Source organism: Haliotis rufescens, unplaced genomic scaffold (assembly GCF_023055435.1).
Source record: "Haliotis rufescens isolate VD_foot unplaced genomic scaffold, xgHalRufe1.0.p SCAF_4, whole genome shotgun sequence".
Taxonomy (NCBI): Eukaryota; Metazoa; Mollusca; class Gastropoda; order Lepetellida; family Haliotidae; genus Haliotis; species Haliotis rufescens.
In genome coordinates, this window is record NW_025964112.1 from 17,530,268 (window position 1) to 17,655,571 (window position 125,304).

The following is a 125,304-nucleotide window of genomic DNA, read 5'->3' on the forward strand; positions in this document are numbered from 1 at the left end:
GTGTGTGTGTTTGAGTGTGAGTGTGTGTCTGTGTGTGAGTGTGAGTGTGAGTGTTTTTTTTGTGTGTGTGTGTTTGTGTGTGAGTGAATGTGTGAGTCTGTGTGTGAGTCTGTGTGTGAGTGTGAGTGTTTGTGTGAGCGTGAGTTTGTGTGTGAGTGTGAGTCTGTGTGTGAGTGAGTGAGTGTGTGTGAGTGTTTTTGTGTGTGTGTGTTTGTGTGTGTGTTTTTTTGTGTGAGTGTGAGTGTGTGTGTGTTTGAGTGTGAGTGTGAGTGTGTGTGAGTGTTTTTTGTGTGTGTGTGTGTGTGTGAGTGTGAGTGAATGTGTGAGTCTGTGTGTGAGTGTGTGTGTGAGTCTGTGTGTGAGTGTGAGTGTTTGTGTGTGAGTGTGAGTGTGAGTGTGAGAATGTCGTTTTACACCAACATAACCCAGCACTGTCTTGGCGATCGGTACAGAATCGAACCTGGGACAGGCAAACCAGTGTCTAATAGCATAAGCAATAACCAACGCCGTCCTTGACATACAACCTGCCAGGTTGTAGAATACGGGTCCGGGTTGTCCACGTGCTGCAATTGTATGGCAACGGTAACCACATTTCCTGTGCGTGATGTTGGAATGAAATTTTATCTCCCGAGAGCATGGTTATATTGTGAAGTACATATTTATGTATGATTGGTGTGCCAACGAATAGCTTCGTGCACAGTGACCATTAATTAACTCAGTTGTAATTGTGCGCGCGGAATAACAGTGTACTTACATCTGATACAAGATTGGCCTTTTCACACACTTCACAAAAGTGGTGTTGTGGGGATTGAGGTCCAAAATAAAAGAGACATGTTCAGTTCTGTCGATGTGAATTGGCGATTTACTGATATACACCAACTAGCAGTCTCGTAAACAGTGAAACTTTATCAACTCGGGAGTCCTGGTCCCAAAATATAGATTTGTCCGTAGTTCGTGACAAACATAGCGTCGATACTAGATAACATTATGGACAAAGGTGCTGTCGATACAATATCGTTACATATGTACATCGAGTTAAGGGAGATTTGGCTTTAGGAGGTTTCACTGTATACGATGTTTATGATGAACACTGTCACGGTGATTGAATAACGATTGCGCCGTCTAGGCAAGTTGCCATGGTAATCGGCTCAAACCAGAGGTGACGCAACCAGCTTTCGTATGCACATCTGAACAGCGACTTTGAACTTACGAACCTTACAAATTTCAGAATTTCCTCGACCGCCTCCGTGGTCTAGTGGTAGAGCGTCTGCCCGGAGAGCGGAAGGTCCGGGGTTCGATCCCCGACCGCGTCATACCAAAAGTTACCCTGTCTGGCGCTCGGCATTAAGGGGCTAAAACAAGGACTGGTCGGCTCGGAGTCAGTATACTGTGTCTGAGTGGGATATTCATGTTAAACTGCGGCATGGTATCTCAGTGTGTTAGCACTATAAATCGGCATCAGTCCGGACTAGTACAAGCAGCCACACAAACACACACACGTACATGCACGTCGCTATATAAGTGCAATAATCTTGGACGCGACGATAAACCCCATTTCACCTCACCTCACCTTAGAATTTCCTCCCCGAGTATGTTGTCGTTGCTTTAAGTGATTAAGAGGTCGCCTCTGCTTTACCAATTAAGTAATTTCGGCTGAACTGCCCCTCTTTGGGACTCATGTGTGTGAGTAGGTAATACACATCCATTGGGAGTTTTAGTAAGGATATGATTTCTGTTTTGTACTGATAAGATTTGTATTTTCGCATTAATATGATTTGATTGTTTTATTTTTAGTTTCTTTGGCTGTTCTGTATAAATACTTTCGAGTAGCTGACCATCTTTCAGAAATAACGTTAGTTTGGCCTTCGTTGTTGCATGTCTAGGCTTTAGGAGATCTACAACAGGAGATCTAACTACAATTCTTGCTTTCATTGAGTCCGGCTAGGACATGCTCTTGACATTCCAATAAGAAGTGAGCAATGGATTCAGGCTGATTTGTAAGATGGGCATACCTTGTCATAGCGCTTTTGTGAGGCGTGATAACGTTCCTTTGATTTGAGTATGAGTATGAGTATGGCTATTCTGGACTTGGGGTTGAATTTAGAGGAAATATAGCATTAAGCTTAAATGAGATGTATAGTATAAATATGGGATTAAATCATTTATGAAAACAAGTATCTTCAAGAAAAAATCTATAGTCATTATTACTAGCCAAAAGACGTCATAAACCTACCCGTATCCCGGAAACTACCGGGAGTTAACGAGCAGAGATGCCATCACGTGACCTGATGACGGTGGCGAGTTGACTTGCAGACGATCACTTTTTGTGTATAGTTTTTGGTAAATTACTAACGTTCGCCACGGTATCACCAGACAATGATACCGATGAAAACGTTGAATTTTCGCTCAAAGACCTTACATATATTCGTCCGTTCAGTATGAGCCCGTGGTTAGTCAAAACTTGAGGAAATCTTGAGGAAAGTGGGTAGATCTATCGAGTGAAGACAACATCAGGTTTTCACAAAGTCTCAAAAATTCTTCTTAACTAAAACTTTTAGTCCATGAAAAATTAAATGACATTAACCTACATTGTTGGACATGTGCAAGAGATAAGTCTTCAAAAGGCACAATGTATAGTATCATAAAAAATGATTGCCTAAATTTTGAATACAGCAGGAAAACGTTTGGCGAGTCTTACTCGTGTTTAGAACTTGTAACCATAATCTACCTTTTGAAACTGGGAATGAAGAAATATTTGCCAACCAATTATCACAGGATGTGTGTGTGTGTGTGTGGGTATGTTATATGTACTTCACTGATGTTAGTTGCAGGCATTTAGCTTACTACATACACTCTACTATTCTTGTCCAAAAACATCCATCATTATAACATGGACGACCATATATTAGAGAGAGAGACAAACGAAGAATGAAATAAACACTGACAATTTATTAAACAACAAATAAACGAAAATAAAACTGACAATATTACTTTTAAAAAATACATGTCACATTATGATTTCTCCAAAAATACACACCACATTCACATTTGTCTAACCTCAAATATCCTTTTGCCATACAATAACTAATCCTAGATTTAGACACAGAATATGACCGAAATATTCATCGGTGGTGGATCTATAGGATGGATTCTTCTGAAATCCACAACCAGGGTAAAAACAGTTTCTTTGAAAAAAACTGGATCCGCCTTTAATTAATTATAACTGATATTAAACATACATGTATATCCAATATAACTGACTCACAAACACTTTTTCACATTGACATTTTTCGGTAGATAATTCCCATACAAATACATGAACATGACACTTTTGTATTCTTTAAATAATGATTAACACATCTCCATTTATACCAGTGATCTTGTTTTTATATAACAAACGATGTATATACTGTACGTGGTGGTGAGTATTAACATGATGAACCTGTTTTTTATTAATTTTAAAATGAGAACTCAGTTAATTTCAGAGCTTACAGATATTGTGCATACAGAAGATTCTCAACAAGTCTAGTTCACCAAAGATGTCCTAAAAAGGTTGAAAAGTTTACCCTGCACGTTTTGTTAATAAAAAAATAAGAGAAGACTTTCCTGCAGAATCAAACACACACAAGGTCTCATAGAGAGATCCCTAAAATGCAAGGAACACAAACCGGTTTCGGTTTCCATCTGTTTCGTCAACGCTGACATCAATGTATCCAAAGTTTCCTCATTTCAAAATACTATTGTTTGATGAACTAGTACACCCCTACGCAAAACAATACCCCATTCCATATCTCCTATACGCCGAGAATCAATTCATTGTCACGTATTTAAATGCAAAGAAAGGGAAATGACGTGAACATAATCACCCTCTTTATTGTTTCTCCTATAAGTCGAACATTTCCCCTTCTTCACTGTTCCTCCGAACGAAATCTCCTATTGCGTGGATCGATGCTCATGATGGCAATCACGGGATTGTCTGGTCCAGACTCGATTGTTTACAGACCGCCGTCATATAGCTGGACTATTGCTAAGTGTGGTGTTAAACAACAAGCAAGCAAACAAACAAACAAACAAACATAATCTCCTTCTTCCCTGTTATTGTCTTTACGTCGAACTCTCTCCCCTCAAAGACAACGCATGGGAATCAAAGAAGTGAAGTAATTTCCTGTTAGTTACATGTAGACGTTCATAATAGTACCTGTCCGGATTGACCAATGTTCGGGTTAGGGAATCAAGGATACGTAGTAATGTCCTATTTGTTACATGTAGACGTTCATAACAGTATCTGTCCGGATTGACCAATGTCCGGTTAAAGGAATCATGGGGATGAAAAATGTCCTATCAGTTGTATGTAGACGTCCGTAATAATATCTGTCCGGATTGACCAATGTCCGGATTAGGGAATCAAGGATGCGTAGTAATGTCCTATTTGTTACATGTAGACGTTCATAACAGTATTTGTCCGGATTGACCAATATCCAGATTAAGGAATCATGGGTATGAATAATGTCCTTTCAGTTGTATGGAGACGTCCATAATATATGTTCGGAATAACCAATGTCCGGATTAAGGAATCGCGAGGATGAATAATGTCCTATCAGTTGTATGTAGACGTCCATAATAGTATCTGTCCTTATTGACCAATGTCCGGATTAAGGAATCATGGGTATGAATAATGTCCTTTCAGTTGTATGTAGACGTCCATAATAGTATCCGTCCGGACAGCGAGATTTCGGGACTGATGGGGTATTACTGTATTACATATTCAGCGTACCTATCACACTCTGTGGCGCGTGTCAATAAGGTTCTTGCTTTTTCTGCAAATAAGTATCTGCACACATACAACACACATTAATTGCTTATCTATTCTTACTGGCACTGAATATTAATTGATGAATATCAGCCAAATCCTTTTTTTTCAGAGTCTTGTTGTCGTAAATCTTAAAGCAAAGCTCATGGTCCCTGATATCTGCCCACCCCCCGTATGGAACATCGTGCGTCGGTCGCCTGGGGAAATTTCCAACAATTTGAACTTTTGGCGGGAACAAATATCGCGAATTCGTTCTAAGAATATAGTCAGCTTCCTGTTTCACGCTCTCTGTGGTGCAAGACAGATTTCTATGGAAACCCTTGCATTGACCGAGATGAAAAAGCCGACTGGCTGATGGTTTCAATATTTTAAGCCCCCCGGGGATGCACGTGGCGGTCACGTGCTGTAGTGCCCAATCCCAGTTACAGTCGTCAAAAAGACAAAACGCTTTTTGACAATCTTTTAATAATTTCCAGAAATCTTTGGTGAACGCTTGACCCCTCCCAACGCCGGCGTACCAGAAGGCTCTGACAACGTCGCCTGATTGAGCAGGGTATGGTAGAGATGACGTTTTGCCCATTTCCCCCATGATAAACATCTTGCAGTCTTTGCATTCAGCATCCCTGGCAATGTTCATCTTCTTGATGAAGTATATGGTGTCCTCGGCAAGGTAGTAGTCGTCGTCAAGACGTAAGATCGTCACGCCGGGAACGTCCTTGAAAAAGGACCGTTCAAACACAAATTGAAGTTTCCACAACCAGTGATGTTTGAGTTGTGTGTGTTTGGCTTCCCTGTAATGCTGGTATCGGTCTGGGTAATCCGCATTGTTGCACTTCCGCTTCCGGGCCTCAGTTCGAGGCAGATCACGCGGACAATCGTTCAGGTCGTCACCGGGGAAGATATTATTGTAAGCTTGAATTGCATATGGGTAGAAGATTTGTAGAACGGGACAAAAATCAATTGAATCAATAATTTCAAACACAGCTTTTGAATAATAGTCGTGACTTATGACAAGAAGCGTTTCGTTTATGTACCTGTTTCTTCGGAAGGAATCAAGCTGCATCTTCAACACGTCAAGGCGGTCGTGCACCTGGACCAATATCACAACTGAATCCGGTTTGATTTTTAAGTCAAACTTTTGTCCATTCTTGATGTGCTGTTTTGCATTGATTTGTTCCACGTCCAGAGGAAACTGATTTATGTCCATCCAGTTCGGAATGCTCGGTACGTGTGGCGCTCTTGTTGATTGAAGCTGCCTCATTACATGTTTCCTGAAACTGTTTGCAGTTTCATTCAAGTATCTTTCCGCCCGACGTGACATTTTGAAATGAGAATAAATTCCAAACTTGCTGGTTATTAAATATGCAATATAGAAACACATATACCCCAAAAGAATCAAAGCGAAGAACTTCATACCCTTCTGTCGAATGAATAACCTCATTTTCTATACCGGCTACGTCGAACTCCAAATGGCGATTCTCTTCCCGTACTCTCACATGCCCCATCGTATGGAGACGTCCATCAACACAGTATCACAAGTATCACAACACACCAGTCGGGGAATGTACTATTTTTCTTTGCACCACCATACAAACTCTGAAGTGAAGTACTTCCGTACTTCCGTTCAGCGAAAGTTTCTCGACAAGTGTATCTCAAAATGAGACTCGAGTGGACAAACGCCCTCGTTTACTGTAAGGCTGAACAGTGCGATAAGAGATAACACTGTGGCCATGACACGGAGGTATGGCCCATATGATGAATCAGAATCGTTTTATCAGTTATTGTAGGTGATTAACAGACTGGGTGTATAATAATACCATTTAAAGCGCTCATAACAAGATTTTCAGCATATCTCTTGGTATTGTGAGAGAAAAACACCGAATAAGTACGTTCATCGACACATTTGGATGTGGCTCTTGTTGGATTAGCTTCGGTGTGGGTTTTAAGCCATTTTTATGAGCTAAACCTGCTCCCTCGCTGACAACACCACGCGGTTAACAGGAAGAATGCCCTGTGCGTGTTTAAAGTGGGTTGTGCATCAGGGTTTTGTTTGCCACAGAACAACACGAATGGTGATTTTGAGCATCTCCCAGGCTGTCCTGTCCTGATAATGTGTTCTGGCATATGTCATCTGGCTTCGTCAGTCTTTTGACGAGTCTCACCTGCTTAATAGAAAATATGCATTGCAGGTATTGCGTGTCATCCATGCAATCGAATATAAAAAAAATATTTTACATGATAGAGTTTTGAACGAATGTAATTTTTTTAACGTAGTCAACAAGTCCAGCTACAGTGTATATCAGGTCGGCCAGTAAATAATTTAATTGAATCTGGGCCAGGTAAACAAGTGGTTGATAGCATGAACAACGACATCTGGCAGGTTGTAGGATGTAAAAAGAATACAATTTTAGATTAAATAAATACAAAAATATCAAATAAATAAATAAATAAATAAATAAATACATGCAATAGAACAAGTTACGTAAAAACTTTCAAGATACTGTAGCTCACTGGTACATACATAACTTTAGCAATACAGAATGGAAAATGTGCTGTTTTAGAATACATGGTATTATCGATTATTGTAAAATAATATATTGACCACTATGTACCGTAAGTTATATTATGATTACTCTATGCAAAGTGTTGAAATTTTAAACTCCACATTAATTTGATAACAGTATGAAATAACAAAACAAAGAGTAAAAAGAAAACCTATGAATCAATATAAGACAACTATAAAACGCCAGAAAGGGCAACAAATGGTACTTTTAGTCACTGGATAATATTAATTAATTAGTCAAAATTGTCGTGGGTTCCAATCCCATATTCGCCCTGATTATGATCATTTGTGTGACACAATCGCCCGTAAGCATCAGAGGACCATTTCTCTTCGGGCGACGAATACTTTTATTGTTACAGATTTACAAGGTTGGTTGGTTGGTTTGTTGCTTAACGCCGCACTCAGCAATATTCCAGCAATATGACGGCGGTCTGTAAATAATCGAGTCTGAACCAGACAATCCAGTGATTGATATCATGAGCATCGATCCACACATTTAGGATCGATGATATGCATCAACCAAGTCAGCGAGCCAGACCACCCGATCCCTATAGTCACTTTTTACGGCAAGCATGGGTTGCTGAAGATCTATTCTACTCCGGAATCTTCACGGGTCAGATTTACAAGGAAATAACACGATAAGTCCAAATGCTAGTATAGGAGGCAGCGGTTCGGGCAACCATTCTGAGGCGAGAGAATAAGCCAACTTCTCCTCATACCTCTGTCGGTATTTACCCTAGGCTTGAACCGCTGTAGAGGGTCGTGCGGCGTCAGTTACACGCTGACTAACCAATGTTATGTGTCCGACCCTCACAGAGAAAACACTATACTCTTTCTTAGCAGAGTTAAGTGTTGAAATATTTCAAGTGGTGTATAAACTACTTGACCATGGTCAATAGGCTGTGAGGTTATATTTTACCGAGCAAACATGGTCCTTATACAACTAGTAGTCAGTGTAGAAACTACTACGTTAAACAGGTTACTTTAAAATATATATAGTTCTTACGCCATCTTTCAACTCTTTTAGTGACACTTGCATTTGTCAAAATCTCTATTGATAGTTTTGCACTGCATATTAATTATAGAAGCCAAAACACTGATCTTGAAATAATGATGTCACAATATCTTCAGGATATTTCTTTGTTATGTTCATGACTACTTGTATCAGCCTACTGGGTCTCATTGTGGGTTTCGGTAGGGGCGCGTTGGGACGAATGCAGTATCTGAGAATTCAAGAAAGGTTTGTTAGGTTTTGAAACGATAGAGTGTATTCAAGTGTGAGTTGATGGGTTGTCAGGAACAAAAATGACAAATGATACTTGTATTTACCCACTGAGATCTATATAAATAAAACATCAACGTAACACAGGCATGAGGCTTGATAAGGTTCGTGCAGACAGGTAATCTTGCCAAGTTGAATAACAATGTCAGTCGTGTTTGTTACACAATCAACAACAAGGACTTTCTCACGCATACGTTTATCTGTCACACTCAAATTAAATAGAAACGACAAACTATGAAAACATATACTTTCTATTCACTGTAAATGAACTCGTGACTCGTTCAAATGCATATCAAAGAGAATGTTAAGAAGAAACCTAAAACAATAATTCCATCTTATGTCCAGTTTCCACCCTTGCCGAACTTGGCCGGAATTTCTGGGTTAGATCGTAGCGCCAGTGGCTATTACGAGTTATGTCTCTTCTATATCCCTCCTATTGACCAATCAGATTCCACCTCTGATAGCACATGCATTTGCTTCAAACAAAATGGCGGCGCCTGGTGAAGACGATCCAAACGAGTGAGTGAGTATGGTTTTACGCCGCTTTTAGCAATATTCCAGCAACATCACGGCGGGGGACACCAGAAATGAGCTTCACACATTGTACCCATGTCGGGAATCGAACCCGGATCTTCAGCGTGACGAGCGAACGCTTTAACCACTAGGCTACCCGACCGCTCCGATCTAAACGATAATCAAGATCTATATTGTAATAAAATGGGACTTACCCTGCGAAGTGCATCGAATCACGTGAGCATCTTGATTAAAAACATGAAAAGCTTTCTAAAATATCTGTTGACGCTAAGTTGGCGGTACTTATGCTTTACAAATCCGGCAGTCGATCGAAATTTGCACTGCAGATTACGATCCGAACCATATCGTCGAATTCGAGACAAACTTACCTAAGTTGTACAGTAACACCTCATTAACTAGACTTACAATCACGTCGTAAAGTTAACCAAGCAGATACTTACTTTGTCGGAATAATTGTTGTGTGGCAGGAGAGATCGTTGTGAGTTTATTTGAAGTGATTGCCAGTGGCATCAATGATTGAAGCGCTGTAAAATGTCGAGCGTTAACGGCGGCAGCGAATGAGTGGAATTTAGTGTAAGTCCCCTTGGTTGTTGACAAACATGTTTGTTTGTTTGTTTTTTGTTTAACGCCGCTCAGCAATATTCCAGGTATATGACGGCGGTCTGTAAATAATCGAGTCTGGACCAGACAATCCAGTGATTGACATCATGAACATCGATCTTGGCAATGGGGATACAATGACATTAATCAACCAATTCAGCGAGCCCGACCACCCAAGCCCATTAGTCGCCTCTTACGGCAAGCATGGGTTGCTGAAGACCAGGGAGCCGCTGTACAAAGCGGTCTTAGCGCTAAGGTGATCGTAACACCCATACATAAACATAGACCAACGGCAGTCGTAACGCTAAGGTTGTTTTGTATAAAGGCACCGTGATCTCTACCCTGATCTCCACGGGTCGACAAACATCATGAGGGCAGGCGGCTTCTAGACATTCGAGGTATTTACGACCTGACTGGGATTTTATCGAAAAATTAAATTGACCCCGAGTATTCTTGAAAAAAATGATTATACTTCAAACTGTTAAAAAAAATTAATTTGCTTGCCACAAACTTACATTGTTGCAACGTTTTTTTCTTAAAACAAATTCAGGCTCATGGTTTTAATTAAAGACATATCTGGTTTTGTAGCTGAAGCTGAAGAAATCTATATTCTCTACACCAAATCCAATGTCAACACAAGGAACCATGCCACTTTTGGATATACGTATCTTTTAAGGCCTGTACAAGTCGACTTAAAAATGTTGTGGCATGTCTACATGTTGCTGTTTAAAACCAAATATAACCATATCCACATTCGTATAACATATTTTTAACTTTGATGCCCAGTGTATTATAGCCGGGGTAAGTAGTTATACCAAACCGTCCGTACTTTTTGTGTGACATATAACTTGAAAACTACTTCATAGATTCTTTTCAAACTTGGTTAACACTTCCTATACCTATATGAGGGGTGCAGTGAGAATATGAAATATAATAAAAAGGAGCCCAGAAACTCTTCATTTTCAGACAATGCAGTAACCTAGCCGAAGATGCATGGACTTGCATGGGCTGTATTGGATATATTTGTTTCAGGGTCTGTTTGACAGATTAACCATTCATATATGTTGTTGAGTTTACAGTTCAAACATTTAACACACTTTAACCATGCTTAGAAAAATGAATATGGATTTTGATAGGGAACTGAACAACTTCATCAGAAAAGAGAACAATATCATTGGCGAGATACAGGGAAGTCAATGTTAACGTTACTCGGCTAAACGTGTTCATACTCATTTGCGGTAATCGCAACAAGACTGTTTATGCGGCGACAAGCAGTCATTAACCACTTAATCCTAAAAAATAACCCAGTGGGGATTCTAGGAGAGAAAGTCGGATCGATTTTTCAATAATATTGTAATTAAAGCGAATAGCTTCAAAATTGCTGCTAAGGCTTGACGTATAAACTCTCAGCTCAGCAACATTAAGGTAGTATTGTTGATATTCCTGTAAGTGTGAGTGAGTGAGTGGATTATTGCAGGCGGCTCCATCTGAACACTCAAAACAGCCCAAACGGAAATACTGTCAGAATGGAATTGGCTCAAAACCACTCAAATTTAATATACTACAGGTGAGGTGAAATGGGATTAAACGTCGCGTACAATAATGCACTTATATTTCCACGTGCATGCGCGTGCGTGCGTGCGTGCGTGCGTGTGGCTGTTTGCATTAGTCCGGACTAATGCCGATTTTACAGTGCTAGCTCAGTTTAACATGAATACCCAACTCAGAGTATACTGACTCCGAGCCGACCAATCCTTTGTTTTAGCCCTTATAGCCGAGCGCCAGGCAGGGTAACAACAAATACCAACTTTTAACGTCTTTTGGTATGACGTGGCCGGGGATCGAACCCCGGACCTTCCGCTCGCCGGTCGTTGCTCTACAACTAGACCACGGAGGCGGTATAATATACTTCAGACTCGACACAAACTTCATCAAACTAGAAGTTAGTAATCTAGAATATTGTCTGTCTCTTCGGATATAGTGGCGTTGTGCTAACATGATTAGAAGTGAGGTCGTGATCGTCTGATGAAGAGGTATAGAACACACACTTGAAGAAAACTATTGAGGTTCAATTGATACAGTAAAATATGGTGATAACAAACACGACCATAGTGTACGGTTGTAAAGAACTCGTTTAAGCGTCCTGATTGCTTAACTTGTATTCTTGTATCCAGTAATACTCAGCAGAATCAGCAGTGGTGATTCAATAAGAGAACTGAGATTCGAACTCATGATCAGCGGATCTTGGCACGATTAAGGCACGCAACTCTGCAAAGAGATTATCGGCGTCTCAGCCGATTGGGTCACCCGTTTCCCTTTCGAGTCTTTGAATAACATTTCACATAATTAGAAAACAACAACGGTAAAACAGCTAGCAGTTCATGTACTTATATAGGCCAAGCACTGGTTTAACGGTGTTTGGGATAAGTGTTAAAATGACACCTGACAACTCGTGGACCTCTTTAAATGAAGAAACATTAGGTTGGGACGTCAGGCGAATCAATGAACGGGTTTTCTACATAGCAAGTGTATCGTTCTGAGCACATCTGAATTCAAGCACATCGGACAATTCTCTAAAATCAATGTTGGTTTTATTGAAATGTCGCTGTCGTATATTTGTTCACAGCCAGCTGCGTGTTGTTAAATATTGGATAAAATTATTAAAAATGGAAATACACAGGTACCTATTTCAATGTTAGAAAATGCTATAGCAAATAGATAATGATGGGAAAAACGAACACGGTGTCTGGTAAAAGAAGTATATCATTTAATGCTGGATTTTCCTATAAGTTTGTATGGATCTCCCAAGTCACCGGCAATGAAAAGTATTCTTAAATACATATAAACAAAGATTATTAGATATATTTCAGCAAAACTGGCACGAAGAAATTGCCTCTTCACATTTTCTCAAGCATTATGCTGGTACCAAATCATTGTTACAACCAGAAAAATATTTAAATGTTTTACGAGATTTCTATTGAGAGAACTTTGCAAATTTAGAATATCTCTCAATAACTTCCATGTCAATAAATGTCAAAGAACCAAGGATACTGATTCTGTTAATTGTATATGTGCTAACTGTACCAACCAGGAAATTGAAGACGAGAATCATGTTCTTTTTATGTGAAAAATATAAAAATTTGGAGATAAAAGTTTCTAATTTAGATATTACACACATTGATAATCAATTAATGATCAATTTGTTGAATTCCAACAATGAAGATGTTATCAAATCTTCATCTATGTATTTATAACATGTTTAAGACAAAGTTGAATATATATAATGCAATGTTCAAGAACACAATGATTTCCATATACTAGTACTTGTTAAAACTGAACTGTACTATGGGCCATATGACCTTACATACTGAATAAACTGTCTGTCTGTCTGTCTGTCTGTCCGGTACCCGTAGGCGTCAGTTACGGATAACTATGCAAATAAAACAGGTAAGGTAGGTACTTCTTTCAGTGTTTACCTATACTGTCATAAAGTTCACGTGTAACTCAGAAGACAAAACAAATTGTAATTTGCATGTGTTACCTTGAGAATATGGAATGCGAATATGAAACATTTCAGTTTAAATATTTATGTAATTATAAAGTAGAAAACAAACATATAAAGAAAACAAAACTAGTGAATTATTTTTTTACAACAATGACTTTCTGATACAGTTTGTTATTGTTTTCAAGGAACATGGGGTATTAAGTTGATACAATCATGTGCTGTACATGGTAAGGTTGACATTGATATATCTACAGTGGTAAAGTTATTAATATCTTTCATAATTAATCCTTTCAAACTAATGGCTACATTGTTGTAATATTATTTTATAATGAAGTAGATCTGATGAGAAATGCAGATATAGTTAAACTTGAAACCCACAACCTTGTCAGTGCGTTTGTTATTTTCAACCATGAACAATACTTCTCTATTAAAGTTACCTCCCTAATGGTAATATGTTCATTTCTGTAGCCTGACACGTCAGTTACTCACACTGTCCAAAAGTTCTCACATCTCACAACACGGAAACTGGGTTAGCGTTTCCTGCATTGACACACGCTATCGACCTGTCCCCCGCCCTCTCGACAGCCAGGACTCACTACACGAAATGGGTCAGCGTGTCCCGCATATCAATATGCTGTATGGGGAAATACCTCGGATAGATCTCGACTGGCTTATATCCCCAGCCATCGTATATGAAGGAACGGAGTCTGTCTGTTCGTCCTTCCGCCCGTCCGCTTCTCAATGGGGACAAATTTTCTCAAAAACAACAACAGCGTTAAGAACCAACTTCTAATGTACATGTACCGCCATGGGGAGGATAGTGACAACGTTGTTTGCTTGTGGATATTGTTTGATATTGCAGAAACAGACTCCTCTATATGAGAAAAAGTCCGCCTGTTCTTGAATTTGAAATTTGTATACACAGGATTTAATGCTGCAAAATCAGAAGATTTTTACGGGATGTTCTGGTCCATCACTTGATTGTCTGTTTTGTTTACAGGCCGCCGTCCCATGGCAGGAGTACTGCTGTGCGGGGTCACGCAACATACCTTACCTTTTTCATACAAATTGTATGAGTCACGGGTGCTATCGGTAGTGCAGGACATGCTTACCCTTTTCACGAAAACCTGGTGTCGTCACTGATTTTCACTGATCCATTCATATTATTTTCACTGCTATTTTTCCTTTTCCGCCCAATGGAATCTGTTTCGGCGGATAATCGGGACTGGTTACTCCCTGGCCTTGATGATAAGTAACATTCTCAGATAAACATCAGTTTCCCTAAATGTCCCACAATATTTCACATTTCAGAAATCACCAACAGTTTTACATTGCTATACGAACAGCATTTAATCCAAATTGTTCAAGTTGTTGCAGACCGTGGCCTTCGCAGCTCCACCTGTGCTTGCCAAGACTCATCATACTAAAACCCACCTGATGGCGATATAATCAGGGGTCTTCTCTATTGTTGGTGTAGCGGTCAGAAAAATTCCGAGTCCCATAAATGGATTCAAACTAATGATCTGATACGAGGACAGACATCTTGCTTACATTGCCAACGACGTCCACCCTGTCAGCACACTGACAAGGTAAGGACATCATCTGTAGGATGCCTCCACAACATGCAACATTGACAAAAACAACCTTATTCGGAGTCAAATATGGACCAAAATACCACGCGCAGTCTCCTACCAATTGGGATTACAACTTTAAAATCAGAATGGCGAGTCAGCGAGCCTGACCACCCGATCCCGTTAGTCGCCTCTTACGACAAGCACAGTCGCCTTTTAGGCAAGCATGGGTGGCTGAATACCTATTCTACCCCGGATCTTCACGGGTCTGTATCTGTATCTTTATGTATATGAATCGGAATTTCTGCTGGAACTGGCACAGTTAAACGAGAAACCTTTTGATGATGTGCATCAACACGGTGGCAAATGTTTTTCAGATTTGATTTACAATAAAATAATTTCCCACAAAGATTTAACCGTGAACTACCGCTGTGCTCGTCGAAAGGCTGAGAATGGCTGAATGAGATAACATTGCGGATTTCTCCTGTTATGAATTAGGAATGAAAATGGCAAAAGACCATGATATCTCAAGGAAAATTATATTGTTAATTCAAACTTAAAATAAAACAAATTACAATGAAAAAAAATTGTTTCACTAGTTCCACTTTTATTTGGTTCAGTATTGTTTTTACGACCCGTGAAGATCCGGGGTAGAATAGGTCTTCAGCAACCCATACATGCCGTAAAAGGTGACTATGCTTGTCGAAAGAGGCGACCAACGGGATCGGGTGGTATCGATGCACGTGATGTCAATCACTGGATTGTCTGGTCCAGACTCGATTATTTACAGACCGCCGTCATATAGCTGGAATATTGCTGAGTGCGGCATTACAAACCAACCAAAAGAATTACACATGGGATATTGACAAGGTCCCAGGTTGCAAGTATGAAATCTAAGAGTTTACGGTATCGGCATAACTTTGTATATTGATCGGAAGCAAAAACATGTTTGTGTGTCTGTTTGTTCATTCTTTCTACCGTACGAGTATCGGTTGAACCACACCCGGTGTCAGGTTATGTGATTTAATCAATATGGTATTCAGTACAAATTATCTTATCTTACTTACCTGAACAGACAACTGAATACCTATATCTCCCTTTAATGTATCACGTATTTAAGTTCGCGAACACCTGGTGACATCACAAGACTTTTTGCGTGTCTTGAAGCAGGGGTGGTCATGCACGCTATTAATGTGACGTGTCATTGAACTTGAGAGATTTTAGATGTGTGTGCCTTTGTCCATTAAGTTTAAAAGCTTGTTTTCGCTACCCCATCTCAATTCGGGCAACTGTCATGCAAGTATTGGATGCTTTATGACGTTGTAATTCGTTGATATTTAATCTTTTCAATTCATTTTACTTCACGCATCTCTTTTTTGGTGATTTTATAAACTACAGCGATTTAGATATGTAGTTAAATTTAATTTGGCCGTCAGTTTGGTATCGGTGTGGACATCGCTGAGGAGAGCTTGTTGAGCTTACCATCAACATTGCGAAGTTTAACGCAATTGACGCGACAAAAGGGAATGAACAATCTTCAAATGGTGACTGTAACAGGAATGAATTGAAAATTAAATGTGATCCAATGGATGTTATTAAAAATTAAATAGTAAACAAAAGGGAGATCCGTGCCCAGGGTAAGCGTGAACCTCCATTACCAAATTACTCTATACAAATAACAATGGTCTTGTGAATATTTATGAACAATAAAAAAAGACATACACATCGCATCCATACATCATTCACAGGAACATGTATACAAGCGTGTATCAGGCCATGTACATGGGAATGACACCATTAGTTCTTCAAAAGACAATGATACTGCATCCATTCTGAATAAAACTTGCTCTGAGTACTAAATTAAAATGAATACATTTTTCAATGTTTTAATGAGTGTGTAATTCTCGTTTGAAATTGTTTAGAAACATCCTTCACCTTGCATTTATTAATGAAATATTTGGCAAATAATATAATGCCGCCAAGGACATTGCCAGTGTAAACAGTATTTTTACAACCATATATTCTAAACTCTGGGTCATGTATACTAAGCTCATATACATGAGAACATTTATCTTTCAACCAATCCATAAGGGATTTCGAATTTTTTAAACCTTTTCACATTCACAGAACAAATGTACAATACATTCAGTTTCTAACATGCAAAACGTACATAGATTACTTGATTGTATTTGAACTTTAATAATAAATGAGTGGGTTGTAAGGATTCGTTTTAAAAATTCTGTATTGAAACCATCTCATCCTCGTATCTGTAGTTGTTGTAAAAGGCTTCAAATATATCTGGTCCCAGTCTAGAGTTTATTTCATTTGTAATATTACAGTTGACAGAAATCTTTCTTTTATTCCCACTAGTTTGACAAAGGTATCAATCAAATCAAGGAGAAAATCTCACCTAAGCTAATTTTAAAGAAAGGTTTGGAATTGAGACTTCCTTTTTACAGTACTATTGAGTTATACAAGCTATCAACCAAAAAATCTCTATCTATTTCAAAAGTTGAAAACATTTTAAACTTAGTTGATAATAGTTAAGTGTTGAAAATGGTTCCCAAGTTTATTATAATATATTGATGTCCAATCGACTCTGTTTTATGCTGAGATTTCTATTGGATATATGGAAAGGGCTTTATCGCTTTAATTAAAATTACTTAACAAGTCAATATGTGCGCTACCTTGTAAAATCAGCGTGACTTTGACCATGCCCGACGAAGCTTGACCAGTGACGTGACTCTTCAAATTTGTGTGTAAACACGGAAATAGAGAATCTCACCGGAGTGTCTTTTGATATCAAATATATCAACACGAGTTGATAAAAGTTGAAAAATTCCGAGGCTTGCCGAGGATTTTTGCCACTTTTATCAACGAGTGTTGATATATTTGATATCAAAAGACACAAGGGTGAGATGTTTTTTTATCATCCAACATCATTCTTCCAACTTTTTCAATTTGTAGACAGTAATTAGCAGTGTCTTCAGTGTAAAAAAGTACTGCTAACAGCTTCAGTAGCAGAGTCATCAGTGATGTCATTTGATTGTGACGTCATGGTAACCAGTGATGTCACAATGGTCTGCAAAGCATTGTGATGTAATTTCATTGCAGCGATATCTACAGTGTAGATATCGCTTGATCTTATCCAAGCGATATCTCCTGTGGGAGCCAGTTTTGGATGATAAAACGTATGTCCATACAGCATACATTCCACATTAGAATTAAATCAGTCATTCGTACTATTTGTGCGTTTGTTTTAAAAGGTGCTAGTTGTAACATCAAGGTTAAATCTATATACAACTCAATAGCTAAGGGTAACCATTTTAAAAGATAATAAGTCAAATTGTGTGCATATATCTGTTGAAATCGCCAAAGACAATATTACGTAAAAACATGCATAATGAGCATACGTCCATTGTCATGTGCCACACAAAGCCAACAAACAACATGGGACCAATAAGCAATAAGATCACCCGTCAAAATGAGAGTATCTGACCAAAACTGAAGCGTAAAAAAATCACGAAAACATATTAATTGTCAAAAAAACACCTCTCGGTAGCGCGTATGTGATCCACTTAATGCGATCACAGCCTGGCACCGTCGGCTCCTGCTCCCAATAAGTGTCTGGACGGTTGCCAATGGAAGATTGTTCCACTCTTCAGTAAGAGCATTGCCGATGTCCTTTAGAATTGCCGGGGGACAGGGCGTCGTAAGGGGGCGATCTGCAGCTCGTTCCACATGCGTTCGATAGGTTGAGGTCTGTTGACCGGGCTTGGCAACTCCATGCGGACAATGGTCTCCTGCCCTATGTAGGCATCATCGAGTCTGGCACGAGGTCGTGCAATCGTCCATGAGGATGAATCCGGTCCGAGGCACCAGCATACGCTCTCGCGTACACATCCAGAATGCCACCCATATAGTGCACACTTGTCATCACTGTCGGTTCTTCCAGCGCTACTGATCCCACCCCAAATCATGATTGAGCCTCCCCCATAGCGATCATGTTCGGCTGAAATCTTTCCCCTTGCCTATGCCACCGTGACTCGGGGGCGACGATCGTAAGTCTGACATTATCTTGCTTCTTCAGTACTTCAATAGTACTGGAGCCCAGTCCTAGTCTGTCCAATTGACGTGATCTTCAGCCCAATCCAAACGTGGCTACTGTCGGAGTTGAAGCGGTAACGCCACTTGCGTGCCGCATGTCATTTCTGAGTGTGGTGGCAGTCAAGAAGTGATGATGTCTTGCAGCAATCAGAAGGAACCTGCCTTCCCGCTGTGTGGTGGAATGCTGTCTACCACCCGTATGTCGCTAGAAAGCTGATAAAAACGTCTCATATCTATTACATGCCCTGCTGATCACACTCTGACACCAAAGACGTTTGCAACGTGACGTTGTGTTGACCCTGTTTCAAGCATGCCTATATACCCGACTAATTCTTCGGTCGGCAAACGGCGTCTTTCATGCTGAGGGGCCTTAAGTGCATTCAGGTCTTGCAAACCTTGGTAGCAGATGTTGTGCTCTCTGATGTGTTGATGTGCAACGATTCTGTCACAATACATCAAAATACAGGTTGTAAAGCTCCTCGTGCACATAACTGTATGCCTCTGTCAGTTCATCATGAAACTGAAGTCCTATATGGGGTTACCCAGTCATTGCGTACCGAGATATTTCAGCCTTTTTTTGTTGAATGGTGTTTGTATATCATCAAAACTTGATCTCTAGCGAACTTTGAGTAGAATATTTAAAAAACCATTAACACGTCCCATATTAATTCTGGAAACCCAAAAGTCCAGAAACTCTATGGTCTTTGCCCAGTATCGGTCAAAGTTATTTACAAAATTAAACATGCTGTTTTCATGGGAACATACCAAGGAAGAAAAAATGAAAAAAAAATGTTTAAAAACTTAATATTTACACTATGTCGCCCGTGGGCCTGCCCATGGGCGAAGACTGGCACATGGGTAGGCCCATGGGCAGGCCCATGGGGGGGAATATGTTCCTTTACTCAAAACTCATGTTTTTGTTTCGCAAATACATTAAATGTATTCATTCAAGTATCATGACACAAAATATAACTCATTTTAACTTAATTCAACTATTTTAGAGCGATATTGAAATATTTCGCCCATGGGCGAGAAAAAGGTTTGGCCCATGGGCGAGAATATGTTCCTTTACTCAAAACTCATGTTTTTGTTTCGCAAATTATACATTAAATGTATTTATTCAAGTATCATGACACAAAATGTAACAAAATTAAACTCATTTTAACTTAATTCAACGATTTTGTAGCGATATTGAAATATTTCGCCCATGGGCGAGAAAAAGGTTTGGCCCATGGGCGAGAATATTTTCCTTTACTCAAAACTTATGTTTTTGTTTCGCAAATACATGCGGGTGTTCTTACCATTTTCATGGCACATAATGTAACTCAATTTTACTTAATTCAACTATTTTATAGCGTTATTGAAATATTTAGCCCATTGGCGAGAAAAGGTTTGGCCCATGGGCGAGAATATTTCCCTTTGCTCAAAACTCATGTTTTAGTGTCGCATATACATAAAGGTGTTCTTAGAAGTTTCATGTCACATAATTTAACAAATTTTAACTTAATTCAACTATTTTACGGCGTTATTGAAATATTTCGCTCTGGACGAGAAAGATTGGCCCATGGGCGAGAATATTTACCTTTGCTCAACAGTTTTAGTTTCGCAAATACATAAAGGTGTGTCTACAAGCATGACACATGATTCAACTATTTTACGGCGTTATTAAAATATTTCGCCCATGTTTTCGTCAGTCCCTTTAAAGCATTAACTAACCGTGTGCAAAGTATATTGTATCGTGTTAAATATACTTTATATTATATCATTACATTACTATTTAAAAACGGCATTTGATTGGATGTTTCCTTTATAGAAGTTCTACAAATTTCACCTGTTTTACATTTTGTAGCGATCTTTAATGAACCCGGCCTTACCTCTCAAAACGTTTTGACAGTTTATCATACGAATCCATGTGCGTGTACTCCAATTCATTGGAGTTATTTTCCACAACATTAAAGTTTAGTTAGTTTCTATTTCATTTATCATTTTATGCACCGTTGATACATCACACTGGGCAATTACGTGACACTAGGTATGCAATATACAGGTACGCGTGCGCGTATTTTAATGAAAAAAACTATTCGTCTTTTATTGAATAACGTTTGGCTGAATATCTTACATTCTAACGAAATCTCGAAATAATTATTTAATTACATGCGGTGTCGAACTGACCAGTGGAGAATTATGTTTCAATGCGATTGAGGAAAACGTGAGTGAATATTGTGACACTAAAGCACCTTTTAACTGCATTGCCACTTGGGGTATGAAAATGGTAACAGTTCAGAAAAATACCCAGCCTTCTTATGATAATTCTCATATTCTCATTAGGACGTTGTATCTAATTATAGTGTCGGCGTTATTTACAAGTGATTCTACAATACCTGCTGTCGGTCAATTACGATCTACCACACAACGCGTGAATAAACAGTTATGCAGGTGTTGATGTGGGCAAACACCTAGCCTGAAAATGTTTTTTTTGTTGTGGATACATGTTTTACAAATGTTCGTTGATATGTGGATATATTAAGCACAAAGACAAACAAATGTTTATGAAAGATGAATGAGTGCCTTGATATATTCATCAAGATGTGTATCATCGTTTAATGGGGTCATTCAATAAACGTATGTTTGGAGGAGATATCAAAGGAGCCACCCCACCCTGTCCATATGAGTTATGTAATCGGTACACAAATATATTTGATGCGATGTCAGTGTGGAAGGAGTTTGAATTACGTCCGCCACTGGCCACAGAAATCCTCAAAGTATAGTAACAATCAACAAGGTCAATGCCATACTAATTACCTAGTGACGCACGTAACAACGACTGCCAATAGGGACAATGGTGAAAACAAATTGAAATAGATTTTAATAAAACATTATTGTACTAAATAACTTGCAAAAGCGGTGCCCAAAATTGTTTGACCGTGTTATGTGTGTTGTAGACTGACGAATAGCATGTAATTGTCATGCTGTACGCATTGTTCCATATACAAATTCAGATATACAACCGGTATGAAACTGAGAACTGAGATGCCAAGTACAACCTGCATTCACACATGGAAGCAATATACTTGTTTGTATGCCCTCTCCTCTGAAAAATGTATCACTAAAGTATTTGCATTGTAATAAATATAGTAATGATAAAACTTGATAATTTGGTAGGTCTCCGACAGATATGATTTTCAGTTTTTTTACATCTTTGATTGATACGGATTACGTACCTGTAGTCTAGTCACTGTCTCTAATGTATCTGCTTGTTAAAAATGTCAAATGTCCTGTTATAGCACTGTTCCTAAAATAAGGCAGTTTCTTTTATCGGGTATAAATAGTTGATTCGTCTTGTCACGCAGTCATTTTAACTTGATCGAATGATTTCCACAAAAAATTCCGGCAGAGAGTTTTGAATTTTATTATATACATGTATTGTATGCTTACATCACTGTATCTCAGAACGCAAATCGGATAACATTCAAACATGTAATTAGTACACAGTTAATTTTTACATATAATTTCCTGCATATTCCTTTTTGAACAAAAAGCCTACATGTATACTGAAATCGGTGTCCACTGTTAAAAGGGTATTAGTGCAGTCGGTCATGGTAAATGGAGAGACAATAATAAGGTGATTAATTATAGTCTGTTGCAGAATATGCGGTATAAGTGTAGTCATTTATACATATACACATTACACATATACAGATGAAATACACGATATGATACAGTGCAAGAACAAATTAAGATACGGTTTCTATTAAAAATAATTTTTAGATTATGGATTTTATTAGCATGTTTAAATTTTCAGGCCAACACGGTTGAGATACAGCATCGGCATGCTCAACTGGAGTTGTTTTCTGCCGGTCGTAAGTTCTTTGTTTGACTGAGCACACTTGTGTCGGTGTTGCGATGTTTTCTTCTCTTTGTTGGGAGCCTGCCACCGGCCTGAATTTTGAGAAAGGTCTCAGCATGGGACTGTTAATTTCTCCTTAATGATGTCTACAAGCTTACAAACTTGTAGATGTTGGGGCGGTTAGGACCAAAAAAAATTCAGCTCAGAGTGTTGGTGGTCCTGGAACCCACAGTGTCAAACAGGTTCTGCACAATACGTCCATCAGATTCTACCGTTCAGCAACATTGTCACTGAATTTCAGAACTCTGGCATGATATAATAATCAAGCATTTCGAAGGTGAACGAGGGGAAAGGCAGACGCACGTGGATTTCCTCTCAGGTTATTATTGTCTGGAGTTCACATTTTGGGGCATTTCATATACTAATTGAACAGAGTTCACCTGCACATGTCCACTTTAGTGATACAGACTGTAACCAAAAAATGCAATGAGCCGTAGCTCTTAATCCCTTATAACAACGGTAACAACAACCAGGGTGAGGACACAGTAAGGTTAAACCGTGTCCAAAAGACAATCACAGGTGGCTAACGCCATATCTCCTATCAAGTCAGCTCTGTTTTTAAGCGCATAATTATGTTTTTACATACTGAAATAAAAAAAATCATATTTAACACATTACCAAATACAAAACTTTATATCCCTTTCTAGACTTCGTTCCAATTAACCTGGATCATTCAACTCGCTCGCGAAGGTCGTATACGACTTTAAAGTGAATACGTCTACAGTGTACAAGTAACTTTTAACTGTATCATATATACTCATGATAAGCAATTATTTTCATTCCTACTTCGAATGAGCACATTCTGGGGCTAAATCTGCAAAAGGACAGACAAAATATTTCTTTGTACAATGCAAACGATACAAACGTAGCGGCTGATAATAGAGACAATGATTTAATAATCTGCAATATATCATTTGTTCTCGTTCAATCTATTGTACATATTGAAGTGATTGTAAAGTTTTAAGGAGAACTAAAATGTTGTGGTATTATGAATGTATTTAGAATATGAATAGCGAAAAACAGTCACCATTTCGGATGTACATGTATAACTTGTCTTCCAACACCACGCTTATGCCGAGGCCCATGGTCATAAAACTAATCGGTCCCATAAAAGGAGCAAATAGTTTCGCAGATACTACTTGCTATGGTTCACTCCCAATTGACACACGACCTAATCATCAGTCAGACCAGTCAAGTGTGACCAGTGTACCTGCTTGGTTTTACCTCCTAATTACCGAGCTGCCCAATACTGTCATACTGTCGGCAGAGTAAGCGGCTCCAACTCGTTGAGTGATACAGATTAACCAGATTATGATTGTGTTTGTAAGTTGTGTTTAATCTGTGTCGGGTTGCAGTTGTTTTATAAGGCAAGACCAGGGGTAGTTTTCTCAATTAAACCTTTTAGCCGTTGAGTTTGTTTTGCATTCATTTCATTAAATACATTGTTAGGTAGAATGATAACACGTTATATGGATTAAACATCTCCTTAACCTGAGTATAATCTCACAAGTACCGTACTATATTACTTTGCGGAGACACTGAGTATAATTTTTGAGTTGGCATATTGTATGCTGTCTGAATGACTTTACACAAATCCCTGCGTCAGTGGACCCGTGAAGATCTTCAACAACCCATTCTTGGCGTAAAAGGGCGACAGCGCTTGTAAGAGGCGACTACCGGGATCGGGTGGTCAGGCTCGCTGACTTGGTTGGTGCATGTCATCGTATCCCAATGTCGTGGATCGATGCACATGATGTCAATCACTGGATTGTCTGGTCCAGACTCGATTATTTACAGACCGCCAGCTGAAATATTGCTAAGTGAGGCGTTATACAACTAACAAACAAACAAAACAATCACTATGACGAGGTATGCATATCTTGCAATCAACCTGAATCCAGTTACTGGAATGTCAAACCCGGGCTTGGTTAAAACAAGAATTGCAGTTAGATCCCCTATATGCTGTAGATCTCCTGTAGTCAAGAGATGCAATAGCGAGGCAGAACAATGTCAATTTATGAGGGACTGACAGCTACTCGAACATATATAAACATAGCAGCCAAAGATAAAAATGAAATCATATCATGTTCGAAAATAGAAATCATATCAACACAAAAAGAGAAAGTGTATGAGTACTAAAACTGGCAATAGATATGCGTACCCTACGTACACACATGAGTCCCATTCGACTGTCTACAACACACGAATAACTGTCAAACAAGTTTGGGTACCCCTTCTGTTCAGGCAACTTATTTAGTTTAATAAATTTGTATTAAAATCCTTTTCAATTTGTTTGCACCATTTTCCCTATTCCATGCAATGTTTATGCTGCTACATCTAATTGCTCATGTTTCCAAGTATTGTAAAACACTTCAGTGTTTCTCCTTCTTAATCTAACGTTATAACATTTTAGGTCATTACCATCATCTAATACACAAGAGATGATACCAAGACATATTTTATTCGGTTTTATGGTCTATGCGGTCTTACGATTGATTTAATTAGTCTTTAAATCTTATGTCTGGTACATATTTTCACAAACAGGGCTGTTAGATGATATAAGGATAAGTTGAGGACTGAATACGACGTACTTTAGTCTGTTAACGACGTTTCTACAATTAATATTTTGAATAAGCCGTTAATACGCCAGTTGTGACAGGGATGATGGTATGGTAGCTGTAGCAGACAGATTGACAGCCGTTGTTACGTGAGTCACTAGGTTATTAGTACGGCATTGGCCTTGTTGATTGTTACTCTACTTTGAGGATTTCTGTGGCCATTGGCGGACGTAATTCAAACTCCTTCCACACTGACATCGCACCAAATATATTTGTGTACCGATTACATAACTCTTACTGACAGGGTAGGGTGGTAGTTCACGCGAAACGGACGACACTGTGTAAATTGAGCGGCTCCTTCGATATCGCCTCACAACATACTTTTAATGAATGACCCATTAAACGATGATACACATCAGGATCGCGGAGAAAATACAAGATTCGTTCTCGTTGAACATATATATCAAGGCACCAATTCATCTTTCATAAACTTTTTGTGCCTTTGTGCTTAATATATCCACATATCAACGAAAATATGTAATACATGTATCCACAAAAAATATACATGTACAGGGCATTGCCTAAACGTCGGGCCGGGGCAAGACGGGCCAAAGTGTTATTGGCTAATTACTTCATTATCGGCGATCTTACCTTCATATAATTGATGCAATATAAACACATGACATGAATGAACAATCACCAAACAAAAAAGTGCACCATAATTAAGTAATTCGGAGTAAATCGCTTGAAATCGCTTGAAAAAAGTGGAGCTGTGTGTAAGCGTCCCTGATCGAGCTAACCTGTAAAAGAGCAATCGTTAACCGAAATAGATTTAAAACGTATCAAATACTTCTAGCTATCGTGATACAAATTTCCATCTGTCGGCATAGCGTTTATATTTATAGGAACGTACTATATCTCAATAAATACCTCTTTATAATGTCACTGTTCGTCGTATTTAAAGCAGACACGTTGGTTAAAGTAGACCTCTTCTCCCTATACTCTCAACAGTCACACAAGTGTTCGGTCCGACTTGGCCCGGGCTGTCAAAATCAACTTAAACCTCACAGATGTGTCATCAAATGGATTCACATCTATAGACTATTGTTATATCTACCTAAATACCACATTATAGTGTCTTTACTTTAAACACACAGATGTATCTTCAAATGTGTTTACATCTATAGATTAGTATTAAATCTACCTATATACCACTTTATAATGTGACAGTACATCGTATTTAAAGAAAACAAGGGTTTCAAAATGAAGCATTTTTCTGTATTTTCTTAAGAAAATCTATGTCAGAAGTGTTTGTTCCGACTTGGCCCGGGCTGTCAAAATCAAATTAAACCGCACAGATGTATCTTCAGATGTGTTTACATCTATAGACTATTGTTATATCTACCTAAATACCACTTTATAGTGTCTCAGATCGCGGTATATAAAGAAAACAAGGGGCTCAAAGTGACGCCCTTTTCCCTCTACATTCTCAACATAGTCTCTATCAGAAGTGTTTGGCTTGTGTTGGGTCCGACTTGGCCCGGGCGGTCAAAATCAACTTTAAACATACAGATGTATCTTCAAATGTGTTTACATCTATAGATTAGTGTTATATCTACCTATATACCACTTTATAATGTCACAGTGTATGGCATTTAAAGAAAACTGGGCCGTTTAAGTCAAGCTCTTTTACTGTATTTTCTTAAGAAATATTATCAAATAAGAATATGTGATTGATCACTTACAGACTTTAATGGTTTCACAAAAGGAACGACATTTCTCTTCTGACATGCTTGATTGTATTGCAGTCATTACATTTCCCCAAGACTCTGCACCAGTTTGATATAACGATTGTTACAACAGTGGAACTGCTATAAATGCATTGACGCGCGAAAGGGACGCGGTAACTAAAGAATTAAAACATTAACATAAATACAAAGTTTTTTTGGATTTTTTTAGATTTTGGGATATTGAGATCCCGCCTTGTGTTATATGGCATAACGTGTTTAGTCAAAACACACACAGCCTCTGTTCCTTTTGGGACTTAAATCTAAATCCTGAGAACCTGTTGTTTTTACCTTGACACGCTTTTTCTCTGGAATGAGTAAGATACACATTTGAAATGGAACTCGAGTCTGCGGCGTGCTTAGCGATCACTATTACTGTAAGGCCACAATAGCACCCGAATAGGCCTCTGAAAAACAACGCCACTGATTACGTTACTGATTGTTGTTTGAGACAACCAAGCGGAAATGACAACGTGACAGCAGAGATCACATCAGCAATAGGTATGGGTTTCATATGATTTATTTTGTAAAAATGCACTGAAGTGTAGCGTAATTCACTGTGGTTTGAATTCCAATATCTTCCAGATGAATACATTATATCGCCAACTTGAACAAGGGGATATTATGTTGTGACAACGATAGTCTGCCGTCTGTTTATGTTTGTCACTGTGAATAGCCATGAACACAACGACGGAAATTATCATGAATAATTTGTTGCACGTTATTCTACTGCTTTACTGTCCAGATCATATTACACTGCATCATGAATAACACACCCCAAGTCAAATTAATGGCACTTTGCATAATTGACACGATCGTTGAGTTTTGCCATAGTTGACGGTTGGTGTGAAATTTGATTCCATCATCTCCAGGACACGATGCTTGCCCATTGCCCATTGTCTTGCGAACTAAATTATTACGATCTACAATTAATGTTCCCTTTGAAATCGTTATAACCGTAGTTTGCTGTATAAACTTACTTTGATATTCCCGATGGTGCGTGAATGTTACTGAGTCTCTTGTGTGTCGAGGGCACGGCTGGCCCAGTCGTCTAAGGCGCCGCGATTCGGTGTGCAGAGTTGAAGATACAAGCCAAACACTTCTGATAGAGACTATGTTGAGAATGTAGAGGGGAAAGGGCTTCACCTTGAGCACCTTGTTTTCTTTAAATACGATGTACCGTGACATTATAAAGTGGTACATAGGTAGATTTAATAATAATCTATAGATGTAAACCCATTTGAAGATACATCTGTGTGTTTAAAGTTGATTTTGACAGCCCGGGCCAAGTCGGACCCAACACAAGCCAAACACTTCTGATCGAGACTATGTTGAGAATGTAGAGGGGAAAGGGCTTTACTTTGAGCCCCTTGTTTTCTTTTTTTTCTTTAAATACGATGTACCGTGACATTATAAAGTGGTATATAGGTAGATATTATACTTAGCTATAGATGTGAATCCATTTGATGATACATCTGTGAGGTTTAAGTTGATTTTGACATTTTGTATTAAGAAAATACAGTAAAAGTGCTTGACTTTAACGGCTCAGATTTCTTTAAATGCGATACACTGGGACATTATAAAGTAGTGTATAGGTAGGTATAATACTAATCTATAGATTTAAACACGTTTGAAGATACGTCTGTGTGTTAAAAGTCGATTTGGACCGCCCGGGCCAAGTCGGCCCCAACACAAGCCAAACACTTCTGATAGAGACTATGTTGAGACTATAGAGGGGAAAGGGCTTCACTTTGAGCCCCTTGTTTTTTTTAAGTACAGCGATCTGAGACACTATAAAGTGGTATTTAGGTAGATATAATACTAATCTATAGATGTGAATCCATTTGATGACACATCTGTGAGGTTTAATTTGATTTTGACAGCACGGGCCAAGTCGGACCGAACACTTCTGACTTGGATTTTCTTAAGAAAATACGGTAAAAGTGCTTCACTTTGAGCCCCTTGTTTTCTTTAAATACGATGTACCGTGACATTATAAAGTGGTATATAGGTAGATATACTACTAATCTATAGATGTAACACATTTGAAGATACATATGTGCGGTTTAAAGTCGATTGTGTCACAATATTCACTCACGTTTTCCTCAATCGCATTGAAACAAAATTCCAACTGGTCAGTTCGCCACCGCATGTAATTAAATAATTATTTCGAGATTTCGTGAGAATGTAAGATATTCAGCCAATCGTTAGGCAATAAAAGACGAATAGTTTTTTTCATTAAAATACGCGCACGCGTACCTGTATATTTCATACCTACCCCATTAAACGATGATACACATCTTGATGAATATCTCAAGGCACTAATTCATCTTTCATAAACATTTGTTTGTCTTTGTGCTTAATATATCCACATATCAACGAACATTTGTAAAACATGTATCGACAAAAAAATAAACATTTTCAGGCTAGGTGTTTGCCCACAGCAACACCTGCATAACTGTTTATTCACGCGTGGTGTGGTAGATCGTAATTGACCGACAGCAGGTATATCTTTAAATAGTTATGTAATGATATAATATAAAGTTTATTTAACACAATACAATATACTCTGCACACGGTTAGTTGATGCTTTAAAGGGACTGACGAAAACATGGGCGAAATATTTTAATAACGCCGTAAAATAGTTGAATCATGTGTCATGCTTGTAGACACACTTTTATGTATTTGCGAAACTAAAACTTTTGAGCAAAGGAAAATATTCTCGCCCATGGGCCAATCTATCTCGTCCAGAGCGAACTATTTCAATAACGCCGTAAAATAGTTGAAGTAAGTTAAAATTTGTTAAATTATGTGTCATGAAACTTCTAAGAACACCTTTATGTATATGCGACACTAAAACATGAGTTTAGAGCAAAGGGAAATATTCTCGCCCATGGGCCAAACCTTTTCTCGCCCATGGGCTAAATATTTCAATAACGCTATAAAATAGCTGAATTAAGTAAAATTGAGTTACATTATGTGCCATGAAAATGGTAAGAACACCCGCATGTATTTGCGAAACAAAAACATTAGTTTTGAGTAAAGGAAAATATTCTCGCCCATGGGCCAAACCTTTTTCTCGCCCATGGGCGAAATATTTCAATATCGCTATAAAATCGTTGAATTAAGTTAAAATGAGTTAAATTTTGTGTCATGATACTTGAATAAATACATTTAATGTATTTGCGAAACAAAAACATGAGTTTTGAGTAAAGGAACATATTCTTGTTCATGGGCCAAACCTTTTTCTCGCCCATGGGCGAGAATATTTCAATATCGTTATAAAATCGTTGAATTAAGTTAAAATGAGTTAAATTTTGTGTCATGATACTTGAATAAATACATTTAATGTATTTGCGAAACAAAAACATGAGTTTTGAGTAAAGGAACATATTCTCGCCCATGGGCCTGCCCATTGGCCAAACCTTTTTCTCGCCCATGGGCGAAATATTTCAATATCGCTATAAAATCGTTGAATTAAGTTAAAATGAGTTAAATTTTGTGTCATGATACTTGAATAAATACTTTTAATGTATTTGCGAAACAAAAACATGAGTTTTGGGTAAAGGAACATATTCTCCCCCATGGGCCTACCCATGGGCCAGTCTTCGCCCATGGGCAGGCCCATGGGCGACAAAGTGTAAGTATTGGGTTTTTGAACCATTTTTTTTTCATTTTTTCTTCCTTGGTATGTTCCCATGAAAACAGCATGTTTAATTTTGTAAATACCTTTAACCGAGACTGGGCAAAGACCGTAGAGTTTCTGGACTTTTGGGTTTCCAGAATTGAAATGGGACCTGTTCATTTATTACCACAATGTAAGCCCGTGATGGAGGGAAACTGAATCAAAGGCAAACAAAAACGGTGGCAATCATTCAATGCATCGGTGGTGTGTTCAGGACGAAACAATATATCCCAAGCCTCCACACATCATCAGCTATTTAACAGAATTCTTTTCCTGTAGATATATATTTCAGACCGCGTTCGTACGTTTTGTCTCTCTCCAGATTTACACGAACGAACGGTAGAGCTGATCGAGGTAAGATCGAGAGACGAAACAGAAGGCTGTCTTGAGTACACCATGACTGCAAACATTTACTGTATGGTGTTATAAGCTCTCACTGTAAGAAATATTCTCATTTTAACAGTTTCTTCAAGTGATTTATTGATTGTTCATAAAAGGGGCTTTCGTAATAATATGTCATAATATAACACACATACACACACACACACACACACACACACACTAACACACACTAACATTAACACTAATACAAACACACTAACACTAACACACACGCACACTTATGATACATTAACTATTATATAAACACATTCGAAAACACACATCTCTGAAAGATACTGGTTGGTAAACTCTGACGTCATAATTGGCGGGGTGGGAAATGATCGAGGAGGTTTTGTTCAGCGTTAAATGAAGCAACTGATTACTTGACGATTGCGAACAGAATACACCTACAAATAATAAGAAATGACATTTCAATACAGAGGCGATCTTTCACCTTTAACGGAAGAAAGAAGAATGGCGTCGATAGGTGAAGGGACACTAGATGAAACGTTTACAAATTAGTAACGTGATATACATACCGTGCGAAAAAACCGTTCTTCGACTGGCAATCGACTGGTAATCGCTCCAACTTACAGAGGCATCCCTTGACTTTGTGTTGTATCTTTTAACATTCTGCCCAAGAAGCTCGCGAGTTCAGGATATGAATGATGAATTATTTAGTGAATGTATAAACAAGTTCAACCATTGAGAAAATGTCAAGGAGATAGTGTATGTTTCATGCAAACATTAAATCTTGAAACATAAATTATTCGCCAGAAGAGTTCTACGCAAAACAAAAAAAAATAAAATAATTCATCCTTGGGGCTGGTGTTAGGTGATAGGAGACCGATGATCAGTATTAGGTGATTGGGTGATAGGTAATGAGAGATCGACGAATTCTGGTGGGTGATGGCAGTGGGTGATCGGTGGTGTGAGGTGTGGATGAAAGGTTGTAGGTGATTGGGGTGGGTGATTAATCTTGGGTACCTGTGGAAAAGTCCAGCTAATGACAATATAAATAAGTATGCTCCAGATATGGACCAATGAAATAAACAGCCTGGTGAGTGTTTGAATGAGTTGCTTTTAATGCCTCTTTGAACACATTTTCCGTTGATAATTGCATTATAGCGTTTCAGCTTTATGAGAGGGAAGTCCAGCTTGGTGCAGACCGTATATGTTCGTCAAACGAGTACAGGTATATGGTGTTGACAAACCGAGGTTCATATTCGGAGTTTAAAACACGATGAGCGGGTCCTAGCATGACGGAAGACGCGGTTCTGCACATCGACCAAGCAAACCAACCGGACCACACACGTCCACAATTGCCAGATACTAGTGTTAAATAATGTAAATGTATTCGGTTTAGGGGCATCAAAGGTAAATACCATGTATAGGAGGGCACACAACCGAGAAGCGGGGACGCAATAAACCAGGTAGCGACTGAGCGTGGTATCCCCAAACATTCATCCATCCCATAAAGTATCCATGATGGCAACCGAAACAAAAATAATTCTATATTGTAGGTAGAGTGTTGTTTTACGCCGTTTTAAAACACTATTCTAGCAAAATCACATATTGCATCCACATGGAGACTGGAACCCGGAATTTGGACGTGACGAGTGTACGCTATAACCACTGGGCTATACCCCCAGCCAATCCCTACCCTACCCCACCCCACCCAATCCCGTCTCATAAATATGAAGTGGTTGGTACCATAATCACTTTGACATTATCATTGTACATTTGTTTCCACAAGGCATCCTTACCGAGAAAATTCCGGATCCAGAAACAATGGATATCAGTTTCAGTGGAATCTAAAAATGGCAGATGTAATCAGACACCGATGCCGATATATACCTGTGTGTACATGTTACACTTTGTACATGACAGTAGGCATCGCCTTGACATCTGGTGCTGTGCACCATTTATCGTTGATGGTCAAAACCTGTTCATGTAGAAATATATTCTTTAGTGAATGTTAAGTGATGTTTAGGGAAGATTACTGTGTTAAACCGATAAGCCTTTGCAACATTAATAACACGTGTCTGGGTAGCCTGGCGGTAATTGTACAAACATATTTATTTTCCTTTTAGAAGTTGCATAACTATACGACAATCTTGAATATGAGATATGCTGTAGGGTTCTGGGACAGACTAAGTGCCCTTTGCCCAGAGCTGCGGGGACTCCCTTAGTAGTGGGTTTTCTGGTTTTCCATGAACTTTGAACAAGGATTCCAGATCGAAAACAAAAGCCGGCGAGGGCCACTGAGGAAACTAATGAAGGTTGTAACAGTGTGTGATTGGGTAGCATCACGGATCGGCGGTCATGCTGTCAACTACTAAACTGCTTGACCAATACTCGAATATTTGCAGGATGAATTGGTTTACCTTGACGTTTATAAGAAAACGTACACTTTATGGACAACAATTTCTGGTTTATTACATATAGCGACGTTTCGATGTAGATTCTTACACCGTTATCAAGGACGCGGTAAGGAAGAACAAGATGGGTAGAGGTCGGTGGGTGGCAATACCCGGCATTGGATCAGGCCATGAAGCTCAAACAGCGCAGACACAGGAGGAGGATCTTTGATAATGGGATGTCAGGGTAGAGAGAACAGAGACGTACCTATTGAATGGTTTCCAAACTCGTCTGGTTTGGTGGCATTAGTTCGTCCTCCGAAGAAGGCTTCTGTGGGATCAAGCGCCAATGGCATGTAACCATGTAGGCCTTGCAGTGCAGTCAGGAACGCAGCAGGTCAGCCTGGTCTTTCTGTTCTTGCCGAATATCACATTCACACCGGATCACACCTTGGTTGATGTCAGAATGTTGCCTTAATACTGCAAGACGATACAGGGTACGATGGCATCGTTCCCAATGCGTTGTACCCAAGGTGGTGTGTGTTTCACATAGGCCTGTCTTTTAACAGGGAGAAACAAGTATTCATACACAGTGTTTGACGTGGAGTCGTAGCCGTCCACCATGTACCGGCTGCCAGTTACAGCCAACTTCTCCGCCATTACGGCCATGTTGTCAGGGTGTTACATTAGCCCAGTTGAACCAATGCAGACACTGAAGGGTGTAGCGACATGGTGGTCGGTAGCCTTGAGGGTGTATGATGGCAATGGTCTTTGGTTCTAAAAACTGTTTTCGGAAGGTCAGCATGCAGGAGTAGTATAGGACGGGTCCGCAGAAGGTAGTTTTGGTTGATCCGGTTGATCCAGGCGGATGCGAAGGTGATTGGCTGATCAAAGTCACGTGATCGGATAGGATGACTCATGCATCAACAGCGCGTCACAGGTGAGGGGGAATGAAAGGTGTGTGTTTATAAGACAGAAAAGAATTCATAAGAAAACAAAAGTAAAAGGTTATGAATAGGGCTAAATGTATAGCGTGCTGCCTTGAATAGACAGACCGTACCCGTCAGCCCAGTTTGAATTAAGCGCGCTTGACAACTGACGTGGCCTCGTCGTTTAACCCGCGCTCGCTAGAGCGTGCGATCTGGTTTGATGAATGCAGGGTGTGTCTTGAAAGTACGACCATACCCCAATAGAGACGGGTTATGTCAACACGATATACGCCGGATAATGTAGGGGGAAAAATGTACGTCTAGCTGGATCAAATTCATCTTGTACGGTCTACACGTTGTACACCATGAACGTTAGACAACCTGTATAGAAAAAAAGTATAGACAAAATAGATAAGACTTCACAATCAGCAAGCTAGCAGTGTCGTTTAATTACATTTAGTGCGCAAGAACGAGGTAGTCACGTCACCCTGCATTGACTATAACGCTGAAGGCAGCCGGATTTCGAATCACCCCGCGCTGCGTACTATTGTGAACCATTTGTATAGAGGGCGTTCACTTATTCAACCCTGTCCCGACTTGCGTAGTTGATGTTTCAACGCTAGCTTTTCCATTTAACGCGATGACAAATAAACCGTGCGGTTTGAGTTTTAACCGTGTAACATGATGTGCACAGTTTTACTTCAGAACGTGCTATTTTGAAAATAGATAGAAAACTGATAAGTACATGTACCAGTGTGACGGCACGAAGCTAGGTTTGTTGGGAAAGTGATGGAAGCCATCTATAGGACATTTTCATGTTTACAATACTCACCCTTAATTCGAAGAGAGAACAGAGTTTATCAAGGAAAATGTTTTATTGGAAATATATGTCGAAGTAGGTTTATTCATAGCTAATGTATAGCAGAGAGACTAAGCGACCGACCGCCCATAACAATGTCAACATACCCCGGCCTTACAATTAATGTCAACATACCAGCCTCGCCTGAAGCTTCCCATTCATAAATTGTGTGACCAGTGTCCCGTATTTATGATACGTTAGGGAAGATGTGTTGTACATTTGTTATTATAAAAGGGAGTTATTTCAGAGAGGATATATATGGGTATTCCCCCCGTCATTAAACCTTTCTTTCGTTGGTGTCTATTAAACGTATCCGGTATTTAATACATTTGAATGATGTAGGAAAAGTATGTGCGTGAAGATGTTGTACCTATATCCGAACACGAATGTATGACACAGGAAGGGTGTGTGGAATGCACTCGTCCTTATAAGGGTAAAATACGCGTTTAAACTCACCATTTAAATGATGATGACATTACTTTTTAGATGTATAATTGGTATCAGTGAGTGAGTGAATTTAGTTTTACGCCCCACTCGGCTTTATTCCAGCTCTAGGACGGTGGTCTGTCAATAAACGAGCTTGGACCAGACAATCCAGTGATCAACAGCATGAGCAGCGATCTGTGCAACTAGGAACCGACGGCACGTGTCATCCGAGTCGGCGAGACTGACCAACCGATCCCCGTCAGTCGCCGATAAGCATGGGTTACTGAAGGTCGATTCTATAACCCGGGACCTTCACGGGTGTAGTATGACGAAGACTATATACTAATATGATCGCTTTTTTAACATACTCACAAGTGTGCTGTGAAGAAAAGAGTGTCTTCCAAGAATTCCTGCACGTGTAAGACAGTATAAACTCTACAGTAGTGTAGCCCGACAAACAGTTTTACTCTCGCCAGCAAACGGATTGGACGTGAACAACATGAAGAAAGCATCAGAGATTAGACTTGACCCTAGAGATATATTTAGGAAGACTACGTTGAGAAAATCACAACAGAGAAAGAAACCACAAGCAGCCAAGAAGTCGACGCTGAAGACAAAGAAGAGACAGGTAACACCTAAAATGAAAACGATGACAACCAAACAGGGTTCGAAGACAACACCCCAACCCGTGAAAATACAACATGTGTCGAAGGTGAAGGCTGTGGTGGAACTGGCAATTGCTGCCTTGAAGCGTCAACAGAGTCAAGGGTATAAAAGAAAGCTTCATACCCTCTAATCGCACACCGTATTGGATCACCATGGGGGTTGCCACCTGTCCGGACTGTGAAAAAATGTTTTCAAGGAGAGATGTCATGTTACGACACAGGAGAAATAAACATAGCATACCGCCGCCGCCGTTACAAGCCCACCCGCCGCCGCAAGTCCACTCGCCATTACAAGCCCACCCGCTAACGCCGCCGCCGCAAGCCCATCCGCTACCGCCGCCGCCGCCGCCGCCGCAAATCCACCCGCCATTACAAGCCCACCCGCTAACGCCGCCGCCGCCGCAAGTCCACCCACCGCCGCCGCTGCGTCAAGCCAACCCGCCGTTACAAGCCCATCCGCCGCCGCCGCCGCCGCCGCCATCGCAAGTCCACTCGTGGCTGCCTCATTTACCATGTATATCTGATCTTCGAGAACAATTCAAGTTCCTGATTCCCTCAAATGCGCTCGTTGTGGGACCCAGTGGTTGTGGAAAGTCTGTGTTTACCTCTCATGTTCTCCGGCATGGCCTGATCCAACCCCAACCTACCCGCATCGTTTGGTGTTATACTCAATGGCAGCCATTATATAAGGACCTCGGTGAGCAGCTGCCTCAGCTGACCTTTGTCAAAGGAATTCCCTACGATATCTTGGACGAGGATTACTTTGATGCTCGTCAACAGAACGTGTTGGTCCTGGATGATTTCCTGGCCGAAGCAAAGCACGACAAGCGTATTTCGCGGTTGTTTACTCAAACCTCACATCACAAGAATGTATTGATCTTTCTCTTGATACAAAATCTGTTTCCGAGAGGTAAGGAATCGAGAGACATTGCTTTGAATGCGCATTATGTGACCCTGTTTCATTCCCCCATAGATAAACAGCAAATCAAACTCTTCGCTCGTAGAATTTTCCCCGAACATATGGATCACTTTATGGCTATGTATGAAAAGGTTACTGAAACACCCTATGGACAACTCACCATCGATCTAAAACCTACTACCAAAGATAAGGATCGACTGCATGTTAACCTCATAAATGAGGAAAACAGGAGAACAACAGCACAGTCTGAACCTGATCTGCGTAGGGAGAAGTTGACTACAACAGAATCTCTGGATCGTCCTCTGACACAAGAAGAGAGATTGCCCCAACATCAGCTCACGCCAATTGAAACCGATTCAGACACGAGTAGTGAGACATCATTGACTATGGCCACGGCTTGCGCAGATTGCGGGGTGCTGATAGATAACATGCACGATCTACAGCGACATATCAAACACTGGTGTCCGGCCAATAGCCTTCAACCTAAGAGAAAGCGTGCCAGGCTCGAGAGTGATGACGATGACAGTGACTTTGACGACCTAGCCTCTTCCCAGAAAGGCAGTGGTCTTGCCGTCAAACCTCCACGTGGGAAGTCAACATTCACTAATATGGAAGCCGAGGAGTGGCAAAATGTAGGCTTACAACGCATCTGGAAGCAGGTGTACGATACGTTTCATGTCAAGATGAAACTGCAGAAAAAACAGTACGAGCGACAGGGACGAACGCAAGAATGGATTGAGAGAAGATTGAAACTGAGGTGGGAGGATCTAGTGCGTAGTACTCTCAACTATGCGATGGAATATACCACGTACTTTAAAGAGGCACCTCTGTTTCAAAACATGCTATACAACCTGGGAGACATGAATCCTTCCACGGAACAATCCGTTCTCAAAAATAAAATCAAACTCCTCCTAAAACCCAAGATGAAAGAGATCCTGCCTTTGATGGATATGCCGGAAATAGAAAGTGAGACTGAATCTGATAGCGTTGCAGAGGATAACGACGGTGATGACGAGGAGGAGTATGATGACCGTGATCAGCAGAACGATTAGGCATAAATACCCATCACTACTATATCAGTCTAACAGTCAGAAGAGAATGCCGAGTCAACGCCACGCGTCTAGTTTGATTCATATTTTGAAAACACCTCGTAAACTGAGGCGTTTGAACGATAAGAAACGCCGAATTTCACTGTACGTGAGAGGAATGGTGAAACTTGGGCCTCCTGGACGGAAATCGTTACAAGCAATGGATAAAGCATACTATTAGACTATAGACAACCATTCAACCTTAAAACATTCAACAGTGCGAAATGTGTTTCAAAACATGGACTCGCTGTTTAAACAATAGGGCCTTCGAGCAGCAGCAGCATGTGTATATGAGTGACTAAATAATGTTCCAGAGTGAATACTATTGTCCATTCGTATATCACGGCTTTGTATGGAAGCGATTGACTCGAATCAATAAATGCTACGAATGAATTGTTTGTTTTTTCTCAGTTTTTTGCATATTAGTATATAGTCTTCGTCATACTACACCCGTGAAGGTCCCGGGTTATAGAATCGACCTTCGCTTATCGGCGACTGACGGGGATCGGTTGGTCAGTCTCGCCGACTCGGATGACACGTGCCGTCGGTTCCTAGTTGCACAGATCGCTGCTCATGCTGTTGATCACTGGATTGTCTGGTCCAAGCTCGTTTATTGACAGACCACCGTCCTAGAGCTGGAATAAAGCCGAGTGGGGCGTAAAACTAAATTCACTCACTCACTGATACCAATTATACATCTAAAAAGTAATGTCATCATCATTTAAATGGTGAGTTTAAACGCGTATTTTACCCTTATAAGGACGAGTGCATTCCACACACCCTTCCTGTGTCATACATTCGTGTTCGGATATAGGTACAACATCTTCACGCACATACTTTTCCTACATCATTCAAATGTATTAAATACCGGATACGTTTAATAGACACCAACGAAAGAAAGGTTTAATGACGGGGGGAATACCCATATATATCCTCTCTGAAATAACTCCCTTTTATAATAACAAATGTACAACACATCTTCCCTAACGTATCATAAATACGGGACACTGGTCACACAATTTATGAATGGGAAGCTTCAGGCGAGGCTGGTATGTTGACATTAATTGTAAGGCCGGGGTATGTTGACATTGTTATGGGCGGTCGGTCGCTTAGACTCTCTGCTATACATTAGCTATGAATAAACCTACTTCGACATATATTTCCAATAAAACATTTTCCTTGATAAACTCTGTTCTCTCTTCGAATTAAGGGTGAGTATTGTAAACATGAAAATGTCCTATAGATGGCTTCCATCACTTTCCCAACAAACCTAGCTTCGTGCCGTCACACTGGTACATGTACTTATCAGTTTTCTATCAATTGTCAAAATAGCACGTTCTGAAGTTAAACTGTGCACATCATGTTACACGGTTAAAACTCAAACCGCACGGTTTATTTGTCATCGCGTTAAATGGAAAAGCTAGCGTTGAAACATCAACTACGCAAGTCGGGATAGGGCTGAATAAGTGAACGCCCTCTATACAAATGGTTCACAATAGTACGCAGCGCGGGGTGATTCGAAATCCGGCTGCCTTCAGCGTTATAGTCAATGCAGGGTGACGTGACTACCTCGTTCTTGCGCGCTAAATGTAATTAAACGACACTGCTAGCTTGCTGATTGTGTAGTCTTATCTATTTTGTCTCTATGTATTTTTTTCCATACAGGTTGTCTAACGTTCGTGGTGTACAACGTGTAGACCGTATAAGATGGATCTGTTCCAGCTAGACGTACAGTTTTTTTTCCTACATTACCCGACGTATATCGTGTTGACTTAACCCGTCTCCATTGTGGTACTTGTACTTTCAACACACACCCTGCATTCATCAAAACCAGGTCGCACGCTCTAGCGAGCGCGGGTTAAACGACGAGGCCACGTCAGTTGTCAAGCGCGCTTAATTCAAACTGGGCTGACGGGTACGGTCTGTCTATTCAAGGCAGCACGCTATACATTTAGCCCTATTCATAACCTTTTACTTTTGTTTTCTTATGAATTCTTTTCTGTCTTATAAACACACACCTTTCATTCCCCCTCACCTGTGACGCGCTGTTGATGCATGAGTCATCCTATCCGATCACGTGACTTTGATCAGCCAATCACCTTCGCATCCGCCTGGATCAACCGGATCAACCAAAACTACCTTCTGCGGACCCGTCCTATACTACTTGCAGGCCATGGACGGGTACCATTTGGTCTGACTAATACGTTGTTGTGGTTGCAGGTGGCATTCAAGGGGTCTTCAATGGGTTCCAACAACTGCAAGACACACTGAAGTTGATGGTGGAGTCACTGCTTCAGAAAAAGGGTCCACATTATTCAGTTGAAGAAATACATTGCGGAATGCAGCACATCCTTGACGCAAAATGTCCACATCACTCTGACAATAGGCCAACCATTCCCCATCCAGATAAATGACAGTCCCTTCAGCAACACATGCTTCAAATCAGAACCAGAGGCACGAGGATAAGGACACTTATTACCTTGGTGAGCTTCAGTGTTGAAGAAGTGAGGGAAGTAGCCTTTTTTAGTTCAGTCAGCGAAAACGTTTTGGGAAATGAGCCATGGTCAACACATTCAGTGAATCTTGGAAGATGAGCCGTCCTACGATCATCTGTATGATGTGCTGTCCTCTGAGAGTGATTTGTGGTGCAGATACTGCAATAGCAGATGTCCATCATAAGGACGGTAGTTGTGGGCAATTATCAAGATGTCATCTTCAGGTCCATTTTTATCATCTTCATCATCATCTTCTGTCTGTGATGGTTTTTCATAATCGTGATCGTAACAGGGTTACCTGGATGCCGTGCCTGACTGCAAGAGTGCCTTGCGTTTCTTCTTTGGGTTCTTCATCAACCAGTGCCCCATGTTATTCAAACACTATGACACGGCAAGGTCCTTCCCTCTTCTTGTGCCACGGACAGTCCTCACGCAACTGGTCAGAGGCCTCAGCAATGCATTTCCGCATTTCAGATGCACCACACACATGTGAACATGGGAACGTGTCAAAGAAAACAAACTTGCGTTGCTGTAGTTCATTTTCTTCATCTTCTTCGGTGCTTGGTGTGATTACTGACATGTTGGTTTGTTGTTTTACGCCGCACTCAGCAGTATTCCAGCTATATGACGGCGGTCTGTAAATAATGGAGTCTGGACCAGACAATCCAGTGATTTATATCATGAACATCGATCCACGCAATTGGGATCGATGACATGCATCAACCAAGTCAGCGATCCTGACCACCCGATTCCGTTAGTCGCCTCTTACGACAAGCATAGTCGCCTTTTACAGCAAGACCTATTCTACCCCGGACTTTCACGGGTCGACCTGTGACACTGGTGGTTTTTGGCCATGGGTTCTTTACAAATCTTGCAGCCTTGACCAATACAACAGATGTGGTTGTCCATGCTGCTGATTGTTTTCAGGTCGACTTTGGCCCAGCATCGACGACAGGTGTGAATGGTGGAACATGTGCTGGGACGCTTGTCATAGACAGTCAAATAGCGCTGGAAACTGTGAGGGTTTCGGAACCAACATCGGCACTTAAGACAGGAGAACCTTTTATTCACAACATCTCCACAGGATCCAGCGCGTGGACACCAGTTACACTGAAACTCTTGTGTGCAGGGATGATCAGTGTATTATATCCTTTGTCATAAGATTCACAGTAATAGACACGGCCTGTAAAGGCTGACATGGCCGTGAGTGAGTGAGTGAGTGAGTATGGTTTTACGCCGCTTTTAGCAATATTCCAGCAATATCACGGCGGGGGACACCAGAAATGGACTTCACACATTGTACCCATTTTGGGAATCGAACCCGGGTCTTCGGCGTGACGAGCGAACGCTTTTACCACTAGGCTACCCGACCGCCCCTGACATGGCCGTGATGACATACCTTGAGTATACCTTGAGTATACCTTGAGCTGATAGTATGGGGCCAAACGCTGACTAAGTTGAGCCCATGTGGCACGGCCTGTACAAGGATCTTCTGGGATGTTCAACTGACGAAATAAGGCCTTGGCCGCATAGAGTTGTGCTGGTCTGCGATGGTCACGTGTGTATTTCCATTCTTTGGTTCATTCTGGCGTCACAGTAACGGGTTTGTGTACATGGTGACTTGCAACCAACAGAACACGAGGTAGTCAACCCTGCTATATGTCCTGGTCGCCCATCCCCCTCTCCTGTTCGGTCTGGAACGTCTACACGGGGTAAATCGATGTCCATTTCTTCATCCAGATGCTAAGTCGATGTTACTTCGCTGATTTATTTCTACCAGAGCCATAGAGGTTGTGCATGCGCTGGTGTGACATTGAATATGGACCCGCGTTGAAAAGTGACCCGGGAGTCAGTATTCAACGTTGAAAACATACCCGGTCTCAGTTTTCAACAGACCAGGGTCAGTTTTCAACAGTTGAAAAGTGACCCTGTCAGCTTACCAAGTCGTTAAATAGTGACCCGGGCCTCGCGTTGAAAAGTGAATTATGACTTGTGGCTTACTCTGCTTACCAGAAGACTCCGTTATATTTGGCAAGATGACCGGGTATGTTTTCAACGTTGACTCCCGGGTCACTTTTCAACGCGGGTCCATTTTCAATGTCCCACCGGAACGGAATACGGATATTTGAGTCAAGGTCTGGGTGTTGAAGATCCAATCCCACGCGGTCATCCTCGTGGCCACCCACATACACTCTCAGGTCGTCCAGTACTGCATCAAACTGGTTTCTCAATCGCGCTGGTAAGTCCCAGGCTCGGTTGAAGTGCAGTTTATGATGTTGGGTACATGTCCGGAACTCTTCAACTTTCATTTGGGTTGTTTCCTGCATGTCAGCTGGAGACGACATGGCTGCAACTGACCCGGCCAGCTTAAGCCGGGTATATATAAGGACCCTATGACGTCATGATGCGGGCGGCGCCAATGAAGTCAAGAACCTGCTATATAACTCAAGCACAACCGGCTCTCACCATCAGTTGCACACCGAAACTCCAAGTATGCAGACATTTCTCCGATCTTCACCCTACCAATGCCGGCTGTGTCAAACAGATGACCATAGTTATCTGTACTGTGCAATGGGTAGCTGCATAGCGTGCGGTGTTCAAGGACATCGTCATTAACAATGCCTACAGAAGCAAGCAGCAAACAACATTGATGGCAAGCATGATGATAACACATGCTACAACTGTGGAAAAAACGAAGGCCATCGCAGTTAAGACTGCCCTTATCCCTGCCGTTACTGCGACAACAAAGATCGTCGCAGTATAAACTGCCCTAACAAGACCCTGATACGCACAGCCCCTGTGGCAACGACAGCAGCCAACCAGACAGGCCAGCCTACCATGAAAATGGCTAAATCCCAGAGTGCCACATCTCTCCGCCCCGCCCCGCCCCGCCCCTCATCCTGCCGCGATAGGGTGTCTTTTTCAAAGATGGCGGGACATCCGGTCCCGCCGTTTCCTAGCATGCAACGGAACCGGAAGTGCCGCCCCTTGGAAAAAGATGCCATAGAGACCAGGTACACTACTTAGGTCTTCAGCTATTGTCATAAAAGGCGACTAACGGGTGATCATGGCTCGCTGACTTGGTTGATGCATGTCAATGTATTCAAACCGCGTGGATCGAAGCTCATGATATCGATCACTGGAATGTCTGGTTCAAACTCGATTATTTACAGACCGCCGTCATATGGCTGGAATATTGCTGAGTGCGGCGTTTAAACAACAAACAAACAAACAAACAAACAAATCTATTGTACTCCCTTTTGTGTGCAGATGCCACACAATGCTGCTGCGGAACATCTCCAGCCATCTGACAAGACCAGGACCAATGCCACCGCACACACAAGGTATAACACACGGGGGTTGCTGGTTCCTCCAACGCCAGAACGATGTCTGGACACCAACCCTGCAGGGCGCTTCACGGCCAAACATGTCCTTAGCACAGATACTTCTGGAGGGATGTAACTGAAACATGGTTCAAAGCGGCATAAATCACTCCTTCTTTCATATCCAGGACCCGTGAAGATGTCCATTTGATATTTAAGTCACTAAGATACTGACAAAGTACACGACTTGTATAAGTATCCGGACTCACCAAACGAAAAGGTGTATGTTAATCCTCTATATTTTTTTAATGTGAAGTTCACACGATATACGATTTTCCCATTGGACGAGAGGTCGGTAAAAGCCGTATATCGCGTAAACTTCAAATTAAAAAATCATAAGTGTATGAACGACACAATTTGACGTTCATGTGTTTTTCACGAGACCGCTGGAGATATTCAGCAGCAGCATTGTGTGCCCCTGTTTGTTTGTTTGTTTGTTGTTTAACGCCGCAGTCAGCAATATTCCATCTACATAACGACGGTCTGTAAATAATCGAGTCTGGACCAGATAAACCAGGGATTGACATCATGAGCATCGATCCATGGAGTTGGAATACGATGACATATATTAACCAAGTCAGCGAGCCCAACTACCCAATCCCGTTAGTCGCCTATTACGATAAGCATAGTCGCCTTTTACGGAAAGAATGGGTTGCTAAAGACCTATTCTACCCCGGATCTTCACGGAAGTCATACATACTGGTTCTCCGATTCACACTTTAGTCAACTATAACGACAAAGTTCTCGAAGTCGAATGAGTCGACCTATCACCTGCAGGGGTTCTATGCCACACTACAACGTAAGACGCAAGAGAGATGACTGTGTGGGCATGTGGTTCTATGCATAGCGCACTGGCGGCGGATAGTTGTTTAAGTGGTGACCACACTGGGGGCGGAGAGAAGATGGATTGGTGGCAGTAACCGCGCGACGAGGAAGTGTAAGGGAGACCGCGGGCGGTGGATTGCAGTTGTATGGGTGACCGTCCTCGTGGCGGAGAAAAGATGTCTAAAACATGTACAAACATGGAAATATGAGCGAAACGAAGCACATGTGTATTTTAAATTGACCATTAAGTCACGCATGTTTACTCCAACAAATATGTTTCGAATTAGGGTCGCATCGAAAGTATCTAGATGAATCCCTTGAAAAAGGTCAAATTACTAGTTTCTAGTGTGCAATCACAGAGGTAGTACCCTAAGGATCTCAAAAATGTATTTGGAACATGAGGAAACGTACTGCGCACAATTCGACCAGATTAAATGTATGCGCATGGACTTTTTTCTGACTCTTTGTCTCATTTTCCTGCCTGGCCCTTCTTTGTATTGTGGCAACTGTCCAGGGTCTGCTCCTTCCGCAGATACCATGCTGTTATAGGGGTTTTGGGGTTTTGAAGGATACTGATAGTTAAAAAGCACCGAAACCTTTAATTCAAAAAACTTCGAATGGGTATATAAAGTCATTATTTTTGTGGCTTTATTTTATTTTAGTCATACTATCGAGTGCACATTTCCAAGAGTTTTCCATATATCTATCACACATGGTATTGTTTTCAAAAAGGGTCATATGGCCAGCCCCTAATGCAGTATGGTTGGAAATTAGAACCCGGTTTGGACGTGCAGAGGATATTGTCAACATTTCCTTATATATGTGAATATTAATGAGCACATATATTGAACAAAAAACGCATAAACGATCTCTATTCCGTGGTTTGCAAACACTATTTCATTTTTCTTTTTGTTGTGCATGCAGAGTGGGCGCCGAGCAAGGCCAAACAGACGAAGACTGTCTTACATATGCTCAACCTCAGAAGAAACGCAAGTTGTACATAACATGCGGATAAGACCATAAAAACAATGTAGATAATATTAAGAAATGATAACAAAGAAACATTTGATAAAAAAATAGGCGTTGATTGTTTGATGACAACCATCCGTGTTTATTGAAAAATCCCACCGAAAACAGGGGACTTTCCAAACAGAAAATGACAAGTGTCTGTCGTGTCCATCAATAGCGTGTGTGGCCTCCATAAGCCGCGATACAGCCGCACATAATCGTCTCACTGAGTCGACAAGTCTTTGGAAGAAGGCTTGTGATATCGCGTTCCATGTTCCCCCATCAAGTTCCTGAAGTGTATTTGCCTGCCTTGCAGATTGAAGACTTCTCACAATCTCGTCCCTGACATGCTCAATTAGCGCCATGTCCAGTGACAAGACGGCCAGGGCATCACAGGAATGTTATTCACCCTGAGGAAGTCCATTGAGACCCGTGCTGTATGGGGACGACCGTTGTCCTGCTGAAAGACCTGGAGTTGAGGTTTCCAGGATGAGAAGTCTGACGTGATTACGAAGAACATCATCCCTGTACACGATAGCAGTCACACGCTGACAGAACACTCGTACAGGGGTCCTGTGATGACAACTGAGGCCTCCCCACGCCATGATGCTTCCTCCTCCCCACCGGTTGGCCTGTAAGACACAGCAGTCAGCGTAACGCTCATTACGTCGTCTCCACACTCTGGTGCGTGATAATGGTTGAACCTTGATTCGTCTTTGAAGACAACTTGCTGCCACTGTTGACGTCGCTAACGCAGGTGCTGTTGGGCCCACTGCAGACGTTGTTGGCGATGACATCTGATTCCCGCCGCTCTATGTCGGCTGACACGGGATGACGTTGACCTTGAATGGTTGCAGATGTCTGTGTTGTCTGTCGGTGATGCAGATGTAACGGCCCTGCGCTGGAGTGGTGACCCTAGGCCATCCAGGACGAGGCCGTTCTCGGACACTGCCTGTCTGTTCCTGCCTTGCGACCAATCTGGTGATGGTAGACACATGACACCCAAAGTGCCTCGCCACTTCAGTTGACGTTGATCCGGCGTGTAGCATCCCAATGGCAACCTCTCTCTGGAGTTCAGTTAATCGAATCACGTTTCCTGTCCTTTTTCAAAGTCGTGTATGAATGATTGGTGTTTTTTCAAAGGGTGGCTTATAAAGGTTGGTTGGTTGGTTGGTTTGTTGTTTAACGCCGCACTCAGCAATATTCCAGCTATATGACGGCGGTCTGTAAATAATCGAGTCTGAACCAGACAATCCAGTGATTATTATCATGAACATCGATCCGCGCAATTGGGATCGATGACATGTATCAACCAAGTCAGCGAGCCTGACCACCCGATCCCGTTAGTCACCTCTTACGACAAGTATAGTCGCCTTTTACGGCAAGTATGGGTTGCTGAAGACCTATTCTACCCCGGAATCTTCACGGGTCCTTATAAAGAGGTCACAAAGGGGAAAATGCGCTCATGTCTTCATGTGATTTGCGCTGCAAGTGCAAAAAACGTCAAACGAGACGAAACGACTGCTTCCTATGACGTGCTCAAATGAATGATGTGAAGTGTTTTAAATGCGTCTCAGTCGTTTGTATACATTTCTTTTGCGGTCGAGTATATATAGCAATCCAGCATTTCCAGATGATTTCATTAATGAGCATTTTGCACTTAACACAACTCAACTGTGGTACTGGTGATTCCCCGTTTCAGCGCCTCGCGTGACGCAGTCGTCAGGGGTGTGCCAGAAACCTATGCTTCTGGTTTGAAATCCCGGTTCGCCCCGATAATGTTTCTAGGTTTGTCAGCACCATACCCGTGGTCGTGGGTTTCACCGAAGTGGTAAACGTCTGAGACCTGCATCACTTCGGGCTTTCCTTCAACATCAAGCCGACACGCCGTGAAATAGTGTTCACTGCGGCGATAACCCACCTCACTCACTCACTCAACTGCTCGAAAAATGAGCCCTGGACATAACATAGTGGATGATGCCACCTGCATTCCCCTCAAAAGTCTGACCAGAAGATTTTATTACGCTTCATGTGGGTTGGAGTTGAGAAAGAAACGACTCGTGGTCGTTGTTTATCATACACAAAAAATACACACAAAAAAAACAGTGCCGGGAATATAAACACAGTCGTTTTATTTCCTATATGAGATAACATTATGTACAGCCTCTTTAAGGATGATGATAAAATGTACAAGCTTAAACAATATTTACCCGTACTTCAAAAATGAATCGAGTCCGACCGCGGCAATGTTGGCAAGTCTATTTCATCATTATGCACAGGTGGGTATTTCCCAATCCTCACGTCGATTACCTGTACCTTTTCTCCCAATACCGATTGTCATATCTCTCCCACTTTGAGAAAAATCCCAAATCCGTGACGCGGGCTGAAGAATTTGGTGATAGCCACGAGCACTGTACTCGTATGATAATAAGGACATACCAAGGGCCATAACCGTCATTAAAGTAAGTTCTGTTTTCCCCAGATAAGAAACCTCTCAGCGAAGGTATGCGGACATCGCCACAAGATGTTGCGTCAGATGATAGGCAGCGAAACGTCCATACCAGCATACAGTAAACTACGTTTATAACGAACATGCTTATAACGAACTGACGGATGTAACGAACTTATTTTTAGTCCCGACCATTTGTTGTATAGATGCTGTATGTATGCTTATAACGAACTACGGTTATTATGAACAAAAATTAGTTCGTTATAACAGTAGTCTACTGTATATGATTTTTCGATCTCGAAAACGAAATAAGCTCTGATTGCCGCGCCAGTATATTGTTGTGGACATGTTAAACACCATGTCGTTTCTCAGCCCTATGGCATCTACACACAAAAGGGAGTACAATCGATTTGTTTGTTTGCTTCTTTGTTTGTTGGTTACCGCACTCAGCAATATTCCAACTATATGACGGCGGTCTGTAAATAATCGAGCCTGGACCAGGCAGTCCAGTGATTGATATCATAAGCATCGATCCACGCAACTGAAATTCCGAATCTAAGTGGTAAAGAAATGAAACTGAGCAGTTTCAGAAAGCTGTCATCTGATTGGCTCATGAACCTACGCATCCTTCATTTTGATTAGCGGTCAAAGTTCGCTCAGAGTTCACCTGACGCGACTTTTTATGGTTTGTTTGTTGGTAGTTTAACGCCGCACTCAGCAATATTCCAGCTATATGTTGGCGGTCCAGACTAGATTCTTTACAAATAAACACATTTTTCATTTTGATAAACATATTGACAGAGAAGAGTCATGCTAAATATCACATATTAAGTTAAACAGAAAAATATCGAACTAGAATGTCTTTTTACTTACACAAACATATCTCCGAGAGAAACACAAGAAGTTAAAAAACTAAATAATATAAAAATATAAAAGGGCAATTAGTTGAGCATGTGGTCACTGCACATGAATAGTTTCATGCAAAACTATACATTAGTTTGAGGATAGTGGCTCGGAAGCGAAGCCTTGAGTTGTTTATGACTAGGACCAAATTGTTTCCATGGAAACGTTACGAAATAATATTAAGAAAAACTTCAAAATAGCAAAAAGTTGATGAGCTATGCATATACCAAGTTTCGTTGAAAACAATTCTACGGTCTTCAAGTTAAGGCTCGGATTAAGATGGGAGCGCTGACGCCAACGGGAACAAACCAAACCAAAAGGTGAGGTAAATTGGGGTTTAACGTCGCGTCCAAGATTATTGCACTAATATAACGACGTGCATGCACGTGTGTGTGTGTGTGTGTGTGTGCGTGTGTGTGCGTGTGTGCTAGTCCGGACTGATGCCGATTTATAGTGCTAGCACACTGAGATACCATGCCGCAGTTTAACATGAATACCTCACTCAGACACAGTATACTGACTCCGATCCGACCAGTCCTTGTTTTTAGCCCCTTAATGCCGAGCGCCAGACAGGGTAACAACAAGTACCATCTTTTACGGTCTTTTGGTATGACGCGGCCGGGGATCGAACCCCGGACCTTCCGCTCTCCGGGCGGACGGTCTACTTCTAGACCACGGAGGCGGTCTGTTTCCATAGAAACGTTACGAAATATTATTAAGAAAAACTTCAAAATTGCAAAAAGTTGATGAGCTATGCACATGACAAGTTTCGTTAAAAACAATTCTACGGTTTTCAAGTTAAGGCTCGGATTAAGATGGGAGCGCTGACGCCAACGGGAACAAACCAAAAGGTGAGGTGAAATGGGGTTTAACGTCGCGTCCAAGATTATTGCACTTTTATAGAGACATGCATGTACGTGTGTGTGTGTGTATGTGTGGCTGCTTGTACCAGCCCGGACTGATGCCGATCTTATAGTTCTGGCCCACTGAGATACCATGCTGCAGTTGAACATGAATACCCCACTCAGACACAGTATACGACTCCCAGCCGACCAGTCCTTGTTTCAGACCCTTAATGCCGAGCGTTAGGCAGGTAACAACAAGTACCATCTTTTAACGTCTTTTGGTATGACGTGGCCGGGGATCGAACCCTCGACGTTCGCTGTCCGGGCGGACGCTCTACCTAAAGACCATGGAGGTGGTCACCAAGCCAAAAACAATGTCATCATTCATTATGCACGTTCATACATATATTAGCTCATCCCGATCCATTTCGGGTAGGTAAAGGTTGTTACAAAGTCGTTGGTAAACACGCGAGACAGCTCCGAGTTTGGTCGGAATGGTTTTAAGTAATAAATAACCATTCCTTGAATATGCCAACCTACCCACCAACCGAATGTTCCCACGGACATAATGAAGTGCTCGCACATCGACAACACTGCAAAGTCGAACTCCCTTGTGTTGTTCACCAAGAACACTGCATTCGTTTCCTTGACAACTGCTCGGGACCATTCCATGTCGTTTGAACTGACAACAAACACAACCGGTTTCGCAACTCTTTTTTCGACGTAAGCCATAGCCTTGTGGAAATACTCCTCAGTTGCTACAGAATATCCGTAATCACGAAACAAACCTTTCAGCATGTCGCCCCGTCGAACGTGAACTCCAACAAGTGAAACCGCGGTTCTGTTTTTAATTCCGAGTTCCTGTAGAGAGGCGTCGATGTAGTTTTTAGCTGATGTCTTTAAGTCGGATTTGATGGCTAAATGTTTTCTGATGACGTTCTCATGTTTTATCCAGTATAACCAGGATTGAAAATAGCCTTCAAAATGAGAGTCACTATTAAGCAGCAGATTTCCAACTTTCGAATCATAGCCAATGTTGTACTCGTTTTTGATTGCGGGTTCTCCAAAACACAGCCGGATGCCTTTGGAGTCATTAGCACAGTCGGGGACTGTGAAGATCTGTTGTAACTTGTGAATTTGATCGGTTTCACACACCATTGTCATGTTAAAGCGTCGTGACATGGCCAACGTGAATGCGTATTGAAACAGTAGGTTACCGAGCCCGCCTACCATATTGCAGCAGATGTATCTTGTCCTGTGAGCCTGGTATTTATACCGTAATGCCTCGAAGTTCTCCAACATAACATCATAGGCGAGCACGGTGATAAGCAGAACACACAAAATTGACGTCAGTGTTAAACGACCTGAAACACAAACCAAAGTGAAATTATTCCGACAGTTTATTATGGACGCCATCCACTTAAAGGCGAGGTGAAATGGAGTTTAACGTTGCGATCAGACATATGAAGATCCGGGATAGAATAGGTCTTCGGCAAAGCATGCGTGCTGTAAAAGCCGCTATGCTTGTAGTAAGAGACGACTGACGGGATCGGGTGGTCAGACTTGCTGACTTGGTTGATGCATGTTATCGTATCCCAATGGGCGATCTTTTTGCAAGCTCCTCCCAGCGATAGCCCATTCGCGGAGCTCTCTATACTATCGCTATGTTCCCGAGAGTGTAACGAAGGTGTCGCGCGCTGGGAAGGAGCTTGATCTTTTTGTTCCAAAGGGCAATAACTCTCCTTTTGAAATGATATAAGCGACGGTCCAAACTGTCGCTTCCGGTCTGGTTCCCGGATCAATGCGCGCTGCGACAACTACTGACATGTAGAGACGGAGCCAAGCTAAAGAGTTATCCTGTTGCACCTTCGTTCAAAAACGGTCGTTTACAACTGAATATTTTTAACTAGCACATATTTTGTAGTGATTATTAGTTTATAATATCAACATTTGTTGAGTCTTCAACTACAAGACGAATTGTCACTTTGGAATATAGCGGGAAAAACGTCATGAAAAATGGTATATTGCCACGGTATTTTCTACGTCAGAAAACAGCGAGGCATTCTCTCAGTCTGGGCTAACATATTGCATCGATGAAATAATGCAAACTCATTTTATTTATCAGCCTTTGTGTTATTTCCCACAACAATTCAAGCATTCAAATCTCAATAAATAATACCATGGACTTCAATTTAATAAAATTAGTGATACGCAAACATTTGCAGCACACAGACAACTTTGACAGGCCTTTACCAATGATCTATATAGTAAGTATTCATCCGCGCCTTTACAAATATTTTACGAAGAAATAACGTTCAAAATAATAAAACAACTGATTTTAAATGTTACTTTTTATATCAAAATTAAAGTTGCATCTGAATATTTGAATTTATAATTTTTTTTTAGAAATAGGCCAAATGAACATCTGCCATGCATCTATTAGATCTAAGCACTCAGTTACTTAGTTGCAATATACATGTACATACCAGTCATCATACATTGAAATAAGAGATTTACCCATATTATTCTGCCCCTTATAACATGTGTCCCACCATTAAGTGCTCTGAGTCATCACAGGTGTTAATTAGTTGATCCATCATTTCTTACAGAATTCTGGTACTCATGCTCTTAAAATAGTAGTTAATTACAGAGATGTGTCCCAACAAACAACAAATCATACTGACTACCCCACAAAATGTGTATGATGCATAAATAGAACTAAATCATAGTTTTATCTTCTTGTTTTAGTAACATTATATTTATTTAAATGTTGACAAATTATTTCCCATACAAACCAACACACTATCCTGCTGTATCTAAGTATCCTGATTTTCATTCAACAGTACTTCAAGACACCTGTAGTATAAAGTATATTTTGTAGATATTATTATCATATAGCAAATATGATTTTTATATGAATATGAAAGTTTATCATCAAATCTTCTGATGGTTAAATAAATGCAAATTGAACCCCACAGTCATTCCATGTAGATAAATGGATTTATTTATGTTATTTGTTTTTTCATATAACAGATTATACTTACATATGTTACAGTCAGTGTCAATAATCAGCCCCAATATGTATTTTGACTGAACATTTCAGTCAATATGCATATTGATTGATTCACTCAGGTAAGGTATATTTTTTCTTAAATTTTCATTCATTTGTTATTGCCTGAAAAATAGGACCGGATTTTAGACAGACTGGCTGAAATGAATAAGACTGCATAATTTAATCTCCTCAATTTAATTTGTATCTATTTTGATCTTATCAAGATCAAAGTAACTTATGTAAGAAATAAAAAATGTTTTCACTATGAATTGATTGATTCTCCAAACCTGAAAGAATACCAGTCCCTTTTTTATGTTACTTATCTTTATCAGCATAAAATTCAGTTCAGAAACAGATGACAGCTAAAAAGTCATGCATGTGTAATCAAATACTAGTAGACATGCACAAGTGTGCCAAGATATTAAATAAAATAATTAGAGTCATTGTGCAATGAAGATATCTTTTGGTGTGAAGAGAAAAAAGAAAAACATTAATAATTTGTTTATGTTGGAATTTGTAACATCAGTTTAGAACAAGGAAACATAAAAAGCAAGGCCTAATGAAGTTAAGAATCAGCTTTATCTGTGTCACAATCATATGATTATTGTCAATGCAAACTGGATGTAGACACTGCATTGTTAATACAATCAACATTTTAGAGATTGGCAATTAGTATGAATATACTGTTTTATTTAAAAAAAATGTAGTTTGTACAAATACTCTTGAATATATATTTTTAACTAACATGTAGGGTCCTCTGTGTCTGAATTTTTTTAAGGCCAAAATAATATATATCTTTCATTGATCATATTGAAATATAATCATGGTAGTATTTGGCAACAAACAGATACCGTTCATATACATAAAATCCTTGTATACAAACATGCACCAATTAACCCTTAACATCAAAACAGATTTCAGTGATTTCCATTTCTTATATTTTGAACATTGTAACATGATATCTAGTTTATGACGTAATTTTACAGTGCCTGTTACTCTTACAATTTCTTGAGAACATTCCTCATTCCCCTCTGTTATATATCTGACAAATACTTAATGTGTTGTTGTCAATATTAACAACATTGAGGCTACGGGCAACGTTGCATGATACCTTCACATTTCGCGTACCGTATCGCCTCACCGTTGTACATACTGAAATGCATGCATATGATGTAGCCTGCTCGGCGATGCTACAACATAGATATTGGAACGTATACAAAATCTACTTAATTTTCATATTCATACATCAAGGGCAACACTTTCAGTACCGATTGCAAAACGTCAACAAAGCGACCTGGGATGAACGATCAGCTGATCTCACCGCATCGCTTCGAACGCCTATCTAGTGGATAACTATACAATATAATCAGTCGTGGCCATCTCTGATATATCATTAAATCAAGGAACATCTATTTCCGGACATGGCAATAGATAAATCATTGTTTAGGCGAAAAGATATGCTGTCCACACACAAGCGTGACCGTTGCCGACAAAGGTGAAGGTTATACTAGTTAACTGTCTATAGGCGTCATAGTAACATGTAGTGCTCGTATCGCGCATACCACATGCGCCGTCAGTTTAAGGTTGGACCGTCCGGGTCAGCGCACCTAGTGGGTTAGTGAAGGGAAGATAAATTGAAAAAGATCGCCCATTGCGATGATAGATGTCTGAGCGTTCAGTCCTTGTTTTATCCCCGTATTGCGGACCGCCATGCAGAAAAAAACAAGTACCATCCCTTTTAAAGTTGTTTGGTATGACGCGACCGGAGACCGAACCACCGACCTTCCGCTCAGCATGTGGAGGTATTATACTCAACATCATCGAAGTGATGTTGAAAAACTATATAGATCAAGATTGGGTTTGGCTGGAAAAGTGTAAATTTTACACGCTTTCTTGTCCCATTAAATTATCCCATTACTTTTGCCTTCAACCAGGGAGTCTATATAAGTTCTCTATAGAAGCGACGCTTTGCTGCAAACCGTTTCAGCTGCTTTGTAAATCATGTTTGTCATTACTTACCTCCCCTTGTATTCAAGTATCGTTGGATATGCATGACGCTAGGCCTGAAGTGTCAAGTACTGCAATATCTCAGCGCCTGAGAAGAAAAAAAAGTTTGATGAGTATGTAATACTTACAATAACTGACAAGAGCCCAGTTACTTAGTATTCCAGTTCCCATTTCTAAATGAGAGGCCGGAGTTAGGTCTTGGGTCATTTTTAGAATTAACAGCTACATTAACATGCAACCTGACGAGGTATATGCAAAATACCAGAAGTCGTTATCCATAAAGTCCTACGTTTTCTTACTTACTCACCAACTTCTAGAAAGCCAATCAAACAGTAAATGCGAAAACTGTATGCATACGCATTACAAGCGGTTACCTTATCCCCTCAATCAACCAGTTGTGACACTGAAAGCACTGAACTACTGAGTGGACAGTGAGAGACCGCAAAAATTCATGCACGCGTGCCGCTCAATTTTCTCGAAAGAGTTGTCTTTCGTCCTCGTTAAGAGTTACCCCCCTGTACTCGGTATCGAAATTCCGAACCTGACAGCAACCGAAATATGAATATTGAAAAGCGATAAATAATTGGAATTATTTTTCATGTTAACATCACAATCGTTACAAAAGAATAAATTATACATTTTTCAAATATGTGTCATATTCATAGGCTATTAAAGGATCTTTAATCTGGAAAGGACTGTTTTTTTATCCGTTTTGTCTGGTCTAGACCCGATTATGTGTATAACGCCGTCATATAGCTGGAATATTGCCAAACAAACAAACAAAACTTGTCCAAGGGCGACAGGTGGCGTACACAGTTCATCGTATCCTAATTGCCTGGATCGGTGCTCATGATGTCAATCACTGGACTGTCTGGTCAAGACTCGATTATTTACAGGCCGCCGTCATATTGCTGGAATATTGCTGAGTGCAGCGTAAACAACAAACAAACAAACACATGCTGGTGGTGTTATCAGCATGCGCACGGGGATCCCTTTAAAGTGTCCTACACAATTCATCCCTTTTGTTACGTGTTATTTGTTTTACACCTGTCTGTTAGTACACATGAATCGAATGGTGGTGGTGGTGGTGGTTAATAGTGAAAACGAATAGATTGTTTGATGTTGCTCAATAAATAAATAGTTTGATGGTAAAGCTGGAAAAAATAGAGATTGTTTTCAAAATAAATTCCCCATCCCTCCTTTCAAATCAAATGGATACTCCCTTAATAATGTTATCATGGTTAACACCACATACAAGCATACAACCCGTCACAAAAACCACTATCAAGGACAATTTCGATGGATTGAAAACATGCGGCTAGGCTCCCTTATCACGAGAGACGACGAGTGACTCATTCAGAATCACACTCGGTTGACTTCAAACCCAGGTCATCTCGGAGGCATCCATCCTGGGTCTGGGCCTGCTAGTTCACCTTACACAACATTAACTGGCGTCAAAATACATAACATCAGTCGCCATGTTGAACGACATATATGGGATCGCTATAAAAGTGAAATAATCTCAAACGCGACGTTAAATTCCATTTCAACTCACATTAGACGACTGAGCCCCCAGCCAGGTGATATATCAGATCGACTATGAAGATCTCACACACAGGTGAACATAAACGCGATCGATGTATCGACATTTAATACAACACATCTCGCACATCTGTCGTGGCATCGCCGTACATCTTACTATGTGTGAGTTCTTGCTTGTCGATGTCAAAATTATGTCTTATTGGAAATAAAATATATAATTTACACATCTCTCGTTTGTAAAACAATCAGATATTATCAACTTAATAAATCAAGTTGGCTTTTTAAAATCGACTTTTGCAACTGATATTTCCTTATACTTTGTTTGTAAGCTGTGACAAGTTCGGCTTTTTATATTAGTTGACTTACAGATATTTTTCTCTAAAAACTTTAAGTCGGTGGTCGAAAAACGGAAGATAAAGCATTCTCAATTCTGATTGTTTTTGTGAACATATGGTCTTTAAATATTAAAAAAAATAATTATAAGACAATATTATGGCTGTGTTCCTGAACAATTATTCAAACATATGCTGTCCTGGTGAGTTTAATATCTTGTGTCGGGGTGTGCATGAGAACAATTTGTGATAGATTGTATTGCTGAGTGGGGTATTCAGACTCAGTCGTAAACAAACTCTCAACAGAGTTTCTCTTCTTCTGTTTTCCTGATATTTACGGTCGGCGGAACCGAAAACCAAAAAACCCAATGATGGTAATTCTTTAGTATGTTTCTTATTGTTTAGGTACACTGACACATTCACTGTTGAATTTTAACAATTAGCGTTACAGAAAGGCTGCATCACGTCACTTGAACTTTAATTTCCTGATCAAATAATACTATTTATATTATTTATGGAGACTACGCCATGCTTTGTATTGCTCTCAACATCTGACCTTACAATTGTGATGAACCTGTGCACACGTAGCGTCTCTGTTACGTCCGACGTCAAGCAGCTAGCTTCAAAATACACACGTTCGAAATTAAACTCTGGTGAAACCCTCGATCATTGATGGTCTGGGTGCTGACATGCCCAGAACGGGCCAGCCTCATTGTCACCAATGACACTACGCAAGAAGCGACTAACGGGATCGGGTGGTCAGGCGCGCTGACTTGGTTGATGTATGTCACCGATCCCAGTTGTGTGGATAGATGCTCATGATATCAACCACTGGATTGTCTGGTCCAGACTCGATTATTTACAGACCGCCGTCATATAGCTGGAATATTGCTGAGTGTAGCGTTAAACAACAGACAAACAAACCAATGGCACTGATTCAGAATCTTCATGAGAGACAAGTCAAAAGACAACACTGAAAGCATACCACTAAATCTAAACGTATACGCATATTATAAAAATCGGTGCCAAAAAGTGTGTAGGCTTGGTTGGGGTGGGGTAGTTGTGTGTCCCACATGCCTGCTAAACACACTACCAAACAGAAAATGATATCATATACAGAATAACTGATATCGTTATGCTTCCAAATAAATCGTGAAGTTATAAAAAAGTAACATATATACGAGTTGAGACGGTTACGTCCATTCGACACGTATGTTTTGGTTTCCAAACAAATGATGCTGACGGGGTACATGCTCATCAAACATCGATACAGCGTATGTGGGCTGAAAAGCAGATGACGGTCTGTGTCATGGACTAAATGTTAATAGTGGACGTATCACTCCTTACAGCGACTGCCTATCGCAACACAAGCACGCATCAAAACGCGGAAGTGTTAATGAGTACACATGAATAAATAACGGAATGACACAACTATAGCGTCCTCACACAATTGATGAAGAATAAGATTAAAGGTTTGTGTCTACACAGTTGTGAAACTCGAGCCTTTCCAACCTGAAATATTTTGATTGCCACCAGCAAATGAGACGTGTTCGGATTCCATGTTACATACAAAACCCTCAGCTTTCTGCGCTTGATTGGGTTTTGTAGCCTCGGGCGATTCAAACAACGTAGGCTAAACGCGTTATAACGAAGATTTAGAGGCGACACTACGTTGCACATGTTCGCAAGTCATTTCCGAAGACAGGGAAGATGGGCAGTTAATATGTATGGTATATATAACTTTCAGTGGAAGGAATATTCTAATCCAATTGTTACAGTTTAGTTTAAATACAAATGGGGTTACAGTACACGCGATGTTTGAGTAACCTATTTTCTCACAATGTACATATACCTACCCACATCCAGGTTGGGCGACATCGGATCGTTGCGCTTTCACGCACGGGTCTTTCGATTTGAATGAGGATGTAGTGAGGTTGTGATGGTCCACAAAATGAGGTCGCTCGTGTTTACGCGAGTAGAGTGTAGATCAACTTCTCGTGGTGGTTCAGACGGTGATTTGCAGGATCGCGAGTCAACCCGTGAAATTGTTCTCGGATGACTGCTTCCGGGTGCGGTCGAGAATATCGACAGTCAGACCAGTTTGGAATGGGCCGGCGTCATGCAAGGGTAGGGTTGGGTTTCGGGTTGGGACGACTGTAATTCCAAATAATCTGCGGCGAGATTTAATTGAAAAAAAACGTGCTGATAAAATGATTGATCAGGTATAGTCTGGAAGGTAATTTAAAGTACCGACGTTTACTACATGTAATATCTGAAAAACTATAGGACCTACTCCAGTCAAAGTTGGTATGAGATTATTAAACAGTCATACATAACTGGATATTACATTTAAAGACAATCGGTGCATGAATAAAAAATTTGTCTATTTAGCTATCACTATATTTCATCAACAACCAGACCTGTTCGTCACGGGTGGAACGAGCATTCATTGTAACAGCCATCTGCATAATGCTACCCCTGCATCACAGGGCCATATGACACAGTTGAACCAATCAATTCAACTCAAAAGTTGCACGGGAATCACGCTGACCATGAGGTTGTTTCCCAGATTCGGCCCGATTGTGACCCATCCCTTTTTCCGAAAACCATAACCCGCCTTGCACTATAAAAAATAGTCTGGAAGGTAATCACGGGAATCACACACGTTGAGACGCCCAACGCTAACTACGTATTCGTGCGTGATTCCCGTGATTACCTTCCAGACTATTTTTTATAGTGCAAGCCGGGTTATGGGTCACAATCGGGCCGAATCTGGGAAACAAACTCATGGTCAGCGCATCCGGTTACCCCAGGGGCAACAATCCGAACAGTACTTACAGTTAAACATATGACCACCTCCAGGGTGGTAGTGGTAGAGCGTCCGCCCAGAGAGCGGAAGGTCTGGGGTTCGATCCCCGGTCGCGTCATACCAAAAAACCCGTTAAAAGATGGTACTTGTTGTTACTGACGCTCGGCAAACTGAAACAAGGATTGGTGGGCTCTTAGTCAGTATACTGTATCTGAGTGGGGTATTCATGTTAAACTACGGCATGGTATCTCAGTGGGCTTGCACTATAAATCGGACTAGTACAAGCAGCCACACACACACACACACACACACACACACACACACGTGATGATCCTAATACTGAGTGTTCACACTGGTTCTTCTGTTAGCAAGTATAGCCACTGATTGAAATCGTCTTGTTCGAACAGAACTTGACCATTTCATACAAGAATAGAGAAGTCTGTTCAGCCAAGCTGGGCCGGTCAGTGGGCGTATTGACAATGCGTTCCGTTATAACGGGGTGGTTGTGCCCGGCGCTAACTAGTAGATAGTATCATGATCTCACGCACGAATACGTCAATACCCGCCCGTATTGGGGTCGGAATAATATGATACAGACCAAAGGCAATTCTCACCTCACATGAAAGGCACACCTTCGGCCATTTTGAATTCAGATTACGATTGTAATCGATTCCGCGATGAAAGGCGAAATGACATGATGGCGTCGGGTGCGAGCGCTTTACATTTGTACCCGCAGGTCAATACTCACGCCTGCTCGGGTGCACGTATGTTCAGCTCATAATCTGGCAAATAAGTACGAAAAAATATATACTTTTATGAAATTTTAATAACTATAGAAACTTTGAAATGTGACCATAAACTTTCTTTAATTGCTTTGAAATATGACACAACAAATACAAACAAATTATAATTAATCATGCATGTTTGAACCAATATAATGGGGAGTCAAACTAACATCGGAATTGACAGTAAAGGTACGCCTGGATCTAAATATTACAAACATACAACTAACTTCAAAAGAATTTTAGCACAAAAAAGTTTTCCCAAACTGGTCTCAATACATATAGGGGTGGTCGGGTAGCCTAGTGGTTAAAGCGTTCGCTCGTCACGCCGAAGACCCGGGTTCGATTCCCGACATGGGTACGATGTGTGAAGCCCATTTCTGGTGTCCCCCGCCGTGATATTGCTGGAATATTGCTAAAAGCGGCGTAAAACCATACTCAATCACTCACTCACTCAATACATATAGAAAAACAGACAAAAGTCGCAGAAAGAGAGCGCTAGGCAAACAAAGGCAAAGCGTTAATACCTGTATCTTTATGTACAGCTGTTTATCACCCACGCTTATCAAATCACCACGTATAACCACCCCCCATCCACCCCTGGATTTTTTAATATAGAAAACAGTTTTATTTGAATCAAGTTGGGGACAAGTGATACTTGTACAAATATTTGCCCCCGCCCCTGTCAAAAAAGTTAACTACGGCCTTGCTGTACTTGTGTGCAAATCTTAAGCCCCATTCACACGGACACTTTTACTTATGTGAGTATATATACTTTCATAAGTAAAGTTACATATGGTGGCATGTGAACGTATTTGCTTACGTGAGTAAATATACTCTAGGAGTAAAGAGGCATGAGTAAAAGTATATTTGCTACACCTGATGAGGTCTAGTAAAAGTATATTTACTCATAAGTAGAAATGCTCCTGGAGTATTTCTGGTCATGTGAACAGATTCTCTATTTGCTTACGTAAGCATATGAAATCCTGTGCAGGAAAATACGGTTGTAGTTCCTTGCAAAGAACATAACATGTTTCGCGTGTCATGCGAAAGTTATCGATCCACAGTTTATCATCAAAGGATCGTTTGACGACATTGTTCCACCAGTGTTGAGAACGTTCTCTCTTCCACAGTTCTCTTTCCTGGCATAATCCTAAGACTAATCCCATACTAAGAAAGTATGGAAAGTCTCTCTTTCGCCTCTGGTTGACTATCTTCCACAGCGACATGGCCTCAAATGATAAAAGTCCACAATTTATTTATGAAATGATCTTTACTTCTGCCTTGCATAAACTTCATGTGAACGCAATGTAAATATACCAATTGTACTACTTCTGTGTATAGATTATGTCAATTCTGTTAACTTGCTTAAGTTGTTTACCACCTCGAATATGTATTGTGGCGGAATTGGAATGTATTTTGTGTGAATGCACTCGGGAAGTGTATTAGTTGGAGTGTGTCGGGTGTGCTATATTCAATTATACGTGAACTGTTGTGTTACGTTGTGTACCTTGCAATATGTATCGTGACAAATGTAGTATGTATCTTGTGTAATTATTCTCTATTATGTTCGGGGGCACGGGTGGCCCAGTCGTCTAATGCGCCGTGATTCGCTGTGCAGAGTTGCGTCCCTTGGGCACGCCAGAAACCTATGATTGTGGGTTCGAATCCCGGTTCGCCCCGATTATGTTTCTAGGTTTGTCAGCACCATACCCGTGCTCGTGGGTTTCACCGAAGTGGTAAACGTCTGAGACCTGCATCGCTTCGGGCTTTCCTCCCACATTAAGCTGACACGCCGCGATATAACTGGAATACTGTTAAAAGCGGCGTTAAATCCAACTCACTCACTCACTATATTATGTTAATCCAAAGTTCTTCGCATATATGATCTTCTATAACTGATGGTAAACACGCTCTAATAATTTATTGTAAACACTTCTATTGTGAATGAGTATATATTGATTCTGTGGCTGTCCAATAAACAGACTGTCTGTTTACTCAGGTCTTGTGTTGTTGTGTGCGTTGGTCATGTACAGTGGTACCTCTGCTAAGCGAGTTACTTCCCTAACTCTCGCTTTTTAATACACATTGCGATCATAAAACGCCATAACGTTTGGCGTCATAGCAATTCGCCACAACAATAACAATTCGCCATGATTGTGAACACAGTTGGTATAATAAGGTCGTTATTACAGGTATTTAGTTGAACAATAAAACATGTGCCTTTATTATCGCCAATCTTGTGTAATTTAGTTTTTATTATGTTTATACCTTCTCGTGAAGTTGAGGAGAGTCGATTGTTTTGCATTTGACGATGCTGAACTGTCGATCAGCATCGGTGCTTCATCTTGACATGGTTTCTCATCGTTGAAGCGGTACCGCTTTCAGAAGACAACTGTATTCCACAGAGAGAGAATACAGTTTTACATTTGTCCTCAGATGACTATACATGGGATCCGACAAAGCCAACGGCGCCATGTTGTCTTGCAGAAGGGAGGTAACTCTCTCGAGGTTTCGTCTACAACTCGAGTGGTGTCTCGACCCGAATCGAACTCGAGCTCCCATTTCAACCCTTTCAAGAAAGTCAACGAACCATACCCTTATAATGAGCAAACATGCGTTCGTCTGTGTGCTATCCTCTATCTTCAGGGAAGGATAATTTAAATAATGAAAGCGACCATAGTTAAAATCTTTCAATATGGACAAAATCAATCAAAGATAATTATGAAATAGGTGTTCACATTGAATCAGCTGTCACACGATTACGCGTGATTTACGAGACTGGCCTAAAAAGCAAATCAGATATTTGCACGTAGAAATCAAATAATACCCACGATTTACGCGTGCACCTTCAAACATTTGCAGCCATTGTGATTCCGCGAATCCGTGTAATCAATATCAGCATGTAAAACCAATGACCCTTGTTGCTAAGGAAGCTGTTGCTAAGGAGGTAAATGTTATGTTTGTGTCCCGAGATACGCTCTGACAGCTTTTGTTGACCGAAAGAAAACATAGCTGTACGCAAAAAAACCCAGAACTGACGTAGGCTTCCTGAGTCAATATATATATTTCTTTCTGCTACCGTCTGACGGTCTTCTTGTTTACGGCTCATTCGTTAAACTGGGGACAAGTTGGTAACATGGCATTTAGATTTAAACAAATACACGGTAACTTTGATCCAGAGGATCAACACGGCGGAAATAAATGTTGTAGCATACCTACAGATTGACGCGCAAGTTGTTTGTTTGTTTGTTGTTTAACGCCGCACTCAGCAATATTCCAGCTATATGACGGCGGTCTGTAAAATAATCGAGTCTGGACCAGACAATCCAGTGATTGACATCATGAGTATCGACCAACGCAATTGGGATCGATAGCATGTATCAACCAAGTCAGCGAGCCTGACCACCCGATCCCGAAAGTCGCCTTTTACGACGAGCATAGTCGCCTTTTACCGCAAGTATCGGTTGCTGAAGACCTATTCTACCCCGGAATCTTCACGGGTCGACGCGCAAGTATACCTGTACTGTCATACAGCGCCCATGCGTAACCCAGAAGATAATTTGCATGTGGTTCCTTCAGCATCAGGAATGAGAATATGGCAGATTTCAATTTAAATATTTATGTAACATAAAAGTAGAAAACAAACAATATGAAAATAAAACTAGTTATATATTTTCACAACAAGGACTTCCTGAAACATTTATTGTTTTAAATTTCAAGGAACATGGGGTATTAAGTTGACACGATCATAGTGGTATGCATGGCACTGTTGACATTGATATATTTACAGTGGTAAAGTTATTAATATTTTTTCTTAATTAATCTTTTCAAAGTAATAGCTACAATATTGTAGTATTATTTATAATGAAAAAGATTTTGCCATGGAGACATGCAGATAGAGTAAAAATTGAAACCCACAACGCTGCGAGTGCGTTTGTTATTTTTAAACATGAACCCTATTTCATTTTTAGAGTTACCTCCCTAATGGAAATATATTTACTTCTGTAGCCTGACACGTCAATTATTCACACTGTCCAAAAGTGCTTATATCTCACCACATAGAAACTGGGTCAGTGTTTCCCCCATAGGGATGTTTAATCAACACAGGCATGTTTAAAACAATATTAGTTTCAATTCCACCCTGTTTAATTCTTACACCACTACAATGTGATTACCTCCCTTACATATTGAATTTGATAAACATGGTTCTTCCGCAGTAAATGAGAGCTGTAGCCTATTCAGGCCGCATAGTCCCGCTAAGTGATGTGATCACCCGGCACGTGTGCATTGTTGCCCTCCAATCATTGCTGTCAACTTTCTGACAAATGTCATGCAATTCAGGGTTAAAATAAACCTAAAAATGAACAAATTATCGAGAACTTGAAGAGAAAGTAGACTAAATATGACTGTTATAGGCATTTGTATAAAAAAAGGAAATGCGTGTGCAATAAAGTCCCATAGACTTTTCAGATACCCATTACAAATAGTGAGTGAGTGAGTTGGGTTTAACGCCGCTTTTAACAGTATTCCAGTCATATCGCGGCGTGTCAGCTTAATGTGGGAGGAAAGCCCGAAGTGATGCAGGTCTCAGACGTTTACCACTTCGGTGAAACCCACGAGCACGGGTATAGTGCTGACAAACCTAGAAACATAATTGGGGCGAACCGGGATTCAAAACCCACAATCATAGGTTTCTGGCGTGCCCAAGGGACGCAACTCTGCACAGCGAATCACGGCGCCTTTGACGATTCGGACCTGTTTTAACCAACCGCCTGTCACATTCTGTGATTTAGTCATGTTTCTTAATATAGACAATCGATGCAATTTGTTCATTTTGCTGTAAAAATGTTCAGGGATATATATCTCCTGTCGCTAAAGTTAACCGGTTTATATTTTGTAAGAATAAACTATTGCGCAGCGATTATCTCCTTTAGCTTTTGGCGTAGTATATAGCTGTATCACGCACTGACCTTGCAATGCTATACATCGTATCTTATTCAAGCTGTATCGCTGAGAATGAGTGATTATCTCCCTTACCAGAATAGCTCTATTGCGCACTACCTTTGCAATGTGTCGTATGTTATTCAGGCAGCCAGCAAGGAATTCACAGCATGTAACGCGCACTCAATTTTTCTCCCTTCACACTGCTATTGCAACTTTAAGATTATTCAAACGTATATGTGTTTTGCTTCTGGATATATAGGAAATCAACAGGTTGGACTATAGTTTGCAATTTATTTCCAAAAAATAATACGGTTGCATGATATATTCACTATGGTTGAACATACTAACATTCTTCTAAACATACCTCAAATCTTCAAATCAAATCTAAACCGGAAGTAATCACAACATAAACCAAGTAAACCAAACGGAACCGTACACAAGAGTCATGAGTGAGTTAGGTTTAACGCCACTTTGAATAGTATTCCACTAATATCACCACGTGTCAACTTGATGTGGGAGGAAAGCCCGAATTGATGCAGGTCTTAGACATTCACCACTTTGGTGAAACCCACGAGCACGGGTATAGTGCTGACTACATAATCGGGGCGAACCGGGATTCGAACACACTGTCATAGGTTTCTGTAGTGCCCAAGGGACACAACTCTCCATAGCCTTAGGCGATTGGGCAAACCGTGCCCCCACAACTGTAACAAACTATCATACAACAAAGATGTTTAAGATGAGATATGTATTGCGTAACATTCCATGAAGAAACAGTGGCAGTATTACACTATCACAAACTTCAAAATGCATAATAAGTGCAAATACAGAGATACATTCCAATTGCAAAGGAGGTACATTATAACAATTTTGTTTTAAAACAAGTGTATTATAATGATATGGAAACACTTTGAGAATTGTGCAAACTATAGTAATGTTGAACATACAAGGAATTTGTTTATAATTGTAGATATGATAACCGATATTTGGAATTGTTTCTGGATAACTGTTTGTAAAAATTATTAACAATTGTTCCTTTTTAACAATTCTTTATCATGATTGAGGATTATTTGTGATTCTCTTTCTTGGTTGTATTTTATACAAGGCAGTGCATAATGTTGCTCATCTTGTAAGCCATCACATGTTTCACAGAGACGTTGTACCAGCGGGGTTGGTGTTTTTGTATATATACCAGTTTCAATTTTTAGTTTGTGATTACTTAAACGAAGTTTTGAGAAATGTGACCTATGAGCTTTGTTTTTACATTATGCAAGATAATTTTCAAAATTTACAGATGATTTGACCAACCTGTATGTTCTTAACTTGCTGTTGGATAAATGGGAATCCCTTAATGAATGCGTGAAGATATGTGTACATGTGGACTGAAGTTTATTTGCAGTGGATTCATTACATTTTTTGTGTTTACTATTTCAAAAGTCTGTTGTTGTTTTTTAAACTAGCCAACATTTTGACCAGAAAGATTTTATATTTGCTGCCAAAGCATGTTTAAGAATGACATTTCTTGTGTTATCTATATAAGACTTGTAATCAATTATTTTATATATTACTGGTACTAATAGTGTGTATATACCAAGTTCTGCCTGACAGGCCCAGTTATGTGTTTTCTTGCCTTGGTGTTCCTTGAGCTGACCATTTAAAGACACTGTTTCTTTCATTGTGCTTTCCAAAGATAACTAGATTAATAACAACCAATTTGTACTTTACACGAATCCTCTCCTCCCATTGCTTACAATCCTTACACTTCATTCTTCTGTATATGACATTATATGGCGGGGAACAATTGATGCTCTGCAGCAATCTCTACTTGTGTATATTGGCAGAGTACACATGCCGACGGGAGTAATCCATTGTTCCAGAGGTGGGCTCATTTTATCACTTTTAGTAGTCATAATGGGAGTGAACCCCTAAGCTTGTATATAAGTGAATGTTACTTCTCAATTGATTGTACATTTTATGATGATAACATAACAAAGTATACTGGTCAATGTAGTACATTGTTTGAGTAGTTAATTGCAAGTAAATCTGCTCGCCCTCTCTCTCTGCAAATGGATTATAAACTCAATACCTCTCTGTCCATCTTCAATTGCAAATGGATTATAAACTCATTACCTGTCGGTCCATCTTCATTTGCAAATGGATTATTAACTCAATACCTGTCGGTCCATCTTCAATTGGAAATGGATTATAAACTCAATACCTGTCAGTCCATCTTCAATTGCATATGGATTATAAATTCAATACCTGTCAGTCCATCTTCAATTGCAAATGGATTATAAACTCAATACCTGTCTGTCCATCTTCAATTGCAAATGGATTATAAACTCAATACCTGTCTGTCCATCTTCAATTGCAAATGGATTATACTCATACCTGTCTGTCCATCTTCAATTGCAAATGGATTATAAACTCAATACCTGTCTGTCCATCTTCAATTGGAAATGGATTATAAACTCAATACCTGTCTGTCCATCTTCAATTGCAAATGGATTATACTCATACCTGTCTGTCCATCTTCAATTGCAAATGGATTATAAACTCAATACCTGTCTGTCCATCTTCAATTGGAAATGGATTATAAACTCAATACCTGTCTGTCCATCTTCAATTGCAAATGGATTATAAACTCAATACCTGTCTGTCCATCTTCAATTGCAAATGGATTATAAACTCAATACCTGTCTGTCCATCTTCAATTGGAAATGGATTATAAACTCAATACCTGTCTGTCCATCTTCAATTGCAAATGGATTATAAACTCAATACCTGTCAGTCCATCTTCAATTGGAAATGGATTATAAACTCAATACCTGTCTGTCCATCTTCAATTGCAAATGGATTATAAACTCAATACCTGTCAGTCCATCTTCAATTACAAATGGATTATAAACTCAATAATCACTTACCGGGAAGTGTACCCTGGGCATGGGAAAATCTATACTGCTTGATACCTGGAAATGTTTACACTACCAGGTCGTCACTAGGGGTACCGCAAGCTGTGTCTTTGCCCTACCTGTCTGGGCAGACACGTTACACGGTCATCAATAACATGTCTATCGTGGTGAATGAAACGTTCAAACTTGTTCTCCAGGCAAAAAAAATAAATACTGGTGTCACGTGGTAGGATTAGCGCATATTGGTTGGGATTGTGCAAGGATAAGGGTAGCTCGTGGACTGGTGCATGGGCCTGCAATAGGAGCTTTAGTCTGCCACACAGACTCGAAAACAACTATATGCAAAACAGCCCATGCAAGTCTAGATTACTGCAGTATCTGAATCTGATAGATGAAGGGCATTGGTGGGTAGGTAGGGGGTTGGTAGTTGTGGAGTGATAGATGATGGGTGTTGGTGGGTTGGTAGTTGTTGGAGACTGGTGGTGGTGGGGGTGATAGATGAAGGGTGTTGGTGGGTAGGTAGGGGGTTGGTAGTTGTGGGGTGATAGATGAAGGGTGTTGGTGGGTAGGTAGGGGGTTGGTAGTTGTTGGAGTCTGGTTGTGGTGGGGGTGATAGATGAAGGGTGTTGGTGGGTAGGTAGGGGGTTGGTAGTTGTGGGGTGATAGATGAAGGGTGTTGGTGGGTAGGTAGGGGGTTGGTAGTTGTGGGAGACTGGTGGGGGTGGGAAGGTGGGGTAAATGAAGGATGGGGTGAGGTTGGGGGGGTAAGGGTTGGTGATTGTGACGAAGTTAAGCAGAACAATTGCCATTTCTCAAGAAACCTATCCAGATGATCTGAATGAATGCTGTTTTATGTCGGAGTCTGAAATACTCCACACATGACAATGTAGCCTGTGAGCAGTCAAACCTGAATACCCAGAACTACTTAAGTTTATTTTTCTGGCCATTTTGCCAAATATTACAAAAGAAATCGAATATACGTTTTCAAAGTGTTTCGGTATATAAACACGGGTCAAAATGCCGTGTCAGCCAAATGAAATTACTGATCATATAATTCGCCGTTAATACACACTCAGTAGCTCAAAATAGCATTAGTTCGATGTAGAGGTGTAGACGTGTGTGACAGGCTTGGGTGAGTCACATTGAGTGCTGCTCATTCCTGTCGTGGACTGACGGACTCATAGCAACCGCCATGACAACCAGTGTCGTGGACTATATCGGTCTCTGTCAATGTAGAGGGGAGTAATGTTACACAGAAATACACTGACTAAAGTATGCAAAATAATTATTAGCTGCATTTAAAGTGCGGCCAACAACATAAAAGAACAATTACAAAGAATACCATACCTGTTGAATATTCACAATAGCAATTAAATGTTAGTGGAAAAAGCAACAGACGCCATGTTTGTATTAAAGATAGCACGAAGTGTTGACTTACCTCCATAGTATTTGTTATCAGTATTTGAAACAGTGAACTACCCGATTTTAATGTTTTCTCGGAAATGTGGTCTCCGGTGAATTTGGAAGATATATATATATATATATATATCAGCCTTTATTAAGCACCACCTGATCTTTTTCATTTTGGGGCATAAATTGCAACAAATACGGAAATACCAAAATTTAAAAAAACCCGATAAATTCCCATGGATTTGTTTTATAAAAGGACAGAAACTCTACACCTGTATATCAAAGTCAAGGGCAACTCGTAATAAAGATGACTCGATTGCGCCTAAGCACTTTTCATTTGGCAAAATAAATTTAAATATAACTAGAATGTGTTTTTACTCATGAAACAGATGCCCCCCCCCCCCCCCCCCCCCCCCCCTTTTTGGCTACATTATTTCAAGTCGTTACTATAAATGTGTTTGTAAATCCGAAAAACAACATTAGCATAGAATAGTGCTAAAATTCTGATTAATACATAAACGAAGCAGCATAACAGTTGATACCATGTGGACTCTTAATGGCAGATAAGCCTATTTACGTGTGGAAAACCAAATGCATACAAAGCAAAGATTAAAGCCAATTAAATTACGATTGTACAGCATGGGCATTATTGGAGACTCAGTGTGTTGCTGTTGAGGTCCATGTAAAAACTAATTTCATTACATTTTAAAATGTAAATTGTATGCTCAATTTGTTTTTCAACAATGAGTTTTTCACAAGTGTTTGTTTGTTTGTTTGTTTGTTGTTTAACACCGCACTGTGTAACATACCAGCTATATGACGGTATTCTGTAAATAATCGAGTCTGGACCAGGCAATCCACTAATTGAAATCATGAGCATCGATCCACGTAATTGGGATACGATCACTTGCATCAACCAAGTCAGCGAGCCTGACCACCCGATCCTGTCTACGAAAAGCATGGGTAGCTGAAGGCCTATTCCAAGCCGGATATTCACGTGTGTTCACAGGTGTGATAAATATATTTGTGAACACATCTCCGATACATATCAGATTAGTTCTCTGACATGGCCGGTGTCAGTTTAAGGTAGATTTGTACCAAGCCACTCTTAGGAACCAACCATTTTAAAAAATAAAATACTGGAAAAAATAAATTTAGTCACAGGTTTTACAAATAATAGAAAGTATTCTGTTTATCCTGTGTTTGTGTTCTGCTTCTTCCTTCAGAGACGCATGTCTTGTAGCAGTGTCCACACTGTCAGTGTATTATGTGTGAAAACATTCTCTGACATCAATCTTACAAGTCCTTATCATAATGCTATTAGGGAGCATCCATTTGATTTGTATTCACCACTGCCAACAAACTATTTCTTTTGAGCATATTTCTGAACATAGCATTCATTTAAAAAATACACACACCCATACAACAAATAGATGCTCTCTTACAACTTTTAGTATAAAAATATATTATCATCTGAGTTGTCATATCCCGTTCCACATGAATCCTTATGATGATATTCCATGCCAATTAATATATAGCATATTTATATTTAGAAGTGTGCACATATATTTTGTAAATAAAACACATTTAAATCACAGTCTAATTTACAACAATTTATGCTCCTTGACATCAATTTTACATTTGTTGTTTTACCATTTATGTATATGCGCTTTATTTACTACCATGTTCAATACTTAACATAGTTTCCGTTGTCTGTATATATATGTTTAATGAGTGAGTGAGTGAGTGGGTGAGTATGGTTTTACGCCGCTTTTAGCAATATTCAAGCAATATCACAGCTGGGGACATCAGAAATGGGCTTCACACATTGTACCCATGTTGGGAATCGAACCCGGGTCTTCGGCGTGACGAGAGAACGCTTTAACGACTAGGCTACCCGATCGCCCCATATGTTTAATGAAAGGTTGTCAATGAAGGCACTTGTTTAAGCTAACTGTCACATGTTTGTGTAACAAAAATGCTTCCTCTGAAGGTGGAATGATAACGATATAGATATGTCACAGAATTGAAAACATATATGTTATTTTAAGGATACTAAACTCCCTGCCCTTAGAACAGTATTAGCATTTATTAATATCATATCCTTAACGACCCCAAAAACTTCAGTAAAAAAATACAAAAGTAATGAGCTGTATAATTGTATATAAACTTATATTTCAACCGAACCAAACGTTGGCAAAAATACGAAAACAATTTAATAAAGCATGGGTGCACTTAAATCTTGGGTTGATAATATACTACTCAACGTTTGTTAAGGATCACCACTTAATACTTCAAATTGACATAGCCAAAGACAATACTGCTTGAAGTCATTTTAATTTGTCATGTGCCACACAAACAACATTTGACCAATGGTCCGTCAGATCACCCGTCAAAATGAGAGTATCTGACTAAAACTGAAACGTCAAAATATCGCGAAAGCAAATTCATTGTCCAAAGCATGTGATCCCCGTAATGTGATCACAGCCTGGCACCGTCGTCTCATGCTCTCTGTAAGTGTCTGGAAGATTGTTCCACTCCTCAGTAGGGGTACAGCCGCGTTCCTAAAGAGTTTCCGGAGGTGGTGTTCAACGTCGCGTCCAAGATTAATTTCGCTGATAAAGCGACGTGCATGCACGTGTGTGTGTGTGGCTGCTTGTACTAGTCCGGACCGATGCCGATTGATAGTGCTAGCCCCCTGAGATACCATGCCGCAGTTTAACATGAATACCCCACTCAGACACAGTATACTGATCATGACTCCGGGTCAACCAGTTCTTGTTTTAGCCCCTTAATGCGGAGCGCCTGACAGGGTACAAAAAGTACCATCTTTCAATGTATGCTTGTATGACGCGACCGGGGATCGAACCACGGACCTTCCGTTCTCCGGGCGGACGCTCTACCACTAGACCACGGAGGTGGTCGAAGAGTTTCCGGAAGGACAGGGCGTTTGCTCAAAAATAGGGATCAACGACCATGGCACACGTTATCGTCCATGAGGATGAAGTCCGGTCCAAATGCACCATCACACGGTCTCTAACACATGAAATCCCCGTACCGCACACCTGTCATCGAACCCCGCTGTAGGACACGGAGATCGGTTCTTTTAACTCTACTAATCATGATTGATACCACTCCATATCACCAGGTCATTTCTGAGTGTGGTGGCAGTCACGACGTGAAGACGTCTTGCTTTAATCCGGAGAAATCTATCTTCTTGTGTGTTGGAACGCTGTCGACCACTTGCATGTCGTTGGGTAGCTGATCGAAACGTCTGGTATCGATTCCATGCCCTTCTGATCACTATTGCGTGACGTTGTGTTGACCCAGTTTCAAGCATGCCTATGCATCTGCCTTATTCTTTGGTCGTCAAACGACGTCTTTGAAGTTGAGGGGACACACGTGCATTCAGTTGTTGCAGTCCTCAGTAGCAAAGGTTGTTGTGATTTCTGATAATAATGTGCAACGACTCTGGCAACATTACGTACAGACACAGGTCTCGTCCATGACTGCATGCACCCGTCATCATGAAATTGGGGTCCTATAGGGGTTACCCAATCATTGTGTACCGGCATATTCCAATCTTTATTTGTTGGATGATTTTTTTAATATTACAAAAACTTGATCCTCTTTGAGTAGTATATATCAAGAAATGCCCACGGCAGTCATTTTATTTGGGTGAATGAGTTTTGTTTTTGTTGCAGAAATAATATAATTTTATTCTTTGGGCGACCTACATTTATCGAGACGGGCTTGTTACTCTCTCTTATGCAAACAGTTCGGCTTTCGATGAAATCCGCGAAAGTACGGTAGTCCCACACTGTGAATCATCGCTCAATGGTATTTCAATTATTTTACAGCCTGTTTGGGGAAAGAAAAGCAGGTTTTACTAGTTTGGTGAAACCCAAGCGCGAATATGGCGTTATCTGGAACTTGAACCCACAACGATAGATCATGACACCCCAAAGAGAAACAAAGCCAAATGCAGTCTTTATTCAGGCAAACCTAGGTAACATCTATGACACAAGGGGCACAAATCTACGTCGCTTGGTCGAGACGACACACAATGAACCAGGTCACACACTGTATAACCCACCTGCCTCACATCATGCAATAAACATGGATGATGGGAACCTATTCCGCCTCGGGACAGTGTAGGATTTTGTTCATCGACATAAAGGATATGTCCACGAAGCAAAGTATTATACTAAATTGAGGTGGTGAGGCAAAATTGAGCTTAGGGTAGCGGTCAAGATTATTGCACTTATATAGCGATGTGTGTGTGTGTGTGTGTGTGTGTGTGTGTGTGTGTGTGTGTGTGTGTGTGTGTGATATTGCACTTTGCTTGAGTCAATACCGCACTCAGACACGGTATACTGACTCCGTGCCGACCAGTCGTTGTGTTAGTCCTACAATGCCGAGCGGCAGGCAGGGTAGCAACAAGTATCGTCTTTAAACGTCTTTTGGTTGCATTATAATTAAGAAAAGGTTATCGGGGGACATTTAAATTCTCTGTTTCTATATATTTGTTGGCGGCATGGGTGACCGCATACCGCTTGTGTAGAGTTGTGGCCCCTATGCGTGACAGGAACCCTTGATTGTGGGTTTGAATCCCGCTTCTCCCTTATAATGTTTCAAAATTTGTCAGAACCTACCAGTACTCGTTGCTTTCACATAAGAGGTAACATTTAAGACCTGCATCACTTCTGGCTTTCCTCCCACATCAAGTTTACATTCCGTGATGTAACTTACAAATACTGTTCAAAACGGCATTAAATCCAAACTCACTCTTTAAGTTGAAACTAAATTGAAATCAATACGTACCTAATCCTTTGAGACCTTTCCTCGGTCTGGGCTGCCCATCGAGCCGCTGTCAGGAAGTAACATTGTTCATGTTAAATTTGGGCAACAAGAAGTTGTGGGATTTTCACCATGCAAACATTGAGATAAGGCCTCATTTACGTCACGACAATTTAGTTTAAGACAGGGACGGTGTCAAATGTATCGCACGACATTTTCAATAAAACTGTGTTGGGGGTTCGCACCGTGCAACATGTTTTAATAACAGAATTTGCTGGTTCACTTGGCGTTGGACGATGTTGATGGTGGCTTAACATCCGCGTTTGTTGAGTCAGTATTCACACTTCACAATATTGTTCATTTGTGGTATTTAAACTGTAGACCGGAGTATGTGTAAAGAAATGTTTTTTTGTTACATAAGAGAGAATGTGAGTACAATATACATAGTCGAAAAAACATGTGTGATAGAAGCAGGTGAAATTCTTCTCTTCTTAGTTTTATATACGAGTATTGAGTGAGTTAAAAGCTAAAGTCATAACGACAGTACATCAGCCATATCGTGACTAGAATACATTGTACCAGGGAGACTATACTCCCTGATTGTACCTTAGAATATGTCAAACCTGACAGGTTTAACGCCACTATACAGCAGTCCAGGTATATCAATCACCTTGTGTCATGGGAGGAATGACCACAGTGGCTCGTGTTGTCCATCTTTAAGTGAAACCGCCGACAGACAGACTATTTTTTCGGTCACTGCTTCAAAACATACAGTTGTTTTCTCTGAAAGGATCTGATATTTTTTTATGAACATAATGTCATAATCTCTGGGACGGTGGGATGGCCTAGTGGCTAAAACGTTCGCGCTTCACACCGAAGATCCGGGTTCGATTTCCCAAATGGGTACAATGAGTGAAGCCCATTTCTGATGTATGCGCCGTGATATTTCTGGGATGTTGTTTAAAGAAGCGTAAAACCCAACTCACTCACTCAATATCTATTCCGTGACCATCGGAATATATGTATTTTACAGCTGTATGAAGTCATTAACGTATTGAAATACTGCAGTCTACTGGACAATTGCAATTAATTTAGTCAAATGCCGTCAGAGTGAAAAACACTTACCTAATCTAATGCGTCCTATCAGCATACTATTACTACTGCAGGAAAGCAACAAGTGGGATATAATTCAAGGCTCCCATCTTCCAAACTTTGAACCTTGACTCAGTACTGCAACCATATGAAGTGGTGTTATAGTTCACCCGTGAAAATCCGGGTAGAGAATAGGTCTTCAGCAACCCATGCTTGCCATAAAAGGCGTCCATGCTTGTCGTAAGAGGCGACCCGTAAGAGGATCAGGTGGTCAGGTTCGCTGACTTGGTTGATGCATGTCATCGCATCCCAATTACTTAGATCGATGCTCATGATGTCAATCACTGGATTGTCTGGTCCAGACTCGATTATTCACAGACGGCCGTCATAAAGCTGAAATATTGCTTAGTACGGCGTTATACAAAAAACAAAGAAACAATCACGAAATATCACGATTATTAATTAACGAAAATACGAGGGTTGATAATTATATTCTACGTCTCACGTCGAAGGAATCGCGTGATAGCCAAATATTTTGCTGTGGACATTACAGGAGAAGAAGAAGAAAATGAAGTTATTAAGATGGCACGTGCTGTTCGGGTACAATTAGATGGAGTTTCTTCACAGTGGGTGGCCAGCAACACCCGGCCTCGTGGGCCTAGGAGACATACAGTTCTCATAAAAACTCAGTATAAAATATTATAAAACAACAGTTAAGATCACATAAGACAACATTTAACTAATTTATAACACAATCACACATGTATTATATATATTCCATTCACGCATTTATATGAGATAAAATTAGAACACACCAAACTATATATAACATATAAGTCAGTATAAGTCAGGATTAACCGATCATATTTTCTACAATACACTCTATACACCCAAAGTGGTAAATGTCTGAGACCTGCATCACTTCGGGCTTTCCTCCCACATTAAGCTGACACGCCGCGATATGACTGGAATACTGTTAAAAGCGGCGTTAAACCCAACTCACTCAGTCACTCATTCACAATACACCCAACATACTGACCCCACCCCCTCCATCACTCACCCCTGTGGACATTACATGTGGTTGGCATCCATCGACACAATAAACTGAACGCAATAGTCGGTGCGTGGAGCTCCAACAGAAGTACTCACACGTTCGCCATTTATATTTTCCCTTACCGGGAAAAAATGTTTTCAAATGAAGTGACTTTTTTGACAATGTTCAGCCCTTATATCATACTTTATCATCCCTAACTGGCGGCCGATTGAGTTGTTTATTCCTAATACAGGATATTTACCAACCCTAAACACACAAGCGTGATAACCTCTTTATCATATAATGTCATTCTTCAATTCTGTGCTTGAAAATCGCTTCCCCTCACTCACAAACATTGCCTTAACATTGCGAGTTTTCCTGGAATGCGCGCATTAATATTTATTACGTCACAGGGTAAGTGATGTGTCAGTCGGACAGTGACAGTAGCCAATATAGTTCCAAGTGAAATCTGTTTCTTTTGCAGTGGCGAAGCAACATATACGCAAAACAACAATTGTTTTTACTAGCCTTTCGCGGCAATCCATCGGTCTGTCCGCTAGAGTAACTGCCCTTTGTCGAAGGGAAGCTACTCTAACCCTAGTCTATGAGACGTCATAACGTTAAGAAGTTCAGTCAGATGTACACACAGCGCCAAAACGAAACAAGGTAACAATTCATACATAATTCGCCTAAATCCAACTATTTTTATTTGTGGAAAAGGTTTCAAGCCGCAGAGGTCTACAAGCACAGATATGGCTACTGATCCCGCTTGACTAAGCCTAGTGCCCTCGCAAAATTGTTTCGAAATTTATATCTCGAAAGTTGCCAAAACTTATAAAATGCCCTAGTTACGTCGCAGATCGACACTGATTTTTAGTATATAAGACTGTTTTTTTTATAATTATAGCAATTATCCCTGTAGTTTTTCCAGATTCAGGATGGTTAATTATGACTCGATCGCCGAATGACAAGTGCGACGCCATGTTTGTTTATAAACACTGAAAGTAGTCCCTACTTGACCTTTGATATTTGCATCTCTATCCGCATATGACCCCAACGGATATCGTTTTTATCCGTTGGCTTTATCCTGCCGAGAAACCTATACTACCCATTATATGATAAATTGTAGATATCACTGCAATGAAATTGCATCACAATGCTTTGCAGATCATTGTTACCATGACGTCACAATCAAATGACATCACTCATGGCTCTGCTACTGAAGCTGTTAGCGGTTCTTTTTACACTGCTTATTACTGTCTACAAACTGAAAATGTTGAAAGAATGTTTTTGGATGATAAATAAAATCTCACCCTCGTGTCTTTTGATATCAAATATATCAACACTCGGGTGAGATTCTCTATATGCCACTGGCACCTGTCCATCGCTAACCCACCTTCCGTTACATTAATACCACAGTTGTAAGTTTTGAGTAGCTGATTTGGTATGTTATCACTGGTTGTCAATGTTATTTCATAACATTTGTGAATCATTTGAAGGCACTACCGGCATTGTTGTGTAGGTTGTTCATGTATCATGGGAAAGGTGTAGTATTTATTACACGACAATTTATTGTGAGGGTTAGTGAGTGAGTGAGTATGTTTTTACGCCGCTTTTTGCAGTATTCAAGCAATATCACGGCGGGGGACACCGGAAAATGGGCTTCAAACATTGTACCCATTTCGGAAATCGAACCCGGGTCTTTGGCGTGACGGGTCACAGCTTTAACCACGAGGCTACCCCACGTTATGTAATCTGTATTTAACCTTTGGGTTTTTCAAACGTTTCATTCAGGCCAGTTTATGCCATTACATTCAAAGTCTTAGTCGTCCAATCAAATTGCACTTGTGAGCGAGAGAAAATCCTTGCAAATTACTGATAAGATAGATGGAGATGTTGACGTCACATCCTAAAAGTAGCTGTGGTAAGGAATGGGTTCCATGTTATTTATCCCAATTGAATTGATTTGTAATACATTACATGATCGAGGACGCCTTTAATTCAGAGAAAAACAACGCGTGTCATGAAGCAGCCGCTTGTAACGAAAACATATTCTATATTATATCATAATGGGTTATTCGATTTTGATGTATCTGATATGGGTACCATAGTTGTGTTTTAACCCTCACGTATGCAGTGTTTCAGCGCAACTGTTTTCAGCCTAGTAACGCTTTGATAACGTTTGTACTTTTTGGTCAATTTTGAAGTGTGAACTTTCTTTTGCCCTGCAGTTTATCTCTACTAATATTCACTCACACTGTATATTCTGTCATTTAAAATGGGTCGATGACATGTACTACTTGAATAATAATAATAATAATGATGATGATGATAAAAATAAAATAATAATAATAATAATAATAGTAGTCAAAATTTCAGTTTGGTAATGTTTCTTATGTTCGTCAGCTTTCATAAAAAGTTATGTTATATATGTCCATCATCCACAGCCTTAGCAATTGAATAGAACTTGAGGAGTACATTCCTTCAGCAGTTGTGGGTACATATATCAATTTAAAGAAACCTGCAAACTGGGCTTTTGCTACAAGCGGTGTTGTAATCTGCACATTCTTTCCATTCCATTAATCCAAGTGGAATTTGAAATGTGATTCTCAGCTCTCTTTCATTAAGAAACAAAAACAATTTCAGCCCTTAAGATTGAACAGACCATCACAGCCCCCCCCCCCCCCCCCCCCCTTACAGTTTACAGTTTCTAAACAGCATATAATCTTATCACCCACCCACTGATATGTGTTATGTTTGCCTGGGGAATAATGTTCATGTATAATGCTATTAACACCTGATTTCTGACGATAACATAATTATATTAAAATATTTTGGATGATATCGCGTGGATATGTAGAAATTGAATCATTATTTCCTTAATTGATATAAAAATCTTAACTTTTGGTGTAAATAGTAATTGTCAGGTTACGTAAGAGGTGTGTTCCGTTGCCTTCACGTGTGGGATAGATATTCCAGGAGCGCACATTTTACTAACTAAACTCCATACAGGGCAAGTTGTTGTTTTCACTGCAAGGAGTAACAACAAAGGGCGATAACTCTAAATTTGTACAGGAAAATCAAACGTGCTGAAGAGAAAAACAAAGATTCGAAGATTTGGATCAACTTATAAGGATGAAGCTGGTTAGTATATCCCCAGTGGCAATAACCAGCCCTAGTTAAAATAAATTAAATATAGTTTAGAACGTTGTTCCTGTTTGGCTTTTTAGCACATTGAGTTTAGCAAAAGAAAGTTTGAAAAATATATGCATAAGCTCGACATTTTTCTACTGCAGACTTGCCTCAGCAGCAACCCTAGCAAGCCATGCTTCGTTCTCTACTTCAAGGGGGTCAGTCTCATGCTGGACTGTGGCCTTGACATTGGACAGATACAGCACTTCCTCCCCTTGACAGTCATACCGGGGTAAGCATTGGGATAAATAACACGAATCGGAACCACAGGAACTCCTTATTGGTCAGTAAATAAAATATGCACCCCCTTAATGTTAGTTTCTACTTACATATAGGGGATACATATTTCATTTACTGACCAATGACGAGTTCCTGTGATCGGGCATGACACAACAATTGAAACCAGACATATGCCTGAAAGTTATTATCATTATGTTAACATGTACGGAGTTACAAAAAATGACTGAAATGATTCAACGATTTCATCATGGTTTTGTGCATCTTTCTGAGGCAAGGGAGTTAACAGACTTTAATTGTCATGTTCCACACTTGCCTGAAGTAGGGTGGAATTTACGAGTTATATTTTGGCTGGACTAATGAGTCTATGTATATCACTGTATATTGTCCAATCAAAATCCTATAAGCAAATGAACATCGGGTTCATACCGGTAAATAACAGGATTTGCAGAGCATGTGTACCGTCAACTGGGCGTTGACAGATAGCTTCCTAATGTTTTCATGTTCTAAATCAACGTGCTGAAGAAATTTGATGCACTTCGTGAGATAATGCCCATTTTATTACAATAAAGATTTTGATTATCGATCAGATCGTCTTGACTTGGTGCTGCCATTTTGTTTAAAGCAATGCAAGTGATATGAGCGATGGAATCTGATTGGTCAAGTGCGGGGACATAGAAGGGACATAACTGGTAATAGCCACTGGTGGCACCAAGATTGAGCCCAGAAATGTCTGCCTAGTTCGGCAAGGGAGGAAACTGGACTTTTAAAGTCAGTTAACTCCCTTGCCTCGGAAAGATGGGTTTTACAAATCTGTTGCTGATCATGCTGATGTGTATTTCTCTCACTTTGTAGTAATGGGTTGTTGTGTTGTAACATTTCTGTTCATTTGTTTACTGTCAGTTCTTCTCAATGTCACGACTAAGACCATTGATCAACCGTTCGACTTCTAGGCTTGACCTGTTGGTATGATCTCAAAGAAAGCATACACAAGTTCTATATTATTTCCAACATTTTAATACATTTTAATACGTTTATTTTCTCTCAACTTCCAGGTGCCAAATCTCCAAAGTTCGGACCTGGAATCCTGGAGTTGACAGAAAGTCGAAGCTCGGGGAGGATGTGGTATGTCCTAAATATATATAATATACAGACATGGCTGTAATGATATTTCAAGTAGATGACTAAAGTATTTTGTTGAATACATCACAGGTTCTTGTATTTACATATATGTATTGATTCATGTTAATATCATTATACTGATAACTAATGCTATGACTTTGAAGACATGGTAGAGGTGGCTTGTATTTCACTAATAACTAGGGCTGGGACGATTCATCAACTGTGCGATACGATACAAATCACAATACCTTGCTCACAATCCGATATGTATCATGATACTTGTGCGTGCTCTTTTCACTACTGGGGGCACCGGTGGCCCAGTCGTCTCAGGCGCCGCAATTCGCTGTAAAGAGAAACCTATGATCATGGGTTCGAATCCCAGTTCGCCCCGATTATGTTTCAAGGTTTGTCTGCACCATACCCGTGCTTGTGTGTTTCACCGAAGTGGTAAACGTCTAAGACCTGCATCACTTGGGGCTTTCCTCCCACATTAAGCTGACACGCCGTGATATAACTGTTAAAAGCGGCATTTAACATAACTAACTCACTCTTTTCACTACTTATTTTCCTTTGTAATTAGTGTTTGGTGTTTCATTTATTAAAGAATACATTTAAGGTAAGAATCGATGCTTTGTGCTTTGAGTGTGACATGTATCAAGAAGTACAAAATTGTGATCCACTAATGCACCGATGTATCGTCCCACTATGACTAATAACAGTACCAGTAAACAAGAGAAAGCGGCTTTGATTTTTAGTTTTACATTATTGCATTGACTTCAGTGTAAAAATAAACATTGATTAAATTTGGAAAATAAGAACTTGAAAAACTTACAATTTGGAACGAATGATGACATTGTCCCAAGTTGTCCGTCAAGGGTACTTAATTATGGATTTTTGAAATAATTGTATATCACTGGCACATGGATGTAACCATGGTAACACCCTTGTCATATACATGTATTTGTAGGTCCCGGGTCATCAGTATTCTCTTTTTTGCATCTTTACATAACTTCTCCAGTAGCTCAGTGAAAAGTCTGAGTGTGTTTAGTTTTATCAACTTTTTTATTTTCAGAATTGTCTGTACAGGAATTGTTGTGCTGTGCCACTTGACTGGTATGTGACTCACCAGGGCTTGCAAATATTCTCTCTATGCATTGTTACCATGTTGAGTCCATGTTCTTCTGTCTAGTGCCAAGAGCTTAAGGAGTGCGGCGGTCGTGTGTTTGTGGACGGAACACCACAGTTTCTCACTCCAGAGGTGAGTTAACAAGTGGCTGTAGGACCTTCTGACGCAGACTGGCTCTTGTTAGCTTCTGTGTAGCATAATGTTTGTAATGTGTACAGATAAATTAAAGTTGCTCTCTTTCTCAATGAACTGGGGGGCACGGGTGTCCCAATCATCTAAGGCGCCGCGATTCGCTATGCAGAGTTGCGTCCCTTGGACACGCCAGAAACCTATGATTGTGGGTTCGAATCCCGGTTCGTCCCGATTATGTTTCTAGGTTTGTCAGCACCATACCCGTGCTCGTGGGTTTTACCGAAGTGGTAAACGTCTGAGACCTGCATCACTTGGGGCTTTCCTCCCACATTAAGCTGACACGCCGTGATATAACTGGAATACTGTTAAAAGCGGCGTTAAACCCAACTCGCTCACTCACTCTCAATGAACTGATTTTAGTCCAATACCGTAATGCTATGTTACAGTTGTTCAGCATCAGTATATATGAAGATGATGGTAATTGCAATCCTTATTGATGTTTTCTCAAATCATATAGAACTGAAGTAACAAATATATAGAAGAATTATCTTGAATCTTTAACATGTTTAATGCAGGCGTCTGGTTATTTCCAGGTGAACATGGTCGATCTCACCCAGATTGATGCCATTCTCATCTCCAACTACTCCTGTATGTTGGCTCTGCCCTACATCACCGAGTACACCGGGTTCCGGGGGGTGGTCTACTGCACAGAACCCACGCTGCAGATAGGAAGGTAGAGTAGATGCAGTAACCATGGTTACAGAGTACACTGGGTTCCGGGGGGTGGTTTACTGCACAGAACCCACGCTGCAGATAGGAAGGTAGAGTAGATGCAGTAACCATGGTTACAGAGTACACTGGGTTCAGGGGGGTGGTCTACTGCACAGAACCCACGCTGCAGATAGGAAGGTAGAGTAGATGCACTTACCATGGTTACAGAGTACACCGGGTTCTGGTAGGGGGTGGGGGTGGTCTACTGTAGGAGGAAAACTAAAGTTACCCAAAAGTAACAATGACATGCAAAAAGAGTCTAAATCATTAAGTGGTTCCTGACATGGCTAGGGATGCAACTCTGCATGACAACTTGCAGTCACCCATGCCAGAGATGTTGATGATCAGTATCATTTCATTTGAGGTATCAATACAATCACCGATCAAGTGTGGTATGCATGTCAACTGGTTATGTTTTGTGTCGATGATGTATTGCCAATGTTTGTGTTGCTGTGATGTTGCAGACAGTACATGGAGGAGTTGTTGACATATGTGGAGAGGAACCCCAGAGCTCACATTGCCACTCGCTGGAAACAGCAGGAAATACTCAAGTAGGCTTTCAAGGAAATCTAATCAAATAAATAAGTAATTGCCATTTGCTCTTATTGAAAACAAAAAGAGCAATGTGGAATTGTATGAAGTCAGTTGTATGCTTAGGTTTGAGTGTTAAGGTGGATGTGCATTGAGGTGAATGTGATGTCAGGATAAATCTGTCAAGGTAAATGTGAATCAAGGTGGATGTACATTGGGGTGAACATGAGGTCAAGGTGAATGTGAGGTCAAGATAAATCTGTCAAGGTAAATGTGAGGTCAAGGAAAATGTGAGACAAGGTGAATGTGAGGTCAAGATAAATCTGTGTCAAGCTAAATGTGACTCAAGGTGAATGTGAGGTCAAGGAAAATGTGAGACAAGGTGAATGTGAGGTCAAGGTTAATCTGTGTTAAAGTAGATGTGTGTGAAGTTGGTGCTATTTTACAGGAACCTGCCGGCCCCGCTGAAGGAGGCGGTCAAGCCGAGTGTGTGGAAACAGTGCTACACCCTGCAGGATGTCGAGTCCAGCCTCTCCCGGGTGCAGATTGTCGGCTTTAACCAGAAAACTGTGAGTTTCTTGTACAGGAGTCAGTCTCAGCAACATCCTGATCATTGTCCAGAGTCTACACTCTTTGCTCTCTAGAGAAAAGAAATCCCACCCTGAGCATGTTAAAGAAAAGTCATTAAAAAATGTTTCTCTCATCTCGCACACATATACATTTGTTAATATTTCTAAAATGTCAGTATGTATTGTTTGTGTATATTGTCGGTATACATTGTTGGTGTATATTGTCTGTATTGTGCTGCAGGATATATTAGGTATTCATTGTTGGTGTATGTTGTCTGTATTGTGCTGCAGGATATATTTGGCATACATTGTTGGTGTATTGTCTGTATTGTGCTACAGGATATATTCAGCATACATTGTTGGTGTATTGTCTGTATTGTGCTGCAGGATATATTCAGCATACATTGTTGGTGTATTGTCTGTATTGTGCTACAGGATATATTCAGCATACATTGTTGGTGTATGTTGTCTGTATTGTGCTGCAGGATATATTTGGCATACATTGTTGGTGTATGTTGTCTGTATTGTGCTGCAGGATATATTCGGTATACATTGTTGGTGTATTTTCTGTATTGTGCTGCAGGATATATTCGGTATACATTGTTGGTGTATATTGTCTGTATTGTGCTGCAGGATATATTTGGCATACATTGTTGGTGTATTGTCTGTATTGTGCTGCAGGATATATTCAGCATATATTGTTGGTGTATTTTCTGTATTGTGCTGCAGGATATGTTTGGTATACATTGTTGGTATATTGTCTGTATTGTGCTGCAGGATATATTCGGTATACATTGTTGGTGTATTGTCTGTATTGTGCTGCAGGATATAATCGGTACACATTGTTGGTGTATATTGTCTGTATTGTGCTGCAGGATATGTTTGGTATACATTGTTGGTATATTGTCTATATTGTGCTGTAGGATATATTCGGTATACATTGTTGGTGTATATTGTCTGTATTGCGCTGCAGGATATATTTGGCATACATTGTTGGTGTATATTGTCTGTATTGTGCTGCAGGATATATTCGGCATACATAGTTGGTGTATATTGTCTGTATTGTGCTGCAGGATATAATTGATATACATTGTTGGTGTATATTGTCTGTATTGCGCTGCAGGATATATTTGGCATACATTGTTGGTGTATATTGTCTGTATTGTGCTGCAGGATATATTCGGTATACATTGTTGGTGTATATTGTCTGTATTGTGCTGCAGGATATATTCAGTATACATTGTTGGTGTGTTGTCTGTATTGTGCTGCAGGATATATTTGGTATACATTGTTGATGTATTGTCTGTATTGTGCTGCAGGATATATTTGGTATTCATTGTAGTGGTTTGTAACAATAAGTGAAGAAAGGTACTTCGTGTTAAAAAGCCTTTTATTCAGACCATGTGGTCAGCATGGTGGCCATCTTGTTACAACTCAAGGGAGAGCACTCTCGTTGGCTTAGCTGCTAGATACTGCTTGGGTATGACTACTTAATATAGATTAATGGACTTCTGTTGACATTAACACTTATCATTACATCTCCCTTTCTAAGTTGAAATTAACATCATATAAACTCTGAATTAAACTGGTAACAATGTAAACACTTTAAAGCCTGGCTAAGCACATCAACAATAGATAAGTTTGATTTCTTTTCTTTTCTTTTTTCTTTTTCAATGAGTACTTAAAATGACACATCATGTCAAACTGATCATGTTCAGTTCCTTCCTGATGAGTGTCTCTTCTTGTCATTCATTTTGCACATTTATGATGGCTTGCCATTCTCTAACTTTAGAACTTAAACTAAACTCAATTAAAGTCTCTGACAAAAACCTTGTCTACTGAAAATCAACTTCCGAAACATGAAACTTTTACAGTTCAGAATTCACACATCACTCGGTTTCGATCAGACGAGATGGCTTGTTGATGACTCGGCCAGATCGTGTTGTAGTACCACTCTGCTGTGCTTCGGGAGTTGTCAAGCAAGTTGTAGTTGTTGTTGTTGCAGGCTGGTTATTTGTAATGCGAGGTGTGTTGTCATGAGGAGTAAGGAGGAGATCACGGCGATTTCGTCTCAGTCTTCCACCTCCCTCTGTTTGCACAAGGTAGGATCTTGGTGCTACCTTTTGCACTATTTTACCTTTTGTTTTCCAGTCATTACTTGTCTCTCGATACACTCTCACACTGCTACCTGGTTCCAACTGGGGTAGAGGTAGAGGAGATGCTTTCTGGTCGAAGTGGTACTTTTGTTCCTCTTTCGAAACCAGCTTGTGTTTGATGACTTGATCTGGATCAGGTGTACTTGACTGAAGGAGATCTTTCTTCAGTGGGAGATTTGACCTGATTGTCCGATTCATTAACAGCTGTGACGGAGAGAAACTACCAGCTAGAGGTGTGGTACGATAGGCGAGCAGTCCTAGATGAGGATCTTCCCCACTGTCAATGCACTTTTTCATGATGTTTTTGACAGTCTGGACTGTGCGTTCTGCAAGACCGTTTGACTGGGGGTATTTAGGACTAGATGTAGAGTGTTTAAAGTCCCATTCAACAGCAAAATCTGCAAATTCTGCACTCGCATAACATGGTCCGTTATCACTGAACAGTTCAACTGGTGAACCATGTCTGGCAAATATGGATCGTAGTGCTTTGATGACGGCTTGGCTGGACTGATTTGGCAAAGCAATGACTTCTGGGAAGTTAGAGTATGCGTCCACAACTAATAGATAGTCTTTTGAGTAGAGTTCAAAAAGATCAGTGGAGACATGCTGCCATGGCTGAGTAGCTACTGGGTGAGGTGATAGTGGTTCAGGTTGATGACGATGACGATAGTTCAAGCACGTCTCACATCCACTTACCATGACATCTACGTCATGATTCATTCGAGGCCAGAATAGAACTTCTCTAGCTCTTTGCTTGCATTTTTCTTGACCCAGATGTCCTGCATGTATTTTCTGCAACATCAGTTTCCGCATACCTTTGGGCACGACGATGCGGTTGCCTTTGAAGACTACTCCGTCAATACATGAAAGTTCATCTCGATAATTCCAGAAATCATCCAGGTTTCTTGGGCACTGTGAATGTTCATGAGGCCAACCTGTCAAGATGATTGCTTTTAGAGCTGTCATTTCTGGATCTATGATGCTTTCTGCTCTGATCTGTGCGAATCTGTCGGTTGACACCTGCACTGTTGACAAGATACTGTCAACATACATTTGTACATCTGCTTCTGTTGTACTGGTGGGTGAATGATCAATAGGAAAGTTCCTTGACAGGGTATCTGCTGCATACATCTCTCGACCAGGAGTGTACATTACCTCCATGTCATATTTCTGCATGCGAAGACGGAAACGTTGAATGCGTGGAGGACAGTCATTCAGAGCTTTCTTGAAGATGGGAATCAGTGGTTTATGGTCAGTTTCTGCAAGAAACTTTCTCCCATACACATATTGATGGAACCGTTCAGCTCCAAAACACATTGCTAGTGCTTCCTTCTCGATCTGTGCGTAGTGAGTCTCTGCAGTGGTCATCGCCCTTGACGCATATGCTACTGGCATCCATGCATCTTCATGTTGTTGCAGCAGTATGGCACCAAGTCCATGTTTTGATGCATCTGTAGACACTTTGATGGGTTTCTTGGTATCATAGAATTGAAGAACCGGTCTTTGTGAGATGAGGTTTCGAAGTTCTTCCCATGATTTGTCCTGTTCATGAGACCAAGACCAATGACTGTCTTTTTCCAACAGCTGCCTAAGTGGTGCTGATTTTGTTGAGAGGTCTTGAATGTACCTTCCAAGGTAATTAACCATCCCAAGGAACCGTTGCAGTTCCTTCTTTTCTGTGGGTTTCTGAAGATCCATGATGGCTTTCACCTTGTTAGGGTCTGGTTTGAGTCCATCAACAGAAATTCTATCTCCCAGGAAGGTAAGCTCTGTGACACCCACTTCACATTTCTCTCTATTCAATTTCAGACCACTGTCTCTACACTTCTGAAGTACTGCTTTCAGTCGCTCGTTGTGCTCTCTGGTGTCTTTACCAAAGATGATCATGTCATCCATACTGGTGTCTACACCTCTAATGTGCTCAAAAAGTTGATGTATGGTTCGATGATACACTTCTGGCGCACTTGAAATACCAAATGGGAGTCTGAGATAATGGTATCTCCCAAATGGTGTGTTGAATGCTGTCAGCATTGAGCTGGCATGATCTAGCTTCATTTGCCAAAAGCCTGAGGAGGCGTCCAGCTTGCTAAACACTTTAGCACCAGCAAACTGCGACATCACTTCTTCACGAGTTGGGAGTTTATAGTGTTCTCTCTGAACTGCTAGATTCAAATTGCGAGGATCTAGGCATATTCTCAATTTCCCTTGTTTCTTGTGCACAATCACCATCGAACTAACCCATTCAGTAGGTTCTGTAACCTCTGTGATCACTCCAAGTGATTTCATTCTGTTCAACTCTTCTTTAAGTTGATCATGGAGAGCAAATGGCACTTTTCTACAAGCTTCTATGACTGGTGTGACTCCTTTGTCCACTTTTATGGTATGTTCACCAGGCAAGCATCCAAGCCCTGTGAATACATCTTGATATTCACTTAGAATATCTTCTGGCTTTGTAGAATTCTGGCTGTTCAAATTTTTCTCATCAACATTGATTTCGTAAACTCTACGAACCAAGTTCAGTCTCTCACAATCCTCCACACCAAGGATACATCTATTGTTGTCTGGCGTTACCATGAATACAGTCTTGTATGGTTTACCTTTGTAGGTGACTGTGAGCTCTGCCTGTCCTTCAACAGGTATGTCAATTCCACCATAAGCTTTTAGGCTCATCTTAGGAGGTTCTAATGGTGGCTGGTATTTTAGTTTATTCCACTGTGACAAGCTGATGAGGTTCATGTCTGAGCCGCTGTCAAGTTTGAGGGGTACCTGTGTTCCATTTATGTCAAGTGACATCATCCAAGCCTTTGAGTTAGAGACCCTCTGACTGTCTGTATCCACAACATCAACGAAGAATTCTGCATCTTCTGGTGGATAATCACATGCTTCTGCATCAATATCATAGACACGTCGGGATCGACCTGAATGAGATCTACATTGTGTAGCAAAATGTCCGAGAAGACCACATTTCAAACACTTTTGACCAGATGCTGGACATTTCTGTTTTGGGTTATGATTTCTTCCACACCGTCCACAAAGCTCTTGTTTTACTGTTTCTTGTTTACTTGTTTGCTTGTAGTTCATTTTCTGTTTGGATTTTATGTAATGAACTGCACAATCTTCACTTACTTCTTTAGCTTGACAACTTGCCATTTCTGCAGCACGACATGTGTCTATTGCTTTTAAAAGAGTTAATCTATCATCACGCAGTAATTTCTCTCGATAAGCACTGTTGTACACGCCACACACTATTCTGTCTCTAACCAAACTGTCTTTGAGTTGTCCAAATTCACAAGATTTAGCTTTTTGTTGCAATTCACTAACATACTGATCTATTGTCTGGTCTGACTTTTGTGAACATGTAAAAAATTTGTATCTCTCAAATGTCACATTTTTTCTGGGAACACAGTATTGCTCAAATTTTTCTAAGATTTTTTCAACTTTCTGTTTATCTTCCTCTTCAGCCCATTCAAAAGAATTAAATACTTCTCTGGCATTTTCTCCAATGCAATGCAGCAATAAAGATGACTTGTAGACATCAGGTTTGTTTTTACCATCAACAGTAATGGTGTAGTAGCATTCCCATGCTAGCTTGAAACGGCGCCAGTTTTCACTCACATTTCCTGCAAGTTCCAAAGGTTTGGGAGGCTCCAAGTTATTCATTTTTGTTGTCAGTAACTTCTTTGATGGGTAGACTTACTTCTGACACCATGTAGTGGTTTGTAACAATAAGTGAAGAAAGGTACTTCGTGTTAAAAAGCCTTTTATTCAGACCATGTGGTCAGCATGGTGGCCATCTTGTTACAACTCAAGGGAGAGCACTCTCGTTGGCTTAGCTGCTAGATACTGCTTGGGTATGACTACTTAATATAGATTAATGGACTTCTGTTGACATTAACACTTATCATTACATTCATTGTTGATGTATTGTCTGTATTGTGCTGCAGGATATATTCGGTACACATTGTTGGTGTATATTGTCTGTATTGTGCTGCAGGATATGTTTGGTATACATTGTTGGTATATTGTCTATATTGTGCTGTAGGATATATTCGGTATACATTGTTGGTGTATATTGTCTGTATTGCGCTGCAGGATATATTTGGCATACATTGTTGGTGTATATTGTCTGTATTGTGCTGCAGGATATATTCGGCATACATAGTTGGTGTATATTGTCTGTATTGTGCTGCAGGATATAATTGATATACATTGTTGGTGTATATTGTCTGTATTGCGCTGCAGGATATATTTGGCATACATTGTTGGTGTATATTGTCTGTATTGTGCTGCAGGATATATTTGGTATTCATTGTTGATGTATTGTCTGTATTGTGCTGCAGGATATATTAGGTACACATTGTTGGTGTATATTGTCTGTATTGTGCTGCAGGATATGTTTGGTATACATTGTTGGTATATTGTCTATATTGTGCTGTAGGATATATTCGGTATACATTGTTGGTGTATATTGTCTGTATTGCGCTGCAGGATATATTTGGCATACATTGTTGGTGTATATTGTCTGTATTGTGCTGCAGGATATATTCGGCATACATAGTTGGTGTATATTGTCTGTATTGTGCTGCAGGATATAATTGATATACATTGTTGGTGTATATTGTCTGTATTGCGCTGCAGGATATATTTGGCATACATTGTTGGTGTATATTGTCTGTATTGTGCTGCAGGATATAATTGATATACATTGTTGGTGTATATTGTCTGTATTGCGCTGCAGGATATATTTGGCATACATTGTTGGTGTGTTGTCTGTATTGTGCTGCAGGATATATTCGGTATACATTGTTGGTGTATATTGTCTGTATTGTGCTGCAGGATATATTTGGCATACATTGTTGGTGTATATTGTCTGTATTGTGCTGCAGGATATATTTGGCATACATAGTTGGTGTATATTGTCTGTATTGTGCTGCAGGATATAATTGATATACATTGTTGGTGTATATTGTCTGTATTGCGCTGCAGGATATATTTGGCATACATTGTTGGTGTGTTGTCTGTATTGTGCTGCAGGATATATGCGGTATACATTGTTGGTGTATTGTCTGTATTGTGCTGCAGGATATATTCGGTACACATTGTTGGTGTATATTGTCTGTATTGTGCTGCAGGATATGTTTGGTATACATTGTTGGTATATTGTCTATATTGTGCTGTAGGATATATTTGGCATACATTGTTGGTGTATATTGTCTGTATTGTGCTGCAGGATATATTCAGTATACATTGTTGGTGTGTTGTCTGTATTGTGCTGCAGGATATATGCGGTATACATTGTTGGTGTATTGTCTGTATTGTGCTGCAGGATATATTCGGTACAAATGGTTGGTGTATATTGTCTGTATTGTGCTGCAGGATATGTTTGGTATACATTGTTGGTATATTGTCTATATTGTGCTGTAGGATATATTTGGCATACATTGTTGGTGTATATTGTCTGTATTGTGCTACAGGATATATTTGGTATACATTGTTGGTGTATATTGTCTGCATTGTGCTGCAGGATATATTCTGAATACATTGTTGGTGTATATTGTCTGTATTGTGTTGCAGGATATATTCGGCATACATTGTTGGTGTATATTGTCTGTATTGTGCTGCAGGATATATTTGGTATACATTGTTGGTGTATATTGTCTGTATTGAGCTATAGGATATATTCAGCATACATTGTTTGGGTATTGTCTGTATTGTGCTGCAGGATATATTCAGCATACATTGTTGGTGTATTGTCTGTATTGTGCTGCAGGATATATTCAGCATACATTGTTGGTGTGTTGTCTGTATTGTGCTGCAGGATATATTCAGCATACATTGTTTGTGTATTGTCTGTATTGTGCTGCAGGATATATTCGGTATACATTGTTGGTGTATTGTCTGTATTGTGCTACAGGATATATTCAGCATACATTGTTGGTGTATTGTCTGTATTGTGCTACAGGATATATTCAGCATACATTGTTGGTGTATTGTCTGTATTGTGCTGCAGGATATATTCAGCATACATTGTTTGTGTATTGTCTGTATTGTGCTGCAGGATATATTCGGTATACATTGTTGGTGTATTGTCTGTATTGTGCTGCAGGATATATTCAGCATACATTGTTGGTGTATTGTCTGTATTGTGCTGCAGGATATATTCAGCATACATTGTTGGTGTATTGTCTGTATTTTGCTACAGGATATATTCAGCATACATTGTTGGTGTATTGTCTGTATTGTGCTGCAGGATATATTCGGTATACATTGTTGGTGTATTGTCTGTATTGTGCTGCAGGATATATTCGGTATACATTGTTGGTGTATTGTCTGTATTGTGCTGCAGGATATATTCGGTATACATTGTTGGTGTATTGTCTGTATTGTGCTGCAGGATATATTCAGCATACATTGTTGGTGTATTGTCTGTATTGTGCTGCAGGATATATTCGGTATACATTGTTGGTGTATTGTCTGTATTGTGCTGCAGGATATATTCAGCATACATTGTTGGTATATTGTCTGTATTGAGCTATAGGATATATTCAGCATACATTGTTTGGGTATTGTCTGTATTGTGCTGCAGGATATATTCAGCATACATTGTTGGTGTATTGTCTGTATTGTGCTGCAGGATATATTCAGCATACATTGTTGGTGTGTTGTCTGTATTGTGCTGCAGGATATATTCAGCATACATTGTTTGTGTATTGTCTGTATTGTGCTGCAGGATATATTCGGTATACATTGTTGGTGTATTGTCTGTATTGTGCTACAGGATATATTCAGCATACATTGTTGGTGTATTGTCTGTATTGTGCTACAGGATATATTCAGCATACATTGTTGGTGTATTGTCTGTATTGTGCTGCAGGATATATTCAGCATACATTGTTTGTGTATTGTCTGTATTGTGCTGCAGGATATATTCGGTATACATTGTTGGTGTATTGTCTGTATTGTGCTGCAGGATATATTCAGCATACATTGTTGGTGTATTGTCTGTATTGTGCTGCAGGATATATTCAGCATACATTGTTGGTGTATTGTCTGTATTTTGCTACAGGATATATTCAGCATACATTGTTGGTGTATTGTCTGTATTGTGCTGCAGGATATATTCGGTATACATTGTTGGTGTATTGTCTGTATTGTGCTGCAGGATATATTCGGTATACATTGTTGGTGTATTGTCTGTATTGTGCTGCAGGATATATTCGGTATACATTGTTGGTGTATTGTCTGTATTGTGCTGCAGGATATATTCAGCATACATTGTTGGTGTATTGTCTGTATTGTGCTGCAGGATATATTCAGCATACATTGTTGGTGTATTGTCTGTATTGTGCTGCAGGATATATTCAGCATACATTGTTGGTGTATTGTCTGTATTGTGCTGCAGGATATATTCAGCATACATTGTTGGTGTATTGTCTGTATTGTGCTGCAGGATATATTCTGTATACATTGTTGGTGTATTGTCTGTATTGTGTTGCAGGATATATTCAGCATACATTGTTGGTGTATTGTCTGTATTGTGCTACAGGATATATTCAGCATACATTGTTGGTGTATTGTCTGTATTGTGCTACAGGATATATTCAGCATACATTGTTGGTGTATTGTCTGTATTGTGCTGCAGGATATATTTGGCATACATTGTTGGTGTATTGTCTGTATTGTGCTACAGGATATATTCAGCATACATTGTTGGTGTATTGTCTGTATTGTGCTGCAGGATATATTCGGTATACATTGTTGGTGTATTGTCTGTATTGTGCTACAGGATATATTCAGCATACATTGTTGGTGTATTGTCTGTATTGTGCTGCAGGATATATTCGGTATACATTGTTGGTGTATTGTCTGTATTGTGCTGCAGGATATATTCAGCATACATTGTTGGTGTATTGTCTGTATTGTGCTGCAGGATATATTCAGCATACATTGTTGGTGTATTGTCTGTATTGTGCTGCAGGATATATTCAGCATACATTGTTGGTGTATTGTCTGTATTGTGCTGCAGGATATATTCGGCTCCATGAAGGTGATGCCATCAAGCTCAGGGTACAGTCTGGGCAGCTGTAACTGGGTCATCAAATCAGCACACGAGAAGGTAACCAGAGCACTTTACTTCAGAAAATAAACTTACCCCAACTTTGGTCTGGGGCTCTATTCAGCAGATCTTACATCTGGAGAAAATCGTAACTATGAGGAAGCATGCGACATAAGCTGGATTTATTACCTCATGTTAGTGCTGTCCTTACCTACATCTCTGAAAATCAATGTTGTACAAATGCTAATGTTTTAGTAAATATTTTAGTAATCTCATCCAACATCCAGCCTGTTTTACATATTTTGGCTAACCCCTTCATCTAGCATTGCTATGTTTTACCTTACCTGATGCTACACAGTGCTTTAGCTTCCTACCTTTTATAAACAGACAGTACTGGAACCGAGATACATTTGTGACAAACTATAGCCCGTGCCCCAATACCCACAATTTATCCGCCTTGGCCAGTACTCCCTTATATTTTTCTCTGTCAGCCTTATGACAGATGTGTGTTTTAAAACAGTCATCTTATGCTTTAAAAAATAAAAGAATTGGTTCTCTGGCAATGGCTTTTAAAAATATAATGCGGGTGGGTGGCCTTTTTTTTTTTTTTTTTTTTTTTTTTTTTTAAATAAGTATTTAACAATCAATCTGGAAAGGGGCCTCCCTACATAAATGTATTCCTTGATGAGTAAAATACTAGAATACAATACTTGTCTACTGTTGGACTACCAGTAAGTGCATAATACACGCATACAATGAGCTTTGATTTTATTTCACAATGCAAAAACATTATCGTGAGCACAAAACACTGCAAGAAGCATGTCAACAAATCTATACTCAAGTATGCAAGTTACTCCTATCTGGCTATAAAAGTCGATCGAGGATAAAATGTGTGAACAGCTGATTGCTATTTCTGGCGAGACAAATACATATGTAATCTTCTCTGAGTATGACATTGTCCGCCACACATTACACAAATACCATTGAATTTGTAAACATCATGTCTAGTGATGTTCTATCATAAATTTCATGTTTTCATTGACCAAGCACACGGCAAAAAAAAGCATTGTGTGTTCTAGACATGGAATATTTAAGGATTTTTTTGGTTGAAAAAAGAAATAGAAGCGAAACGTGCAGCCACCTTTGTGATGATGCGGCGGTGCCTGAGAACCAAGAATATATTTTTTAGCCACGGTTGAAGCCCATTTGTAGTATGCCCTGCTGTAATATTGCTGAAAGTGACTTTAAACCATACTCACTCACTCACTCACTCAATGAGTTAATGTTCCACAATGTTGCAGGTTTGCTATGTATCGGGTTCCTCCACTCTGACAACACATCCAAAGGTAGGTCCAGCATGTACATGGCTATGTTGTGGTTCAGTGTTTCTCAGCTTGATCAGTGTATACAGTACCGTGATTCAGTGTTCCTCAGCTTCATCAGTGCATACAGTACCGTAATTCAGTGTTCCTCAGCTTCATCAGTGCATACAGTACTGTGATTCAGTGTTCCTCAGCTTGATCAGTGCGTACAGTACTGTGATTCAGTGTTTCTCAGCTTCATCAGTGCATACAGTACCGTAATTCAGTGTTCCTCACCTTGATCAGTGCATACAGTACTGTAATTCAGTGTTCCTCAGCTTGATCAGTGCATACAGTACTGTGATTCAGTGTTCCTCAGCTTGATCAGTGCATAAAGTACTGTGATTCAGTGTTCCTCAGCTTGATCAGTGCATTCAGTACTGTGATTCAGTGTTCCTTAACTTCATCAGTGCATACAGTACCATAATTCAGTCATATGGACTGTCATGTAAAGTCTCATCTCAATCTGGGTGCTGATTAAAATTACTTCCAGATTTGTTTAGAAGTTGGTCAGAGAGTGCTTATTGGAGCTTAATATGGTGAATATGGAATCCCAATTGTGTCTTTATATAAGGAAAAGTATCGCAGTAGTTTTTTAAGTACCTGTACCATACAGATGTAGATTTCCTTGTACATTTAGTTGACCTGATAACACAACTGCCAAATTAAAGATCAAGCAGATTGCAGAGGAAGTTTAGGCAGCTAACTGATTATTGTCTGATGTTACTTTATGAACATATTCTGAATGGCTGAATGTTTACTCAAGTGTATCTTCAAGCAAGGTGTATTCCGGATCAAACAAAATGCCAAGTGATCAACAGTTTGTATTTAACTTGGTGTGGTCGGGTGGCCTTGTGGTTAAAGCGTTCGCTCATCACACCAAAGACCCGGTTTGATTCCCGACATGGGTACAATGTGTGAAGCCCATTTCTTGTGTCCCCCCTCCGCGATATTGGTCAAATATTGCTAAAAGCGGCGTAAAACCGTACTCACTCACTCACGCACTCACTTGTATTTAACTAGGTGTCTGTTGCTAATATTGTGATGGGGACATTGACAGTTGTAATGCAACAATGACAGCATGTATTTTACTGTGTGTGTCGTTTATACTGCCTTCGGTATATTCGGACATTTCAATTGTGATGCATCGATAGTTGCCTCAATCGTTACACCCTGTAACATAAATCTTTCCACCTGCAGCCCATGGAGCAAGCACCGCTACGGAACAGCGACATCCTCATCCTCAGTTGCCTGACCCAGACTCCACTGGCCAACCCTGACCCTATGATAGGAGAGTTCTGTGTCAATGCAGGTAATTCACGTCTCCACAGCAAATATAACATAAATGCAAGTGACAATATTCATAAGAAATCTCTGCCACAAGCAGAGTCAATTGGACGATTCGGACTGTATCATGATCATGTGTTTATGATGTAACGTGTCGATTCCAAAACTGAAACAATATGGTAATCTAGAAATCTGTACGTAAAAGAACCTAATGTGAAACCAACAAACAACCAACAAATGGTATACAATCAACAAATGTATTACAAAATTCGCTAAGTTTACAAATCAGCACAAATTACTGCACAGCATTTACAATGGCAGAGAACAATAGAGTGGTTGTACAATATTCAATGACAGTATGTGATATGATGGCAGTGGTCAGTATCAAATACAAAAATACAGCGGGGATAGCAAAAGTTAGTGGAATTGTATATCCCCCAAGCGACAACAGTGGTCAAGCTTCCGAGATGGGTTAGGCAGGGAATCAGGGATGATGAGTGATCCTCACATGAAGGCGGGTACAGAAGCGATGAAAAAGCGTGAGAGAAAGACCAATGTGTGAGAGATACATAAGCACGCTACTGTCCCCATATACAGTCAAGTCCCGTTAATCCGACAAGGTTGGTTGCATATGATTATGTCAGATTAACGAGTATGTCAGATAAACGAAATTAAGTAGTATCAATGTTTGTAATCGAAAATCGGACAACTACACCAAAGATAACGATACAAACATGTAATAAAAAAATATAAATGAAATAATCATATTGTTATGTTACATTGTTTGCAGAATTTGTTTTCTAATCATGCAACTTCTAAAGCTCAACACAAAACAACTGTTACGGACTGTATGACTTCATTAAAAAACATAGTCTGGAATGGAAGTCGCAAGTTAGAAACTGGTACCGCAAAAGCTGCTTTCTAAGTGGCTAACGTTGACTTCCTGTTAGTCATTTCATTGGTCGGTCATAGTCGTGAAAGGTTGTTCTTACATGACCTGTAATGGGATGCCCTTGGCGATAGCAAGAACTTGTATCTTGATTTTAAGGAGATTGAGGTAATCAAAGCATGTGATTAATCCTGTTTTGTTTACTTAAAACAGTAATTGTTTATTGTTAAGCAAGTTAATCTCTGCAGCCGTTGGAATATGCAACTACTCGCCGATTCGTCTCGCATAAAAACACAGGGCTGTGTACTCGGGGGTAGATGACCACGGAGTACGCTGATCACTGTGTCAGATTAACGAGACTGATTAATGAGTGATTTCGGTAATTCATTGCAAATTATGTGTGTCGGAGTCGGAGTGCGAGACTGTCGGATTAACGGGTCTAAATAGAACTGATTTAATTGGTTCCCATCATTAGTGTCGGTTAAAGCCGATTGTCGGATTAACGAGTCTCGGATTAACGAGACTTGACTGTATATAATCCAACTCGCTTCCAGAACACCACAGAATATTCCATACCAATCCACATTTTACCGGATGTTTACACACCACACTAATATCTAAATATAGTAACTTCCTGACGACTGCTTAGATAAAATAGTACTACTTACCTAACGTCTAATCACTGCCAAACACAATGAAATGAGCGTCTACCGAATCTCATTTGAAACAATATAACACAGTTACTATTATTGTTTACCAATAAAATACACTGCCATATAACAATGAATCACTATCACACACTGGTGATACCAGGTATTGCCAAAAAGGTGACCAGTTCTTTTATTTTTGTTGTAAATATGTTTTGAAAGGGCCTTTGAAATTAATTTCGGGCCACCGTAATATAGCTGGAATATTGCATACTGTCATGTACCACAGCTCTCACTCCCATAAAACCCAGTCAATATACAGTAAACTACGTTTATAACGAACACGTTTATATCGAACTGACTTATAACGAACTGGGTTTTTTTCCCGGTCATTTGTTGTATATTAGCTGTATATAAGCTGTCTATATGCTTATAACGAAGTACGGTTATAACAAAATAAAATTAGAGGTCCATTTGAGTTCATTATAACCATAGTTAACTTGGTATAGGGTGCCTGAAGATACTCAGTGACATAGTAACCAGAATTCACAGTACTGATTTCATCTCTCAGCTTCCAGGAGCTGCAGGCATGGGTTCAAGTCCAAGATGGTTCTTATCTTTGGTTTGTCAGTACCGTACCTGTTCTACTGGATGTCAACAAAATACAGTGTGGTTTCATGTCAGGTTTTCCTACACTTTGAGCAGTAAGATTCTACCTCCATTGTCCACAATGGAGGTGCTAAGGGTTATTTCCGCTGGGTGTTCTAGAATAGTGTAGCACATGTTTCCTACTCATAACAAAGGGAAGAAGCATGTCAATATATTTATGTAAACCAAGCGGTTTTTAGTTTTCATCCCTGAAAATATATCTTTCTCAGTTTTTCATCTTGACATTCAACAATCATGTCAATATTTTCAGCTGTGACGATCAAGAACGGAGGGAATGTACTCGTCCCATGCTACCCATCGGGGGTGACCTATGACCTGTTTGAGTGTCTGTCAGGTCATATGGACCAGTGCGGCCTCGCCCACGTCCCTCTCTACTTCCTGTCTCCAGTCTCCGATAGCACACTGGCATACTCCAATATATTTGCAGAGTGGTAAGTCTTTGAGGTTACACTAGCATACTCCAATATATTGTGGGTATTTCATTTTTTCGTGTCAATTTTGTTTAGAAAGTATGGTAATTCCTTGGGGACCCATGGTAGAACAGGTCCAAGGGTAACCTTCTACCCAGGCCACTGCAGGCGACCTGCATCCATGGATCAATTTAGATCAGCTTCATCCCTTTGGAGCCAATCTCAAGACATAACTTGAGATGATGGACAATCCTGAGAGAGTTCTGTTTCCACTCACCACTTATTTGTCGACACATCGTCACAGGGTTGTGGAGCTCACATGGATTTCTAGCATTCTCGTAGGAAGGCATGAATGCTTATGTATTCCTGACTCCAGCACTGTTACCCAGAGTTCTGCGGAAGTTTGGGGAGATGCAGATAGTCCCAGTTGCCGATGGTTTACGGCACTGAAAAGACTCGCTGGCGATCTGACCTTGGAGCTTCCATATTGGGACAGACCACTCATCAATCCACATATGAAGCTGGCACTTCCAGTGCCCTGCACTTGTAGTTGATCTACAAAGGGTGTTGATGGCTAGAGGGTTCTTGTAGGTGCCACAAGCGGTAGTGAAGGCACCGTAATTCTACTAGAATACTTGGTTGCAAAAAGATAATGAATCCTTTGAAGGCTACTGTTCAATGTATTGCTGATTATTTGCTGTACTTATGTACGACTATTAGGAAGTTGCGGGGAGGTTGCATTGGTACATACATAGCAGTTCTCAAGTCTGTACTGGGAGGATGTAGATTGAAGAATAACAATGCTTAAGAGCTTACATCTTGGAGATCAGAAAAACTTCTTTAGACCTCCTGCATGAGATCTGGGTGGTGTTACAACATTTAACCACTGGTCCCTACGAGCCACCACCACCAGCAGCAGTATTACAGTTTCTTACTTTGAAAACTATGTTTTGGCATGCCATGGCACGGTGCATGCGTTAGATGTTACGGAAGTGCAGCTTGAGAGAGGGGCTCATGGGAAGGTGTATCTGGATCTCATGTGGGACTTTGATGCTAAGAATCAGCAAATGGGATGAGAAAACCGCTGGTACATCTTTGTCTATGGTCTTGTGCCTATAAGAAGACAAAGGGAAAGCTTTCCTCTCAATGCGTCTTACATCAAGACTGAGTTCTCCAAGAGTACCAAGGTATTTTGGTTATGGGCAACCATCCCACAGGCATATACCGGTAGACATACAGGGCTGGATCCAACTCACAGTCCACACTAGATAGATTAGAGCGCTGACATGATCAAGGGATATTCTGGGAAGACAGAAAGTGCATTTGCTAATTACTATCTTCAGGATTTGGAAAATGTAAAAGATGTGCAATGTTTGTGCAAGGTCCTGTTCGGACTGCTGGTGTAAGCACAACCGTTGATGCTGCCGCCTGCATACATCAAGAATTGAAGTTGAAGGCTACCAGATATTTCGCCTCATGTTACATGGTGTTTTAATAAATGTTCTGAGGGATTGTTAGCACTTGTTATTTGCTACAACTTGATGTTCCGATCCTCCAGGCGTCACATACCGTATACCGCACAGGTTCTTGACCATGGAGCGTGGCTTTGCATGTTAGAGTAAGGGTGTGACAGGTGATAAAGGATTAGTGAAGATGAGATGCTTGGGCAGCCTAAGTCTACTCCATGAAGTAATCCGGTCCAGGTTACTGACAGGTCAGCATCTCTAACAGCAGATGCCGCCACCAACTGTGGGATAAGTTAGCAATTTGCTGTATCAGAATAAGAAATAATTTGCATTAATAATAATCATAATCATCATTATCATCATCATCTTGTTCTAATACAATAAATCTGAATCCCACCCTGTCTAAAGTTTTTTAGAGGTTTTTCAAATGAGAGAAAAGTGAGGGTTCCAGGGGAGGTAACTCTAAGCACCACATAGCAGAGCAGCATGTTTTGGGTTCTCTGTTATGGGATCGAAGAGAGAGTGAATTTGCAATATGTTGTAACAGGATAAGTTTATGAATAAAGTAAATATTCTGATTTATGTAAATTTCTTTGTGAAGACTTGTATAAAGATGTTCATGTATATTTTCAGGTTATCCCAGTCCAAGCAGTCCAAGGTGTATTTGCCTGAGCCCCCCTTCCCACATGCAGAGGTAAATACAGTCTTCCATTAATCTTTAATCTGGCCAAAATGTTTTATGAAAGTGACTGCATTAACAAACTGAAAATGCTTTTTTTTTAGCTCTGCCTTTTGTGACATATTAGTGGTTATTTTCATTTAAACGTTTATGTACAATTGGTGGAGTTGGTCTGAACTGCCCAATCATTTCTTGTTTCAGCTTGTCAGTCTGGGAAGACTGAAGAACTTCAAGAGTGTTCATGGTAAGATATGTAATGACTATATCAATATTGTTTTGAACAAAGACACTTTTGTTATTAGCAGATCCAACTGGCAGGCGACAGTGACTGATTGTTTGTCATCTTGACCCCATCAATGGGTGTTTGTTCTTTCTGTCGACCACTAGTTTCCTCTGCCCACACTTGGTTATATGCAAGCCACCAGGACATAATGTGAACATTGTGAACACTGACATCAGCAAAATTAACACTCAATTCAGTCAACGTAAGGAAAGTGATATGACCTTCAAGTGTTTTTTTACTTGCCCGTGAGACCCGTGAAGGTCTGTGTTAGAATAAGTCTTCTACATTCCATGCTTTCTGTAAAAGATGACTATGCTTGTCATCAGAGGGGACTAACGGGATCGGGTGGTCAGGCTTGCTGACTTGTTTGATGTATGTCATTGTATCCCAAATGCATAGATCGATGCTCATGATGTCCATCACTGGATTGTCTGGCCTAGACTATATTATTTACAGACCACTGTCATATTGCTGAGTGCAGCATTAACAAACAAACAAACAAACAAACAAACAAACAAACAAACAAACAAACAAAACTTTTCGATGATGACTTAATCTACTTATCTACTTATTTATTCTTCTCAAACTTACAATGATAGTTATACATAATAACAGTTGTTTCCCTTTGTTGATATTCTTCAGCTAATGAGGTCATTTCCTCACGTGACCAAATTCCATGATGCACAAAACATCATTGATCAGATGTTCAGAAAGGGCAGATTTCATATCAAGTTTTTCAACTTAGGTCTTGTGTTCTTTTATTCTTGTGGCTATGGGGTGTGAAGTCTCTCCAATGAATTTGTGTCCACGTTTGCATGATATCTCAAACCCAAATCTCTTAGAGTTTGGGGTGGACTGGGTGGGACCTTTGCCACTGGGGTGTAAGATGTTTTTAAGTGTCTTGTCAGAGGTGAAAGTCACATCTATGTTGGCTGTTATTTTTAGAAATGTCCTGATCTGGTGGTTGATAGGGCCTTGGTATGGGATGCAACACAGCTGTTGCCTTAAGCAATGCAAATCTGACGAATCAAGCAGGAATACTGTTGTGCATCTTTGCCACCTAGCTATTTCACGAACAGCGACAAACTTTAGTTTGATTCCCATGTTTAATATATGTCAACTCCAGTGGTCCTTGTTTAGAATATATTTTTTGGGTGCAAAAACACTATCAGCTTATCAGCGGGGTGAATAAAAGAGAAAATTCGAATTTCTTTTCTTTCCCATTTCAACAAAATTTACAGTCGGTGGATCTGAAAAGAGTGTGGCCTAAACATTCAGTATGCTCATAAACTTAGCATAAGTGTCCTTGAATAAGGCAACGTGTCAGATAATTGCCAATTATCAATTTCCAAGAACAAATAACCAACATCAGGGGTTTCTGAAAACTTCAGTGAGGTAGTGTTTTTAGTTGATCTTGGCTTTAATCACTGTGCAATGGTAAAGTATAGAAATACCACTCTTTCACCTTTTGAAACTGTTTTTTTTCTCACTGCCGGCTATGTACTAAGTTGAGGATATTTGTTAAATAACATGTTTATCTCATTAAGTGACCTGACAGTAAATTTGTCATGAGTGGCACAGTTTCGGATTCATGTCATGACATAAATAAACATGTTCTTTTACAAGAATGTTCTATTCATTATATATTTTCGTAGTATTTATGATCTCATACAGAAAACCTTTGAGGCTGCTTTAAGGAGAACTGGCACAGGTGGTATTTTACTGGAACTAAATATCAATTTTCTGTTTTCAGATATAGTCTTAAGCATTAACATGTCTAAGGGCTCCCTAGATTCTAATTCTATAGGAGAAGCACCTTTAATTTCCAACACTGAAATTAGTCCTATTTCATCATTAGATACCTAGTACACCATTGTGTTACAGATGGTCTGGGCACAGACTTCAAGACACCGTGTGTGATGTTTGCTGGCCATCCTTCCCTGAGGCTGGGGGATGCTGTTCACTTCATAGAACTGTGGGGCAAGTCGGCCAGCAACACCGTCATATTTACAGGTCAGGTCAACGATGGTTTAAAATAGGTCTTCAGCGAATCATGCCTGTCGTAAGAGGCGACTAATGGGATTGAGTGGTTAGGCTTGCTGACTTATTTGATGCAGGTCATTGTATCCCAATTGTGTGGATAGATGCTCATGATATCAATCACTGGATTGTCTTGTCCAGACTTTATTATTAACAGACCACTGTCATATAGCTGGAATATTGCTGATTGCAGCATTAAACAACAAACAAACAAACAAACAAACAAACGAATCTTGTACAATAGGACCCCAGCATCCTGTGCTTGTTGTAAAGTGATTTTGCTTGAAAAAAGCTGGACATCCTTCTATACTACTAAAAAGACGTGAAAGAACACCAGCACCATACCCGTGCTCGTGGGTTTCACCGAAGTGGTAAACATCACTTCGGGCTTTCCTGCCACATTAAGCTGACATCCTGTGATATAACTGGAATACTGTTTAAAGCGGCGTTAAACCCAACTCACTCACTGTCTAAAATAACTGTTGGCATACTTGCATTCTTCCAATGGAGAACACTGTTCACTATACCTTGTTTAGACCCGAACGTGCTGATGCTGCAACCACTGGGATAAATGTTATGTGGGCCACAAAGATGAGATGCTTCATTTTGCATTTGCTATACATTAATATGTATTTTGAGACATTTCATATATAATAGAGCTTGTAAATAATATTATATCACTGTCCGAGTGATATCTGCTTCTAATTTCAGAGCCAGACTTTCCATATTTAGAAGCACTGGGACCATTCCAGCCTTTAGCCATGAGGGTAGGCAGATTGTTTGTTTTGTGTGGAAATCTATCTCAGTCTTACATCAATGTATTTTGGGTGATTGTGTTAAAATGCTGGCTAATAACGTGTGTTCTTGTGTTGATGTAGGAAGCCTTGTGTTGCAGGTGTGTTACTGTCCGATAGACACCAGTCTCAGTTTTGCTCAGGCCAACAAGCTCATCAAAGATCTGCGGCCACTTCACCTGGTGGTGGCTGAGACCTACACCTCCCCTCCACTGCTGGCCCCACAGAGGACAGACCTCACCATATCATGGGTAGGACAGACCTCACCATATCATGGGTAGGACAGACCTCACCATATCGTGGGTAGGACAGACCTCACCATATCGTGAGTAGGACAGACCTCACCCTATCGTGGGTAGGACAGACCTCACCATATCATGGGTAGGACAGACCTCACCATATCATGGGTAGGACAGACCTCACCATATCGTGGATAGGACAGACCTCACCATATCGTGGGTAGGACAGACCTCACCATATCTTGGGTAGGACAGACCTCACCATATCGTGAGTAGGACAGACCTCACCATATCGTGAGTAGGACAGACCTCACCATATCGTGGGTAGGACAGACCTCACCATATCGTGGGTAGGACAGACCTCACCATATCGTGGGTAGGACAGACCTCACCATATCATGGGTAGGACAGACCTCACCATATCATGGGTAGGACAGACCTCACTATATCATGAGTAGGACAAACCTCACCTTGGTTTGACTGACCTCATCTTTGTGTGATAGATTTCACCTTTGGGTAACATACCTCACCTTGGTATGACAGACCTCACTTTGGTGTTACAAACCTCACCTTGGTATGACAGAACTCACCTTGGTATGACAGAACTCAGCTGAGTATGACCTTTTTGAATTCTGTATGAAACATATGATGCACAACATAATGTGTATTAGTATGACAGACATTACACAATGTCAACTACAGAAATATAATCCTGGGACACTTTAGGGTGATTCTGTTAGATATATCAGTGTATTCAGCAGTATGTAGTTATTTTTCACAATCTCAACAACCCATAGCTGAAGAGGTTGCCACTCAAGTGATGACTTATGCAAGAATTGGTGTTTTGGCAATATGTGAATGCAAGTACTGTTATCATCTACTGGATTGCCTGGCACTGACTCCATTATTTACAGGCTGCTGTGTAATGCAATGATATAGCTGGAATATTGCTGACTGAATGTGAACCAGAAAGATAGAGTGCTTGATGCAGACATGGATGACTATATGTCACCATGACTAAAGCAGTAAACAAGAGCCAGGCCTGGGAAGGATGCACTTATGGCTACCTACTTGCAGGAACCGGCACCTTTGACGTACAAGCGAGGGGAGATCCTGTCACTGCCCATCAAGAGGCAGTATGAGAGTATTCAACTCCACCCAGAGGTAGGTGTGAGAAATGACATTACTGTAAACTAGTAAACATGCATATATTGTACACTTGTAAACATACATTACTGTAGGCATGTAAACATGCATTATTGTACACTTGTAAACATTCATTACTGTACACTTGTAAACTTGCATTACTGTATGCTTGTAAACATGCATTACTGTATTCTTGTAAACCTGCATTACTGTATGCTTGTAAAGATGTACGCTTGTAAACATGTACACTTGTAAACATACATTACTGTAGGCATGTAAACATGCATTATTGTACACTTGTAAACATTCATTACTGTACACTTGTAAACTTGCATTACTGTATGCTTGTAAACATGCATTACTGTATTCTTGTAAACCTGCATTACTGTATGCTTGTAAACATGTACGCTTGTAAACATGTACACTTGTAAACATGCATTACTGTATGCTTGTAAACATGCATTACTGTACGTTTGTAAACATGCATTACTTGTACACATGCATTATTGTACACTTGTAAACATGCATTACTGTATGCTTGTAAACAAGCATTACTATATGCTTGTAAACATGCATTACTGTACGCTTCTATACATGCATTACTGTACACTGTCTCCCTTATATTTTAGTTGGCTGAAACTTTGGAACCAATGGAAGTTAAACCAGGCACTGCTGTATCCATGGTAACAGGTTTCCTGGAGGTTAGGGACAACAACTATATCTTGAAGGTTTGTGTGTTTTCCACAGTTCTCTATAGTATTTCCAAAATTATTTTTGTCTAACATTCCTTTCTATGAAGTAAGACATACATTGATGGTATGGGTATCCTTTGACTACTGTTGTATCCTTTGACAAATGTATCATTCAAGGTTTGGAAGGAAATAATGATTAAATCATATCAGTATTAAGATAATATTACTGAGACCAGAACAATTTGATTGCCACAAGATAGGCGTACATGTATTTCAGGCAGAATGTTGGTTCACATGATCATGACTTAGATGCTCGAACCAGTGTTTGAAATAAAAAATATTGCCGTGCTGCCATCAGGACCCACAGACTTGAGAACCTGCAAACCCTGACTAAACTCTTCAGGCCCTCATTTAAATAAAACCCTGCAGCTTATTGTGACAAATAAATCAAGACGTAAATTTACTGCAGGCCATATGGACCCATACAAATTTGAACGGGCCTGACGCAAGATCCACCCGCCATTGGCCTATGGGCAGACTCTTTATTTCGGACACTGTCCAGAACTATCGCTAGGTTTTTTAATTGGATAATCGAAACATCTATGAGATGCACACTTTTCATCACTTGATTAAATATGCATTGCATCTGGCATGAGAGCCACTGCATATTTTATTGTGTTATTGGTGAAGATACGCAGTCACAAAACTGCACCTACAAGAATTGTGGGCTGTTTCAATATACATGTATAACATTCCTCAATACAATACAATACATTATATGTATGTCAAGACATCCATTGCACTCTTTTTATGCATGGTCAAACAGTGAGACATACATGATGTCAGTCTGGTATCCTGTGACATCACGTCATATGCTTCCATGACAACTGAATCCACCTTGTTTGTAGGCAAAATTCAACTGAATCAAAAGCACTGTATAATGGAATGTGGAATTCTTGTTGCCGTGCGGGGGCAGTCGGGGAGCCCAGTGGTTAAAGCGTTCGCTCGTCACGCCGAAGACCCGGGTTCGATTCCCGACATGGGTACAATGTGTGAAGCCCATTTCTGGTGTCCCCCGCGGTGATATTCCTGGAATATTGCTAAAAGCGGCGTAAAACCCGACTCACTCACTCACTCACTGTTGCCGTGCATAAGTCCCCTGTAACCAGTGCTGGTCTCAAGCGGTGATTTAGAGGATTGGCTGGTGAAGCTCAGTAACTTGGTTGGTCGCGTGTCATCATACCCTCATGGTGTGGATCGTTGCTCGCAATATCAATCACTGGATTGTCTGGTCCATGGTTGACTATTTACAGGCTGCCATCATATAGCTTGAATATTGCAGAGTGCAGCATTAAACAACAAACACACACTTGTTGCCATGCCTAGTGATGCTTTTTCAAACTTGGGATATGAAACTATACGGAAGAGTTTTCATGCAAAGTGATAATCACGGAGATTTCCTTGGCTTTTGGATCTTGTTTCACAATGTTTATCATCCAATCAGACTGCGGCACACAATTTATTTTACAATGCCACATTACTCTGTGATTGGACTGACTCTCCTTGCAGCCCATGCAGAAGGAAGCTGTCCCCGGGGACAAGCGCAAGTTGGATGGCTCCAAGTCTAAGTCCTATTTGTTTGGTTCCCCCAACATCCAGTCATTTGTGGACGATCTTGGCAAGGTAAGGCAGATGATATACTACACAACTCTTGATGCATCGTCAATACTATGGGTTTGTAGACCCAACATTTCGTCAATCAATGAAGCCATGGTGACACATGTAGGAGTGACTCGTGTCTGTGTTTCGTCAAAATTAAATGAGACCAAGAATTATTCACCTAAGTCAAATGGGCCCATCTCAGTGTGTGAATCTGTGTGTAGTCCTACTGTTTTCAAACATTCAAACAATGTGTAGAGTAGTTGCACAAGAAATGTGGGATATAAGCTGAGCGTTCATTGGTCTGGGCACTTCCTTTGTTCACTCTCAGTGGAAACATGCAATTGGTTGATTTGCAGTTAAAAATAGCAACAATACATCAAAGCAGACATTTGTTTGGAAGGAAGGTCAGTGTTTTCCAACCCAGGAAGTATTGACGATACTCTTCATGGAAATACTGAGTTATTTGATTACATTTCCAATAATATATGCATGTCATAAGTAATTTGTTTGGCAGAACCATTTAATATACTGTAAATCGTGAAATTAACGCGAGCGTGAATTAAATGCGAAAAATGCAAGTGGTCTTTGCTCGCATTAATAAACAGCGCATTTATATCAACAATAAGACATTTTGGTTTGCAGAAATACCAACTTAGACATACGCTAAAAACAAACAACTATGTATTCCACATCACTGTTTATTGAGCAGCACTTGTAACAAGGGTGTCCTCCAATTAGTTAGACGTCCCAATAGTTAGACAGCTTATAACAACACTTTAAACGGTTGAGTGCACACTAATCCTTATGCTTGTTACCTCAGACTTTAAAATGGAATAGTCCAGATAAGATCTGACAAACAAAGCAAAGCAGCTTTAAATAGATAGTTTAATATTATACTTCACATTTAATGACACTTTACATTTAATAAATTTTATACAGTTTTTAACAACACTTTGTGACAGTTTTTGATAATGTAAACGTTACATTTAATAACTTTTACAGTTTTATCCCAAACGAGTGAGTGAGTGATATGGTTTTACGCCGCTTTTAGCAATATTCCAGCAATATCACGGCGTCCATCTGTTGTCTCGGACCATTTGTCTTCAATGTCTACTGCTGACCGCGACCCGGGTAACGCTGGAATGGTCTTGCGACGATGCCTGACAAAGAGCAAAGAAACAGTTACACATATGTTACATGAAATATTGATAATGATTTCATTCACTTGAAATGGTTAACAGCGAAACAAGTTAGGTGGGACCTAAAAAAAAGGTTAATTCTAACCAAGTCAAAAATACGGGATGATATTTACCTGTAAAGCGCACTTTTCACGCTCTGAAATGATGGCATCGCTGGGATGCTGGCTTCATCTACTTGAGTGACTTGCTCCTCGTACAATGCCTGCATCTGTGTGGTTTCTTCTCGCGCTCTTTTACGAAGATTGCTGACAAAGGTCACTCTGGTTTCATCTTCAGGTGGATGGTTATGTTCCGACTGATTGCGAAGAAAGTCACCGACAGTCGTACATTTCCCATTGCATGTCTTGACGACACATCTCCAATGTGTGCAGGTTTGCCTCTCACGGTTTCTGTTGTAAAGATATCCATCTGATATCAACTGCTTACTTCCACGCCGAGAGGTGATGAACTCTACTTTCCTTAAACCAGCCATCATCGATACTGATAATGATACGTACCCCAAGATCATTTTTATTTGTTTGATGAGTAGATAATCTCAACTCAACTCCTTCAACTGATCATACAGTAAGACAATTAAGCTACTCCATTGTTTACATAGTTAATCTCATGCCTATTGAACCTGTGCTGAGAGTAAGGTATTTTAGATTAATTAAAGGAAATTGTAACATATATACTCCCTAAACTGTGAGTCCCCTATCCCTACTCAGTACTTTAATCTAATAAGGACTGATCCATTACACCTGTAGGTATAATCCCTCTTTGCCTAGGTAAAATTGTCTAACAATTGGGACGTCTAACTAATGGGACGTCTAACTAATGGGATATAACCGTAACAAGTATATAAACAATGTCATTCAAGCACTCATTACATCCTGTGAATTGTCAGTGCTGGGGCCAAGACAAGAGTTCTACTCACTTATGTCATCATGATTGTGAATACTAGTTACTATTTAGTAACGTTATTTATACCCCAAAATTGGAGACGAAAGATTTAAATTGAGTTGGTTCAGTTTTATTGTATTTCCTGGGAACTTCCTTAATGCCAGTTAACAGAATAAACTCAAAAAGTATATGTTGTTCTTAGGAAAACACTATGTATTGTTTTAGCGGAAGTACTCTACTCAGCGCTAATAAGCGGTGCTATTTGGTGTGTGATTGGATTAAGGTCAGGTTGGATTAAGGTGAGGATTCTCCTGTACAGCTGACGGAAGACATTTTCTTTACGTATAGATCCACTGATTCTTGAGAGGGGGGGTATCGCATTCATATTGAGTCGCATTTTTGGCTAGGGGTCAGTGGTCGCATTCTTTTGGAGATGCATTAATTTCACGATTCACAGTACTTGTCTGCAGTTTTTACCTTATAAAGAGGCCGCCTCCGTGGTCTTGTGGTAGAGCGTCCGCCCGGAGAGCGGAAGGTCCGGGGTTCGATCCCCGGCCGCGTCATACCAAAAGACGTTAAAAGATGGTACTTGTTGTTACCCTGTCTGGCGCTCGACATTAAGGGGCTAAAACAAGGACTGGTCGGCTCGGAGTCAGTATACTGTGTCTGAGTGGGGTATTCATGTTAAACTGCGGCATGGTATCTCAGTGAGCTAGCACTATAAATCGGCATCAGTCCGGACTAGTACAAGCAGCCACACACACACATACACGTGCATGCACGTCGCTATATAAGTGCAATAATCTTGGACGCGACGTAAAACCCAATTTCACCTCACCTCACCTTATAAAGAAGTAGGAAGTAGAGAGCCACCTACTTAACTCTTGGAATGTAAGTTTCTGCAAGCTAGTGGGTTTTTTGCAAAATAATACGTCCCTAACATCCCATGCTTGTCTTATGAAATGAGACCCGTGAAGATCTGGTTTAGAATAAGTCCTCAGCAACCCATGCTATTTATAAGAGGCAACTAACATATCAGGTGGTCAGGCTCGCTGACTTGGTTGATGCATGTCATCGTATCCCGATTGCATAGGTTGATGCTCATGATGTCAATCACTGAATTGTCTAGTCCAGACTCGATTATTTACAGACTGCCATCATATAGCTGGAATATTGATGATTGCTGTGTTACACAAACAAACAAACAAAATTTTATTATGAAACGATAAAATGAGGCTGGTGACATGGTTAATTTTGTGTAAGCGTGCTCAGATGATGTGGATCGCTGCTCATGCTTTCAGTCATTGGTTTGTCTGGACATTTGTTGACTTTGGCCTAAAACAAAATTCATTCACTGGGTTCAAATTGGTCCCTGCACTGTATTGCTTTCATAAGAAGTAATGAGGTGGTCAGACGTGCTAGGATGCATTTTTTGGAAGTAAACGTGACACAACTATAAGTCATTAGGCCCAATTATAGAGACATAATATATCAACCATAACATGGTTTAAGTTGGAGAAATCACTCGAATTTGTTGATTCAGGAAGTAAAATGAAATCGCTCCTTTAGGGCTTGTTGATTCTACTTCCAGAATCAACACATTTGAGTGATTTCTCCATTAAAGATTTTTTCTGGTGTTTACAACAAACATACAAATCTCTAGCTACCTGCTACCAAGCAGCAGAAGAATGTATGGTGTTTTCAGTCTCCCTACTTAGCTGCCGTAACCATATCTCTGTGGTGCTTCCTAGAGACTGTTGATATTGACTTGTCACTACACAGATCTGCAGACTGTCCCCCAGTGTTGCCAATCCATGAAGATCCGGGGTAGAATAGGTCTTCAGCAACCCATGCTTGCCGTGAAAGCAACTATGCTTGTCGTAAGAGGCGACTAACGAGATCAAGTGGTCAGGCTCGCTGACTTGGTTGATGTATGTCATCGATCCCAATTGTGTGGATAGATGATCATGATATCAATCACTGGATTGTCTGGTCCAGACTCGATTATTTACATACCGCCGTCATATAGCTGGAATATTGCTGAGTGCGGCGTTAAATAACAAACCAACCAACCTAGTGTTGTCTGGCTGCCTACTGTGAGGGTTGTTTCCTGTGCTACAGTATACAGTGTCTCATGTTGTGTGTGTATTTCCCAGGCCGGCGTGTCCTGTATCAAGGTGGAGGAGACTGGCAGCGGAACCATCATTCATCTGGTGAGGCTGGAAATCTCAATTGCCTGTTGGCATTCAAAACCACATAATAATAATCTGCCCTTCACTAAAAGAATAGAAATTTTTTTTTTCCGGTATGCAAAGAATTTGTTGTCATGACATGTGGGTATTCTGGGCCAGAATGGCTACAGTTTGTGATCTGATTACCTATGTGCCATCGTACACCGATGACATGGATTGATGGTTATAATGTCGACAGCTTGGTGTTCCGGCCCAGATTCATATAGCTACAGGCGTCCATGACATAGCTCCTATTCCCAAGGCAAGAGTGTCCACTAGCCTATTTCAGTCTTGTTTTCACCCTTGCCCCGTTAAACCATCTTTTCGTAGCTTGATCGCTGTGCTACCCTGTGTAGAACACGAATTATATCCAGCGTGATGAAAACATGACTTCCCATCAGATCGTTGTTCTTATTCCAAATAGTTTTACTGACATGATGACCACAACAGCAGATGACCTGATCTATGACATAACAAAGAGACTCAAGATTTCATCCCTTATATTGCCATAGTTTGCTCTTACAATGGAGGCTTGATTACACAGTCTCAAGTAACACATGAAACAAGCAGCTTGAGTCGTAGTCACTGCGATAAGCGCTCAAGTTAACATACAATAAAATTTGCACTCAAGTATAAAAAAGGCATTATAAACAGTGATGGACAAATCAGTAAAGACTTAGAAAATATTTGTAATCGCTAAATTGTTGGAATAACTTCTGCACAAATTTCAAACGCTATAGCTGTGGCCATTTGCAGCAGCCAAGTTTTAGGAACCCGGATGATGATGTTGTAAAACATTCTCTCATTGAACTGTTGATATATGTGAAAGTCGTCTCCCAAGCATGTCTGTTTTAGCACAGAAAAAGCGGCTTGAAAGGGCAGGGGTGAAATCTAGACTTTGGTATAGGCCAGGGGACACCCTTTTTGGGGGAAGATGGATGTAGGTAGAACTTAGACAGTCATCTTATCAGATGTTTTAATGTTTAACAGTAGTCAATCAATGATAATTGGACAACTTCTGCATTGATGGAGATGTTGTTTTATTCCTCTTCCTCTCATTTCCTCTTCCTTCCCCCAGCCCAACGATGACACCCTGATCCAGCTGGAGAGTGATTCCACCCACATCATCTGCGAGGGGGACGAGTCCATCAGGGTCCGGCTCAGAGATACCCTCCTGAAGTGTCTCCAGAGATTGTGAGATCTCAATGAGACAAATGTTACAATGTTTCCAGAGATTGTGAGAACTGAATGAGACAAATGTTACAGTGTCTCCAGGGATTGTGAGAACTGAATGAGACAAATGTTACAGTGTCTCCAGAGATTGTGAGATCTCAATGAGACAAATGTTACAGTGTTTCCAGAGATTGTGAGAACTCAATGAGACAAATATTACAGTGTCTCCAGAGATTGTGAGAACCCAATGAGACAAATGTTACAGTGTCTCCAGAGATTGTGAGATCTCAATGAGACAAATGTTACAATGTTTCCAGAGATTGTGAGAACTGAATGAGACAAATGTTACACTGTCTTCAGAGATTGTGAGATCTCAATGAGACAAAAGTTATGATGCAACAGTTTGCATGAAAACCTCACCATTGAGACAACATATTGTGAGAACTCAATGAGAAATCAGTCAAAAGGAAATCTCATGAATTGTCTCCAGAGTCTGTTTCCACATACACTGATACTATCTGGTTTGATGTCTCAAGTTACACAGACATGATATGGTTGACGTTTCCCAACACACAGACACAATCTGGTGTGATGTGTCTCCCAATACAGAGACACATTCCGGTCGATGTCGCCATATGCACAGACAATCTTTTTGGATGTCTCCAGATACACAGACACAATCTGGTGGATGTGTCCATTCAGCAGACAATCACTTGATTGTTTGAGAGAAACACATGTTCTAAGAACATTGTTGTTTCGACCACCAATCCTATGGCTTAAGATCGTAAACAAAGAAATGAACACAAGAACTGAACATGTTTTCATAATAAAGTGCTATGTATAATAGCTATTTGTAAAACTGTTTTCTTGTTATTAAATCACTGCTGTTGTAAATAACATAAATAATATCCACAAAGTAAAAAAACAATAGTTCATGTAGAATATACCACTCAACTTTGGATGGGGAAAATCAGATATGTTATTCTGCACTCTTAAAAAATGGTAGGACTTCATGAAATATAAGTGTTATGATCGGTCGTCAAAAGAAAGATCGGCTTGAAAAATGACTGCCAGAGTTCTACCATGCACTGAGTAGGGTCATTCTGATTTTGACTCTTTCAGTGAAAGGGGTTCAAATCTTTCTGAGCTGTCAGTATTGTTGGTTTGAATTATGCACAGTAACACTGAGCTCTGTACTCTTGCATTGTTGTTGCATGTGTGATCAGATTGGGATTGCGTGATCTGCATCGTGATGAAAGCCTGAGGGTTAGTGGCATACACAAACTGGTGGAACTCAGCGAGAGGAAGCCATATGTTCAATGTGTCCCAGAATCTGATTTGACGACTTATAGAAATCGTCTGCATACAGCTATTTTGCATGCTCAGCGACCACGCCGTTGTAACACCGTTAATAAATCGACACATTCTAGCCAGACGTGTGTAGAGCAGAGAATTTGGGGACATCTCGTGTCTCATGTATTTTTTCAGATGAGTTCTGCTTCACTCTTGACTTCTGGATAGGCGTGGACGTGTCTGGAGGGGTCCTGACAAACGTCATGCGAACGTCAACGTATGGCACAATGACAGATTTTTGGTCGGGCCAGTAATGACATTGGACGGGATCATTATGGCTCATTATGACTGTCAGCGTACATGTAGGCTGACTCCCATGGGGTTTTATGCTTCCAGCACCTGACGAGAGATGCATAAAACCCCATGTACCTCGAGTGATCCTGCTACAACGGAATTATCTTACCATACATCTTTTAATATGACATTGTAAATGAATTCAAACAAATTCAAAATTGATAGAAAACACCTTTTTGATTGAGCTGAGGTTAGCTTGCGCTGTCATGTGACTTTCCTTGAGTCAGAAAGTGTGTCTTTTTGCTTTGAAGGGGGTATGTGGTATTTATTCTGCCTCTCAGAAATGGCAGGGTATGGCATTTGATATGTGTGTGCGTGCGTGTGAGGACATACATAGTAAACTTCGGTTATAACGAACCGCCAATATTAGTTGGTTATAACTGTAGTTCGTTATAATCATATATACAGCATGTATACAGCAAATGAACGGGATATTGGTGTGGTTGGTTGGTTTGTTGTTTAACGCTGCACTCAGCAATATTCCAGCTATATGACGGCGGTCTGTAAATAATCAAGTCTGGACCAGACAATCCAGTGATTAATATCATGATCATCGATCCACACAATTGGGATCGATGACATACATCAACCAAGTCAGCGAGCCTGACCACCTGATCCTGTTAGTCGCCAGGCAAATGAAGGACAAAAAAAAGTTCCTTATATACATGTAAATATATACAGTACATCTATGACGTTTAGTGTGTTTTGCTCGACTTTGCTCATCCTGAACAAAAATATTTCTAATATCTAGGGACCATGTTGAGAGAATTGATAATATAAAAGACTTCAATTTAATAGCATATATTGAGTGAGTGAGTTGGGTTTAACGCAGTTTAACAGTATTCCAGTTATATCGCGGCTTGTCAGCTTAATGCAGGTCAGTGATGCAGGTCTCAGACGTTTACCACTTCGGTGAAACCCATGAGCACGGGTATGGTGCTGACAAACCTAGAAACATAACTGGGGCGAACCGGATTCGAACCCAAGGGACGCAACTCTGCACAGCGAATCGCAGCGCGTTAGACGACTGGGCCACTCTTACCCCCAGCATATATTGAGACATTGTGAAGGATAAGGTATACTAGTGATCTGGATCCTTCAACACATAAGATGACGCATGTGCAACTGAATTATATTTAAATACCTGCTTGAATTGTGAGAATGCAGATGTAGCAGGACTGGGTCCAACGCGCACAGACCACAGACGCTACTGTGTTCTTCAATGGCCAATATGTATTCCCAGATAGTATGAACGTCAATAAAATACACGCTTAAACAATCAGGGCTACAATATAACATACATAAAATAATATACATGTATTATAAACACATACAATTCATACGCTAGTCCTGCACCATGACCGAGGAATATATTTATTTTATGAAAAGAAAATAATCTAGAAATGCATACAAAAGCAAGTCAGCCAGCTCAAGCTAGCTCTATTCCACAGCATAGGGAATTTTTTATTATTTTTAGAGTCAAGAAGGATATTGTGTAATATAAGATTTCAGAGACTAAATGTTTGTCTATTCATACGCATACTAATACGATAAGATACAGTATGTAGTATTGTTGTAAATGCACTGGCTAGAATGTATTTATATACTCGTACATTTCAAAAGTATTTTTGTCTTGATATATAACCAAATGCATTCACTAGATAGTCTATGTACACAGTTAATAAATTACATATAAACGACGTGTAAACCTACCAGGTGTGTGGGCCTGGGTTGATGTCACACCTGGGAACGATGCCGCCAAGTTTCTTCACGGTGGTACAAAACTCGTCTGCAGAGGAAATCACTACATACAGTACATGCAGACATGCCAATAAGAACAGGTATTTAACTGATACCTTCTATCATATATACAAGTATACATGTAGCGGAACATAATAGAGCAATACTATAAAATGCCTCATGCATTCATGCTTATCTTCATTCATTCATCACATGCATGCTGCGTTCACAGCACCAAAAAAAACAAACAAAACATCTTCAGATTATACATAATGTGATCAAACAAATGTATGTTCCCTGATTTATTGCTATCAGTCTATAACGGTCAGACATTGCACACAAGTATCACAGACATATTTATGATTCTACTTCATGCTGTGGATACCATTATGAGGATCCTACAAATTACTTCTTTATAACCACTGCATTCTTCTTAATAATATAGGGGGCACGGGTGGCCCAGTCGTCTAAAGCGCCGCGATTCGCTGTGCAGAGTTGCGTCCCTTGGGCACGCCAGAAACCTATGATTGTGGGTTCGAATCCCGGTTCGCCCCGATTATGTTTCTAGGTTTGTCAGCACCATACCCGTGCTCGTGGGTTTCACCGAAGTGGTAAACGTCTGAGACCTGCATCACTTCGGGCTTTCCTCCCACATTAAGCTGACACGCCGCGATATAACTGGAATATTGTTAAAAGCGGCGTTAAACCCAACTCACTCACTCACTCTTAATAATATAGGGGGCAAGGGTGGCCCAGTCGTCTAAGGCGCCGCGATTCGCTGTGCAGAGTTGCGTCCCTTGGGCACACAAGAAACTTATGATTGTGGGTTCGAATCCTGGTTCGCCTCGATTATGTTTCTAGGTTTGTCAGCACCATACCCGTGCTCGTGGGTTTCTTCCGAAGTGGTAAACGTCTGAGACTTGCATCACTTTGGGCTTTCCTCCCACATTAAGCTGACAGGCTGTGATATAGCTGGAATAATGTTAAAAGCAGTGTTAAACCCAACTCACTCACTTAATGATATATACCACAATGTATGAGGATGTGACTTGAATTCAGTATTGTATTGAAATGCCAAAAAATATACAAATATTAACCTTGCTATTATACAATCTGTCCACTTGTTTATTGTAAGATCTGAAAGATTTAAAATATAAATATGTTTTCTTTTTCAATAATATCAATCTAAAAGTTGTTTGTATGTGTGATATTCTGGTATATATATGTATGTTTGTGCAAGCGTATATGTGTATGTGCATTAATGCCTTAGTTTGTTTATGTACTGATATATGTATGTGTGTATTTGTGTGTGACTTGCATATTTGCATCATACTAATATTTGCAACAGTAGGTACAGTTAATCTAAATGTATTATTTTAAGTAAGTTTACTTTTGTTAATTGTTAAATGTCCGTGTAGGGAGGTGTTCAAATGGGCTTTGCCTGTTCACCAACCTCATTCCTTTTTGGAAATAAATATAGTTTTAATCAAACAGATAGAATTAGTTTATTTAAGTGTCACATGATAGGCAACAATCATAAAACATTGGCATACAAAGTGTCCTATCATCCAGCCTAAATAGGCTAAAAGACTGATGGTGTATGTGGACGTGAACACGTCTTAAGGTTCAGTTGCACGTGAGTTACGATTCTATGGCTTTCATTGTGCAGGAATAGCTTTCTTTCTAAGTAACCAAGGGAATTTCCCCCACCCTAATCGCCCGAGTGATTCCAAAGTGTGTATCAGCGTCGTGGATAGGTGTATGTGCCACGGAAAGTTTATCAAGGCTGTTGTTTACTGTATTTACAGAGATAATACACCGACCCACGGTTCACAATCAGTCTAACAAGCCTATCATAAATATATCGGCCTGTTCGCGTTTAAAAGAAAACATTTAGATATTACAGTAAGGAAAACGTGACAGTGACGCATTTTAAGTTTCACATAAACATTAATGTACGTTTAGAGAAGTTGATGTTCTCTAACTTACATAACGTATGATAGATAGCGTATATCAGCATGTCTATGAAATGATATTCTGGCATATTTCCGACAAAAACGTATTTCGTAGCAGAAAATAATTAGGAAACAGTGGCGGATCCATGTGGTGACATTTTGTATGCGCATTGCTTACATTGATAACATGTTGATTTGGTTGTTAAAGGAAAATTAATAATGGTTTACATATAGTGTATGTGGTTTTTTTTGGGTGGACTTCCCACTGAAATTACAAATGGTCCAACCGCCAACATAACCGTTAAAATATAAATTCTACCATGAATTTGGAGAATACTCGATTTTGATTGGTCAATCATAGGTATCAGATCACAATACCCCTCCTCTAATTGTAACAGTCGATTTGACGGCCGCATCGCTGCGGAAGCTAATAGAACAGTACTTCTTTTACAGCCATTGTTGGTAGGCATATATGTAATTATATGTACAATTATATGCAAAGTTGCGGTTGCGGTTGCGGTTACTACAATATTCAAAGGATGTGTGACAATATATTTCGTGCTGAAAATACGATAGAAATCAACAAAGCGAATGTATTTCAAATTTTGTGGACAACAGAGAGCTTGCATTTTTGGCGTCATATCTTTAGCGTCACAATGGGCGATGTGACGTCATAATAGTGACGCTCGGTGTAGAACGAAACCTTTACAAGCCTTGCGTATTTTCCCCTATTAGGGGTGCCCGTCTTTCTCTATTAGGGTTGCCCACCTGACGTTGTGTGTGCTGAAAGACAAGTGCAGCATGCACACAACTGAAGTCATGACACATAAGATTAAACACCTTATCACCTGCTCCGGTGGCTCAGTGGGGAAACAGTGGGTTAAAACACTAAACGCGATATGTGGGGATGCAGGTTCGATTCACGTTATGGGATTTCATGCGAAAAGATTCTGCCTTTTAACCAATAAAAAATGAACAATAGATTCATATCAAAAGGCCAGTTTATAATATTCAACTGTGAAGATCCGGGGTAGAATAGGTCTTCAGCAACCCATGCTTGCCGTAAAAGGCGACTATGCTTGTCGTAAGAGGCGACTAACGGGATCAAGAGGTCAGACTCGCTGACTTGGTTGATGCATGTCATCGATCCCAATTGCGTGGATCGATGCTCATGATATTAATCACTGGATTGTCTGGTCCAGACTCGATTATTTACAGACCGCCGTCATATAGCTGGAATATTGCTGAGTGCGGCGTTAAACAACAAACCAACCAACCAACTTACCATTTAATTAAAGCGGTGGCATTCCTCCCTAAGCCCCTGGGTATTCTGATCAGTGAATGCATTCGCAGTTTATCAACATGTTAAAGAACCTTCTAACACAGTTGTGTTACATCACAAGAGGTTCATAAATCTCCACTGCTCGCATTTCGGGAGGGGGCACGGGTGGCCCAGTCGTCTAAGGCGCCGCGATTCGCTGTGCAGAGTTGCGTCCCTTGGGCACGCCAGAAACCTATGATTGTGGGTTCGAATCCCGGTTCGCCCCGATTATGTTTCTAGGTTTGTCAGCACCATACCCGTGCTCGTGGGTTTCACCGAAGTGGTAAACGTCTGAGACCTGCATCACTTCGGGCTTTCCTCCCACATTAAGCTGACACGCCGTGATATAACTGGAATAATGTTAAAAGCGGCGTTAAACCCAACTCACTCACTCGCATTTCGGGAAACCTACACTACGCCAGCCCTGGAGATAGAGAGGATGATTATCTATCAGTTGTGAAGCTGTGTATGTGCACCGGAATTGATAAATATACCTTATATGTTTGGTAAAAACCTATAATGTGGGGACTTTAGGGGCGACCCATTTCATATTTAGGGGAGGGGAGGGGGGCGTTGTTTTATGTAGAGTCATGGTGTTTTTTCCCTCATTTATAGAGAGAGCTGAAACGTTTTTACCTCACATTTCAAATTCAAGATATGGAATGAATGTTAACATTTTCGCACTATTCACTAAACAGTACAGATGTTGGTAATTTTAAAACAGAACAATGAAAATAGCAGTATAATAAAGCATTGTGCAGAAGCCTGCTTCGGTACAGGCTACAGAGCTTGCAGACCACTACGAGACGTAGTCCTGTCAATGCAGCATCTGTTGCCCAGTCAATGCAGCATCTGTTGCCTAGTCAATGCAGCATCTGTAGCACTTTTTTTGTTTTTGTTTTTTTTGACATCATTTATTCATGTTAATTGTCCACGATTTCACATGGCCCTGTACATTGCCACGTTGACTGGCATACCAGGGTTTATATTTGGGTTTGAGTTGCTTAAAGCAATAATACTCATCTAATTATTCAGTACACATTTAATTTTTTTCTGCAAGATTGACATTGTTATACTGTGGTACTTTGTATTGTATATCTAGTTCTCTTTTAAATATTCTAAAAAGGCAGTCGGTTTCAGTTACTTTGCATCTATACACAATATACTTTGCTAGCAGTAGTAAATAATTCATCAAAGTACACTCCTCTGTGCCTCCTTCTATACCATACAATACAACATCTCTGTAATTATCATAAATCTGATTATGTACATTAACCTTCGCCCACTTAAAGAATTCTATCCGAAAGGGTAATGCATTTGAACAGTAAAACATGTAAAGTCTAACAGTATCTATACTACCACAATGTTCACATACATTACTTTCTTTAATGTTAATTATATTTAAATACTGATTACAAGGAATGGTTGAGTGTAGAATTTTAAATTGCAGTTGCTTATACTTGTTTCCAATTCTCATGAATGAGATTGTACCTGTAGCACTGTCAAGGCGGCGGTGACGTCACTGGACAGTGTTACATGGACTAATCGCTCTACCCTGTTGTACTGCCATTTTAGCAACACAACAGGACAGACCTTGTTTCAACAAGATAACACAAGGCTCCATACAACATCTTGCCTTGACCATCACAATCACCAGACTTGTCACCCATAGAACACTTGTGGGATCACCTTGGCCGTAAAGCAGAGCACGGCCAGGTCGCCCTTATAACAATGATCAGTTAGCACAGGCCCTCTGAGACGAATGGCGTTGAATCCCATTTCTTGTGATAAGCCGTAACACATCTACTTCTCGTCGTTGAGTTGAGACGTGCTAATTTCAGTCATGATTGTTGATCGAATACTGATCACCTACCCCATCCTCTAAACGGTGGTCACAACACCTTCATTTTTTATCTCATGAATGGCATAAGTTGTGATGATGTTGATGTATAATTAATGGTTTTTGACAATACAAGAATATTCATTGACAGTGTTTGTTCCTATACACAGTACCAATGTTGATTGGTAGCGCTTCCTTTGTACGCCAGTTTAGGTCATTATATTTACGTTGTATTTTTTTCCAAGTAAGGGTAAATGATGTTTGATGGACATCACAGTCAACAACTGGTGGATTCCAGGACAGGTGGATTCAATAACCTTGTCCAAGTACGCAACACAGTGACTTGTATGATATGGCAAATTGAAATGGAAGAATTGAAAATGATTATCAATAAATAAGTGTTACAGTTACTGTTTATCATGCTCCTGTCTCGATGTCACTGATTATGGCTTTGCTCACGATCGAAATACTCTGTATTGATGAGGATGGCCAAATTGCGATCGGGACTTTTTATTGAGGATGAGATTTTTTTTTTAAAGAGAATGGAGTCTGAGTTTTTTATTATTTACACAAAATGATGAACTCTGTAATTTTATTCACCCCCAAAAGCAAACAAACAAAAACAACACAAACAAACAAACAAACAAACAAACAACAACAAAGCAAAACAAAACAAAACAAAAACAAAACGTAAATAAATAATCAATTAAAAAATCAAAGGGTCCCAAGCATGGTATAAAGTATGTACAGTCACTGCCGTGTGATATATCCATATCGCGCTATCGGGGATATCTCGAGGTATCTTAATTCATCTGACTGAGGAGGCTCGACTCATCACATCAAGCTGTCAACGACATTCATATAATCGCGTGATTTATCATCAGGCTATCCACGTTGCCCTTGACATCGTATGTTGTTGGAACGCTGGCCTTGCTCCGCGAACATTGGTATTGTTTACCAACAAGTCGTGATTATAATTTTTTGTCGGTATTTACAGAGGATATGGTTCTTAAAGAACACCTAATAATAAACAGCAACTTTTCATGTCTACGCCGATATAACTTGTCAGAAATAATGTTCAAAGCGTTTAACCAACTCACTCACTCACTCACTGTAACACGTATGGAATAACGGTTGAGCAGTGTGGATGTGTCCTAAGTCGTGACATACAGGATTCGCTAATGCTGGATTCGAATGCCAGATTAGCCGATTCAGATCTTTAGTTAGTCAACATCCTACATGTGTTCATAGGGTTAAATGTGCAAGGCAGATCCAGCATTTGTAAAAGGGAGGGGTCCAAATATAAAAATCCTCTCTCAATAATTTTACTGCCTACAACACACCACATTTGGTCTTCAAAAGGATTGGTGGGGTATGCTCATGATGTCAGTCACTGGATTGTCTGGTCAAGACTCTATTATTTACAGACCGCCGTCATAAAGCTGGAATATTGCTGAGTGCGGCGTCAACAGCACCAAACAAACAAACAAAACATCTTCAGGGTATACATAATGTGATCAAACAAATCACTCACTCACCCACTTGTATATAGACAATATTTCCATTATTATCATCATCATATCCTGTCGACCTGCAGACCCGTGCGTTTGAAGTAATCGGTATCGTTTTAAATCCTGCGATATCACGCCTTCGTATATTTGCATACATCATGAGTGACAAACATTATCCGTACGTATACATGTATATGAATACATATGTATTGCACACTACCAACACATAGATATTCATGGGTACAATTCACGCCTTATTTCGTAGTATAGTGCCGTAGATAATATTTAAATGTCCTCAACTGCTACAGAATATTTTATAATTTCGATACTGAATAAAATTGTTAATCAACAAAGGTACATTATATTGAAATATTATCACAAATTTATGTTTTGATAAGTAATCATTAGTGATAAAATAAATGCGTCATATATACAATAATATATATTATTAATATTATAAAGTAAGAAAATGATTTGGGGATATCTA

At 40.2% G+C, this 125,304-nt stretch overlaps 4 protein-coding genes and 1 long non-coding RNA gene across 11 annotated transcripts; 1 reads left to right on the forward strand and 4 right to left on the reverse strand.

Annotated features, from left to right (window-relative positions):
* Positions 1 to 4,777: 4,777 nt before the first annotated feature.
* LOC125372467 (alpha-1,6-mannosyl-glycoprotein 2-beta-N-acetylglucosaminyltransferase-like) lies at positions 4,778 to 6,017 on the reverse strand. The gene is made up of 2 exons (XM_048382552.1): positions 5,319 to 6,017; positions 4,778 to 4,831 (listed from the first exon to the last, which is right to left on the reverse strand). Exons 1-2 carry the CDS (start codon positions 6,015 to 6,017, stop codon positions 4,778 to 4,780), a joined length of 753 nt encoding a protein of 250 aa, XP_048238509.1.
* A 44,819-nt stretch (positions 6,018 to 50,836) lies between these two features.
* On the reverse strand, positions 50,837 to 68,909 carry LOC124149229 (galactoside alpha-(1,2)-fucosyltransferase 1-like). 4 transcript variants are annotated; one of them, XM_046520678.2, is made up of 4 exons: positions 60,216 to 60,364; positions 59,234 to 59,548; positions 55,516 to 55,591; positions 50,837 to 51,808 (listed from the first exon to the last, which is right to left on the reverse strand). In XM_046520678.2, exons 3-4 carry the CDS (start codon positions 55,547 to 55,549, stop codon positions 50,853 to 50,855), a joined length of 990 nt encoding a protein of 329 aa, XP_046376634.1. In that variant the 5' UTR covers positions 55,550 to 55,591; positions 59,234 to 59,548; positions 60,216 to 60,364; the 3' UTR covers positions 50,837 to 50,852. The 4 variants fall into 4 exon arrangements, with proteins under 4 accessions (XP_046376634.1, XP_046376636.1, XP_046376635.1 ...); XM_046520680.2 differs by lacking the exons at positions 59,234 to 59,548; positions 60,216 to 60,364 and adding an exon at positions 68,840 to 68,909; XM_046520679.2 differs by lacking the exon at positions 60,216 to 60,364 and having other exon boundaries at positions 59,234 to 59,672.
* A 253-nt stretch (positions 68,910 to 69,162) lies between these two features.
* LOC124149237 (extensin-like) lies at positions 69,163 to 69,636 on the reverse strand. The gene has a single exon (XM_046520693.2). It carries the CDS (start codon positions 69,634 to 69,636, stop codon positions 69,163 to 69,165), a length of 474 nt encoding a protein of 157 aa, XP_046376649.2.
* Positions 69,637 to 80,215: 10,579 nt separating this feature from the next.
* On the forward strand, positions 80,216 to 115,662 carry LOC124149230 (integrator complex subunit 9-like). 4 transcript variants are annotated; one of them, XM_048381900.1, is made up of 22 exons: positions 80,216 to 80,306; positions 80,459 to 80,586; positions 81,647 to 81,716; positions 82,903 to 82,971; positions 83,565 to 83,704; positions 84,207 to 84,293; positions 84,722 to 84,842; positions 95,025 to 95,114; positions 96,356 to 96,400; positions 97,616 to 97,727; positions 100,158 to 100,338; positions 102,417 to 102,477; positions 102,664 to 102,706; positions 104,630 to 104,758; positions 105,497 to 105,552; positions 105,681 to 105,830; positions 106,896 to 106,982; positions 107,594 to 107,692; positions 109,226 to 109,339; positions 113,556 to 113,612; positions 114,709 to 114,829; positions 114,916 to 115,662. In XM_048381900.1, the coding sequence occupies exons 1-21, from the start codon at positions 80,298 to 80,300 to the stop codon at positions 114,826 to 114,828; spliced, it is 1,968 nt and encodes a 655-aa protein (XP_048237857.1). In that variant the 5' UTR covers positions 80,216 to 80,297; the 3' UTR covers position 114,829; positions 114,916 to 115,662. The 4 variants fall into 4 exon arrangements, with proteins under 4 accessions (XP_048237857.1, XP_048237856.1, XP_048237859.1 ...); XM_048381899.1 differs by having other exon boundaries at positions 114,709 to 115,662; XM_048381902.1 differs by lacking the exons at positions 80,216 to 80,306; positions 80,459 to 80,586; positions 81,647 to 81,716; positions 82,903 to 82,971; positions 83,565 to 83,704 and adding an exon at positions 83,716 to 83,792 and having other exon boundaries at positions 114,709 to 115,662.
* On the reverse strand, positions 111,812 to 112,433 carry LOC125372331. The gene is made up of 2 exons (XR_007218069.1): positions 112,243 to 112,433; positions 111,812 to 111,876 (listed from the first exon to the last, which is right to left on the reverse strand). It is a non-coding gene; the product is annotated as an uncharacterized LOC125372331 (long non-coding RNA).
* Positions 115,663 to 125,304: the final 9,642 nt, after the last annotated feature.

What these genes read in the sequence shown, in the direction of transcription:
- LOC125372467 (XM_048382552.1), bottom strand. Translation starts at nt 6,017, where the DNA reads ATGGACATAAATCAGTTTCCTCTGGACGTGGAACAAATCAATGCAAAA. An exon ending in GAGCCTTCTGGTACGCCGGC is followed by an intron (nt 4,832 to 5,318) that starts GTTGGGAGGGGT and finishes GTATGTGTGCAG; the next exon opens with ATACTTATTTGCAGAAAAAG.
- LOC124149229 (XM_046520680.2), bottom strand. Translation starts at nt 55,549, where the DNA reads ATGCATATCCAACGATACTTGAATACAAGGGGAG. An exon ending in ATACTTGAATACAAGGGGAG is followed by an intron (nt 51,809 to 55,515) that starts GTAAGTAATGAC and finishes TTTGTGTTTCAG; the next exon opens with GTCGTTTAACACTGACGTCA.
- LOC124149237 (XM_046520693.2), bottom strand. Translation starts at nt 69,636, where the DNA reads ATGGCAATTGTTCTGCTTAACTTCGTCACAATCACCAACCCTTACCCC.
- LOC124149230 (XM_048381899.1), top strand. An exon ending in CGAAGCTCGGGGAGGATGTG is followed by an intron (nt 81,717 to 82,902) that starts GTATGTCCTAAA and finishes TCTTCTGTCTAG; the next exon opens with TGCCAAGAGCTTAAGGAGTG. An exon ending in GTATTCAACTCCACCCAGAG is followed by an intron (nt 106,983 to 107,593) that starts GTAGGTGTGAGA and finishes CTTATATTTTAG; the next exon opens with TTGGCTGAAACTTTGGAACC.